General features: G+C 47.7%; 1 protein-coding gene across 1 annotated transcript; it reads left to right on the top strand.

The window, feature by feature from the left end:
• Window positions 1–24,316: 24,316 nt before the first annotated feature.
• IGF2R (insulin like growth factor 2 receptor) lies at window positions 24,317–140,019 on the top strand. The gene is made up of 48 exons (XM_044760750.2): window positions 24,317–24,639; window positions 45,051–45,190; window positions 54,713–54,837; window positions 56,409–56,507; window positions 61,535–61,667; window positions 64,540–64,669; window positions 66,441–66,546; window positions 69,246–69,408; window positions 69,597–69,759; window positions 70,538–70,641; window positions 76,178–76,342; window positions 78,364–78,504; window positions 79,717–79,860; window positions 81,204–81,341; window positions 81,960–82,107; window positions 82,649–82,826; window positions 83,483–83,598; window positions 84,066–84,234; window positions 85,610–85,789; window positions 88,261–88,362; window positions 89,729–89,830; window positions 91,479–91,668; window positions 94,434–94,604; window positions 95,209–95,352; window positions 95,432–95,607; window positions 95,893–95,980; window positions 99,048–99,263; window positions 100,031–100,161; window positions 100,438–100,535; window positions 110,941–111,077; window positions 112,185–112,375; window positions 113,987–114,113; window positions 114,781–114,900; window positions 115,228–115,484; window positions 115,769–115,987; window positions 117,499–117,648; window positions 120,038–120,199; window positions 121,398–121,605; window positions 121,959–122,105; window positions 123,163–123,397; window positions 124,212–124,348; window positions 126,650–126,764; window positions 127,723–127,869; window positions 128,532–128,719; window positions 133,531–133,717; window positions 136,139–136,291; window positions 137,421–137,490; window positions 138,238–140,019. The coding sequence occupies exons 1-48, from the start codon at window positions 24,491–24,493 to the stop codon at window positions 138,652–138,654; spliced, it is 7,476 nt and encodes a 2,491-aa protein (XP_044616685.2). The 5' UTR covers window positions 24,317–24,490; the 3' UTR covers window positions 138,655–140,019.
• Window positions 140,020–142,103: the final 2,084 nt, after the last annotated feature.

Genomic DNA, 142,103 nt, shown 5'->3' with positions numbered 1-142,103 from the left:
CCTTCACAGTGTCTTATTAACTACCATTACACTCTCTACGAAAAACAGATTATTTAAATATAAAATGTATCATTGAGATCAATCTTTGGGAAATAGGATACTTGAAGTATTCATTCAACAAACGTTCATGTTTTTCTATATGTGAGGAACAGTGCAAGGCTCTGGGGAAAAATATAAATAGAGTCTCTGTCTTCAATGAGTTTAAAATGTGCCAGAGGATAAGGATATTTTACACAAACGTCTATATTATGAGGCATAAAAAACGTATGTGTCATAGGAGCTCTGGATAAATGGGGAAAAAGCTGATGACAGCATGGGAAACTGGGAATGGTCTAACGAGAGAGGTGGCATTTGAGCCCAGGGAGTCACCAAATATCTTTCAGTAAAGGAGGGACGCAGAGGGTCTGTGCGGTAGAAAGATCATTTGACTGGTAGTGGCAAGCAGTGACCTGGAAACTTTTTTGATCAGGGACCACTAAAAATCAAACAAACAAAAAAGCGGGCATGCATTCCACTAAAAGTATTTTATCTATAAATTATAAGCATTTACGGATATAGTATGTACATTATGAGGCATATATTAAAAGAAATAGACTAGAATGATAAAGTAGCCCTAGGACGTTCTTCTTGCTTCCCATTGGCCTGTCAGGCCCCACTTTGGATGTCGCTGGTGTAGACTGGTATGGGCAGGAAGATGGAGCAAAGAGAACAGAGAGACTCTTGTAGGCAAGAGGTAAGACGGACCTACGTGAGGTGGAGGTGGAATGTGGGGAGAGGGACAGATCTTCAGAGACAGAACTAGAGAATTGCCAGGAGTTTAGGGAGAAAGAACTGTTCAATGTCATTCTGAGTTATTTTGTTTTCAAATCGTACGCTGTTGGAAAGATGGTGGATCCTTTACTGAAAGAGAGAATACAGAAGCAAAGGCAGGTTTCAGAAGAAGAGAATGAGCTTGTTTTATATATGTTGAGTTCTAAGTACCAGTGAAATCTATTGAGCTGCCCACAGGACTCTGGAAGTTTCTTTTCTCAAGTCCAGAGTGGAGAAATGTCGTTTGACTCAGAGGTGATGGCCAACTGTGGGAGGATATGAAGTTGCCCAGGGACAGACTACAGCGTTAAAAGAAAACAGAGCCAAGGACAGACTCCCAAGGATGCCAGCTCCAAGGGACAACTGCAACACAGTTTCCTCGGGCAAGACTTGGGAGACAGAGAATTGCCAGCAGGTGAGTTGGGAGGCGTTGCCGGATCGTCACCTGTAAGGGAGCGAGGAAGCAGGATTGGGTGGAGAGAGAAGACGCACAGTGATGTGGTTTCAGCCAATCCCACGGGAGCTCTTAATCCAGACGGCCCTTCGAGAGGTGCGTAGTGGTTTGCTGGCCTGGTTCCTACTGGCTCGTGGGAACGGCTCAGCGCATCTCCTCCCAGCTCTGCATTCGGTGATGTCAGGTTTATCTTGAAATTGGCCACGGTGGAAGAATTTACACCATGGAAATTGCCCAACATTACAAACCAGGGCTTTTTTCCCCTCAGAGAACTGGCTATTAAGGATTTACCTGGATACACACACCTGTCTCGAATGAGGTAAGGGGGCAGGGCCTTTGTAACTGCATCGACTAATCATTGGCTGTGGGCTACCCCCCTGAGCAGGGAGGCATCTCATGTCGGGGAGCTCGCTTCAGCTGAGGACCGCCCCTGGCAAAGAACACATCCCCTGCATCTGGGGATACCAGTGCCTTGACTGTGAAGAGGGAATATGGACTGTGTACCATCATCCACTCCAGCCCACCTCGGCTGTGCAAAATCAGTAAATTCACCTCACCTGAAAATAGCCACTCCGGGATTTTGGTTAGTGTCTTCTCCTGGGGAAAATTACAAGAGTAAGATTGGTCTCCTCTGCTGGAGACAGTCTTGACTCCACAGGCTATTCATCGTCTTCCTCCCTTTATGTTCATTCTAGATTCCCCTCTCCCTCGGCCAGCACCTCTGCTGGTCTAGGCAGCTTATGGGGTAGGATGAGCCAGATGCTCATCTCCAGGGGTTGGAAATCCTGGTCATCAAGCTCCTCTCAGGCTGTGGCTGTTGCATGGCATCTAGCTACCATCAGAATTGGCAGGGGAATAACAAGAGACACCCTTGTGGGTCACCAGTGCAAATCTTTTCTTCCAGGCCCCACTGTGGAAGGGCAGACTGTCCTAGTGACCAGGGTCAAATACACCTGCTCACCGTATGATGAGTCCTTTTCTTGCTAGCTCATCTCTTGGCACAGGGAGACCTGGTGGCCACTGTGGCCCCAAGTGAAAGCCTTCCTTCTCTGGGAACCAGGGCTTCTCACTCCACACATCCAAGATCCTTCTGGGGTCCATTCATTCAACTTTTACCAAGTGTGTTCTGTGAGCAACGTTCTTCAGTTTGCAGGAAAATGAGTCTCATTTTCTGTTTGGTGGGAGTTGAACCATTAGCCCATAGTTTGGACTCAGAATAGGGACACAGCTGGCCCCCTTTAAAGAGTTGCATGCTCCCTATGGTGAGTGGAGATTCTCCTCTCTCACCAACAAGGTGAGTAGCAGGAAGAAATGCAATTCCCTCTGTCCTGAAGCGCCCTTCGGGGAGTAATTGGGACACCTCCAGAACAAACATCATATGCTTGTCAACATTAGGGATGTGGCTTTCTAGCCTGTCTATTGTAGAGTGCTTTCTTTTCCATTAGTTAGCAAAGCATATTCCCTTAAGTAAACTTAATGTCACAATATGGCATTTTTGTCATGGACCTAAACTTAATGTCACAATATGGCATTTTCGTCATGGACCTACACTTCCACCCTGTTTTAGTGTTTCTAGCCCTGATTTTCAGATAATTCAACGTGCCTCTATCTCAGGGGTGTGAAATTCTCAAAATGAAATTAATTTTAATTCACTTAAAATGGCACGCCACACAATTGTTAAGGGCGGAGAAGTGTGGGGAGGGAAGAGGAAAATTATTTGAACAAACAAGAGAAAGACATCGTGAACGATCATAATAGGCTGGGTCTTACTCTTTAATTGCTCAGGGGGTGTTATTTTTTGCCTCTCTAACTAGGTTGTCGATTCTTCGATGCTTCTGACTTCCCACGGTGTTTACCCCAGTTGAGGAAAGGTGATAGTAAATGGTGGATTGAATCACTTGATTCTTGCCAGGGAGAAGTTCACTGAGCCCTTCTTGGATTGACTTGATTTTCAACTTCATGATGCGTAGACCGTAAAAGATTATTCTACTGTATGGCCCAACCCTCTATGTTAGGCCATTTTGCCAAGTGCCTAATCTAAAAGCTTCCACCTGGCATTTATTCCTCTTTTTTCACTCTGTGCTCAGGAAAAATAATCACACTACACTCATTGGAACGTTACTTTCCCGTTTATTTATTTATCAACTATTTTATTGAATTCTTCTTATTGCACGGCATTGCATTAGTCATTCAGAGGCCATGGTGAGGGATATATTCCTAGCTTAAAGGGGCTATGACTCCAACTGGTACAATACAAGGGTGCCTTGCTTTATCCAGAATAGGTATGTTGGAAAACCTCTCCATTCTGTAGATGCCTGGTCTTTATTATTATTATTTAAACAGGTTTATTGAGACACTATTTACATACCATACAATTGATCTATTTAAAGTGCACAATTCAATGGTTTTTTAGTATATTCACATATATGCAACCATTATCACAGTCAATTTTAGAACATTTTCATCATGTCAAAAAGAAACCCCATACCCCTTAACTACCATCCCCCTGTCCCTAAACCTTTCCGCTCCCCATTTCGTAAGCAACCACTAATCTACTTTCTCTATAGATTTCCCTTTTCTGGACATTTCGTATACATGGAATTGTACAATATGTGGTCTTTTGTGTCTGGCTTCTTTCCCTTAGCATGATGCTGTCAGGGTTCATCCATGTTGTAGCACATATCTGTACTTCCTTTTTTTCTACGGCTGAACAATATTCCATTGTATGAATGTACCACATCTTATTTATCCATTTGATAGGTGATGGACATTTGGGTTCTTGCTCTTAGGAGTAACGCTGATATGACACAAATTTTTGTGGGGACATCTGTTTTCTTTTCTCTTGAGTATACACCTAGGAGTGAAATTGCTGGGTCATATGGTAATCATTTGAGAAACTGCTGGCCTGTTTTCCAAAGTGGCTGCACCCGTTTGTATTTCCACCAGGAAGCGTGTGAGGGTTCCAATTCCACCACATCCTTTCAATGCTTCTTATTTTCTCCCTTTTTGATTTTAGCCCTCTTTGTGAGTGTGAATCGGTGTCTTGTGGTTTTGATTTGCATTTCCATAATGACTAATGATATCGAGCATCTTTGCATGAGCTCATTGGCTCTTTGCGTATCTTCTTTGGAGAAATGTCTATTCAGATCCTTTGCCCGTTTTTGAATTGGGTAGTCTTTTTATAATCGAGTTGTCACAAGGTGCCTGGTCTTTCAGGGGAGCTAATATTTAAAGCATCATGTACCAGTCTGGGGTCACATGATCCTTAGGAGTTTCACATACGTATCGTGTTATTTTTAAACATTTCCAAAAAAGTGTACATATACCAATCATGAGGTCTCAAAGGGTAATTAAACTCTCAGTTTCCTTTGCTTCCGTCAAGAATTATAACAACTCAGAGTGCTCACATGAGTTAAGTCATGCTCATTAGGAGCTGATGGCATGGAGTGTCTGGAGTGAGACTGACGGCCCCAACACAGTGGACAAAGCCGTGTCTCAGGCAGCCACGGTATTCCTGAACTGGGCATATCCAACATGCATTCAGGCTCACATAAGAATCTTAAGTGGCAAGACAAATCTCAGCAGCGTTTACCATCATTTATTCATTCAAGAAGTGGTAAACATTTTGTTGGTGGTGAATTATGAGAATAATTTGTCAGGGAAATAATTGACTTCATTTATCTCTTCTGTAAATATGCACTTTCTTATTTGAAAAGAGATCAATTGTGTTATTATTACTCTTTAGTATTTTTCTTTTCCTTTCTTTACTTTTTAAAGATTGGCATCTGAGCTAACAACTGTTGCCAATCTTTTTTTTTTCCTGCTTTTCTCCCCAAATCCCCCCAGTACATAGTTGTATATTTTAGCTGTGGGTCCTTCTAGTTGTGGCATGTGGGACGCCACCTCAGCGTGGCCTGATGAGTGGTGCCAAGTCCGTGCCCAGGATCTGAACCGGCGAAATCCTGGGCCGCCGAAGCGTAGTGCACGAACTTAACCACTTGGCCACAGGGCCAGCCCCTCTTTAGCATTTTTCTAGCTTCCATTTTCTCTTACCATGGTGTCATTCGTCCTGCTGTCTCCAGGGTCTTCTTTAGCAAATCTACAACTTGCGTAAAGTATGAGGTTATAATTTGGACACTTTGTTCTATTTGGAACCTGACCAATGGGGGAGCAGATGGCTAGGGTTATCGAAGCTTTGTGATGCCCTCTTCCCATTGATATACTCCTGTATCCTGCTTACCCCCAAACCTCTCTGCCCCGCAAATCATGGACACGACTTCCTCTTCTAATATGAAAGAATTTTAAAGCTGTAACATCCTCTCTGGACTGTGTTTGCTAGCATATGTGTGCCTTTCCCACTCCCCTCTCTTGACCACAGCATTGGTTTTCTCTCCTGTCATGTCACGGTTTGCTGCTTCTGCAAAGCCTTCTCTAAATTCGCTAAGCAGAGTGAGTCATTCCTAGCCTTGAACTTCCAGTGCACTTTCTGGAGTCCTTATTTCTGCTGTTTGGTTTGTTTGTTTACTTCCCTATCCATTTGTTTAACAAATATCTGGCAGATGCCTACTATAGGCACATGGACCTAGAGGTACCACCGTGAACACAACAGGCAAAATCCCCACCCACATGGAGCTTAAAATCTAGTGGGGACAACTCATCATAAACAAACAAGTGACTCTCAGGCGTGAAATGCTCTGAAGTGACCGAGAAAAGAAAAGCGTGCTGACATGGAGAATAAGATGTAGAGAGAACAACTATTTCGATCAGCTGCAGCTGGCCACACCAAATTTGAGAAGGCGCCAGCTTCCTCTGCTGGTGTGGGAAAGAGAGCTCCTGGCAGAAAAAACTGTATACACATAAGCCTTGAGTCAGGAAAGAACTTGGCAAGCGAGCCATTCACAAAGGAGACCAGTGGGACAAAAGCTTAGAGAGTGGGAGGAGAAAGGACAGGTTCGTGGTCTCGTGAGCCAGAGGCCAGAGTGTGGATTAATTTCCAAGTGCAATGGGAAACCATTAGAATATTTTAGCAGGAGATTGCCATGACCCCATAAAAGGCATAAACTTCTCCATCCACAAACTTGGGTGTGCAGAAGTGTGATTTGTCTAAAACTGAATTCAACTTAGCTGACAACTCATTGTTTCTTCTGTTGGAGGAGAACTTTGTCTTCCCATAATTGATTCACTTGCCTCCGCTTTACAGCAGTCTCTTCCAGGAAACCTCTCGATGAACTGGATTTTTTTGCAACGCCTCTCCCTTCTCCTTTCTCGCCAGGTGGTGTCTGGGTTCAGGGCAGGCTCCCACATGGTCCTGGTGTGAGGCGGTGCTTTGTGGTCCTTGGCCATCTTGTTCCAACTGGCCTCTAAGGAGGTGACCCGTCCTGCGAAGACACCCACATTGGGCTGAATTTGTTGGTGTCTGTCCCAATCGCGAACCCCTTTGGGACCCACCCTAAGATATTTTGGCCATTTCTTTGCTGCCCCGCCCACCGCCTGTGGATCTCCTCTCAGCCCAGCGGCCGGAGCGCCTCAGCCTTGCCACTCACCACTCAGGGGCCCTGTGGGCACAGAAATTCTCTTCGGGGTTTGCAGCCTAGAGGTCTACACCCCGAGAGCCAGGCATTCCTCAATGTGCCTGGGGTTTCTATCTCACTTTCTGTGCTCTCCCATTCCAGTAGCCAGCCCAGGGTTGGGGGCTGGGAGATGGGGTGCTGGACCCCTTCTCAGGGACCTCCCCCAACATCTAAACTATCAATGACTCTCAATTTCCTTTTTTCGCCTGCAGGTTGAATTCTGCCTTTTGAGTGGGAAACGGCTTTTGTGTGTGTCCACATGTTTCCCACTATTAGAAAACAAAATTCAACTGATTAAATTTTAAAGATCTGACTGGCTTTATTCAACCATTCGTAAATTGGGCAGCCTCCCATCTAGCAGATGGAAAAGAGCTCCGAGGAGCTGGACAAAAGGAAAGACTTTTACAGGCAGAGGGGGAGACAGACAAGGAAGTCCTATTAGTAAAAAGGAGATTGGCTGTGGCAAGGTCACCTTCCTTCAGGGGATGGCAGGGATCAGGCAGACGACCTCACCAGTGTAGACCAGATGATTGACTGGTTTAAGATTCTGTTCCTGGGAGAGGCTGAAACCGTAATCGAGTTAGGTATTAAGCCTCAGTTTGGTAACATGGGGCTTAGCATAAGTGACTCCATTTTGGGCCCATGTCCCAGCCCTGCCCTCGGGATGCTCACCCCATAAGTACCTCTGTCCTCTGTACCTGCTGGGCCCTCTGATAAGGGGTTGGGAAATCTGGAACACCGGTGTGAGTCAACTAAAACCAGCTAATCAGCAACCAGCAGGCTGGTGGTCCTCACCAAAGGGCAGCCAGAGGCCGTCCCTCCGCCGCCCTCAGACTCCAGGCTGCCTGAAGCCCACTCTCAGCTTTCACCTCTCTCTCCGTCCCCGGCTCCCTTCTCTGAGCCAACCTCCCCTTCTTCTCCGCTTCCTCAGCTCCCAGCGGATTTTATCTCGGCTCTGGGGGCCGGAAACCGCTCTGTAGATCTGCTCCTGGATTCTCACGTCCGGCCCTGAGGCCAGTGGCTCCTTGGCCTCGCAGCCAAGTGTTTGCAAACTTTGTTCCAGGTCTGAAGTGGGTGACTCAGGCCCGCGGGGTAGGGAGGAGAGGCCCTGAGGGACACGAGAAGGATTTTCAGGTGGGGGTGGGGTTGCAGAGCTGAGAGGGAAGTTCACTGGCGAGTACTTTGAAATCTGATTCTAGAGCATTCTAAACATTCTCAAACTTCCCAATGGCTGCTGCAGAGAAGCAGAGGACAGACCAAGGCCATCCTGGAGGGTAGCGCTGATGGTGGCCAGGCCTGGAGGCGGCCCTGGAGACAGGGAAGAACATAAATATAATGATTTGTTTTGTATTTATGGACCCCGCTATATGGTGTGTGCCTCTAAGTCAGGGACCTTATTTCATTATTACGACAACCCTTGGGGACGAGTTCTGCAAATTTGTGGAATTTATAAATTCTATCTCAGTCCATTAACCTTTTTTCAATCTTCCAGGGTCATCTGGATTATATCCTTGTTCTGCCAAGGACTAGGCATTCCATATAAATTTTGATTAATGGCAATAACTAGGCAAAGAAAGCAGCTGTCTTTTGTAAACACACTCAGGATCTATTTTGTCTCCTGAATAGTCATCCCCTGAGGGAATACCTCCAGGAAGGGGCCTGTTTGTAAGTGATTAGAGGGTTAACGAAGCCTGCATAATTCAAGGGGATGTGCATTTGCTGTTAATTCTTCAAAGTGTCTAATTTCTGTCTTAAGCCTAAAGCCAACAAGTTCCAGCATTTGTCGGGGAAAATCAGAGCCCGATCAGCCTTGGCAGAGCCCCCGCAAGCTGCCTCCCTCATTTACCGAAAAGAAGAGATTTGCTGGAGGGGTGCCAAGGTCCATGGGAGACACACCCCTCACGCTTGTGTGCCTCCTGCCCAGATTTCCTGTCCCTTTGGTCGCAAACCTGCCCCTGCCCTGTGAACAATGGCACCATCTGCATTGAGTCTGCGGGACAGGAAAACGTGAAGCAATAATCCAGATATAATTAGCCCATCCCACTCAGCCTTTGCTAACTTCTGCAACCACGACCCCTATAGCGTAGTCTTGGGAAACAGAAAATCCTTGTAAGAATTGCGCCACGGAGCGATTTCACAAACTCTAGAATAGAATTGCTTAAAGCTAAGTGCGCTGTTCAAGGTGGAGCAGCGAATGCGGAGCAAGGGGACAGTTAGAACAGCTGGTTTGCAGGGACCATTTTCTGGAGGAGCAGCCTGTAACTGTGGACATTTTTCTCAACCTAAAAGGAGGATGGGTTCTTCCATGAGAGAGTTTGCAGGCCTGGAGCCCGGGTGTGGGGGATGTTGGTCTGGTTGTTGCGAAGTGTGATGTTAAACAGGAACGCTGGCAGGACTTAAACAGACCCATCCAAAAAAGTCAAAGGGCATCCTTGCCTCTGCTCGTGTGGCTTCATAACAAAGATGGTGCAGCCTGTGAGGCGACCTATGAAAGAATGCGAGCGAGGTGAGGTCACACAGGCCACTTGAAAAGGAAATGCAGAAGCGTCTAGTTACAGCTACTGATATGTACCATACTCAAAATTAAAAGAGAAATTTTAAAAACGCAGGAATACTGAAATCCTCACACCATCAGCTGAGACAGGTGACATCATCATGCCTCCGGCAGCCTCTGGAAAACCCCGAGGTGCTGGGGGGAATGAGTGAAAATGGCGAAGCACATCTTATTATTATAAAAATAGGTTTGACCTCACAGACACCTTGAAAAGGTTGCAGGGCCCATCAGGGGTCCCCAGGCCACACTTGGAGAAACGCTGACATAGAGAAATGTAAATGGCTCCTGGATCCCTGCTGAGCCTCTGAAGAAGTGAATTCTGTTCACAGAGGGCCACTCGGTTAGCGCTGTTTAGTTTTCAATCTATAGCCCAAAGAAAGGCTTGCAGCACAATGTGGAAAAGAAGAGGATCCCATTTTACAGGGATTAAAAACATGTCCCCCTTGGGCCGGGACTACGGCGTAGTAGCTAAGTTTGGCACTTTCCACTTCGGTAGCCCGGATTCACAGTTTCAGATCCTGGGCACAGACCTACACCACTCACCAGCCATGCTTGGTGCCAACCCACGTATATAAAGTAGAGGAAGATTGACACAGATCTTAGCTCAGGGCTAATCTTCCTCAGCAAAAAAAAAAAAAAAAAAAAAAGTCCTTCAGAGCAGATTTCCAGCAAGATAGCAGCAAAGTTGAATGTCAAGTTTACTTCCACTAATTCTTAGTCTACTTTTTTATGTGCATTCAACAAATGATTTGGTCGTTGATACTTAAAAACCATTACCACACCTATACCATTTATTGAGCACTTAGTGTGTACAGAGCACGTGGAAGTTCTTTATCAAGTGTTCTGTGTGTTCCAGACAGTGCCAGGAACTTGACACCATTCATTATTATTCATATTTTACAAATTAGGAAATTACAGTTGAGGCAGGTTAAGTAAATCATTCAGAGGGCCCAGCTGGAATGTAGGAGAGCAGGGTTTCAAACCCAGGATGCCTTTTTGAAAGCCCAGGTGCTTAACCACAAAACCACAGTGTAAGGGCCAGTCTGGTGGCATACTGGTTAATTTCATTCTGGTGGCCCAGGGTTCACTGGTTTGGATCCCGGGTCCGGACCCACACGCTGCTTATCAAGCCATGCTGTGGCAGCATCCCACATATAATATAGAGAAAGATGGGCACGGATGTTAGCTCAGGGCCAATCTTCCTCAAACAAAAACAAACCATAGTGTATCCTATAAACACTTCTGTGCATTTAAGGCCCTGTAGGAAAAGGCTCACACATCTAGACCCATGTCACGAGTCAATCTCTACCGCCATGTCGATTCAACATCCAATAAGTGAGGGTTGTTCCATGCTTGGTGTTCTACCGGACACTGTGGAGGACACAAAAATCATATACAATATATTGAGCCAGCCCTGATGGCCTAGTGCTTAAAGTTTGGCGCTCTCCACTTCGGTGGCCTGGGTTCGGTTCCCAGTTGGCGAACCACACCATCCGTGTGTCAGTCGCCATGCTGTGGCAGTGGCTCACATAGGAGATCTAGAAGGACCTACAACAAGAATATCTGACTATGGACTGAGGCTTTGGGGAGAAAAAAAAAAAGAGGAGGAAGATTGGCAACAGATGTCAGCTTAGGGCGAATCTTTCCCAGAAAAACAAAATCATAAAAAATATAGCCCCTGCCTTTGAGTTTCCCAAAACAAATGCCCCATAATGGAAAGTTAGCTAACAATACAACTTAGTTAATATATGGCAAATGACAGATGAGAGGAGTGTCCTTGGCCTCCAGAACAGGGAGGCCACTGGGGCCCAAGGGGTCAACCGAGGCATCGTGGAGAAGGAAGGTTTTGTGCTGTGCTTAGCAGAAAGATAGTTGGCTTATAGGAAAAAAGAATGGAATTGGAATCAGAAACTGGACTTAGCTGGAGTCCCAGTTCTGTCATCAATCAGATGTGTGAACTCGAGCCAGTACAGAACTTCCAGGGTACGAGGGCGGCAGTCCAGTAGTGACATCTCCAGGCACGCTGATGCCAACTCTAGGTCACCAGTCTTACCACTGGGTCGCTGGTTGTCCCCTTCCTCAGTCACGCCCAATGTGCACATCCCTAGAGCCTGGCCACCCCAACGTGGCACATCCCTCCCTCGGAGTCGTCTCTCAGCCAGCAGCACTGCATAAGCATGAGCTTCTGGCAGGCTCACACTTTTCATAGTTTCCAAACTGAGTTGTTCTCCCCAAATCTCCTGTGAAATCTCACAGATCTGTACCCCGCTCCAGGTCCCCCCCCCCCACTTCCTTGTCCTACAACCCTGGGCGTGTTGCTTTAACCTCTTGTGAACCTCAGTTTTCTCCTGTGTAAAATGAAGATAACAACGCCTCACAGGGTTTTCGTGAAGGTTAATGATTGTCCGTCCCCCAGTACAATACTTGGCACATGGCAGGAACCTCACAAATTAGAATGGCTCTTTATTATCCATCTCTGGTATACCGTATATACAACGTAGTTGCGAGCAGCCCAAGTTGTGAAATGTTGTATTGGCTTAATTTATTTCTTTGTTTCAAACTTCAAATCTTCAAGGACCTGGGTCATCATGGAAAGATAGAAAAGAAATGGATAAAAAAATACTGCTAGTTGTGCTAAACCTCCCCCGAGGGAGTCGGGGTTGGGGGGGAAAGAGAAGACTGTGAGCGTTTCAACTTTATGAGGTACTCAGCACTTTTTGTTTTTAATAAATAACCAGAAATCCCTCTTTATACATTTTTGATAGTAGAGAATAATACTTATGAGGACTAGTAGTTTCTAGTATGTAATGATTTACTCAGGGGCAAAAGGCGAATAGTCAAAGAAGACTAATTTTTGAGTCTAGTCTCACATTCCTCAAACTCAATTTCCCCATTGCTATGTCCCAGAAAAGGAAGGAAGGAAAGGAGGAAGGAAGGAAGGCAGGCAGGGAGCGAGGGAGAGACAGAAGACAGGGAGAAAGGAAAGGAGGAAGGGAAGAAGGAAAGGAAGGACAAGAAACTGCCTTGTAAGAACCGTGCTCCTGTGGTGGTTGTTAGGATGTTCTACTTCATCACTGTGACATGCTAGTAATTACTGTTGGTTTCTTTCCACTAAGTTCTTTCTTATGTTAGTCTGGAATCTCAAGGTAAGAGAAGTGATAGTTAGCTTTTTAAAAAAAATTATTGAAGAGAGATGAAGGATTTTCATTTTCAATGGAATACAGGTGTCAAAGGCACGTGTATACTGTCAGTATAACTGAGACCCAGGGATGATCTGGGAAAGGGGTTTGGGGTTTTCCCTTTATTATGCCTTTAATACCCACTCCCCACATTTCCTTTTTCAGCCCCTCACCTTCTCCCTGACTTTCTGTGGTAGCCAGTGTAGGGGAGGAAGACATTTCCTCTACTCACTCTGGGTCCTTCTGGCTGGATAACGAATTAAATTCACATGAGACAGAATAACAGGAGAAAATTAAACAAAGCTTTATAACATGTATACATGGGAGAGACCCAGAAAAACTGAGTAACTCTTCAAAATGGTGGAAGCTCTCACCTTAAATACCATCCTCAGGTAAAGACAAAGGAGGATGTTGGGGGTGGGGGAGTCAGTGATGGGAAAAGCACAGTAAACAAGAGTAAGGTTATTAGGCAGACTTACGTCCTCACCTTCTGCACTGATAAGAGTTTCTAGAGATAAGGTCATCCTCCCTTCTTCCTGGTACAGAGAGGGAGACACCCTTACAGATGGAGATTTCCTTTAGAAATGTAAATGTCTCTTAACAAAGGGTAAGTAAATTCTATTTTTCAGAGTTTCTCTCATGTCTGCAGTTTTTAAAAGTAACCAGCCCAAAGTAATCCTCATGCCAAAGAGACGTATCTTGGGGTGTCCAATTCCAGTCCCCCACACCAGTCTCCAAGATGGTCCCCAGTCACCCTCAACTTCTGGCATTGATGTTTTTGTGTAGTTCCCTCCCACATTATGTTAAGGGTTGGTCTGTGTGACCAATAGAATATGGCCAAAGTGAGGGTGTGCAACTCCAAAGTTTTGTCCTAGGCATTGCAACTTCTACCTTAGTTTGCTGGATTCCTTGCTCTGGGGGAAATCCAGTTACCATGCTGTGAGGATGCTAAAGCAGCCCTGTGGAGAGGCCCCCATGGAGATGAGCTGAGGCCTCCCACCAACAGTTGCACCAACTTGCTAGCCACGTGAGTGAGCACCTTGGAAGTATGTCCATCCTCGGTCAAACCTTCAGATGATGGCAACCTTGGCTCACATCTAACTGCAGCCTAGGAGAGACCCTGAGCCAAAACTGCCCTGCTGACCCACAGAAAGTGTGAGATAATAAATGCTTATTGCTACTTTAGGTTGTCAAGTTTTGGGGTAATTTGTTAAGCTGCAATAGATAAGTAACATACATTTCTTTCATATTAGGTAAAAATAATGGTGATAGAGTAGGCAGGCAGGTCAGAAGAAAAGGATAGCGATGAGTAAAGGACAAAGAAGGAGGCCAAGTAAGAAGTCAAATGAAGGGGGGAAAAAGGTACATCCAGGTTTTTCAGAGTAGTGCAAGTTCACTATTCTGATAACAACAACAATAGGTAGCTTTTATATGTGCCAGGCACTGTGGTGGTATCTATAAGTACACTTTTTTTAAGGGACCATGGGTTCTCATTTCTTTGTTTAGAAAAATATGCACCTTAGGGCCAGCCCCCTGGCCTAGTGATTAAGTTCTGTGCACTCTGCTTTGGCAGCTGAGGTTCAGTCCCTGGGTGTGGACCTACACTACTCATTGGCAGCCATGCTGTGGCAGCAACCCACATACAAAATAGAGCAAGACTGGCATGGATGTTAGCTCAGGGCAAATCTTCCTCAGCAAAAAAAATGAAAAAGAAAGAAAAGGAAAAGAAAAAGGAAATAGACACTTTAGAACAAGGGAAGAGGGAAACAGACGGAATAGTAGATATGAGGGATAAAAAAAAAGCTGCATAGGGGCCGGCCCTGTGGCCGAGTGGTTAAATTTGCACGCTCAACTTTGGCAGCCCAGCGTTTCGCCAGTTCGGATCCTGGGTGTGGACATGGCACCATTCATCAGGCCATGTTGAGGCAGCGTCCCACATACCACAACTATAGGACCTACAACTAACATATACAGCTATGTACTGGGGGGATTTGGTGAGAAAAAGCAGAAAAAAAAAAAGAAGATTGGCAACAGTTGTTAGCTCAGGTGCCAATCTTTAAAAAAAAAAAGCTGTATAACAGAGAACACTGAAAACAAGTCTATACAAAAAACACACATTTATAATAGAACTCTTAAAATTTGATGGGATAAGGGGAAAATGCTGAAAATCTGTGTGTGTGTGTTATAGGCATAAAAGAGATACTCTTCCTCTTTCCTCTATTTCATTTAGTTTTTCTACTCATTCAATAAATATCTGTTCTGGGCACTGAGCTGTCACTGATCTAGGCATTAGGATCCAGCAAGCGCAAAATACAGCTAACAAGCTGGTGTTCTAGGGGGATTTTCTCTTTTTCAGTGGATGGCATCACCGAATACCTGGTCATCCTCCCAGAAACCTGGGAGTGGTCCTCATCCTCCTCTGTCCCTGGAACTCTGATGAGAACTTCTTGCTGTCTGTTCCCACTGCTGCAGCTGTCTATCGAACGTCCATCATTGTTACCTGGTGGGTCAGTTTCCCGGGGCTGTTGTAACCAAGGACCGCGAACTGGGTGGCTCAGAGCATCCGAAACTGATCGTCTCACAATTCTGGAGCCCAGAAGACTGAGATCAAGATATTGGCAGGGCCACGTTCCCGCTGAAGCCTCCAGGAAGAGTCTGTTCCAGTGTCTCCCCTGGCTTCTGCTGGTTCCTTGGCTTGTGGCAGCATCACACCCATCTTTATATGGCATTCTCCCTGTGTGCATGTCTGCCTCCTCACATGAGATTCTTTTTATAAGGTATTAAAAAAGAGGTAACAGGGGCCGGCCGGGTGGTGCCGTGGTTAAGTGTGCACGTTCCGCTTCGGTGGCCCAGGGTTCCCTGTTCGGATCCCAGGTGCACACATGGCACCGCTTGTCAAGCCATGCTGTGGTAGGCGTCCCACATATAAAGTAGAGGAAGATGGGCGTGGATGTTAGCATAGGGCCAGTCTTCCTCAGCTAAAAGAGGAGGATTGGTGGCAGATGTTAGCTCAGGGGTAATCTTCCTCAAAAAAAAAAAAAAAAGAGATAGACCCCAAATGGAGTCGCTTGTGCCAAGCCCCACGCCACCAAACTGAGACTTAGTACTTAACTTGATTACAGTTTCAGCCTCTCCCAGGAACAGAATCTCAAACCAGCCAATCTGGAATTACCTGGTCAGCACTGGTGTGGTCATCTGCCCCATAGACCCCTGCCATCCCCTAAAAGAAGGTGACCTTGCCACAGCCAATCTGCTTTTTACTAGTGGGACTTCCTTGTCCCGCTCCCCTCTGCCTGTAGGAGTCTTTCATTTTGTGCAGCTCTTCAGAGCTGCTTTCCGTCTGCTAGATGGGATGCTGTCCCATTCAGGAATGGTTGGATCAAGCCAATAAGATCTTTAGACTTTGCTCAGTTGGATTTTGTTTTATAACAAAGGACACCTGTCAGGTTAGGGGTCCACCCTACTCCAGAATGACCTCCTCTTAACTAGTTACAACTGTAACAACTCTATTTCCAAATTAGGTCACCTTCTGAAGGACTGAGGGTTGGGACTTTAACATCTTTTTGGGGGTTAACACCTGGGTTATGCCACAGGCTTTCAACCAGCCTGCCTACCTCAGGTGACCCCCCCACACCTGTCCTTCATAGGGTGGTCAGTGTGATCCGCCTAAAAGACAAGTCAGATTATGTGGCTACTCAGCTAAAGCTCCTCCTGAGTTTCCCTTCTCTTTGGCAAAGCACCAAGTTCCCCTCACTAGCCCCACCCACCACGCCTACACCCTCACGAGTGTTCTGGCCACATCAGCTCAAATCGTCTCCTTTGGGAATCCCTCCGATCGCTCCAGATTGAGTTAGACTTAGAGGAAATTCTGCGTCTCCCTTAGTTCCCTACAGGTGATTACCTATCTACTTATCATGGAATAGTAAGTCGTTTGTTTACTAAATCGTTGTTACTTGCCTCTCTTCTTAAATCTGTGAGTCCCTTGAGGCAGGGACTGTGTCTTCTCTGTACTCCTAGTGCTGAGGATAGTATCAATTAAAAAATAGGGGCTCCATCTCCTTCACTGCTGGTGGGAATGCAAACAGGTACAGCTGCTATGGAAAACGGTATGGAGATTTCTCAAAAGACTAAAAATAGAAATACCGTATGACCCAGCTATCCCACTACTGGGTATCTACCCAAAGAACATGAAATCAACAATCCAAAAACGACTCATGCACCCCTATGTTCATTGCAGCATTATTCACAATCGCCAAGATGTGGCAGCAACCCAAGTGCCCATTGACTGATGAATGGATAAAGATGTGGTATACAGAGACAACGGAATACTACTCAGCCATAAAAAACCCAAAAATTGTCCCCCATTTGCAACAACATGGATGGACCTGGAGAGTAGTATGTTAAGTGAAATGAGCCAGACAGAGAAGGACAAACACCAGATGATGTCACTCATATGTGGAAGACAAACACTCGGACAAAGAGAACAGTTCAGTGGCTACCAGGGGAAGGGGACTTGGGGGTGGGCACAGGGGGTGAAGGGGAGCACATATATGGTGACAGACAAGTAACAATGTACAACTGAAATTTCACAATGTTGTAAACTATTATGAACTAAAAAAAATGAAAAAAATATAAGGGTTCCATATGTATTTGTTGAATTAACTTTACTGTCATCTCTTGGAATTATGCCTTTTATAGAGAGTAAGTAGAGAAGAGCGAGATGGTGGTCCCATGGGTCACCTTGCTCCTGTTACAATTGTGTGAGAGAACTTACTCATACGAAGTCTTGCTAGTATAGATCTAAGGGTTTGTATTTACTCGTGAGCTCCTTGACTCTCCTTGTAGAGGACATTAAAACTAAGGAAACCACAGCACATACCTTGAGTCAGATAATGGTTTGTTTAAAAGGACACTGTCTATTTTCCCATCTTCTTGCTTTTATGAGGTTGTCTTGCTTCTTAGCAGAACTCAAAGAATAGAGGTCTCTAATCTGAGGACTTTTCTTTCCAACCACCAACCTGGAAGTGATATTCTTGCTGGAGTTGCTCAGAACACAGTCGCCACTATTATTTTCATATGTGCTTCTCATAACTGAGCTCCACACAGTTCTCAAGTGGAACTTCACAGGAACTTTCTCTTCCCTCTTGGCTCCCATGAATCCCGTCAGTTCTCTTTCTATGTCTCTGCTCCTTTTCTGGCTTATTTTCTCTTCCCCATGAATATGGTACTCCCCAAGGGTGGCAAATTGCATTTTTCAAAGATGGCCACACTTTGATATTTATCCCATTCCACATTCTCGTCTTATGGTGTGACTGACACTCTCCCATTGAGAGCTGGGGTCCAGGGTTCCTCCCCTTGAATCTGGGCAGAGGCTGGTGACTGCTGTTATAGATGGTGCACAACAAAACTGGAGTTATGTGACTTTCAAGCAGAGTCAACCTCCCTCTCTCCTTTCTCTCTCTCTCTGCTTGACTTGGAGACCATCACCATGTTTGAAGGAGCTCAGGCTGCGTGTGGAGGCCACATGCAGGCATTCTGGCTCAGGTCTCAGCTGGCAGCCAGCACCAACTATAGACATGGGAGTGAGTGAGTGTTTAGATGACTCCAGCCATAAACCCTTGAATCTTCTAGCTGAGGGCCAGAAGTCAAGGAGTAGAAAGCAGCCATCCCTACTGGACCCTGTCTGAATTCCTGACCCACAGAAACGTGTGAGAATTAATGAGTGGCGATTGTTATTTTAAGTCACTAAATTTGAGGGTAATTGATTACACTCCACTAGATCACTAATGCACCAAAAATCTCTTTCTTCTTTTGTTCTCTTCTTGGGCAATTTTATCCACTTCGCTGAGGTCCAGTTATCTGTCTCATCACGAACTCTCCTGTCTTTGCAAGTGTCTCCCCCATAATTATGTCCAGTTCCGACTTCTCGTCCGTGTTCAGTGTTGTACAGCCAGTTGCCTACTGGGCACCTCCTCCTGGATAGTCCCCAGACTTGCTATTGCGCAGAAAGACACTGAGCATCTTTCTCTTCAAATCCCTTCCTCTTCTTCTGTTCCCTCTCTCTGTTCTTGGCAGCACCAGCCTTCCCATCTAAAAACTTCAATCATCATCGATGCCTTCTTTTCTCTCTGTCCTATCCAACCAGTTGCTAAGTGTTGCATTGAATCAGTAGGTAGAATTTTGGCTGTAAGTAATGCAAAAGCCAAGTAAACATGGTGTAGCAGCCTGCTTCCAATCAGGAGATAGAAACAGGGGATGCTTAATGTAAAGAATTATTGACTACGAAAAAGAGCATCTAGAAGATGTAAGGAAACTCTATATGGTCCCCTAGGGCTAGGAGAGAGGACCCAAGGAAAGACAGGCTTGGAAGGGGTCCAGATCTCATTAGAGAAGGTGTGGTTCAAGTCATTGGAGAGCAGCAAAGTTCTCTGGAGTGGCCAGGCCAGAACTGGTCTGCAATTGCAGTAGGTCACCCACCAGCATGCAGGTAGGGGGAGCAGGTGATCAGCAAGCAGTGGTGTGGATGTGCTGGCCACGGCCGGAGAAGCTCTGCTTCCGCGATGTCCCTCCAGAGTGTGGTCTACCCAGAAAGCTGACTCACCATCATGCTCACTTTAAAGGAGAACCATGCAAAAGAATTCCGTTATCACAGAGCATATATTGAAGGGTGCGTTTGGAGGTGAGAGGCAACAAATTATTCACTAATACACTTGGCTTAGGCAAATTTATTTATTGCGTCCCAAAGCAAATGGTCAGATACTGGCCAGTTCTGGAGTTTTGGTGAAGTGCTAACAATATCATCAAGAATCCTGATGTTTTCCATCTTTCTCCCACTGTGTTGGCCATATCTTCCTTCAGAGCTACAAAGGGCTATAGCAGCTACAAGTGCCTTACACAGACAGTACTATATCCGCCCAAAAAAGGGGGGAATTTCCTCATTTGTGTCACTTTTTATTGGAGAAGAAAACATTTTGCAGAAGGTCCAAGGGTTTCGCCAGTTCCAATCCTGGGTGCAGACATGGCACCGCTCATCAGGCCACACTGAGGTGGCGTCCCACATAGCACAACCAGAGGCCCTACAATTAGAATATGCAACTACATACCGAGGGACTTTGAGGAGAAGAAGGAAGAACAAAAGGAGAAGATTGGCAACAGATGTCAGCTCAGGTGCCCATCTTTGAAGAAAAAAAAAATCTAAATTTCTCAGGTGACCATTTAAGATCCTGTAGGAGCTGACCCCATAGAATTTTTCCAAACTTACATCAAAATGGACTATCTCCCCTACTAAGCCATGAACTAATTGAACAGAAGATTATATTTTATAAGGCCAGGATTTAGCATAATCTTTGGCCAAAGCAGTTTCTATTTCCACGTAGTTTTTCCTCAAGCAAAAGGCCTTGTTCATGACACAGCTTCTGTCTTTTTCTACCTGTGACTTGCTCACACTGTTCTCCTGTCTGCAATGTCCTTGCTCTATATACCCCATCCCCTCACCATGCCCTCCATCCTTCTAGGCTCAACTCAAAAGCGATTTCTTCCATAAAGGGGTCTCTTTCCCAACTCTCATTTAAAAACTATCGACCCTCCAGAAAAGTTGAAAGCTAGCACATAAGCGCTGATATGCTCCTCACCTATGTTTAGCAGTTCATATTTTTGACATCTGCTTTCTATCTCTGCACGTATCCTTTTCTTTTCTCAACCACTTAAAAGCTGCCAACATCCTCTCACTTTACAGCCAACACGTATCATCTAAGAACAAGGACATTCTCCTACAAAATCACAACATCATGATCTCACCCAAGAACTTTAACTCTGATTTGATAATCCTATTGACTAGACAGTTTTTTTTTCCTGGGCAAACAGATAATTTATTTATCACTGTAGGAATCAGGAAATGCCCAAAAGGAATGACAATGTGCCTTGAGGGTCTTTGAGTAGAATTATGTTCTTCCCTGGGGGTTCAGAAAAGTTTCTGGAATTTTGCTGCATGCTTCTGTCTGAGTTTCAGAGAGATATCTGAGCACCATCAGTTTGGGACCTTGTGGACTGCGTTCCAAAGGGGCACCCAGTAGCTTTACTGGCAGCTACTATTGCTCCAGACACCAAGCAGGGGCATCCATGGCAGCTGCATATGTCTGTCCCCTGAGCTTGTGTTTCCGAAGCTAGGCCAAGTGTCAGGGGCAATAAGACTGAGCCTTCACGATGGGGGAGTGGTTGCAGCACCTGGATTCTGAGCCTGGATCTGTCCTATTAGTTGTCCTGTTAGTGTGTGTTTGCGTTCTAGGACTGCTGTAACAAAGTGCTACTTTTAAGTGGGTTTTTTTTTTTTTGAGGAAGATTAGCCCTGAGCTAACATCTGCTGCCAATCCTCCTCTTTTTGCTGAGGAAGACTGGCCCTGAGCTTACATTCATGCCCATCTTCCTCTACTTTATATGTGGGATGCTTACCACAGCATGGCTTGCCAAGCAGTACCATGGCCGCAACCGGGATCCGAACCGGTGAACCCCGGTTGCCAAAGTGGAACGTGCGGACTTAACTGCTGCGCCACCGGGCCGGCCCTAAGTGGTGTTTTAAGGGGCTTGAAATAACAGAAATTTACTGTCTCAGTTTTGGTGGCTGGAAGTCCAAAATCAAGGAGTCAGGAGGGCCATGCTCTCTCTGCAGGCTCAGGGGAGAGCTAGTTCCTTGCCTCGCAGATGCATCACTCCCTCTGTCCTCGTATGGCCGTCTTCTCTGTGTGTGTCTCCGTGTCTCTAGTCCACTTTATATAAGGACACCGGCCATACTGGATTGAGCCACCTGTGCTCTAGTATGATCTAACGTTAACTAATTATATCTGCAACAACTGTATTTTCAAATAAGGTCACATTCTGAAGGCATGGGGGTCAGGATTTCAACATACCTTTTTAGGGACACAGTTCAACCCATAACATGCAGTTTTGGCTAACATCTCGGAGTCTCTGTTTTCTCAAAGGTTTGTTGCAAATTGTAAATGAAATACAGGGGAGTTATACCCTATTCTATTTGACTTTAGAATTTCTAATATATAATTTACATTAAATTTTTTCCAATTATCCCCAAATGTCCCTTCTACCTTCCTTTTTTGGGGTCCAGGCTCCATTAAGGGTCATGCATTACGTTTTGGTGTCTTGCCTCTTTGTTCTCCTTTAGTTCAGGACAGTGGTTCTTAAAGCTTCATGTGAACGAGAATCTCCTAGAGAGCTTGTTAAAACAATTTTCTGGGGACCACCTCCAAAGATTTGGTCAATAGGTCAGAGCAGAGCACATGAATCGCCATTGCCAACAAGCTGGCAGGTAATGCCAAAGCTGTTGGCCCAAGGACCACAGTTTTGAGAACCACTCATCTTGAACAGGGACTGGTAAACTTTTTCTGTAGAAGGTTAGATGGTAAAACACTTTAGGCTTTACCAGCTGTGTTGCAACTACTCAATTCTGCCACGGTAGGCAAAAGCAGCCATAGACAATACACAAACAAATGGGCGTGGCTATATTCCAATACAACTTTGTTTACAAAACAGCTCCCTGGTTAGGGTTGGCGCTCAGCCTACTGTTTGCTACCCTAATCTAGAATAGCTCTCCTGCTTTTTTAGGGGGTGGTGGGTGTCTTCCAGAGCATTCACACTTTTGAATTTTCCAGTTCAGTTTTCTCGTAGAATGTTTCATAATACAGATAGGATTGTTTTATTCTGATTAGATTTAGGTTGACATCTTGGCAAGAATACCACATAAGTAACCTTGTGTCCTTTAGGGGAAAAGTGTGGGAGACTTTGAAATGGACCAAAAATATTATTGGGTAGCTTCAGTGGAAAGCTGGGCATGGTTTAGCACACCCTTCTGAGTTATCCGATTCTATGGGTTTGTGCCTTTCATGTCTTTGAGCTATTTTACAACTCTGTAAATTGCAGAATACTGACGGTAATGCCTATGATTCTCGTCTTTAGAAACACAAATTGTGTCCAACAGGCATGCAGTTGATTTTCGACCTATGGATATTGAGCAATCTTGCATCTATTAGGCAACTGACCTTCAGCATTCCTGACTGCCTATATAAGTGTCGGATACCCTTTGGATTCTCTTTTGAACCAGCTGTAACATGTTACTGGTACTCTCATTAATTAATGAGTTAAATTATATCTTTGACACATACTCATTTTACATCTGCATCTGAGTCATGACTATATTCTCTTTTAAATATTATCCTTTTGCAGGATTTTTCATTGCATCACTTCAGGAAGCAGAAAATGCTCTTTTTCCAAATAATGGTGATACTAATTTTAATGACTTAAGGTGGTTCTATCAGACCTTTCTATTGTAAAGATATTATTTTCTCTTTATTAGGGAAATATACTTTGAGACAAAGTGAATATTCCAGTTGGCAATAATTTCTCACCTGATGGTTTTAGCATCCACTGAAGATCTTTGCCATTATCTATGAGACAATTGAAGCTGCAAAATATGAACTCTGTCTTGATGCCCACAGTTGGACATCTGAGCAATCCCTTTGAACCACTACAACATTTTCTTTTCTTGCATTGTATTACTCTTTGGCTGTACAGCAAAGTGGCTAAGCCACTATGGGACTGTCTAGATTGGGCTCAAAACCTGGCTTTTTCACTTACTAGCTGCGTGACTGGCCAGTCATTTAATTTCTCTGTGCCTGAGTTTCCTTATCTGTAAAATGGGTGCCATAAAGATACCTCTTTTAAAGGATTGTGTTAGGATTCAATGAGCTAAATCAAAGCACCAGAACATTCCTTGGCACATAATTACCCGCTCAATAAGTGTTAGCTATTATTGAATCCTGATTATTTGTATGCGTTTGAATCCCAGCTTTGCCACATCTCAAAGCGTCTCTGGGCAAGTTACTTAACATCTCTGTGATCTCCTTCCTAATCTGTAACAACATTTCTGCCTCAGAGGTTTCTGGATTCATGTTTGTTAAGTGGTAGCAGCGTCTGGTACGGAGTTGTTACCATCGTGATTATTCTGTATCTTTTTATTTTCTTTAAGAGACGGTCAATTTTTTGATAAATCTGAAAGGATTTACCTTTTTACTTTCATGGTGCCTAGCTCAGAGTCATTCATTCACAGCATGGCTTCAACAAAATACTCGAATAGAGGAATTAATAAAGATTTGTTGAGTGCCACTCGCTGGGTAGTTACACTTTCGCCTCCTTTATATTTCACATTTCTGTATTTGTGCGTCCCTCCTTATTGCGGGAAGCCCAGGCTAGGGAAAGAACATTCCCACAGAAGGTCATGAGAGGCCCTGCTGGGCAAAGGTTGGAAACCCCCGCGCAGGGCTCGGCGATTTGACTTCGCAGGGCAAGAAAAGTGTGTCCCCATTCGTCACGGATCCAAAGCCACACAGCTGTGCGGTGGCCCTGACAGCTGGGCACTTAGTCGCAGTCATTTTGTCTTCCCCTACCTGCGAGTCAAGGCTGGGAAGCGGTTACTCCAAGTTGGGAAGCACCAGTGTCGCGAGCCGGAGCGCGCCCTGGGGGGGGAAACTGAGGCCGGGGCCGGGGGTCGCGCACCTGCGCCCGCGTGCCCCGCCCCGCCTGCCGCGCCGCTTGCCGGCCCGCGCATGCCGCGCTCACGTGACCCGGTGGGCGGAGCCGGCGGGCGGGGATCACCTGAACAAGGGAGTCATGTGAGCGGGGCGGGGCGGGGGCGGTGCCGGGCGCGGTCACGTGACGCGGTTCCGGGGCCGCTGCCGCCGCCGCCGCCGAGCCCAGCCGAGCCGCGCGCCCCTGGGCTCCCACTCCGCTCGCGCTCCGCTCGCGCTCTTCGCCGCCTCGCGTCGCCTCCGCCCTGGCGGCACGACCAGGTCCCGGGCGCGGTCCCCGGTGGTCCAGGGCCGCTCGTCCCGCGCCAGCCGTGCAGCCCGGGCCCGGCGCGATGGGGGCCGCCGCCGGCCGGAGCGCCCACCTGGGGCCCGCGCTCGCCGGCCGCCCGCCGCGCGCCCTGCTCCTGCTGCAGCTGCTGCTGCTCGTCTGGGCCCCGGGGGCAGCGCGGGCCGAGGGCGCCGACTTCCCAGAGCTGTGCAGGTGGGTGGCCGCCCGGGCGCAGGCTTCACTTGCCGTGCTCCGGGCGCGCGGCGGGACTGGGTGGGGGGCGGGGGCGCTCAGGGGTGGGGCTGGGGTCCCTGAGTCGCCTCTTGTCCGGGCTGGGGTCCCTCTGCCCCGAGGGAAAGTTGCCGGCGTGGTGGCCACGGCAGAGAGACCGAGAGGTGGTGCGCGCGGGCGGGGGGCGCGGGGGACGCGGCGCCCTGGCGCTGGCCCGGGGGGCGGCTGCCTGGCCACTTGTGGCTGTCACTAAGTCCGGGGCGGCTTTGTGTCCGAGCGGCCGGCCGCCCCGAGCCGTCCGGGTGACACGCTGCGGGCAGCCTCGCGCCCGGCGCCTGCCCTCTCGCAGCGGTGCGCCTGCGAAAGTTGGAGGACGCAGGAACTACAGCTCCGCTTTGTTCCCGCTCCACGTTGTCCTCGAAGTTCCACCAGCGGGGCTTTGGAGAGGCCCCTGAGTGCAAAGACTCTCCCGCACGAAGGGCCCTGGAGTTGGGCGCGGGGGGGCGGGTTTCAATTGCTGATTGATTTCCTCCGTGCGGGTTTTCCATTTTCCCTTGAAAGTAGTTTTTCTGCAGAAGGTGACTTTTTTTTTTTTTTTTTGATCAGGGGAGCGGGGGGTGGTCCTCCTGTATCGGCTTTCGCGACTTTACCCTTCGCTTCTCCGAACCTAACTTCCTGTCTAGTTGCTCACATGATGTCATTGTCTCCGGAGTGGATCATTCTCGTGGAGTCCTGCTCTGGGAACCATGATTGTATAATCTCTGGTCCCATCGAGGGCTGTTCGTGTCTGGCCATGGCCAGGAGTCCCGGGGCTGGGGAACTGCCAATTCCGAGAATTATCTGACCAACCTTCTCTGGACTGTTTCGGATGATGGGAAATCCAACTTTTATTTATTTTTTAAACTTTGGTAGAAAGCGAGCAGGAGGAAAAGTTCTGAAAGACGAGGGAGCAACCCGCGGTTCTCCCTGGTGCTAGCGAGTTCCTTCTCAGAATGAAGTGAATTTGAGCCCACTTTGAGCTGAACTTTGAGTTTGTGGTGGGTTTATGGGGTTCTTATTCTTCCCTTCTATCAGAGATGGTCTTCTTAGCACCCCTGAGTTCAGAATTTGCAGAAATTAGCATTCTCCGTTTTTGGAAGGGCGAGGGAGAATTGACTGCACTTTAGTTTGTAGGCCAGTTGCTCCCCTAAGATACATAGTTACTCAAGTAACGAGCATGATGCCGGAGACCACCGGCCACTGATACAAGGTCAGGTTGCAACAGACATTTAAAGGAGGGAGTTTTGGAATAATGGCTACTGTGACCAGACACACCCATAAAGAGTTAACTTAGCTGGGAAGTCGAAGTCTTGGTCTTGTTAGCAAGTTGGAGTTTATTTCTTAAGAGTTAAGGTTGAAGTTGGCCTCAAGGGCAGACCCAGATTCCGTGGCTGATGCAGGAGGCCCTTACCTTCCGGTTAGGTGACTCTTCCCAATGTGTTGAACCTGCATTCACTGACCTCATCTCCAAGTGGAACACGGCCTCTTGGTCCAGTAGGAAATGGCCTTTATATCTTCAAATACTTCTGGCACAGTCCCATGTGGGCATAACTTAGTGAATACTTGAGTGGTCTGAAGGGTGATAGGCATTGTTAGTGTGATAAATGTGTCCTTTGCCACCTTAGACTATCTTTAATGTTGATTTGTTTGGTTTTTCTGCCAGATTTCCTTCGCATGGCAAACCTCCCGTTCCATTCGGAGATGGGCTTGCTCACATTTCTTTCCCCTGTTACTGCTGTGTGGTTTCCCGTTGAGACTTCTCCAGAGCCGTGTTGAATCTGCTTCAAACCCAATACCTGCAAAGTGAAGTTTTTTCTGTTTGTTCCTGTTTTCGGTGGATACCTTGGCTTAAATACTTCTTAAGATTTTTTGGGGGGAGGAGGGGGTCAAAAGTTTGTGTAGTACTTTTATGGCACTGGCTACAAGTTCCTCACCTCTAGCGCGTATTTGAAGAATGGCAATGTGAGCTGTTTTTTTAAGCCAGTGTGAAAAGTTGTCCCAAGTATCACCAAAGCAGCATACGTTAAGCTGCCGTTTTATTCCATCCCCCGGAGTCCGTTTTGACTGAAATGTACATAACTCATTTGGCTGAAATGTACATAACTCAGCCCGTTATCCACTATGAGTAGGGAAAGTAGACTTCTGCAAGTGTTGTTACCGTGTGTGTTTGTGCAGCTCAGTCACACGGCAGCCGTCCTCACAGGGATCACAATTCGGAATGTTTGTAAATTCCCTGTTTGTACCATGGAACACATTTTTCCATTGAAAACTGTCTTGTCCATTGTGGCTTGGTGCCTAGGGCAGAACCCAGATCCCCATCATCCACACCTTGGGTTCGGAGTGCCCAGACACCGTCCAGTTTCAACTAGACCCTTGTCTGGCTTCAGCCAGACCCTCGTAGTTAGTTCTCTTTGTCTCTAAAAAATGAAGTTGGTTTTCCAGGGAAACATCTTCTCCTCCCCAAGCCCAGGTCTCTAAAACCCCAGAGGGTACTTTTCATCTGTAGTCCCTTTGGACCAACAGGAGGGAAGTCCTGGCCAGCTTCAGGGCTGCCTGCAGGGCACCTTCTGGGCCCTGGGGTGGGGGCAAAGCTTCGAGGCCAGCTGTGGCCCTGACCACTCCTGGGGTCAGGGTGCTGGGCAGGGGCGCAGTTATGGGGAGGGAGGAAGGAGAGTGGCGAACCCTCGGCAGCAGCTCAGACTACATCTGAGCACACGAGAGATGGGGTCTCTGCGCGTCGTGCCCTGAAAAGCAGGGACGAGGGCAAACTTCCCTAAGTGCGTGTGGCTCTGTAAGTGTTCTGTGGAGAGAGTCAGGCATGGGTGTTTTAAGCAAGAGGATTGCTGCCCAGGTGTCTTGTGTGGTGGAAGAAGTTGGTGAATCTTTGTCACTCTGCTGTTTCTTGGGAGGTGATGTGCCAGGAGAAAGAACTGGAGGCCAGTGTGACCAGCTGTGGGACTGGCATGTCCAGAGGTCCAAAGGGGTGTTGTGTTGATGAGGGATGTCTGCAGGTCACTGGGGCAGGACCAGAGAGAGCAAGAGGAGAAGGGGCCCAGGGGCACGGGGGGCAGAGGTCAGGCCATGCAAAGTCACCAAAAGTGACCCAGATGCTCTCCGCTTGTCGATAGCTTACTCGTTACTGTGATTTACGCTTGTGTAACATGCCACCTCACATATATAAGAGGTGAGTTTCCACCCCTGTATTTAGGTGTTAGCATCCTTAATGAGTGGGGTCTTAACAGTTTGTACTAGTTATAAAACAATGCATTGGGCTGGCTTGATTTAAGTAGTTAAGTACTTTAAAAGTTATTCGGAACAAGTTTTCCCCCAGTTGTTTGGATATAAATGTTGGAAAGGTTTTATTATAGTGTGGACAAGAGAATAATGAAGCCAGCTGGGAGCCGGGGTTGGTTTAGTTGCTGTCTCTGAGGAGATTTTTTTCCTGCAGGAATGATGCTTATATGCTTAATTTGGGCCACATGTTAAACCTGGACCACATCCATTTGTGCGTGTACATTTCTTGCAACAATACGTGTGTGTAGACGCCCTAGATTCTTGATTATGGGTACATGAGATCTCACACATTATTTCTTTGAGTAGCATCCTGACAAATTGCCAGGAAATGAATCTTTTATCAGTGTTTCATAGAGGGGTTTTTAAAAGAGGGCATTGAGAAAAATAATTTAGATCTTGTCTTTGTTTTGATCTCGGCATATAAAACTGTATGGTTACTAGGCAGAGAGAATTCAACAGGGTCTTAGAATGGGGGCTAGTGGCGCAAAGTAGCTGATTGCTTTGCAGGTACTGTTGTTTCTCTTCTTTTTCTGTTCTTTTTCCTTTGAATTGTCTCAGCCACAGAGACCTCTTGGTAATGCCTCCCCTGGTCGGGGATGGTGTTTGAGGAGGGGAAGTAGCTGAGATCTGGTATACTTAGGAGTCCTTGTGTTTTCCTCAGCACTGACTCATGACCAGGGAGGGACAGAGGCCTGAATTTATGCTTTACTCCTGGCAAGGTGACACAGGACTCATTTATTCTCCAAGTATTTCTTAAGCATTTCTTAAGCAGAGGAAAAAACTGGGAGGGATCAGAGCTGGAATGGAGACACCATAAACAGAACACCACACTGGGATCCTGGAAGGCTGCTGGCCTCGACTGCTCTGCGTGGGGAGGCAGCAACTTTGAACACTCTCCACTTATTTTTGTTAATTTTAACAAGCGTGTAATCTCAGTTTTGATTTTCTCTTTGATCCAAGACTAATCTAGATGTTACTAGTTTTTGTCTATTATGAATAAAGCTCTTGTGAATATTTATGTACAAGATTTTGTGTGGACCGGTGCCATCCTTTTGTTCTTGGGTAGATAGATACCTAGGATTGGGATTGCTCAATGGATGGTGAATGTTTACCTGGATGGGAGCTGTCAGACTGAATTCCACAGTGGTTATCTATTTTGCATTCCCACCAGCAATATGTGAGAGTTCAAGTTATCCTACATCCTTGTCAACACTGGATCTTATCAGTCTTTTAAATTTTAGCCACCCTAGTGGGTTTGTAATGGTATCTCGGTGTGGTTTTAATTTTCCTATCTCTGCTGACTTACGATGTTAAATATCTTTTCTTGTATTTATTGGGATGCCTAAGATGTTGAACATCTTTCGTGTGCTTATTGACCATTTGGATAATCTTTGTTGTGTCTCTGAAAAACAGGCCTTTGCCCCTTGTCCCTTAAAAAATTTTTTTTAAAGAGTTTTGAGAATTCTTTATTTATTCTGGATACAAGTCCTGTCTTTGGTATGTGTAATGTGTATTTCGAATATTTTTCCCAGTCTTTGGCTTGCCTTTTCGTTTTCTTACTAAATCCTTTGAAGAACAGATATTTTTTGATTTTGAGGAAGTTTTAATTTATCTTTTTTTTTTCTTTTTGTGGTTTGTGCTTTTTAGAGACTAAGAAATCTTTGCCTTCCCCACGGTTTCTCAACCTCAGCCCTGTTCACGTTTGGGCTAGATAATTCTTGCTTGTGAGGACAGTCCTGTGCCTTGTAGGGTATTCAGCATCATCCCTTGCCTCTCCCCATTAGATGCTAAGAGAAACCCTTCCCTCCCCCACAGTTGTGACAAACAAAAACGTTTCCAGGCATCTTAAATGACCCCAGGTGGGCAAAGTTACCTCCAGTAATTAAGAACCACTGATCTACTCTAAGGGCAAACAAATTTTCTCCTATGATTGTTTTCTAGAAGTTTTGTAGTTTTAACTTTTATATTTAGCCCTATGATCAACTTTTTGAGTTAATTTTTATGTAGGATGTGAGGAAAGGTGAAAGTTTGCTTTTTTCCATGACTCTGTGTGGTTCTGTTTACTAATATTTTATGTAGGATGCTCACAACCATGTTGAAGTGAGACGGGGCTGTGATTTTCTTTGCTCTGCTGTTCCTGGCTGAGTTTAGTATCAAGAATATGTTTGTTTGCTGGGAAGAGCTGGTTGGCTTTTAGTATTTTACATGCCCTGGAACAGTTTCGTGTGAGATGGACATTTTCTCTTCCTTAAATTCTGGTGGAACTCACCAGTAAAACTATCTGGGCCTGACGCCTTTGAGAGGATGGACTGTAGAGGAAGAATAGTTCAAGTCTTTTCAAAAGAACTAGCGTTTTGTCTTGTTTACCATCTCCATTACCATTTATTTTCGATTTTATTAATTTCTGCCCTATTGCTAACTTCTACCTCATTTTTCTTGTTCTAGTTTGAGTTGAAAGCTTAGATCTTTTATTTTAAATCATTTTATATAATTAAGAGATGAATTTAAAGCTGTATATTTGTCGCGAAGCACATACCATTCGTTGGTTTTGTTTTTATCCTTTAATTCTAAATATTTCCTTCTTGGACCCAGAAGTTCTAAATGTTCAAACTTCCTGGACCCACTAACTTTTAAAAAAATTTTTTAAAGATTGGCACCTGAGCTAACAACTGTTGCCAATCTTCTTTTTTTTCTTTCTGCTTTTTCTCCCCAAATCCCCCCAGTACGTAGATGTCTATTTTAGTTGTGGGTCCTTCTAGTTATAGTACGTGGGACGCCACCTCAGCGTGGCCTGATGAGTGGTGCCATGTCTGTGCCCAGGATCCGAACCAGAGAAACCCTGGGCCGCCGTAGCGGAGCGTGCGAACTTAACCACTCGGCCATGGGGCCGGCCCCCCACTAACTTTTTAAAATCATTTTTTCCCCCAGGTAAATGGATTTTTCCCCCATTGTGGCCAGTAATTGTGGTAGAATTGTTGACACTTGCCTTGTGGCCTAGCACCCTGTCAAGTAGGCAGTGTTCTGTATGTTTGGAAAAAATGTTCTCTTTTTGGGTCAGAGTTTCATTAATTGTGCTGTTCAGTTTTTCTGTATTGTGACGTTGTTTGTCCTGCTTGATTTGTCTTTTAGACTTTGTATCTAGTTACCACTTTGGACAGGGTTCCAGAAGAATGTCTTGTCTCCTGTCTCCTAGCTTAGCAACTGTCCTGTTGTTCTAAGTTCTTGAAGTCTTCTGTTGATTTTTTTATTTCAACAAGGTCTCTGATTGATGTAGACAGTAGTTCCCCCTTATTCGTGGAGGATACGTTCCAAGACCCAGTGGATGCGTGGAACCGTGGATAGTATTAAACCTTCTGTATACTGTGTTTTTTCCTATACGTGCATGCCTGTGATAAAGTTTAATTTATAAGTTGGGCACAGTAAAAGATTAACAACAATAATAATAAAATAGAACAATTATAGTAATATAGTGTAATAAAAGTTACCATAGATCTAAGCAATCTCAGCATATGATTGTTTTTCTTATTACGTCGAGAACTTTGACTTTTTCACTTAAAGGCAGCACTTTACGGCTTCTCTTTGGCATATCCGAATTGCCAGGATCACTGCTCTTGCGCTTTGGGGCCCTTATTCAGTAAAATAAGGGTGACCTGAACACAAGCCCTGTGATAGCTCGACAGTCGATATGATAACTGAGATGGCTACTAAGTGACAGATGGGTGAGTGGTGTATACAGTGTGCATCCACTGGACAAAGGCATTTCTCATGTCCTAGGTGGGATGGAGCCGGATGGTGTGGGATTTCATCATGCTGCCCAGAATGGTGCACAGTTTAAAACTTAGGAATTGTTTATTTCTGAAGTTTCCCACTTAATATTTTTGGACCGTGGTTGACAGCGGGAAACTGAAATTGCAGAAAGCGAAACCGTGGATAAGGGGGGGACTGCCATATTCGCAGCTGCCTGTTCGTTCTTCGTGGATGCCACCGCTTTCGTCATCCCTCCGGAGATGTATTGTAAGGTTCTGCTCTGATTGCTCTGTTAATGCTCTTTCCTGGGGCCCAATTCCTCTATTGGAGTTTGTCGTCTTGTTTTCATGGTGTTGGTGCCCTGGTGACAACTGGCGATTCCGGACTGTACTCTTTGCAGCAAGGACATTTGTGGCCTCTCCTTGTGCAGCTGTGCAGCGTAGGGCTGGAAGCCGTTGTTGGCATGTGGCTCTATATTGTTTCTGAGGAGATGAGGGATGGGCTGGGCGTTCCTCTGGCTGCTGTGTCTCTGTGGCTGGTCTTGAGCCTTAGGTCGTTTTCGGCCCTCCCAAGTATCCCCCAGCCCTGTTCCCGCCCGGAGACAGCTGCTAAACCCGTGTTGCTGTCGATGGGCGCAGTGCAGTGTGTTCCCTCTGCAGCTGCAGACAGGAGAGCTGCATTATTGAGTTGGCGGTGGCAAGTCCTGTCTTTTGTCTGGATCTCAGCTTCCTCCTCGAGAGAGCTGGGAGTTGAGTTTGCAAGTTCCTGTCCTGCGTTTGAATCTGGGCCCCTCCTTTACTAGCTCTGAGGCCTTGGGCCAGTTACGGATCCTGCGAGGTCTTACTTTCCTTGGGTGTCACATCAGGGTGCTGATCCTGCTGTGAGGGTTGCTGTGGGGATCAGAATGCCATTAAGTGCCTGGCCCGTCCTCTTGTTCCTGGATGGTGGTGGCGGCAGTGACTGCTTTTATCTATAAGTTAGAGTTGCTACATTGGATCAGTGATATTTTTAGCCTGTTGCTCTGCACCCCCATTAGCTCTCCATTGGTGCCTTGGCGTTTCTTCTTTACCCCTTGTGTACATTGGCACTCCACCTAAGAGTCTTTTTGAGAAAGAAACCTTTCCGTCATTTAAAAAAGTTTTAAAAGCACTGGACTCTGATTCTCGGAGTCCATTTTGTCTCCACCATTCTGTGGTTCTGAGGAATGTGTCCTTCAGGATCCCGTCAGTGCGAGCAGCAGAGAGCCCCACTCAAATTCCCTTAAACAGGGAGGAGCTGGGCGATAGGAGGTGTAGGATGTGGGCGCGTGCCAGGTGCCATATGTTGGGGCGGGCCCCGGGCCCTTTGAGCAGTTTCTTGGCTTCCCCCTCCTTCCTGTGGTGACTGTAGCACCGCCACCGTCCATGGAAGGAAAGAGAGCCTCCTTGTTCATCTCCTGGAGGAGTCGAGAAGTCCCAGCTGACTTCTGCCTGGGGGTCAGTGGTCAGAGGGGGCTCCTGTCCTCACTTAGACCCCGCCAGGCTTCCCTGGAAGGAGGGAGCGGCTGCTGGACCGGATTCCAGGGATCTGTTAGAGGGGGGAATGGGGAACAAGAAGGCAAGCCCGTGGGATGGATGGCAACGCACATCGTAAACTCCACTTTGCTGTGCAACTTACAAAACAGCTGCTGCTGGCTGGGGTTTTTGAGGTGCCCGAAGCAGCGTATCATCTGCCTATTTTTGTCTCTGTGTTAACCAGTGCAGAGGGCAGTTCGGTGTAAACCCTCCCCGGCCTGGGAAAATCCCAGTCCCTCTAGCTCCTGGAACATGAAACTTGCCCTTCACATCACTAGAGATGTGGGGTAGGGCTTTTCTTTTTCCTTTTGTGGACTGTAGATCGCCGCTCGGCCGGGGCTGGTGGGCGGGGGGGTCGTGCTTCAATAAACATATGGAGGGCAGCTTCCTCTGGGCCTGCGAGCAGATTCCTATAAGTGTTACTGTTCATAGGGGCCAGGAGAGTTGTAGGAAATCAGGGAGATTGCGAAAGTATTAATTGCAGCTTTGTTTTAGGATATGGAGGAAAAGATGAAGGAACAGGGATCAGTGAGAAGTGGCCTTTGAAATGTGGTTGCCAGTGAGTGGCCTGGGGGGAAAGTTGAGGAGCTGTCTTTTCAACCGGAACCTTTTTGGTTTCCTGCCGCCATTCTTCTTCACACTGACGTGTGTGTTGTGGTCAAAGGTGTGAGTGCACAGGGAAGGCTCGTTCAGGGGTAGACCGACCCTTGGGTTTTGCTTGTATGTAAAATTATTTTGTTGCGATCTGTAGGAATCCCTCTGTTCTAAAAACCAGTTCTACATTTTAAAACACTGTTTTTGTACCGCAAACAAAAAACTCCCCCAACGCTCCCTGCTCCTCGCCCCCGGCCTGCAAATAGAAACCCAAACCACCAGAATGGAAGCGCTGAAGGAGTGGGTTCCTAGAAATGACAAGCGTGTGTCTCCAGTGAGTCAGCCTCCTGGTTCCTGTGAGGCTCCTCCACCTGCTGTCCCTGCAGAAGTGTCACCACAAACAGACGGAGCGGCAGCCCCAGCTCGCTCCTGTATTTTTAGAGTTGACCCTTGAGAGGAGGCAGCGTGAGTTAATCGCTTTGGTTCATGTACTGAGGCAGGAAGAGGAGCGGGGGGCCGGGGCTGTTTTCTAGAGGCTGCACTATGCCAGGGTCTTCCTGTAAGGTGACATTGAAGGTGACCATGAAGGAGGTGAGGGAGTGAACTGTGCATCTGACCAGGCGAAGAGCAGTCTGGGCTGAGGGGCCCATGTATCAGCTGCTCTGGCAGGGAGCATGGCTGATGTACTTGGCAAATGGCGAAGGGGCCATTGTGGCTGGAGCAGCAGGAGCGACCAAGAGAGTGGAAGAAGAGGACTGGAGAGAAGGCAGAGAATTAGCTGGGGGCCATTTCCTCTAGGCCATTGTAGTGACTCTGACCCTTTTTTTTTGGGGGGGGGGTGAGGAAGATTGGCCCTGAGCTAACATCTGTTACCAGTCTTCTGCTTTTTGCTTGAGGAACATTGTCCCTGAGCTAACAGCTGTGCCAATCTTCCTCTATTTTATGTGGGACGCACCACAGCATGGCTTGATGAGTGGTGCTAGGTCCGCTCCTGGGATCTATACCCACGAACCCTGGGCCACTGAAGCAGAGTGCATGAACTTAACCACTACACCACCGGGCCAGCCCCATGACTCTGACTTTTATTCTGAGGGAGGTGGGAGCCTTGGGAGGATTTTGAACAGAGGAGTGATGTGGAGGGGGTGGCCAAAGGGGGAAGCTGGGATTTTTGGTAGACCAGATAAGAAATGATAATAGATTGGACCGGGTTGAAGCAGTGGGTATGGTGAAAAGTGGTCCGGTTCTGGATATTTTGAAGTGGAGCTGATAGGATCTGCTGATGATTGAATGTAGGATGTGAGGCGAGGGAGAAGAGAAAGGATGACTCTTAGGTTTTCGGTCTGAGCAATTGAAGGGATGGAGTTGAGCTTGTCAGAGGTGGAAAGGGCTGTGGGAAACGCAGGTGTCGGGGGAAGCAGGTTTGGCCTGGTCATGTTGATGTTGAGACGCTTACTGGACATCCGAACGGGGAGGTTGGGCAGTTATAGCTGTGCCTTTGGGTTTAGGGCAGTGCTTTGGGCTGGGGAAGTCAGTTTGGGAGCTGCCATCGTATAGATGGAAAACCACTGGATGAGATTGCCTGGGGAGTGATGGAGGCAAAGTCTGAGGTACAGTCATGCATCGCTTCACGGCAGGGATATGATCTGAGAAATGCATCATTAGGCGATTTTCTTGTTTTGCGAACATCGTAGAGTATATTTACACAAATCTCGATGGTACAGCCTGCTACACACCTAGGCTCTATGGTACTAATCTTACGGGACCGCCGTGGTATATGTGGTCCATCACTGACGGAAAGGTTGTTACGTGGCGTGCGACTGTGCTGAGTTCTTAAAGGTCTGCTACATGACAGGGAACAGCAGAGGAGGCTGACGAGGAGCTGCCGGGGAACTGGAACAAGCACCACGAGAGAGCGATGTCCCAGAAGCCCAGGGAAGAGCGTGTTGTGAGAAGAGAGTGGTCAGGTGTGTCAGGGGCTAAGCATCCGGCAACGTGATGCCGGAGAAGGGACCGGTGGGTTTGGCAGTGCCGAGGTCTTTGGTGACTGGGACACAGGTTTCGGTGAAGACTCGGTGGGTCAAAGCCCGGTTGGAGTTGAGGGAGGATGGGAGGACAGGACGCAGAGACAGCCGGTTTGGACCACCTGGAGTTCGGAGTTTGCTGCAAAAGGGATCAGAGAAATGAGAGGGGCTGCACTGGGATGTGGCATCAAGGGAGTCTTGTAAAAAGTGGGATATATCGTGAAAGGTTTGTATGCCGAGGGGAATGATCCAGCACAGGGAGAAAAATGGGTGATCCAGGGGAAGGGAGAGAAGGAGGGATAAGAGAGAGAGGAGACAAAAGCGATAGAGGGGGAGGGCTGGGGGTCAGGGCGCAGGGTGGGGGTGGAAGGCAGGCTGTGTGAGGACGATGCAGGAGGTTCGTAGGTTTGATGGGAACGTGGAAGTTTCTAGTTCAGCGTCCTTAGTCAACTAGGATCCAAGATGTCCGCTAAGTGTAGCAACTTCGTAAACAGCTGCTTTTTCTCATCAAGTTACATTTCAGTTGGTGAGGCTTTTCCTGTGGCCATGTGGGGGAGGTGACACAGGCTCTGGGGCAGAGCAGGCCTCTTCAAATGCTGGCTTTGCCGCTCGCTGCATTTTTGACGGGAGACAAGCTCACCGACCACAGTAGGCCATCTTTCTGTGTCTGTAAAGTGGGGGGGGCAACACCTGCCTGGAGAGGTTGGGCGGAAGTCAAGTGCCGGTGTCCAGGGATCATTCAGCGAAATTGTGGGGCATGTAGTTGCTCAACAGGTGTTCCCCTTATTCTTAAAAGCTTTTAAAGATTAGGTGAGATAGTGCTGCTCTCGTTAAAGGAAGGCGTGAAGGTGATACCTGACTTGGCACTAAAGGGGCGTGCTGTGTGTTTCCTTTTCCCAGCTGGGTGTCGGGTTTTGCTGAGCTGTACGTGCCAACCTGACATTTGACCCCAGCATCTTCAAAGCAGAACCTTTTGTCCTGTGTGAGCCACATTGGCCCCGTGAAGAACCAGCCCAGATAGTGGCTTCATGAGCATCATGAACTAGCCAGCGAGTGACTGCCCAGCCCTTAGGAAGGCAGACCTTCCCCTGTAGTTGGGGCGCTGAGGGACGGGCACTGGGTCTGGGAGAGTTTTCCGGGACGTTGGTGCCAGCCGACTAGGAGACTGAGCATTCAGGTTTCAACTCTAGGCTGTGGGCTGGGTCAACTTTAAATGCAGTTGAATTCACACATCCGTATAATTACTCCAACCCTTCTTTATGCGTATGGGGAATGAAGGATGGGAACATTCAGATAATTACTCTGATTTAAAAAAATCCTCCCAGGGCAGGGTTGAGGGTTGAAATACCGGCCTGTGTCCCGATACCCTAGAGTTGATCTGAGCGAAAATGCAGGAGGCGCAGCCCAGGGAGGACAGCACGGGCCTTTGTGGTAGCTTTATGTCGTGGAGGGTCACTTGCCGATTTACTAAGAATTCCACACATGGCGTTTCAGTGAAACCTCTTTGGGAAGAGTATGTCCTGCCCTTTTCCCCCTGCTCCTCTGCCAGAAGTTTCTGATTAATCGGGCCTCTGTTCTGGTGGCAGCTGGTGGCTACATGGTGCGGGCTTGGGTAGGCCTGAAGTGGCCGGCCTGTCCTGAGAGATCCCAGGAGGCAGCTGGGGTGTGTGTGTGTGTGTGTGTGTGTGTGTGTGTGTCTCTCCATGTGTCCTGAGCCCCTGGTCTCTGTCTCGAGCTCTGTCAGCCCCCTGGAGATAGCCCAAGACAAGGGCTTGCCCCTCCCTCCCTCTCTCCTCTCTAGTTCCTTGCCAGTGTCATGTGACATTCCTTTAGGCGGCCCCAAGCCAACTTACGTTTTTTTGTAAACTTAATTTTTAAGCAGTCTGAATCCTTCTATTGATCCAGATGAAAGCCTTAGATCATAGTCTCTCAAAAGCTCGACTTCCTGGTCTCGATTTTCCTCCCGGTGACCTTGCGGAGGACTCAGGTTCATAGACGAGGAAGCTGGGCCTCAAGAGCGATTAAGCATGTCCCGCGCAGCTGGTCCGGCAGGTGTGGGGTTCAGGGCCGGGGCTGGGGCTCTCTGCACCGTTGCCATGGCACCTTCCTGAGGGAGGCTCACCTCTCTCCTGCATTGCCTCTGTCTGCCCATCCCCATGCTGGTTTTGAAAGCATGATTGGGCCCCAACACCCACACCCTGGTGCCCTGGGTTCTGGTGCTGACTGGAGCCTTGCTTCCAGCCGGATCCCTCTCCAGCCAGCTGGCTTCCTGGCCCCAGACCCTGCTTAACTACCAAGGAAAACCAGAGACTGTTTGGCACATCCTTGCCTTCTTTGTTTTTTGCAGGCCCCATATCTTTATCCACAGCTTTGTGGGTTTGTTAGAATAGGAAGTGAAGTACTTCCTATATATGCTCTGGCCGCGCCACGTCAGGCTCATGTGTTGCCCAGTCTTCATATCAGGGTGGGGATTTATCCCTCCAAATCAGATTTTTCTCTTTTAGCGTCAACAGTGGCAAGTTGTCGACCACCGTGGTTAGGTTTTGCTCTTGACATTCTGCTGCAAATGTCCATTTGGGAAACCGTGTCTCTTTCCATGTCCTCCTTTCTCCCTTCCCCTCTCCCCGCTTCTTAGTTTAGGAGACTGTTCCAGACTTTTGAAGATTAGTGGGCTGGGTGTATGAGCTGAGAAACTATCTGCAGTAGTGAGCCAAATGATTTCCAGAATATTCTGCTGGAGGACTTGGATGCAGGCCAAACGCAGGAAAATCTTTTTGGATGTTCATGCTGGAAAGACTTTGCATTCCCCTCGTCCCCAAAGTTTCAGATTTGCTGCTTGCTCTAGAGTCAGAAAAACATCCCTCTAGCCAGTGACCATGTTATGTGAATTTAGCTCATATATCACCAACTGGGCTATTTTTTTTTTTTTTAAAGAAACCAAATTATAGATTCGCACATGCTCATTAATTTTATTACTGATTCTATTGTACCTCTCTCCTGCTTTATATACCGATAATTGGAGGCCAGTAATAAAACGTTTAATAGCCACATGACCATTCCTATAAACCCGAAGACTCACAGGGAGTGAGGGAACTAAGGTCTATTTCAAAAGACTGTGGCCCTGTGACAGTCCACGAGGAGAGGGCAGATTGAGAGGTCATGGAGCTGTTTTGTGTGGGAGGGAAGGAACTCGGTTTTTCTAAGATATTTTTCCTTAAGGGGTTGGGCATGCCATACATTGTATAATTGAATTTTGTAGACTTTATTTTAGATGTTAGCTGTTTTAGCAATGAAAGAACCCCAAATTATATTATACAAGGTATTGTAGTTTTGCAGGTATTCAGTGATGACGTCCGAAACTTGAGAGGTGTCACAGTAAGACACCAGTGTCCAATAGTTTACAAATATTGTCCTGTTGTGCCTCTCTGGCTTTTTCTTCTGACTTCTCTCTTTCTTCCGGACAGACATTTCTACCTCGGTCAGGGGAGGTGGCTCTGCGTTTCTCTTCACTAAGCTTTCTGAACTCCAGGCAGTTGTGCCGGCCGGTTAGATTTGCTACCCCGAGATTGTTCAGTCCTGACCAGTTGGGTTCTGAATGTGGCGTTTGCTCGAGCGGTGTTGGGCAAGGAGAAACGCCTTCCTGTCTCTGCATTAGTTGACAGTATGCCACTTGTGTGCTTCCTTCTCCCTGGTAATCTGCCAGCACCTTTCAGGATATTATGAAACTTAAACCAAATGAGGTTAAAATGGGACCTCTGTGCCGCTGAACGGCCGCAGACTGACTGCGGGAGTCCAGGATGGTTTCGGTAGAGGCGGTGGGGTTACAGTCGGGGGCAGACGGTCTTAAGCTTTCTTGAACTATGGGAACCACCCAGCCTGTGTGCTCAGCTTCCACGGTGAAATTAATTGCCCGCGTCCAGGGCATATTTCAGCCACAGAATTCGCTTTAAAACCAGAGATCTCTGCAAGTTGTTTGCCTGGGGTGTGACTTCTCCCTTGCCCGGTTCCCTGCTGCCTCTGATGGTTTGATTGTGGCGTGTTCCCGAGTTCCTGATGACACTCACTGTGGGACTCTCGGTGGGGTTTTTTTGGAGGGCAGCTAACTAGTGAGCTAAGTGGTCATTTCAAAGGAGAGTGAAGCTGAGATGAGGAGAACGGTATAGATGTCTACCTTTGTAGTGGACTCCTCACCCAGCTTGGGTAAAAAAGTGAGGCGAGTGCAGCCGGGGGGAAGGAGGCGCTGAGGGCCCTGATAGTCCTTGTGTGGAAACCAGTTGAGTGAGGGAAGAGAGGTTGCAGAAGGCCGTGCCGCTGGTGTTTGGCAATTCGCACTGTGCAGAAGAGAAAGCAGAACTGGACGGAGGGTAAAGAGCAGCCGAAGTTGAAAACTTGGGGAAGAAGTTGAGCTAGGAAAAGTAGGGGATCTGTTGATCAGCGTGACGTGGGGCGGCCCGGCTCTTCAGAGCTCACCGCTTCTCATCAGGAGCCATCGTCAGAGGGACTCATTCACTCTGGAAATCTTTGTGCCGTTCAGAATCTGTCATTCTAGTGGCAATAATTGTGACAAGATTTCAACTCAGGTTTTGTGGAATTATTTGCCAGTTTCAGTGTTGTAACTGAAGCTAAGTATTTTCTGAAAAGGTAAAAAAACTTTAAAAAATTGATAACACACGAGGCAGTTTCCCTTCGTGTAATCACTTGTCCTTGGGGCGTATTCCTGGCCTTGTCATCTCATGATCGGGAGATGCTGGGCAGGGGCTTGACCTTTCTGAGCCTTAGAATCCTTGCCTCTCCGGCTGAGGACCTTGGGAGAGTTGAATGACGGCGCCCAGTGCCTGGGCGGCTTTGCTCAGCGGGTGTTAGCGCCTGTGCTGAGAGCTGTGCTCTGATGCGTTCCTGGTCCACCGGCCCGGTTTCCTCCTCCACCCGTCAGTAAATATTGATTCTGTGCCTGCCAGTTACTGTTCTGGGAGGGAAAGCGTTCATGTCCAGAGTAGTAGTTGTTGGAGATGCCCGACACCTAAGATCGTGCCCTGACTGGTGGGGAATGCCAGTAGGGCTGGCGTCAGGGTTATGGGTGCGGGGGGACGAGCCCACGAGGTCCAGGGGGCTTACTTTCCGTACATGTCGGTCCAGAATTGTCAGGTTGGCTTTGAAATGCATTTGGATCTTTTGAGAGTGGGAGGGGGACATCTTACACCCTGGACAGTGAGGTAAAATGGCAAGAATTTTGCTTGCTCTTGCTGATTTTCAAAGCCAGGATTCTTGCACAGATGGTTTTGCGTCCAGAAGAGCAACTGGGATTAAGCTGCCTCCTTCGAGGATGTGAACTGAATTTCGCAAGTGGACAGGGCTTCTGGGTGATGTTTTCCAACGACCAGCTGCTGCTTCGGACCTTTGTGGTTTTCCCTGCCCCTCATCCCTGCATCCTGTTGTTTCCCTCGTGAGATGGAATATGGCATAGCGCCAAAGTGACTTTAGAGGACTTGACAGTGACAAGTGTTAGGATTTCAAGAAAATGCCCACTGGGCATACGTACCTCTCCTGCTGCAGGAGATGCTGGGGGCGCACATATGTTTAAAACATTTTTATGTGTGTCTTTGAGTGAAGACCGCATTTCCACAAAGCTTGCAAATATTTTCTTCCAGAGGTTTGGTTCTTGCTAAAATTTTAAATTTTAATATTACAGCTTAGTTTTCTCTTTGATCTAATATCTTGGTCTCCTTTTTTCCTATCAGTTTTTTTTCCTCAAGTCTTTACTTGTATATGCTCAAATAGCTTGGTCTAGAATGTTGAGTGTTTTGTGAATCTCAGCCGAATGGTCTCCCTTCGCTGTGAAATAGTCATACTGCTGGGTTTCCAAGTTTTGGCTGTACATGTTCACTTCCGGTAGGGAATTTTCTAGTCGACAATCTTTTGGACAAAAGTTTATTATTCCTCAAAGATATCATTAAATTTTATTTAGTCTGCAATACTTTTATTGCTTCTGAAACTATTCTCTGGTTCTGGAATATGACCACGGCGCTTTTAAACTTCAGCATAAATTTAAAGAATGATTTCAGCCTGGGACATTCTGGTGGTTTGGCCTTTCATGTGGCAGAGAGTCTAGAATCATCTAGTTTCAGACACGTGATGTTTTTTAGAAAGTGCTTTCGGATAGTTATATATGACTTTCAAGTTGATTATGAACTAGTCTTTAAAAAATATTTCCTACTCGGGGAAGCATATCTAAATGATCGTTTGACTAGGGTGCATCCCAGAGTACATAATGGTTTTTGAAGTGTGATTCAGGAGTTTTCAGATAGATTGTTGCAACTGAATGGCTATTTCTGAGCTCCTAGTGATGCAAGTTGCCAGGTACGTTCATTTGTTTTAAAGCAGACCCGTGTCCGTTGGAATCAGAACATTTGAAGTGCTGACGGCCTGTAGATGCCTGCAGGGTATAGTTTAGAGTCATGCTGTGGCCATTCCTTCATTTTTAGGTGATGTGACTAAGGGCTCTTCACCCAGGTGCTGTGGGTTGGGTATGTGACTGGCATGGAAGGTGCCAGCATGGAGGGGGCTGCCCTGTGGAATGTGGTTGGATCAGCCCCCTGAAAAAAACTAGCACTCAGGTCCTTTCATAGGATCCCCCCATTCCCCTAAACACTGATCATTTCGAGAAATCTTGACAAAGCAAGTATGAAATGCAAATCGAGAAAAGGAATAACACCAAAGGAAGCGAGACTTTTTTTAGGGACTCTGATTTCCAGATAATCAGGACAACATCCCCCATTTTACACTTTTTTAAATGTCTTTTCTGCCCTCCAAACACACACTCTTTTCATTTACCTTATTGAAATATCATCTTTGCAAAAACAGTGGTGGATTTCTGTTTTTAAGACAGGCATAGCATTTTAGGTACTGCATGGATTTCTTTGGTTCTTCGGAGTTGATTCCTACCAGCTGACTCATTCTAAAATGATACCTTTATGTACCTCTCTCATATACTCGGGGTTGTGAAACACTTTGATGACGCCACTGCCAAGGTTTTAAATTTGATGTGTACTATCTTGGAAAACCTCAGTCATGGCCCCTGGGTAAAAGATTAGCATTATTCCTTAAGTAACTGTAATCAGTAGAAAAATTTGTACAAATTCTTTGCGAATAAAAACACTAGCTTGAAATTTTAAGGAAAAATCCATAGTGTCTTCGAATGGCCTTCCTTGGCTTCAAGTACAAAATCAAACTGCTTCCTTTGATCTGCAAGGTCCCTGTGTGGCCAGGTGTCCCCAGCGCCTTGCCGTCATCTGCTGCTGCCCTCCTGGTCCTCCTCGCTCCAGCCACATCGCCCTCCTTTCCTTCCCACCAGCGTGCTGAGTTCTTGCCTGCCTCAGGACCTCGCAGTGGCTAGTCCGGCTGCTGGAATATCCCTCCCACCGTATCTCCCCCTGGGTTGCCCCTTTTTGTCCTTCAAGTCCCGGGGCAAATATCATCTCAGAAGACTTCCCAGTCTAAAGTAGCTCTTCGCTCATTTCCTGTCTTATTACGTGATTGTGTTTTTGTCTGCGCTCACAGGTATGATAGGTGGAATTATCTTGGGAAATTGTTTACTTGTTTCTTTTCTGTCCCCTCCTGGGTTAGACACTCCAGGAGGGCAGGGACTCCGTCTCTCTTGATCCTCGCTGTACTCCTCGGTGCCTCTTTGATGACTTTCATGCCTGGCAATTCTTGGGTTATTTTCTCGTGCCTGCCTCGAGTTAGGAGACAGCTCTGAGGTGTTACTGGTGCAGAAGCTGAGCTCAGTGGTAACTGCTTTCCATCCTGGCGACACCCCAAGGCTGGGCACTTACCAAGCACACCAGCCTGTTTTTCAGGTTTCCAGCCGTTCGATGGCTGTCAGAACTTCAGGGGAGCGCCACCCTGCCTGAATGCTGACGTGTGTTTATGTCCCTCGGCTTCTTGGCAGATGGATCTGATCCGTCCCAGACCTGGGCTCAGGAGAAGGCTCCGCTCCTTGCCTGCCGACAGCCCCGCTGTTGGGGTTGCTCCATTGCTGGACGGGGCTATGGGGAGACTGCTTCTGGGGGGGGGGTGGTGCATTGCCTGGGTTTTGTGCCGAGTCATTGCCCTGCTGCCTGGTGCATGGGGAGCTCTGGGGAGTGAATTGCTACTTCTGTGATGGAGTGCTTTCTCTCATCAGGGCGGTGCTGCTCTGGGTAGATAAACTCCTGACGCACACAGTGGTCTCAGGGCCCCTCGAGCTCAAGGTCTCAACCCCAGCCCCCCCCCACAACGCCTGGGTAGGCCGAGCCTGAGCAATTCTGATTTAATCTGTCTCCCTTCCTTTCAGCCGTGCTGTGGCATTAATACAGTATCTTTGCATCTTGCAGGGAACTTTGTAGTCAGTTTCCTCTTTCTTTGTCTCTATCTGGGCTGAGGACATTATCCCTCTTTTACAAAATGGGCAAAAGATTGTCCCCCGGGAAGAGTGGAGAATTGAGAATAATTGTTTTGACAAAACTGACAAACTATTATTTTGTCCCGAGGATGCAGATTGGTTCATTAACAATTACTCAGTGTCTGCTTTGCCAGAGGTTTGAACAATGAGTTTTTAATGCATGTAAAATGCTCAACATAGTGGATCCACCTAAAGTTGATTTTGTCTGTTTTTTGAATCAGGTCGTTGACTCATTATACAACTTCACCTTGTCAGCTCAGATCTGAACTCTAGCTGTAAAAAGTAAAACCCGCAGTAGAGCTGTCTTTCATGCCGTAACTAGTTTTAAAGTTAAAAACAGTCCTGTGACTTTTCAGCATTCCAGCGTGATTAAAAAGGTTACTGTCTTACATTCATCATGATTCTTGAGCAGTTACTTATCTGAGTTGATAGTCTTAAATTAATGGCAGACTTTTAAGTGTTTTGATGATCCTAGAGTCCTGAGGCGGCTTCGGGGTGGGTTGAACTAGAATGAGGTGGTATTTAGTGGTTTCTGCCCTGGCTTCTGTCCAGCTTCACATAGTTTGACTTTAGTATTTTTGGCTAATGAAAGTGTGTCTTCTAGGCTGTGCTTGTCTGCAGCAAATGTGGCTCGAATGTAAAACTAGAGAAGTTTAATTATTGGCAGATCAGTGACAGTGACAAATTGTTTTTCTTTCTTTCTAGTTATACATGGGAAGCTGTTGACATAAAAAATAACGTGCTTTATAAAATCAACTTCTGTGGAAATATGAATATTGCCCAGTGTGGGTCATCAAGTGCTGTTTGTATGCACGACTTGAAGACAAACAGCTATCGTTCCGTGGGTAAGTAAAACCGCCCTTAAATTACTGGATGGACAGCATGATCCCAAGTTTGCAAAAAGAATACTATGTATCTAGCTATCGACACAGCTATATGTGCTTATCACCTGTAATATATATTTTATGATAGTTAAAAGTGGTAACAATTTGAATGTCCACTGTGAGGTTAAATTACGTTACTTCCATCTAGTGGATACACTGTGTCAATCATTATGAAGAATTATGCACTTGTGTATTTCTTGATGGAGAAGGATGTTTCTTCTATGGCTCTGCCTTCTCACGTTTGTCTTAAACCCTGTTTGTGCTCTTCTCCCGCCCTCACCCCATTTCCTCTAGTGCCCAGCCCGCTTCCCCTCCTCGTACCTTTCTGCTGCTTCTGTGGTGGTTTGATTCTCATGAGGCACTCGGTATTTACGTCGACTCAAAGATGGTCATTGGTGTTAGGCTTACATTCAAGATTAAATAGCCCTAAATACCCAGTCGCAGAGAAAAAAGTGCCAACTTGACTCTCCTAGGGCTGATTTTGTTTCCCTGAGTGCCCTCCCCTTGGGTCAGGATCCCACTCCTCTGGTGAGGATGCTGAGTCCAGGTGGACTGACAGCTCTGCCAAGTCACGTGGAGCTGGAAAGGGGCAGAGGCCCAGAGCGGGAGACCTAGGGCAGACATCAAAGTGGCCGGCGTCATCCTTGGATTTGGGGGCGTGAACATCTGTGGTGACCTTTGAGCAAGGCAGTTTGAATGGTGAAGCCTGATGGTGAGGGACAGTCATGAAACAGAGACAGCGGGTGACTGGGAGAGCGTGCTAGGTAGGTTTTTGGAGTTGGGAGGGGCAGCTTACTGTGGTGGCTCCATCCTGTCATTTCCAATGGAAATTCCTAAACATAGTGAAAGGGCTTTTTAGAAAGTAATGTTTGGAGTCAGAAGAGTAAGGTTTGTGAGGTCTGCTCGTTGAGGCCCAACTCTGTTTGGTTTTCCTCTCTCCCAGCAAGGAGACTGTCCAGACCGCAAACACAGGTAAGAGGGAACTGAGGCCCAGGATAGAGTTGTGAGAAGCTGCCAGAACTCTTGTTCTGAACTCTTGGGTCAGACGAGTTTTATCATTTTGTGATATCCTCAAAAAACTTTCAAATGTGATTGCTACCTTCCTGGTTGCGATCTTTCAACGATTCGTGGAGAGAGGCCACACATGGGCCTGTTGGCCAATGTTACTCAGGTTTTCAGAAAGAGGAAAAGTAGTCTCCTCTTGACTTTATGATAATCCTTGACTGTAGTAGTTCTGGCTAGTGGAAGCGTGTCTTCTGGTTTGTGGTAGTATAGTGTAATGTAACAGACAGATGCCAGGTGCAGACAAGGAGCATGATTTGTGAGGTTGGCATGGCTGGACAGAATTTGAGAATGACCAAGTTTAGGTCGACTTTGAAAGCTAGGCAGGAGAGTTGATATTTTCTGGGGTAGGTAGTAGATCCATTGTAGATCCTTTGTGAGGGTCATGGGGGAGGTGATGTGGTAAAATGTGTTTTAGAAAGCTGGGCCTGATGAAATAGGAGAGGTTGGTTAAAGGGGAGAGGCCAAAGGTAACTGCTGAGTTAAAAGCTGAGTTATAAGTTGAGTTGATGAGGACAGAAGCCAGCCGTTTCCAATCTCATTTTACTCCCAGACTCACATGACATACTTTTCCCAGTGCTTCAAACTCCTCAAGGGAGAGAATGGTGCCAGAGGGGGTGTGAACTTACAGCACTGGCAGGTACTGCCCTGTCCTTCAACTCAAGAAAGCAAACTAGTATGGGTGAAGAAGAGTGACGACATTTGCACAGAGATAATCTAGACTCGGATTTAATCTGGCTAATTTGTGTTATCCAATATTTCTATTGTATAATTTATTATTAAAATTTAGTTTTATAACTAGATAGTAACTAAATTTGTCAGGCACATATGTGCCAGGCATTATGTTTTTAAGGGAAATGTCTCATTGAATTCATTCAACAACTTTTTGAGGTCGGTGATGTCATTCCCCTCATTTTATAAACGGAGACACTGGAGCACAGCATGGATAAGCGGCTTGCCAGAGGCTGCACGGTTGTAGGTTTGGATGCTCAGCGGCCGGCTCCTGAGCCTGCAGGCTGATTCAAGGCTGTGTTGTTTTGTGAGTCATAAGGTCACATCAGACGGGTGTCGAGCTAAAAGAGGAACCATGATGGGAATTCCGAACGCCTGGCTGAGAGGACAACTGAGAAACTAACTTCTTACAAACTTGCTAGAAAGGAAAAATGTGAATTTTGAAAGCAGCCGCAAAAACTGGAGCTCCCAGTAGATCAGAGGAACAGAAGGGCTGGTATAGCAGTAGATCCAGTGTGTATGAGATCTTAACGTATAACCAAAAATTTGGGTGTAAAAATTATTTATCTGTGAGGAAACAGCATTAGACTTCTCCCGCATACCTACCAGAAATGAATTTGAGTTAAAAGTAAAAAGAGAGTAGGACATGGGGAAAAAACCTAGTAAAATAGAAATGTAATCTGGAGGAGGTAAGAGCTTCTCTTGATAAAGGATAAGAAGGACAACCCGGGAAAAAAGTGGCAAGGTCTAACAACAGGCAATTCACAAAAAGAAGAAATCCAGATGGTCGGCACAACTTCATTAGTAAGCCAGGTGTGAATGCAAATCAAAGCAGTGATGAAATCTCATTTTTCTTCAAATTGTCAGAAGTTTAAATGGTTGAATCATAGGGTGCTGGCAAGGAGCCTAGAAACGGCACATTCCCACATTGCGATGGGAAGATGGTTGTCTGTAGCCCTTCTGGGAAGATAATTGTTCATTTGAGTTTTATAGTGCCCACAAGGGAAGTTTTAATACTTAGAAACAGATATTAAGACCTCAACTTTAGTTTAAACAGTGTTACATTATTTTTGATTAAGAATATCCATTAGTTCTTTCTTAGGCAAATGATATTGTTACACACAAAAGTCTAGCAGGTCATTTTTATGGGCCCCGTGAACAACGTTGGTTTCATTTACAACCTAGTTGAATGATCTATACCACATTTTAAAGTGATTTATACATTTTAGAAGTTTGATTTCCTTTTAAAGTACTTTAGATGTCTGATCTGACAATGAAAACTTAAGTAGTTATAATAATCCTTATAAATCTAATGGTTTAAACTTAGAAATATGATAAACCTGAAGTTGTCTTAGATGGGTTAATGCTGTGTCCCAGGTGTAAATCATTTGCTCAGTTATAACCTTTGAATTGGAGTTATAACGTTAAACATTGCAAGGATGTAAAAATTCCGAATGTATTCACATTCCTCCTAACATCCCAAATGCTAATACTGTGCTTTTAATTTAAGTAACCTTTCTGAGGGTTAAAGCTACATATGCACTTCAGGAAGCCTGTTACCAGCCCATTGAACTGATGGAATGTACCCACCAGGGAAGAGTGTTAATTGAGGTTACTTACCGCCAATGCCTGGGATTCTGATTGCTGCTTCTTGGTGACCTGGGTAGGACGCATTGAATCCGATCATAGTTGCCGTGTCAAGTGACTTCATTTACTTTGAGGAGCCTGGCCCCTGGCTCCAGGCGATATTCATATTGTCTGATTCTTGTGTGCACTCATGGAAATCTACAGCAGCCGTCCACGTTGCCCACTGGCTTGAATTCTGCATCTCCGACTATTATGATGTGAAAGTATCTTTTCCTCTTAAACCCTAGATTCTTTCATTTTCTTAAAACCATATTGTTCTATTGGATATTTAAGATGATATCTGGTTGAGTTTTAGATACAACTTATGTTTTTATCTCATTTATGGTCTCTCCTGATAGTCTGGCAATATCTGTGAAATTTTAAGACATATATTCCCATAACCTACTTTTGTAAATCTTGCCAATAGAGGCCTTAGTACGGTACATAGATTTTTGTACAATTTTTTTTTTGGTAGCATTGTTAGTTGTGGCAGATATGCCAGCATAGCCTAAGTGTATGGGGATGGTTCAATAAATTCTAGTATATTTTATTCTGATTTACTTGGTTAGATCACATCTTAAAAGATAGCTGTATAAATTCTATTTTTAAAGCAGTCAACATTTAATATTCATTTATTTCTTTATAACAAATATTTGAATGACTCAGTCACTAAAACAGACAAAAAGCCCTTTTCTCCTGGAGCTTGCATCTTTGGGAGTGGGAGACAGACAAAAACAAACAGTGGCTAAATAGTATGTTACAATGTGATGGATGCTGTAAAAAAGAGAAGGAAGGAAAAGTCCAGAGTGCTGGGGGAGTGGGGTAGTCTCAGGAGAGTACGTGTTCAGGAATATTCAGCGGGGTAAGTGTCGCTGAGAAGTTGACATTTAAGCAAAGACACGGAGTCCAGGGAGGGAGTCACGTAGTTCTCTGGGGGAACAGCCAGCACAGGGGACAAGGGGCAGTATCTGAGGGGGTAGTCGGTGGTAGCAAGAATAGAAATTTCTTTTAAAGAGTGTTAATATAAAGAGGAGCAGAAATACGAGGCAGCAGCTGGAGGGAAAAATCGGGTAGAGAGAGAGGATTCTCTTTGAGTTGGGTGAAATAACATGAGCACAGTACGCGTTGAAGGACACGATACAATAAAGAAGGGAAGGTGGGGAGCGCGGGAAGCCTTGCTGGAGCGCGCCTGCGACTAGCACGGAGAAGGCTGCCTGCCTGCGTGGCAGGCTCTGAGCGAGGTGTTGGCGAGGCCCGGCGGCCGCGGGGGAGGCCCGGCGGCCGCTGCTGACGTTGGCAGCGCCAGGCCGTGCAGCCTCAGCGAGGTCGAGTTGCGAGCTCGGCTGGGCTCGGCCGCGGCCGCCGCGGGTTGCAGGCGAGGCCGGGCAGGCCCGGCGCGCGGCCTGCTCTGGCGGGCTCTGGCGAGCGCGGCCTGGCGCGCAGGGTCTGGAGGACCCTGCGCGGCCGGGCCTGGAGAGCGTGGCTGGGCCTGGCGGGTACGGGCGAGCGCGGCCTGGCGCGCAGGGTCTGGAGGACCCGACGCGGCCTGGCCTGTAGAGCGTGGCCGGGTCTGGCGGGCCCGGGCGAGCGGGGCCTGGTGGGCCCCCGGGCGCGCAGGGTCGGGAGGACCGGGCGTGGCCTGGCTTGTGGAGCGTGGCCGGATCTGGCGGGTCCCGGTGAGCGCGGCCTGGTCTGGCGGGCCCGGGCGAGCGCGGCCTGGAGGGCCCGGCCTGGCGAGCGCTGTCTGGCGGGCCCAGCGCGTGGTCTGGCGGACCCGGCGCGGTCTGGTGGGCCCGGCCTGGAGGCCGCCATCTGGCGCACCCGCCACGGCCTGGCGGGCCCGGCCAAGGCCATTTGGTCTGGCGGGCCTAGGCGAGCGCGGCCCGGTCTGGCGGGCCCGGCCGGGAGCGCGCGGTCCGGGGGGCCTGGCGTGCGCAGCCTGGCCTGGAGGACCGGGCCTGGAGAGCGCGGCCTGGAGGAGCCGGCGCGGTCTAGTCTCGTGGGGCCTCGCCAGCGCGGTCTGGTCGGGTAGGCCCGGGCGAGCTCGGCCTGGTCTAGCGGAGCCGGCCTGGAGAGCGCGGTCTGGAGGACCCGGCGCGGTCCGGCGGGCCCTGGAGAGCTGGGCCGGGCGGGCCTGGTACGCAGGGTCTGAAGGACCCGGCGCGGCCTGGCCTGGAGAGCGCGGCCCGGTCGGGCGGACCCGGCTTGGAGAGCGCCGTCTGGTGGGCCCGGCGCGCGGGGTCTGGTTGGGAGGACCCGGCCTGGAGAGCGCGGTCTGGAGGACCTGGCGCGTGCGGCCCGGCGCGGGTCGGAGGACCCGGCGCGATCTGGCGGGCCCGGCGAGCGCGGCCTGGTCTGGCGGGCCCAGCGAGCGCGGCCTGGTCTGGCCGAGCTGGCCTGGAGGTTGCGGTCTGGAGGCCCTGGCACGCGCGGTCGGGTGGGCCTGGCGCGGTCCGGCGGGCCCAGCGCGCGGTCTGGAGGACCCGGCGCGCGGTCTGGCGGGCCCAGCGCGCGGTCTGGCGGACCCAGTGCGGTCTGGCGGACCCGGCCTGGAGAGTGCGGTCTGGAGGACCCGGCGTGGCCGGGCGGGCCTGGGCGAGCGCGGCCTGGTCTGGCGGGCCCGGCCTGGAGACCGCGGTCTGGCGGGCCTGGCGCGCGCAGCCTGGTCTGGAGGACCCGGCCTGGAGAGCGCGGCCTGGAGGACCCGGCGCGGTCTGGTCTGGTGGGGCCCTGCCAGGGCGGTCTGGTCTGGCGGACCTGGCCTGGAGAGCGTGGTCTGGCGGGCCCGGCGCGCGGTCTGGAGGACCCGGCGCGGTCTGGCGGGCCCGGCGAGCGCGGCCCAGCCCATTTGGCGCCGTCCTCGGGAGCTGGCCGTGGGCCTGGCGTGCTGGCCGCCGCCCCGCAGTCCTCGCCCTGCTCTCGTCTGGGGAGGACGGCCAGGCTGGCCGGTTGCCGCGGGTGTCTGCCGCGGTTCGCTGCGGCCTCTCCCCGAATGCTCGGGTCGGCAGCCGCTCCCGACTGCGGGGCGGATCGGGCAGAGGAAGAAGGAGAGGCGGACGGGCGGGCGCGATGCCGATGTGGCTGGCGCGGAGGGATGCCACTGCCCCGCGCCGCGGCAGCCAGGGCCTCCTCGTTTTCTTGGCGGGGCGGGCCTAGCAGTTACGAGGAGCCCCCGGGAGCTCTGGGCACTGGGCCGGAAGGGGCCGCCGTATGGGGGGACAGGAGACGCGGGGGAGGGTCTTCAAGGTGGGGGGCCGCGGCCCCTGAGCGCCCCCTCCTGGCCGCAGCGCGCGCCGCTTCCCGCCGGCCTCGCCCGCCCTCCGCGGCTCCTGGAGCGCCGCGCTGCGGGGGCGCGCTGAGGCCCCGCCCCGTCTCCCGGCCCCAGACACGCCCACCGTGGGCGGGGCCAGGGCGCTGTCCGCAGGGCGCTGTCCATGGTCCCGGAGCTTCGGTAGGGCTTCTGCACCCTTTTTGCCGAGAAAACGATTTTCGAACGGACCCCGGGAGTTCCGGGCAGAGGACGGACGATTCTGGCAGACCCGTGCACATAGGCAGACAGGGGAAAGAACGGCCATACTGTCAGCCCCGGGGCTGTGGGGTCAGCTCTGAAACCTGTCACCACCTCCCCATTGGCATCTTAATTTTCAGCCTGCTCTCTTTTTTCTTTTCTTTTCTTTTTAAAAAAGATCTCCAGTGTTTGTATGGAATTGGACCAGTTATAATCCTGAGTTCATGATGTGCACTCATCATTAATCCGTGGACTAACCTTTTTTTTTCCGTTTTTTAATTAGTCGTTTTGGATAATGTAAAGAACCCCATCTGTAACAAAATCTAGGAACCTGACAATAACTACTGTCTATGTGTTCTCTCTTTATTGGAAGTAATCATTAGCCCACATCCTGTATTTAAAAGTTTCCTTCCTTCCTTCCTTCTTCCCACTCACCCTGTCTTCCTCCCTCTTTCTCGAAAGTCTGTGTGTGATTTTTTTTTAGTAGAAAGTGTATATCATGGTATGTGTAACTTTTTGGGACATAAGTGGTAGCAACAATATTATACTGCTAAAAACTAACCGTATTGTTATCTTTGTGGTTTGTTCCTTCCAACTCCTATGTAATATTGTCTGGATCTACCAAAGTTAATTTATCCACTCTTCTGTTGATGGGTCTTTGGGTTGTTTCCAGGTTTTTACTAGTGTGAAGAACACAAGATGTTCTTTCACATGTTTCTTGTTAAGTATATATGCATGGTTCTCTCTCTTTTTTTCCTTCTTCTATTTCTCCCCAAGTCCCCCCAGTATATAGTTGTACATTTTTTAGTTGTGAGTCCTTCCAGTCGTGGCATTTGAGATGCCGCCCCAGCATGGCCTAATGAGTGGTGCCACGTCTGCACCCAGGTTCCGAACCAGTGAACCCAGCCACTGAAGCTGAGCATGTGAAGCCAACCACTTGGTCATGGGGCCGGCCCCAGTTTCCTCTTGTGTATATACATGAGTTGAATAGCTAGGTCATAGGGTATGTGAATGTTCAATTTTAGGAGATATGCCATGCTGAGTTTTTTAGTAGTCGTACCAGTTTACACTCCACCAGCAACACGGGAGAGCGCTGGACCATCTCTCTTGCAACACATGGTATTTAATTTTTGTCAGTGGAGTGGCTGTAGTGGGTGTGTCATGTGGTCTGGATTTGCAATTCTTTGGTCACCAGTGATGTTTAACATCTTTTCATATCCTTATTGACATATATTTTTCTTTGTCAGATCATGTCTTGTCCCATGTGACCTATTCTTTCTCTCTAGAGGCTTTGGAATTTTCTCTTTGCCTTTGATATTAAAATTCACCACAAGGTGACTAGGTATGGGTTTTTCCCTCTCTCTCTTTGTGTGATTTCTCAGTCAGAGGTCATTTATTTTCATCTATTTCCTAGAATTATAAAAAAAAATTTGTGTTTGTTCTTTTGTGCGTGAGTGTGTATGTTCTTGATGCCAGGTCTTTGCCAGCTCTGTGTGTCTCCAGGTTATAACTCGTTTCTGTTTTCCTGAAGCTATTTTTTGATGAATATCAACTTTTAAATTTAGTAAGTGAAGTTTATTGATTTTTTTGTAGTTAATTCTTTTGAGGTTTAAGAAATATTTTCCTACATTAAGATCTAAAAGATAACTATATTTTCTACTGAGAGTTTTAAAGTTTGGTTTTTGATGTTTATGTCTTTGATCCGTTTAGAGTTGATTTTTGTATACTGTGGTGGGTAGGGATCCAATTTTATCTTTTTTTCCATATGGATTGCCATTTTGTTTCCAGTTCCATTTATTGGACAGTCTCTTGTTTGCCCACTGATCTGATACATTACCTCTGTCATACCAAGTTTGATTCACGCGAATGTCTCTGTGCTCTCTGTTTTGGCCCTTTGGTCTGTATCCTAGTCCGTTTGTCAGTTTATCTGTTTCTATGCCAACTACCATCGTATTGATATTATGTAGACTTTTTTTCTGGATTATTACAGTAATATCCCAGGCAAGCTGAGACGTGATCACCCTACTTTGGGGCCATTCTAAAGAATTTTGATTTTATAGCATGTATGAGGGGAAGTTATTGAAGAATTTCAGCAGCTGAGTTGTGTATTCTGATTTATGTTTTTGTGGATTGCACTGGTGTAAGATGCGTAGAGGAGGGTGAAGGACCAGACAGGAGTGGAGGCAAGGGTACCTACCAATCAGGAGGCTATTTATTGCCAGAGTACGGGTGAGAGATGATAGAGGTTTTAGCATTAACAGAGATGGAGAGATGTGGACAGATTCAAGATGGAGGTGAAACCAGTAGAACTTTCTGATGTATTGAATGTGGTAGATGAGAGAAAGATAGGACTCAGTGTCATGTGTTTGAGGCTTGACCAGCTAGGTGGATGGGGATGCCATTCCTGAGATGGAGAATTCTGGGGAAGGGACAGTTTGTAAGTTTATAAGCTTTCAGATGAATTATAGCACCACTTTTAGTTTGCTTACGCTTGGAAATAGCTTTACGATTATGAGTGTTTTATAGCTTATTTATGCTTTTTCCTCTCCAAATAGGTGACTCTCTTTTGAAAAGTGCAACCAGATCTCTTCTGGAATTCAACACAACATCGAGCTGTGAGCAGCCAGGCAAGAATCACAAAGTCCAGAGTAGCATCGCCTTCCTGTGTGGGAAGACCTTGGTGAGTCCACGGAGAGTCACTTTATCATCTTTTCTTTTGTTAAAAATGTTTGTCCCTTGGACATTCTTGCTCTAAGCGGTATTCCAGGAAGAATAAGTGAGCGGAGTTAAAAACGCAAACAAACAAACGGAAACCCCAGCCAAAGCACCATCACCATTAAGGACCAATAAGTGAACAAATCTTGAGCCGATAGTTAAAACACTAAGTGAAACTTGACCCACATCCTGTGTAAAACTATAATTCAAAGTGATTAGTGTGTTCTGACTCCAAACACTGTTGAATATTTGTTGCAGGCATAATTTTTTTCTTTCTAAAACCTTTTCTCTCAGCATTTTATTTTGATAATTTTTAGGGCAATGTGTTTTGTTTTGTTTTTAACATTTTTCTTTCCTCATTTGCGTTAAATGGGAGAGACCAACATCTATCTAGGAGAAGCTGTGGTCAGTGGGCAGTGAGGTTCCCAACCTTTTTGGGTATCACTAATGTTGAAAGGGGCCTAATTATTTTAAAGTATGATGTTTGTTCTTACTCTCTGCATGTTGTATGTGACTTTTTGCTTTTAATTGTTAGTATTTAAAAAGGGACTTCCAGTAAATAATTGCTCGCTTTTAGGAAAAGCAATTTGTGTACAAATCCTGTGAATGTTCTCTAATCAGAGTAAGAGCTGAAGTGTTTAGAAAAATCAAGTTGAGTGAAACTCACGTGGCTACCAGGCTGCTCTGAAATGTCTTTTTAAAATTTGGTGCTGTGACTGCTGCGTCTTCAGGCCCATAACGTCTCATCTGAAGAACTTTAAAAATAGAACTTATATTGTTAATTTTGGACCAGCCCATCAGTTGCACTGTCGTCCATGTTGAAACCTTGGGAAAAAAAAAATCTGTTTGCAGCAGTATGAAATATGGAGGCCTGTGTTACAGAATAAGCTGGCTGCTGTTTTAATTTTAATGAATTTCCTCCAAGAATTCTGTGTTCACACAAGAACCAGAATTTCGAGGAACTCCTTAGATTTGCCCATAGGCGTGGAGAGGTAAATTCCTGCCGTGTCATGTGTCACCCAGCAATGCTGTGGTGACCAGTTTGGAGTCAACCCTAGTCGCAGTCTGTCGGTGGTGGCGGGGGGGGCTACCCTTGAGTGTGGGGGCGTCTGGAGCAAGGCTGGTGTACAGACTCGGCCGGCTCCAGATGGGCCTCCTCCCTCGGCTTACAGGAAGCATGAGGTCACATTTTCTGGCTTCGGTTTTGTTGGCGTTGGTTATAGAACATTTGGAGTTTGACAGTGTGAGGACACCAAGGATTACTTCCCATGAATTTACTGTACTTGCATAGTTGGGGCAGTGGGACAATTTGGGACCCATTATACCAGAATTCCAACATGATTTCATGAAGCTTTTGTCTCAGAATTTTCGGGTTTGGGAACTTCCCAATGACCTCGTTTAACTAAAGCAGTTGTGTTGTCCTCCCCACCCTCTTTCCTACTTTAAGATTTTTCATTAGCCTTTACTGTTTCTAACTTTCAAAAAGCAGATTTTACAATATGCGGTATGGTAACTTATTTTTATTTTTTTGAACAGGGAACTCCTGAATTTGTAACTGCAACAGAATGCGTGCATTACTTTGAGTGGCGGACTTCTGCAGCCTGCAAGAAAGACATATTCAAAGCTAATAAAGAGGTAACAAGGGGCCTTCAAGCTTACAGGCTTGTGAAGTACGTTCTGGGACCTTCAACATTTGAAATACTGACATAAATCTTCTGGGGTGGAAATCTTTTTTCATTTTCAAACTCCGTTTGAGCAGAGGTACCGTGTGATTTAATTGTTAAAATTCTGCTGGGTGGTTCTTGTTTTTAGGACAGGGCATTTAAAATATCGCAGGACGTGACTGGAAATAGCATGGCTCACCCATCCAAGGCAAGTCAGTTTTTGGTTTCTGGGCAACTCGGTAACTAAGTAGTTGAGCTTGGGTTTAGATTATTAACTATCTGCAGGCTCCATCTCCTCAACCTTGGGGTGGCTTCTGGATGTATGTGGATCCAGGCCAGCTGTCCCCAAGCCCTTCAGTTCTTTGCCAGTGGCCTCAGAGACTAGTTGACTGTTATTACTTGCATTCATTCTCTGGTGGCTGGTCAAGTCATTCTTGGTGATTAATGCAGCATCCTCTTCCCTTGCCTCGAGACTCTTAGGCTGGCTCTGCCACGTGGCTTTTCCTGGCAACAGAGGGGAGCAGATGGCATTTCTTCCTTCCCACCACCCCGGGTCTGAAAGGTGGTTTCCTATGCTTACCTAGACTACAGTCTTTGTGGACTGGTTAGTCTCACTTTTCTCCAGGAGATTTCTCTTCTGAAGGGTCGAGTTCAAAGACTCTTAGGCTCAAGAAACCGACAAATGGAAGTAATCCGTCATATTCACTGATGGCCTAATACCATGTCATTTAAGAAGGGCAAAAAGAGAAGTTGTTTTTAAAAAATAAAACCAAATCAAGTTATGAATCATTGTCCCTGATTTTTCAAATATGGCAGTGTGTAAAAGAAGGCAGTTGGATATTGAAGTGGAAGTGGCAAAATGCATGGAGAAGAGCATAAGGAATGTTCAGGGAGAAAAAAGGTTCAAGTATGGAAGGAATTAGGCCTAATACAAAGATGCTGGCGTTTAGGAGATGGTGTCAAATTTAAACTTTAAGACTTAGGTTAAACTGTTTGCCGGATCCAGCGAGTGGCAGGAAAAAGCATCTCGGAACGGCAGGGCGGCTGGGCCGTCTGCTCTCCAGGGAGACCTCAGGCCTCTGCAGGCCTCACACATGTTCCCAGGGCCCCAATTCTTCAACCCGAGGCTGATACCCACTTTTCCTGTTTGAACCGAGCGTCCTCTTATCTCGGTTTGCTGACCTGACAATTACGTCTCCCACCACCTACGGAAAGATCGTTTTCCAAAATAAACAAATAAATAGCAACTCATTTCTATTTTCTTTGTGTTTTACGTCAGAAGTCACCCACGACAGCTCGAGGTCAAATCCTGCCCCTGGCTCGTGTTCGTGCAGCCTCGCAACTAAGAACGGTTTTTACATTTTTACGGCATTGTCAAAAAGCAAAGAATACACAGCAGAGACCCACGTAACTCAGAAATCTGAAACTCTTTGCTCCGCGGCCCTTTACAGACCAAGTGTGCTGTCCCCTGGTCTAAATCGTTTTTGGGGGCGGGGGTGAGGAGTGTGCTTTTCCTCCAAACAGTGACGTTTAATTTCTCTTAGAAGCTGATCTGAAGGTGAAGGAGAGACACTGCAGTGTGTTCTCAGTGCTCATTTCTGTAGGTCTGGTTAACAGCTGGGCTTCACTCATTCAGTTTTCATTTACTGAGGGCCTGTTGTGGGCTACGCAGTAGGAATGTCATTAAATTTTGAAAAGGTTCTTGCTTTCAGTGAGCCCATAGATGACGAACAATGTGGAGGGCATATCCATATTCAGGACCTGAATTTCTTTCTGCTTTAGGTACAGATAAGCTAGACAGGAAGAACCGAAGAGCGTGATGGCTGCTGAAAAGCAGTGCTGTCACTGTTGGCAGATCAGAATAAGGCATATTCCCTTTTCTCTGTTTTCAGTAGGGTTTGATTGCACCTTTCAGGCTAGGGTATAACTTTAAAAATCGTATTAGATGCGAACTTGCAGACACTCATCACTTCTTAAAAAAAAAAATCCAGATTTGGTTTAGTGTTCGTGTAATTTTGATTTCCAGCTTTCTTGATGTTTCCTCCTTTCCTTTGTTGGTTTTGCTTTGTCAGGTTTAGAATGATTTGATGGGCAAAGATCACGGTAGTTCCCAACAGTGCCTTTTAAAACTACCGGCATAATGCTTGTTCAGTGGATTCTGGCAGGGTTTTTTAGATAATAATTTTTTTTAAGACTTTGTGGGCATACATCCCCTGCCATGGCACTCTTGGAAGCACAGAAAATCCGGAACTGGCATGCTCGTGGTCTTAGCAAAGTGACATAGATGTGGGTAATCTGTATACAGTGTTAACGAGGTCGACTCAGTGTGCGGTGTGTGAGGTTGCAGGGACCTCCCTCCCCAGCTGCTGCATCCCCGCTTTTGGGAAGTCTCCATCGCTTGGCTCAGTGGAGCAGGAAGCGGGAGACTTTCCCCAGGAGCCCTGACAGTTTTTCCGATGGACTCTCCAATTCTGTGGGGCGCCGGGTTGGGCGTGTCTTCTGTTCCTTCCCAGAGTAGAGAGGCCAGAAGTCGCTCACTGCCTCGAGCTGGGGGTCTGCGGGCCTTGCTGCCTGGAGTCTCTCGAGGCTTTTGGTGAAGCTGAGCTCGGTTCAGAATTCCAGTTCTTTCCACCGTGGCCCCATCCCTTCCTGCCCGGGGCCAGCTTGCTCCCTTTCCTTCACAGGCTTTCATCTTGTAGCTGGAGAGTGGCTGCTCGTCTCCCACTCTAACCTGTCTGCCAGATCACCCCCACCATGAGTTAATGTTTCCATATTATCTTGCTGGGGGATGGCAAGCTCCATATTTGCAGGGTTGTGGACCCTGTGGTACCTTTTCACTGGGTCCTAAGCACGGTCTGCAGTAACACCTCTCTTTCGTTTTAGTTGCTTTTCTGCGGGATGTAGCATCAGCCTTGGCCTCTCCTCTGGCCTTCCGCCCTGGCCGACTGGAGGCGCTAGCCCCCTTGGTTAGCAGGACCTCTGATCCCCACTGGAGGCGATGGGTGACTTTGCTTTAAATGAGTTCATGTGTCCCCTGAGGCTAAGAGGAGGTGCAAGTCGTTTGATTTAATCCACTGACGCTCCGGGAAGTCTCTGAAAACGGGACTGGGGAAAAGGGTTAGTGGGTCAGAGCATTCCAGGAGATTTGATAGTGGCTTTCTGAGAAAAATTTGAAAGCTAAATATTAAGGAGTTAACTTTTGTAGATAGACCTGCCTGTGAATAACTTCAGTCTAAAAGACAAAATTTTAGGAAAGCCATCCATAGAAAGTGATGCAAGAAACTACTTTTAAATGATCGCAGAGAACACGAATTTTTGGAATATCCTTTGGCAGGGGCGATTAAAACAATACCAGTGTATTATTTTGGAAAGAAGACGTATGGGAGTGTTTCAGATGAAGACGTAGCAAGAGACGGTGTTAGCTAGGTGACCAGGGCCTTTTTTACTCTTGGGCACATCTCTGGGCTTGAATGCTTTGCCTTCTGAAGTTGGTGTAACTTTTAAAGCACGGGGTCTTGTCAACTGTAATGGGCTCCTTGACGTTTTAAAAATAAGAGGCCATTAGTTCATAGAGATGAGAGGGTGGGCATAAATTGGAATCCAGTCGGGGAGGATTAGACAGATGTCCAGAGGAGGGGCTTGTCTTCATATGTTACTGAGCAGGTGTTTCATGGGCCCCTGTTAGGTGTGAGCATTGTTCTAAGCCTTGCATAGGGCCACAGTGGTGACAGAGCCCCTGTCCTCAGTCACCGTACACTCAAGTCAGCGGGTGGCGGTTCCTGGTAAAACACGTCAGTGTATGAAGTAAAAGAAGGCAGGGGAAGGCACAGACAGAGGTGGAGAGCACTGTAGTAGATGAAGATGTCAGAAAAGGCCTCACCGAGCAGGTGACGTTTCATCCGAGACCTAGATGAGGTGAGAGGGCGCCACGCAGATACCGGGAAACATTCCAAGTGGAGGCAGCGTCGCGTTCCACAGGGCTGAGCTGCACCCAGAGGTGGTGTGGCTGTGTGGAGTGGTCCATGAGGTCGGAGACTGTGGGGGAGCTGGGATTTCCTTCTTTTTATGGGAGGCCGTGGGTAGATTTGGCCTGGGAGTCATGTTGACCCTATGTAATTTTAAAAGGATTGATCTGGTGGTTGTGGAGAGGGGATGGAGGTAGGGGCCATGAAAGCTGGAAGCAGGGGACCACTTAAAAGAGACTGTTTCAGGCAAAGATTATGGCAGTTTGGACCAGGGGTGGTGAGAAGTGATGGATTTGGTTTGAAGGTAGACCCAACAAGACTTCTAATGCTTTGGGTGTGGAGTGTGCGCAGTCCAGGATGACCTTAAGGTTTTGGCCTGAGCCACTGGCAGAATGATTGCTCCATAGTGAGATGAGAAACACGGGGGGTTAAGAGCAGGTTTTGGGGCAGAAATGAAAGACCTGTTTTAAATATGTTAAACTTGAGATGCTTTTATGTATCTAAGTGACGATGGTAAATAGCAACAACAAAAACTTATATTGACTTGCCAGGACCTGTACCAAGAGTTTTATATATATTAATTCATTCAGTCCTCATAGCAACAGTATGACGTAGTTACTAATATTATTCCCACTAGACATATGGGGAAGCTGAGGCACAGAGGTTAGGATGGCTCATAGTCATATTAAGTGTCATCACCAGAGTTTGGACCCAAGCCTCCTGTCTCCAGAGTCTGTTCACAGACACAGTTCTTCTGTGGTTGGAGAAAAAGATCATGGCTAGGGACATGCATTTGGGAATCATTGGTAGATATTTAAGGTCACGCACCAGATCACCAAGGAAATGAGTGTAGACAGGGAAGACTAAGCACTTGTTGACCTTTGCTTTTTGTCATTGGAGCCATCATGGCCTGATGGACACCATAAGGAATGGAGACCAGTGTTATATGGCGTTGGTCATAGGGTTTGCTCTGAGCTACAAGCCCCAAGAAGATGAGTGTTGAAGACTCACTTTTTCTCTTCCTCTCTTCCAGGTGCCTTGCTACGCATTTGATGGAGAGTTGAAGAAACATGATTTAAACCCACTGATCAAGATTAGTGGTGCTTACTTGGTGGATGACTCTGACCCCAACATTTCTCTATTCATCAACGTTTGTAGAGACATAGGTGTGAATCCTTGTGGGTGTGGGTGTGGTGAAGGATTTCTTAGGAGACTTCAGTATCTTTGCCCTCCCACCCCTACTCCTATCTGAAGATCCATGTCACTGAGAGGCCCTCAGAGAAAGCTTTCATCATGAAAGATGTTCTCTCTGCACATCCCCATCCCTTGGCCCCCGGTGAATTCTAATTCCATCGCAAATTCCATGCAAACTATTGATCCATCCGAGTGTGTTCTCTCTGCCAGACACTTTGGGCTTCAAGATTCTCAAGTAAATCTGACTTCCTGTGAGGTGGAAGGGAGAATGGGTTGATCAGGTGTGTTGGGATTGCTGAGATTTGCTGGAACAGAAGGGAGCCAGAGTTCCCGGGATGGGCCATGGTGAGGAAAGGTCCATTTTGCTCACTGTGCACACCTACGTCTCTTGGCTTTGAGTGGCAGGCTGGGTGGAAGCGAGAGAGGGATGACCAAAGGCCTCGGGCACTTACTCATGATATATGTTTCAGCCCCGACCGACTTCTTGCCTGGCTTTCCCCGTGGATGCCAGGACTGTTGTGAGAAGCTTGGGCGTCTTTGCTAAATTAACTGAAAGCTGTGAATGGTCTTTATCTAAAAAGGGCCACAAGAAGTTTTCCTAAGCCTTTTGCATGTTCTATCGGTGATTTCTAAAACCTGGCTTGATGTTTCCTTCAAGGGCTATGAGTTATTAATCCCAGATGCCAGGACTTGTCTTTCTGCCATGATAGCAGTGAAAATCATGAGTAAATTTTGCCTGGAGTTAACTAGTAAAAAGATCTTTTTAGTGTTTTCCTACATTCCTTTTTCTCATGTAGTACAGAGGACTTTGGCCTTAGAAAAGTTTAGAAAAAATTTTAAATATAAAATCAATACATGGGCAGTAGGCACACGAATACTAATTTATAATTATTTAAATTGCACATATATATTATGTACCATTTTTGTTTATTGTTTCTAAACAGTTTTAACAAGTGAATATACCACCATACATGGCTTGCCAAAAGCGACCAGTGATCCTTTGATTTTTTTGTGTCAGTTCGTTATGTCATTCGTTTGTTCTCCAAGGACAGCTTTTCATGTTCTATTGGAAGAAGGCACGTAGACAACGTCTTTGTCTTAAGTGGGTCTGTAACTCAAATTTGAGTAGAAAGTTGAAGAGTCCTGTCAATTATTGAATTCTGAAATAATATGCCATTTTAGTTTGGAAAACATTTAGATTTCCTGATCTTTTTATCATTTCGAGGATTTTCCCAATTCACTGATACGTTCTTAGAAAAGTTTTTTTTCTATCCAGTTTAATGTCACTTTGAGTTGAACTTCAGTGTCTTGGAGTCACACCAAAGGTGCCCCAATTTTTGACAGATGCTCTCCATCCCCAGGACATTGCCCCGAGCCTCAACCCATGTTTGAAAGTGACCCATAAACCCTCAGAATAGTTGTAGATTCGCTGTTGAATGCTTAGCTCCTTGCACAGCCAGGGGCACTGGCCTCACTTTTTTCCCCAGAAAACTGAGTGTCTAATGTTGTGTCACTGTGAGAGCAAGGAGCCCACAGCACCGCAGATTTTCCATGGGGACTAAAACTGCCCAGTAGGGAAATTGCACTGTACAGACCTGAGATCTAGAGCTCTGCTTTCCTCTTCCTCAGCTCTGCCTCCTCTCTGCAGCCTGGAGAAGATACGGTAATCCTGTATTAAAGCCCAAGCTGGGTGATATTTACTCATTCATGGGGGAGCTGTTTTTTGAACCCCTGTTATATGGTGGGCACTGAGTGGCAGCAGTGACCACATGGAAGCTCTGCTCTCCTGGAGCTTATAGTCAAGTGGAAGGCGATGTGTGGTAAATAAGTAAACCTTGTAACGTGTAAGATAGCAGATGATGATAAAAGGGATGCAGCGTAAGGGAAACTCAGCTGTAATCGTCATGGCAGTTGCTGCTGGCAGTCCCGAAGGTCTGGGCATTCTTTTTTTCTTTAATCCTCCCCAAACCCTGTGAGGTGGGGCACTGGCAGTTGGATAGTTCTGTGGTTGGGCCAAAGTTATCGAGATAGTAAGTGGTGAGTCTAAGCTTTGAACCCAGATCTGTCTGTGGGTTCTTTCCACCAATCTACTCATCTTCCCACTAATTCATGGAGAGCCTGCGTTTCTAGTCTATGGCTTGAGAGGGGATAACGCTAACGATAGTGTATCTCTGGAAGAGGGAGGGACATTCCTTAACTATGAATAACACAATGGTCCCTGTTTCTTGGGGCCCCTCTTGTGTACCATATGTTCCTTCTCCCTGCTCTTCCTGGCAGCCCTGCAGGACTAGTGGGGCTGTACTCATTCCACATGTTGAGAGAGGTCACTGGCTTGCCCAAGGTCTCGGAATGGGATATGATCCTAGCTCTTTTTTCTTTCCAAACTTCTACTACTTTATGTTACTTATGGAGACTTTCTAAAACTTGATAATTTTTTTTTTTTGCTGGGAACTAATTGCCCTGAGCTAACATCTGTTGCCAATCTTCCTCTCTCTCTCTTTCCTTTTTTTTATTCCTCCCCAAAGCCCCAGTGCATAGTTGTATGTCCTAGTTGTACGTCCTTCTAGTTCTTCTATGTGGGACGCTGCCACAGCATGGCTACTCACAGATGAGAGGATCTTTCTATTAGTTAATTCTGGGCAAAATTTACTCGTGGTTTTCACTGCTATCATAGCAGGAAGACAAGTCCTGGTCTCTGGGAACCGAACGTAGGCCGCCAAAGTGGAGCACACTGAACTTTAACCACTAGGCCATCAGGGCTGGCTCTCAGAAATTTTTTTAAAGGGCCCTGAGCCTGAGGTTAAGTGTGATCACTGATTCAGTGTCACATGTGATGTTTTACAGACTCACTACGGGAGTTGAATCCATACCTGCGCGCCTGTCCCCCTGGCACCGCTGCCTGCCTGGTGAGAGGCGAGCAGAGCTTTGACGTCGGCCGGCCTAAGGAGGGACCGAAGCTCGTGAGCAAGGACAGGTCGGTCTGCCGTTGGCGTTTGTCATCCTCAGTAAGAACTTGGCTTTCTAGGAGGTTGCAAGAACATCCCTTTTCCACGGGGCTGGAGGTGGTACTTGTAAGATTGCCACTTCACGTGTGCTGGTAAAACGATTACTCACCTCTGTGAGTCACGTGGGCTGGTTGGCTCGTTGACTTTCCCATCACGTCGTGAAGTCGTGCCCACCCCAAGGTGTGCTCTGACATTTTCTGTGCCACGTCACCCCTGACGTTGATTTTGTGTCCGTAGTTATCTGATCTTTGAAAACACCGTCCCGGAGGGCGAGAGGCGGAGGGGCAGTTTGCTGGTGTCCCTCCAGGGTGCTGAATTTGCTTCCTGCCTGGGGCAGGATGGGCACCCTAGTTCCCAGGGGTGGGGGGGTCCGTTTCTCATAATAAGCTGTGCTGTTACGCATGCTCTTCTCCTGCCTTTGTACCCTCTCTTGGCACAGAGATATTTTTCTCCCTTGTGTCATGCACGACCCCATCCTGAACTTGCATCAAAAATTTTGATTTTCTCCCCATTCCAAGGGACTTTGGCAGACCCCTGTTGTGGCTTGCTCTAGTCTGGAACTAGTGGCTTGTCAGCGTGTGCAGTTATACAAGACCAGCGCTCTAACCACTGGGCTACGGAGCCCATTTAGGGCGTGTCATTGTAGATCACACTTCTGTCCACAGGAAACACTGGAGCGTCACTTCAGTGTGAAAAAGTGTGGGAAGTTTCCATCTGTGTGTCTGTGTTAGTTTGCCAGGCCCGCTGTAACAAAGTACCACAGACCAAGTGGCTTCAACCACAGAAATGTATTTCCTCTCAGTTCTGGAGGCCAGAAGTCCAAGGTGTCGGCAGGGTTGGTTCCTTCTAAGCCGCTCTCCTTGACGTGTAGACGGCTGTCTTCTCCCTGTGTCCTCACATGGTCACCCCTCTGTGTCTGTGTCCTCATCTCCTCTTCTTATAAGGGCAACAGGTATTGCGGATGAGGGCCCACCCTCATGGCCTCATTTAACTTAACCTGCTCTTTAAAGGCCCTCTTTCTGAATGCAGTCGCATGCTAAGGTGCTGGGGGTTGGGCCTTCAACCTAGGAATTTTGGGGGGACACAGTTCAGCCCGTAACATTGTCTTAAGTGACAGATGAGTGATTCTTCATCTGGGGAGGGCTAGAGAGGACTTGGTCAAACGTGGGCATGGAGCGAAAGCCCCAGCTTGTCTTCAGAGAGAAGGAAGGTCTGTTTTTGGCCGTTCTGGGCTGGCTCCAGGAGTGGAGGGGCACGTCCCGCAGTGACACCGCACACCCTGCAGTGGCTCCGGGCTCCTCCTGACGAGGGAAGGCCATGGCGGCCACGCACTGAGCCATCTTCAGGTTGGAAACAAAACATCTTTGACTTGCACTTCTGGGGTGTTGATTAGAGAGGAAGTGGTCGTGCAGCCCGTGGGCAGAGATGCGCTTGGCCTGCGCGGCTGTGTGTGTTTTGTTTTGTTAGATCATTTATCATTTTTGTTTGTTTTACTCCAACAGTGTTTCTTAGTATTTCAGTTTACTTGTCGGTCACTTTATTTATTGACTTGAAAAAGAAAATCACGCTCATCGAAGTCTACTTTAAATTTTGTTTTCAAATGGAAATGAGAGTTACCTTGTACTCTGACTTCTTTTCTGTTTCAATATTTCTTCTCTTCTCTTCCCCTTTTCCTGCAAATGAGTGTGCCAGATGCTTAGGGCGCAGATTAATTTGAATGTACTTTTGTGTACCATCCAGGCTCGTCCTGAGTTACGTGAAAGAAGAGGCGGCCACGCCAGACTTTTGTGATGGTCACAGCCCGGCCGTCACTATTACATTTGTCTGCCCTTCCAAGCGCAGAGAGGTGAGTGGCCTGTCTTAGGATCACTTCCCAGTGGCCCACATGAGTTTGGGCTGCCTAAGTGAGCACGAGTCTGGGGTTGGGGCCGGGCAGTGGGTTTGGCTGCAGGAACGGGCAAGCAATAAAAAGATGTGTTGGTGGAATATCTGGAAACACATGCTTCCTGGGGCAGACTCTGCTGCCCGCACGGGCAGGGCTCTCCAGGGAGAGCCTCTTGGCGACTGCTTTTTCTCAACCACCCAGAGGGGCCTCCACCTCTGTTAACACAGGATGGGGTTTCGTTCTAGTTTTCTGTGTGATGATTTTAAGTGGTTCATGGACAGATTTTTAAATTTTTTGTAGTTAGGCTGATTTGAAGGGATATCGGAAAAATTGTATGCATAATCCCCAACCTGTGATTTCATGACTTTTATCGCTTAGGATGAGGCAAGGTAAAAATAGCTAGTTGGTTTACAGAAACATAGTGAGAAATGAGTAGCACAGATGGTATGCAGACCTGGCAGAAACTGTGCAGGCCAGCGGCTGAAGTTTGGGGGGTACCGATATGGGAGGACAATGTCCAGAAGGAAGGTTCCTGCAGTCTCACCGTGGCGCTTCTCCCCTCCCTGCCTGCCTGACCCCCTCCTGACCCTCGCAGGCAGATTCATCATTCTGTTCTCTGGCTGTTTACTGGGTTCTAGTACAGTTGTAAATTCCTTATGGGCGGCTCGTCCTTGGGCCCTGTGCCCGGCAGCGGTACACGTGTCCCTTGATGTCCAAGTGTTTTAGCAGATGTGGGGTGCTGATGGAAGGGGGCATCCCCCAGACAGGAAGGGCAAGGCTTTCCTCTAATTTACTTCTGCCTTCTCTTAATAGAATGAAGTGGGAGGAGCGGAATTCTTTTGCCAGGGGAACCATCCTCCCCCTCCCCACAAACAAACGTGGAATTTCCTCTGGCTCCGGGCTGGCAGCCGGCCTGGTTTCTGTGTGGGGGATGTAGAGTGAAAACTGCAGGCCAGGCCTGCTTTCCGTCTTAGGTTCCCAGACTTCAGGGCCACGTGGTGGCAGCTTAATGAAGACCGGACTGTCTGACCAGTAGTCGACATTCGTTCGGAGCATGATGTCGAGGAATATTTATGTGTACTTTCCATTGGTACCTACAGATGGGAATCGAATCTTTGAAACCTGATGAGACGTTCTGAGCCGGCCGTGGTCTCAGTGTTTTTCTTTCTTGTTTGTTCTACATTCAATGAGATCCATTTTATATTATCACAGTGAAGAGGAGCAGGGGTTTTCCTCCTTTCTTCTCCGTGGGATGCAGGGCGTTGAGTGGTGTTAGAAGAGGAGGCTGATTTGTTATTGGCAGAGCTGGAGGTTCCTTTCCAGCTCAGCTGTCGCTGGGCAGGTCTTGGGTTACGCGCGATACCTTCATGCTCGAAGGTTTATGTAAGTGTTCACGCTGGCTCACTGAATGCTTTTAGGAGCTGAGATTTTTAGTAAACATTCACCTTGTCATATAGACCTTTTTAAAAAAGCTTTATTGAACTTACGTACTATAAAGTTCACCTGTTTTAAGTACAATTTGATGGTTATTAGTATAGTAACAGAATTATGCAACCATTGCCACAATCTAAATGTTGGGACATTTCCAACCCCTCCCCCTGCCCCCCACCCAGGAAACTTTGTGCCCAGTTGTAGTCACTCCTGTTCCTACCCCCAGCCATGGCCACCACTAGTCTAGTTTCTGTCTCTGTGGACTTGCCTTTCCTGGACATTTCGTAAACGTGAATCGTACACCGTGTGGCCCTTTGTGTCTGACTTCTCACTGAGTGCTTGTCACCACGTCACTATACGTCAGACTTCCCTGAGCCAAGTGGTTAAAGCATCAGTTTTGAGTCAGACCGATGGGGCTCCGCTTGTAACTCTGCAGCTTCCTGATCGTGTGACCTGTTTTTACGCCCGGCCCTTAGTACCGTGCCTGGCACGTCGCAGGCGCTCAGAAAGCCGTTGTGGAGTGGTGATCTAGAAGCCGCACAGCCATTCCTGATACTAAGACTGGGAAGGTGTTTCTCCCAGGGACGATTAAAAAGATGATCTTGCCCTCCAGTGAACAGTCACTTCAGCGTCCTTCCTAGTTTGTGTCAGAGACTAGCGTGGGAGCTCACCTTTGTCAAAGCAGTTCTCTGGCGGCAAAGTGGGGGAATCCAGGTTTGTGGTGGGTGGTGCCTCAGCTTCACCTAGCGGCAGGAGCAGATTTGAGTCCAGCTGAGGGGGTGCCCGAGACCCCGACCCCTTTGACGATCTTAGGAGAGGGGTTGGAGACCGTCTCCCCAGATGCACACACGCATGGTGATTTCCACTCAGCTTTGGGGGTTCCTCTGGCCCAGGCTCGGCAGCATCTCTGAATGAAAGGAGGGACGGACCACATGCCCATCACGACTGCTCGCCAAGGTCATGGTTGTCAGATGATGTTGAGTTCGGGGCAGGCTCACTGGCTGAAGCTTGAATGTGACTCTGAAGGTGACTGGAAAGGTTGCAAGTGAATGGAGTTGTGGTAGGTCAAGTCATTGGAATACGTTAGGGGCAATTACGCTTCAAAAATAGGAACAGAAAAATGTAGAAACCCGACAAAATACCTTTGAGCTTTTCAGAAGCATGGAAAATCTACGTTTAAGCTGCATTTCAGAAAGTTAATGTTGCTCCTTTCACACCGTTCCTCTTAGGGCACCATTCCCAAGCTCACAGCTAAATCCAACTGCCGCTATGAAATCGAGTGGATCACTGAGTATGCCTGCCACAGAGACTATCTGGAAAGCAAAACGTGCTCTCTGAGCAGCGAGCAGCATGACATCGCCATTGACCTCCAGCCGCTCGGCCAGAACGGAGGTGAGGGAGGGGGTGCCTTAGAAATAAGGCAGTGGGGGCGGGAACGTGAGCAGAGGGACCGAGTTAACCCCTTCCACTGGGGTGGGTGTTTCAGAAATACGGACTGAGCTTCCACTAACACAGTGCTGTAGCTTTGTAACACCTGTGGACGTAACAAAACCTCTTCTTATTTACTCTCCTTTCTTTAGCTTCATACACTTCAGATGGAAAGGAATATAATTTTCATTTGAGTATCTGTGGAGAACCTGAATCCCAGTTCTGTAAGAAGAAAGGAGCTGCAGTTTGCCAAGAGAAAAAATCAGATACCACTCAAGTCAAAGTGGCGGGAAGATACCAGAATCAGAACCTCCGGTGTGTAAACAGCCTTCGTGTAATTTTCGAGTGCATTGTTATATATTCTTGGGAAACCTAACTGACTCCTCTCGTCGTCCTCCTCCTTCCGTTTTCCACACAGCACAGGAAAGTCACTAAGTCAGCATTCCTTATTATTTGACTTAGGCAAGTTGCCGTTTGTCACTAAACAGCTGGATGTTTTCCGTGGCTTTACGATAAGAGTGCTTCTGTTAAAGCGGCTCACTTTATACTCTATTGTTTTGTCAGGAACTGTACTATGGGAAAGTTAATTAGTTTACAGTGGATATGGCTTTTGTCTTTTAAAATTTATGTTTCTGAGGAGTTTTGATTTTTCTCTGGCGGTTTGAGAATCTGAAACGCCATCAGAATTACATAAAAGTTCCAAGCGGCTAAAAAAACGCATTCAGTGCAATTCTTGTGACCTCTAGCTTGGTAGTAACCTTCACAAAAGTGTTATGAAAATGTAGTTCTCTGAAAATAAGTATTGTCCAGGATTGCTTGGGTAAAATTGTGTGTATGGCAGTTGCTCACAGCAAAGCCTTCAGTGCTTGCTTTCAGCCAGTTATTACTTTAAAGTAAGAGGACGACAAGCCCGTCCATTTGGAACTCATTTCCTTTAGACACTTTCCCCAGCTGGCGCGAGAGCTTGCTGTTTTATGTCAGTCCTGATTTGTTGATGGTATGCAAAAGGTTTAATATAGAAAAATTTAGAAATTCAGGTTTCTTTCTTAGTTCTACCAAACCTGTCTATGTATGTTACCAAAAAAAAATCTAGATACTCCGACGGAGACCTCACCTTGATCTACTTCGGAGGCGATGAATGCAGCTCCGGCTTTCAGCGGATGAGCGTCATAAACTTTGAGTGCAATAAAACTGCAGGTGAGTGTTCCCTGGGGTTCAATCCACGCTCTTCGCATCAATGGGCGCGTGTGCTGAATGGAGCAATCAGACGTCCTCCTTCAGACGTGACCACTTCCAGTCCCCAGACTAGGTTTTTCTGTTAAGCGAGTAGGAGTACCCTCCCCCCGCCCCCGCCAACGACACACGCATCCTGTTTCCATTTTCTTCTGCTCCCTGTGTTTGTTTTGGGAAGGGCCCAGCCCCGGGCTTGCTGGGAAAGGGTTTCTGTCTTGAGTTCTGGCTCACACCGGAGCGTGTACAGATCCAGCAAGGTGGGTTCACTCGCCAGTTTCGGATGGGTCACTCAACAGCTCTTCTTTCCTGAAGTAAATTTCAAGATGACCCTTTTTGCAAATGGTCGTTCTGCGGGAGAGGCTGGATTTTGGGATTGCAAGAGGTCACAGGGCGAGTTTAAGTGGAACGATTGGGTTTTCTGGGGATTAGGAGAAGCTTCCTTGAAGTCGTGATGGCACTGGCATTTCAAAAAACCGTGCTGCTATTCGTATCTTGACGATCCTAGACACGGTTTGCGTCTGTAGAGAGGCGATGAGATCTCATCATCAACAGAGAGCTGTCCTGTCAATTGACCCCCAAGCTGTGACCCCAGGTGCTGCACAGGCCAGCCAAGCCTCAGCACAGAGCTCTGGTCCTGGAGCCGGCTGGTTCCAGCCCCATCTGTGTGCAGCCAGCACAAGCACACACAGCTGCCCCACCCCCGAGGGTCCTTCCTGGCCCTTCCTTCTGTTTGTTTTGTGTGTTTCTATGGCAGAGCTTTTGACCAGTCGGTTATGGGGCAGGTTCCTACGTGGTTCACCGTGGGGTCTGGGAGAGAGGCAGCTGCGCATGATGTGAACCGGGCTCCAGAAGCTCGTGTCTGTGCCACTGAAAGAGGTCAGGAGGGCTTGTGATCAGTACCGAGCTCTATAAGCTGCCTAGAGAGCAAGCAGAGAAGGAGCCTGGGGTCAAGCAGTTGCAAGCCTTTCAATCAACACACCCACCTTACTCCTGTTGTCCTGCCCTCGCTTGCCATTGTCCACGGGCTCCGTGGTTGCCCGTCTGCCCTCCACACTCCTCCACCCGCTCTAGACTTACACTGGAATCTGTTTGCTGGCCCGTTTGATAACTTTCATGTTCTCAGTTGATTCTTCCAACACACATTTTATTAGCACCTATTCACTCAGACCCTGCGAGGCCTCAGCATGCTGTGATGACTGAGAGCTCTCAAAGCTGGAAGCAGAGAGAGAGAGAGAAAAGGAAAATGATGATGGTAGAGCTGGGTAGTGCCGGCTGGATGAGATGAGAGCTGCCGGTCCATACTGTCGGCCGGTACTTCATCAGGAGGGAGGCACCCAGGTCAGTGGTCTGGGGTCTGGGTAGCCATGAGGATCAAGGCACTTCAGAAAGAAGGAGATGGTGTTTGAGTGAACCCTGCGGGGTGATAGGAGGAAGCCAGGCGCAGAAGTAGGGTGGCTGTGGGGACCGCTCTGTGTGGCAGAGGGAGCAGCTTATGCAAAGGCAGGAATTTGGGTAGCTATGAGCAGGTCAGAGCTGCGTATTCAGAACGTGGCTAAAGGTGACCCTAGAAAGGAGAGTGGAGCAGTATCACGAAGACTTTGTATGTCCTGCAGAGGAGTTGGACTTTATCTAGAAATTAGTGTGAAATCCCAAGGACTCAAAGCTGGGGGGTGACATGAATCTGATTCGGGTGTGGCCTCTGGATGCATCTCCCATCTGGCTCGAGTGCCTCACTGCCTGCCCCAGATTCTGCATCTTTCTTCCCATCAGGCTCATCTCTTCCAAGCTTTTAGGAGACTTTCTCTCAATTAGACTCTCTGTCCCTGGGAAATGCAGCCTCCTTCTTCTTCCACGTCCCCAGACCTCCAGGCACGTGGGACTGCCCGCCCCATCCCCAGCTGGGTCTCCTGGGCTCCGCTGGCTGGGCTGCTCTGCTGTCCGGCGACTTTTGTCAGCCAAGTCTCCCTCTGACCTTGTCATTACCTCTTTGGCCCTGTTCTGCTCTGGGCTTTTTATAAATGACTTGGCCGAGATCTTTGAGAGCGCACTGATCTCATTTGGGCTCGCTGGGAAGATAGAATAATGATCCAGAAAGATCCCAGCAGACGGGGAGGAGGTGGAGAAGGGCTGTAGTCAGGGACTCGGGGAAGAGGTGTGGGCATCCGAGAGCTGTGGCGGAAAGCTGAAGCCCAAGTGAGCTGAGGCTTGAAGAATACTACAGGCTGTTGTTTTTCCTCTTTCACTGTTTATTATAAAAATTTTTCGAGCATGTAAGTAGAAAGAATATTATAATGAAAATTCGTATGCCTGCCACTCACGTTTAACAGTCATCAGTGTTTTGCCAAAGTCATTCCGTATAAACCACATGTCACTGATGGATCATAATGCTCCCTCCCAACTCTGAGAGAGGGCATTCCTTCACATGACCTCAGAGTCGTTATCAGACCTAACAAAATTAACAAGCATGCCCTCATACCGAAAACTCATTGGCTTACTAGGCTGATTTCACCATGATTGTGACGAGGAGACCAGAGAGGTGTTAGATGTTTTGTGGGAGATTTTGAGCCTGCTCTCGGGCTGGAATTGGGTTATAAAATATTTAAGACTCCTTCCAGCTCTGTGATTCAGAGCAACCTGTATGTCCTAGACCCTATATCCTGTATGTACTATAAAATTGTTTCATTATTACTTTGTTCGAGTTTAAATTTAGAGTTTTTAGAGAAAAACCCCTTGGTGGACTGTGTTTATTGGATAAATGTAATAATGTATTTTTGCATGTGAATGGGTGTTAATTGGCTGTGTACTATAATGAAATGTGGTTTATAGTTTAACTTGGATCTCCAGGAATTATTTATGCTTATGAATCTAGAATTCATGCATTTTCAAGACACTAAGATGCATAAATTTATTCTTTTAGCTATAATACTTTTTTTTACCACTTGTTTCAATAATTTACATCTAGTTTGCAGTAATGTGATACCTTATTAATGGTGATCCTGTCAAATAAGGATCATTTTGGGGGAAGAGTAATATATCAGGATAGGCTAATACAAAACTATCCTCAAATTTAAGTGGCTCGCTACGTTAAAGTTTGATTTCCTTTAGTTCAGTGTAGGTCACTAAAGGGGCTGGAGGTGGGGGCTCTGCCCCAAGTGGTCATTCGGGGAGCTTTGCACTTTCCATCTTGTGTTGCTGCCACTTGTAGACTTGGGCTCCAAGGATGCTGCAGAATGGGAACTGCAGTTTTTTGTTAATGAGCCAGGGCGAAGTGGTATGGCCCACCCCTCAAAGGCAGGGAGGCCGGGAAACGCCGTTTAGCGGAGCATCGAGAGGGAAGATTAAACCAGTTTGGTGAGTCTGTAGCCTTATCTTTGCCTCGGAGCAGTAGAGGACCCCCGGTGCTGCTGCCTGCTACTTAGGCAGAGAGCTCCTTAGTTCCAGTGGAAAACTCCACTTGCCCTTCAGCTGGTTATGGGATCCAAATACCGTGAGGCCCCGTAAAGGGGCGTGCTGGGGAGTGAACCGTGGAGGCTGGGGAGCCAGGACGGAGCTTTCAGGCTTGTGTGATTAATGGGGAGGTTGCGGAAGGCTCCCACTAATCATTCTGATGGATGGAAACTCTAAGAGGCCCCAGGCATAGTAGTCCGGAAGGCAGAGCCCATTGTGCCTAAAAACAAATAAACAAATGTGGTTTGCTAGAGGGGGGCCATAGCTTACTGAGCTCCTGCAATTCTTTGAGGAAATAAATAAGAATACAGGTAAGATGCATGCCAATGGTTATTTAAAACGGACTCTCCCTGCAGGTCATTTGTAAGTTTCAGATGCAAACCAGCTCCGAAGCAGTGATGGGTGCTAGAAACCATTCATAGTATTATTTAATCTTTTGTAAGCTTATCTGGTAAAAGAAAATGCAGTGAATGCTTCAAGTTTGCGGAAACACGGATCTTACAAGTTCGTGGAAAAAGACACTTTTTCCAAATACTCAAGTAGGAATCCAGTAGGAGTAAAATTCATGTAAATCATGTGGGTGGAGTGAGAAGAGGCAAGTGAGTGTCGCTGCTCAGCCAGGAGTCCATGGGGAGGACGCAGGGGTCCCAGCTAGAGGGGGTAGGCATTTGGGGACACTGCTTCCTGAAGAGAATGGCTTAAAGAACGTACTTAAAAAAAAAAACAACAAAAAAGAAAGAAGGAAAAACCCACAGTAGTGTAGTGAAGTATTGCCTTGTGGTTTTGAGCCTGGCTCTGGGGCCAGACTGTCTGAGTTTGATTCTTGGCTCCTCTGCTTTCTAGCTATGGAACCGTAGGCGATGTATTTGGTCCCCCTACATCTGCAAAATGGGGCTAAAATTGTGCCTATGCCGTAGGGTTGTTAGGATTCAACACACCCTCGTATATCAAATCCTTAACCCAGAGCCTGTTTTCTGCAGCCAGCCCCCGTGTGGCACTTAAGATGCTTGTATAGTGCCGGGCTCAGACTGTGCCGCTGTTGCTGGTATTATAATTATAATGTTTATAATATTAACAATTTAATAGAAATTGCAATTGAAACATCATTTGCCCTTGGTACAAAATATTATTTCCCTTTGCTTGAGAACATTGCGCACTCCAGGGCATCAAACATCAAGAAAGGCAGATCATGTAGGAAGTCCAGAGGAGAATTATTAAACCATCACGGGGTGGAAAACAGAGCTTTGTGCCAGCGGTCCACCAGCTTGGAACGGCAAGGGGATAGTATTTCTAGTAAGGGAAAAATCAACAGTTTGCTGAATCTGAGGCTACATGGACTGGGGAAGTGGCCCATGAGGAGCTGGCTCCCAGACTAGAGCTGAACTGTCAGCGCTCACAATCGGGAAACCTGTGGGGCTCCCGTGAGGCAGTGGGCGAGGAGACTTGGTTTGAGTAGGGCGTTAGAGACATGTACCGATGAAGTCCCGAGGAGCAAGGAGGCTGGCACTTTCTAGACATAGGCCTCTAACTTTGTGAGGTTGTCTAGACCTCAGCCGGCGTCCAGTGGAGCAGGGCGGAGTCTCAGGGTCTGATGTTGCGCACAGTGACAGCATCAAGCCAACGGCACTCCTGGACCTGGAGCTCTGGTCTTTGCCCTCCTTTTGCTGAATCCCTGGTCTGACCCAGAGAATGTTCTTGAGCCTGTTGGAGGCTGACCGCAGCCCGTGAGCAGCAGAGCCCTGCCTGGTGACTCACACATTTCTCGTTAGCACTCCTTTCGTGTCCCCTGGAACCTGTTGTAAACAGCCCTATGGCTTATGGATACTGTCCTCCTAGGATGAAAGGGACGCAGGCCTGCCATCAAGGGGTTTACGATTGCCTGAAACTCAACAGCAGCCGCTGTAACCTCTGACCCCTCTGATCTCTGGGGTTTGGGACTTGAGTTTGCACAGTTAGCATGGGTGTCCTATTTGCTATTTCTTCTCTTGCTCCTTTGACATTCCTGGGTTTCGCTCACACAAGGGAGTGTTATTTTCCTTTTCGAATTGCACAGATAACGATGGGAAAGGAGCTCCTGTGTTCACGGGCGAAGTCGATTGCACGTACTTCTTCACGTGGGACACGGAGTATGCCTGTGTGAAAGAGAAGGAAGACCTCCTCTGCAGCGTCAGTGACGGGGAGAAGCGGTACGACCTGTCCGCTCTGGCCCGGCACTCAGGTGGGTCTCAGTCAGCGGGACGTTCTCTTGCCTCTTTCCCGGTGAATGCGTTTCGAGATGCTGTTGCGATTTTTTTTTTTAATTGTCAACTGATTGTATGGCAGCCTTTTCCCCCCTTCTCATGTGTCAACATGAATTATTAGAAATGACACTGAATTAGGAGGCAAAATATCTGACTTTCAGGTTGGCATTACCGTTTTCTGTTTGGGATACGTGGCTAATCTTATCATAATTTAGTAAAAACTGCCAAGTGCCAGGCCTGTGCTTTGTGATTAGAAACTTTTTTTAAAATTTAAACTCTTGCTGCCAAGAGAGTAGGTCTTAAAAGTTCTCGTCTCACACACAAATTTGTCACTGTGTGGCGACGGATGTTTACTAAACTAATTCTGGTAATCATTTTGTAGTGTAGCCATATGTCAAATCATTATAGTACACATAAAACTCATACAATGTATGTGTCACTTATATCTCAATAAAAAATATTTAAACTCTTACAATAGTGTTCAAGTAGGCAGTGTTCCTGCTTAAGCCGTGGGCTGCCAGGCCCAGAGGATTGAATACTTGCTGTGGAGGTTGGTGGGCTCAGTTCGTGCATTTGATCCCCTGCTTTCTCCTTTTGTCTCACGGCCTCTTCTCCCATCTCTAAAATCAGATCGGCATTCCCTGTTCAGCCTCCGATTCTTTTGTGAGGCTGAGAGGGGAGGATGGAAGTGGGAGCCCTTGGGACGTGTGTCGCAGTGTCGGTGTGAGGTGGGGCTGTCGCTGAGGTCTGGCTCACGGTGAGGACCTGCCCAGGGGAATGTGTTCCTTACCAATAAGTGCTGGTTGAGCCTTTGTTATGTGGAGGAGCCTGGCTAGGTGCTGAGGATACTGGCGCAAACCTGAGGGAGCCCAACTCTGCCCTGTGGGCCTCAGAACTCAGCGGGGGGGCAGAGAAGACTGAATAATGAGAACGGGGCTTCCAGCAGGGATAACCCAACCTAGTAGGGAAGTTTCTAGTTTCACCCTTTTAGCAGCCCTGGAATTAAGTATATATAGAAGCGCATTGTATCCATCAGTGGAGATAATGCCTAAGGCAGGGAGAATGACTTCCCTGAAGTCACAGAATTACCGCAGCCCTAGGAACGGTTGTGCCTGTGTTCTGAGTCCCGTCTGGTTGGGAAAATACAGTATTAGGAAGAGGAATTCCTCTCTGGAGCGTTGAGCGCTTTCCTCTGAACCCGGGCCCTCCGTTATAAATCCCGGATGAGTGAATGGCCTTGGAAGGCAGTTTGTGCTTCGGTCGTCTGGCCCCTTGGGGCTGTTGGGAATGACCCGTGGTTCAGTTCCGGTGGCTGTGTTTCCGCAGAGCGCAGAGAGCTCTCACCTCTGAGCAGAGGCTGGTTTGAGGACTGGGGTTGCCGCGTGCACTGCGTTTACTTGAGCCAAGTGCCTCCCTTCTCAGGCCCCAGTTTTCCTACAGTAAACCGAGTGGTGGTATTAGATCCTTTTATTCGGCAGTTTTTTTTTAAGCATCACTATGTACACGATACAACCTAGGGTCCTGTGGCAGCGAGCAGCGTGCCCCACACTCGGTCTGCTTGGCTGGGAGGGTGGTAGGATTCCCTTCACTGCACACGCCTTCTCGGTGGTCTGAGGAGGGTGCATTCCCGATGGTGTGATGTTCTGCCGGGCTGACCTCCTGATTTGCCGTTCGGTTTCTGAGTGTGTGCCTTGGGGCTTGGGAGAATGCTGCTGTTTAATTCTCTGCACCCCCTCCATTAAGCCTGCTCTTCTGAGGACGTGCTGGAAGTCACATAAATGCGAAGCCTCAGAATGTCGCTGGGCTTCTGTGCCTGCAGCCTGCCTGGGTCCAGAAACGTGAGTGCCTGAGGTCCAGCGGCCGCGTGCTTATGAGTGTGACCTTTGGGCTTTTACACCTTCGGCTTAATCACCGTTTATGGTGTGACTCACGGAGAAATAATCACTGCCTTTTGGCTAAAAGAAGCTTTTTTTTTTTTTTTTTTTTTTTTTGGTTACAGAACCGGAACAGAATTGGGAAGCCGTGGACGGCAGCCAGAGGGAAACCCAAAAGAGGCATTTCTTCCTTAATGTCTGCCACAGAGTGCTCCAGGAAGGCAAGGCCAGAGGCTGTCCCCAGGACGCAGCCGTGTGCTCCGTGGGTGAGTCTGAGCGTCCGGGGGTGGGGGGGGAGGTCTTCCTGAAGGCATGCGGACCTTATGCCGTGCCCACTTGGGAGGGAATGAGAAAATCTTCCTGGGGTTCATCTAAGCCCCTTTCTGGGTTCAGCATAGAACGGATGTTCAAGAAAGAAATCTGAGGATGCAAAGGCAGGGAACTGCGTGGTGCTCTCTGGACACTGTAGGACCTCCGGTCTCCTGCAGTGGCCAGAGCCTCTGACACCGGCTAACGCTGTGACTGGGAACAGAAGGAGCCGTGCTGGAAAATCCTCGATTACTCTTTTACTTTGTAACTTGAGGAATAACATTGCCAGTACTTGTATAAAACGGATTCTGATTTTTTTTTTAAAAGTTTACTGCCTGGAATTGTCCAGAAGTTATGGCTTAGGGCGTGGACTCTCGTCCTGTAGCCTGCGTTGCACGGGGTTTGTACGTCTCAGTTTCCTTTTGTGGCGACTTCGCTGGTCCGGTGGCTGTCCTGCAGACTCCTCAGGTTGATATCGATATTTAGCATGTTGGTTGTTGGTTGTCGCTTAAGATTCGCCTCAGAAACACAGGCTGTGAGAGTCGTTAGAATCTGTGACAAACATTAGGTCAGGACTTGTGAACCCAGGTTGGATATTAGGAATGTTCTCAGCCTTCAGAATGGGTGCTGTGTCCACGCATGTCCTTGGCTTTATTGAAGAAGGACTTGGGACAAAATTCCAGGATTTTATAGTAAAAAGCCACTGAACCAAGACTTAAGTGGTCACCTGCTTGACTTGTTGGCTAGGTTTAGTTAGTTTCTGCTTTGGTCACGGGACAAACTCTGGCCCCCGGCTGTGCTTTCAAAAGACCTTACATCTCAGGGAGCTGAGGCCCCCCAAATGGGGGAGCAGTATTACCTTATGGGATGGCGTGACGGATGTGCTTATCTTTCTGCCTCTCGTGCCCATGGAGGACGTTGTTTATTGTTCTTGCACTTTCCTACCAAGCCTGGAGGTGACCTGGGGGTCCTCCGTATAGCTGCCACCACCTGGTCAAACGTGTCACTCAAGGAAAACCCATTGACCAATCCAGGGCAGGCTGGGCAGGCCATAGAAGGGGCCACGGTGCACCTGCCGGGTTCCAGCTGATCTTTGTGCCTCTTTGCCTGCATCATTATTATTTTTAGTCACGTTTCTTCTGTTTTCCCCCTTTCTTTCTCTCTTCCAGATAAGAATGGAAGTAAAAATCTGGGCAAATTCATTTCTTCTCCCACAAAAGAGAAAGGAAATATTCAGCTCTCTTACTCAGATGGTGATGATTGTGGTCCTGACGAGAAAATAAAAACAAACATAACACTTGTGTGCAAGCCAGGTAAAAATTTTTAAAAAAGGAAAAAGATGAAATGTGTTCGTGGCTTTTGCCAGGGGTCATCATTTTCTCTGTTTCTCACGGCCACTGCCAAGATGATGAAGTAGAAGGGGGTGGTGCCAAGCATTTCAGGTTCCAGATGTTTTTAGTGGTGGTCAGTTGGATTTGGTCCCCGGTCCCCCACCCAAAATCAAACCAGAAATGGAGAAACCACATGGTGTCCGAGGGAGTCATATAATTTTCCAGATGAGTTACAGGGCTCCACGGGCTTCCTCTTCCTCGGGACTGATAGCGAGTGATTGTGTGGGCTGCTGAATTTCCTCCGAAGGGGGAAAGTCATAAAGGGTTTAAAAATGTTGTCCTTGATCTCACCATTGAACACAATGCTCCTCTTCACTGACCCTTATTTATAGGTTTACATTGTTTTCACAGGGTCAACATCTATTTGAGTTCACGTATTTTATGTTCCTCAAAACATATTTTGTAAATACTTGTCGACATTTCAGTCATATTTATAAATTTTAGGGACTTCCTGGTTGATAATGGCTTGGTTTTACTATTTTAAAACATTTCCCCCATTGTTGGATTGATTGCATGTTTCCAGTCGGTAATTGTGCTGTTACCTATACTCTCTCCACCTTCTGTTGAAATATTTCCTTTGGATAAATTCCCAGCTAGGGGATAAGGTCAAGGGTTAGGACTACTACTTTTTTTTTTTTTGAGGAAGATTAGCCCTGAGATAACATCCGCCACCAGTCTTCCTCTTTTTGCTGAGGAAGACTGGCCCTGAACCAACATCCGTGCCCGTCTTCCTCTACTTTATATGTGGGACGCCTGCCACAGCATGGCTTGATGAGCGGTGTGTAGGTCCGCACCCAGGATCTGAACTGGCGAACCCTGGGCCGCCGAAGCAGAACATGTGAACTTAACCGCTGTGCCACCGGGCCAGCCCCAGGACTCTTTTTTTTTTTTAATTGTGGTAAAATAGAATATAAAATTTACCACTTTTAAGAAACTGTAGTAAGATACGTAGAACATGAAATTCACCATTTTAACTCTTTTTCAGTGTACAGCTCAGTGGCATTAAGTACATTTATATTGTTGTGCAACCGTGACCACCATCTGTCTCCAGGACTTTTTCATCATCCCGGATTGAAATGCTGTGCCCACGGCACACTCCCCCACCTCTCCCCCAGCCCCTGGAACCACCCTTCTTTCTGCCTCTGAGTCTGACCACTGCAGGAACCTCGAATAAGTGGAATCACACAGTATTTGTAGGACTATTTTTAGAATAAGGGAAGATTTCCAGGAACGATTAGCGATAGCTCTTTCTTCCCCCTTGACAGGTGATCTGGAAAGTGCTCCGGTGCTGAGATCTTCTGCTGAGAACGGCTGCCTCTACGAGTTTGAGTGGCACACAGCCGCTGCGTGCGTGCTGTCTAAGACGGAGGGAGACAACTGCACCGTCTTTGACTCCCAGGCAGGTGTGTGTCCCAGCAGCAAATTGCTGGTTTTGTGTCCCCTGGAACTGCTTAGGTTTTTGGTTTTTTTCTTCAATATTTTTTATGAGTCTTTTAGAGAGAACCTGCTTTAGAATTATATTGATACTGTTTGACCAAAATTCTGAAAATCTGATGTTTGGGGCTTATTTGAGATAATGAACAGCCTGTCTTCAATTTATGGTTGGGGTAGGTCTGCTGGATGCAAAAACCTGAGGGTCACAAGAAAATAAATCATGTTGGGGAAAAAGGCTTTTTGCCTGAGTTTCTGGCCAAGAAACCCACCCGAGAGAGACTTTTCAAGAAGTCATCGTATTGTGGTCATCCTGCTTGGAACTCGCTGGTTGTTTATCCAGCCAGCGATTATGGGCTTTGAATGGGTTTTTAAGTAAACGCAGTAAAATGGGAATGGTGGTGGTGAGTCCGTCTCTGAGGGAAGCATGAGTAATTGTGGTTCTGGGGCCAACGGGAAAGGCGTCTTTTCTGCCTTTTTGTGTCTCCCTGCCTTTGGGCACTTTCTGGAAGAATCTTTACTGGTGTCACCCCCTTTTCCTTGTGGTCTGACTGACCTTCCATCCTTGGACTGTTTCCACTCTTCCTTAGGGTTTTCTTTTGATTTGTCACCTCTCACAAAGAAAAACGGCGACTACAAAGTTGAAACAGAGAAGTACGACTTTTACATAAATGTTTGTGGTGCGGTGTCCACGGCCTCCTGTCAGCCGACCGCGGGAGCATGCCAGGTGGCCAAAAGGCAAGTCACGGTTTTCAGTTGTGGGTTTGTCCTTTGTATCTTGTGCTGACAGATACTTCATTCAGGAATAAGCGTGTTCCCTTTTAACATCATTGTTTTGCAAGGAGCATTTAAACGCCAAGAGACCTGGCTTAAAAACCGGAGGATGCTGGGAGGTTAATTCCCAGAGAAGGAGCAGGGCACACCCTTGGAAAAGAAGAGTGGATTTACCTAATGCCCTACATCTGCGTCCTTTGCACTTCTGAGTTGTTAGCTATTTGTGTAAATGTTTCTCTGTTCGGTGCAGTGTTTGTTCAAAGGAAGTCAGTTGCACCTTAAACCCACTGTTCTGAGAATGGATTTGGGACTGGTGTGGAGTAGGGCTGTCCCCTCACCCCCACTGCAGTTGGGAATCCTAACTCAGGAGCAAGGTGATCTGCAGCCCTGGGTCCTGGTCATTGTCCCTCCCCCACCCCTCCTTGGCCCGTCCCTGAATGTCACAGCATTGCAGCGCGTCTGGTCTTGGCATCTTTTCTGAGAGACATTTGTTTGTTTATTCCAGTGATAAGAAGTCTTGGAACTTGGGACTGAGTAACGCTAAGCTTTCCTATTACGATGGAATGATCCAGTTGAACTACAGGGATGGGACACCTTATAACAACGAAAAGCACACACCAAGAGCTACACTGATCACCTTTCTGTGTGACCGAGATGCAGGAATCGGCGTCCCTGAGTATCAGGTGGGAATGGCCATGTGCACACGTGTGCGCCTTGCACTGACCAGGGCAAAGAGGGAGGGAACATCAGTTTTGTAAAGGCAGGGAAAAGAAAAAGGGGTTATGGCTCGGCTCATGGCTTTGCTAAGTGAGACAAGGTTCTAACCACTGGGTGTTGGCTGGGGGTGCACCGTTGGTCAGGTCCTCTGGCTCCCCAAGGCTTATCCAGGAGCCATCGTGGGCCCTTGATTTAGAAGCAGAGCTTTGATTAATGTGGTTCCCCAGCCACATCAGCCTCTCCTGTGATTTGAAGTACTCCTTTCTGATTGGCCAGGGTCCACAGGCGGTATTCATCTTCTGAGCTGACTATTCAAGGGGCCATACACCTCAGTGATAGCCCACAGCCCTGTTGGTTTGTGGTAGAAAACACACAAAAGCAGCAAAAATCATCCCTCATTCCCACTTAACAGAGGGATTGATATCCGTCTAGATTTCCATCTTGAATTATTACAGCACGGTCTTCCTTTTAATAAAACGAAAGGAGGTGGACAAAGTCAACTTCCTTTCATAGCGTTTTTATTTACAAAAAGTGCCCCTGTCGTCCTTCTAACGCTGGCTTTGCCTATCGTTTCCCTTGGTCTTTGCCGTCCCTCCCATTTCTCACCACACCGTGTGATTAGGAAGAGGATAACTCGACCTACAACTTCCGGTGGTATACCAGTTACGCCTGCCCCGAGGAGCCGCTGGAGTGCGTGGTGACCGACCCGTCCACGCTGGAGCAGTACGATCTCTCCAGGTGAGGCGGGGGTCCTCTTGTGCTGAGGTTGTTCAGGTTTTGCTGGTGAGCATGTAACTGAGCCAATGATAGGGAGTCATGCTAGTTCTGGGGTGCAGGACCGAGACGGGGAGTCTTAAGCAGAATGGATTCAAATAATGGTCTGCTGGCCTTTGTGATGTCAGCCAGCCTTTGCCACAGCAAAGGTTCAGTCTTTAGCTGCATCGTCTGAAACGATGCTTGTCATTACCGTGGTGGGGGAGCCATTGACGCCTGTCAATATAGAGGTGGGAGAGCCGTTCGAGGTCTGCTGAACACCGAGTTTAGTGAAGGTTAAGTGCACTCGTGGGCGTCATGAGTCATGGTGAGCCGGCTGCTGCAGTTTGGTTGGTAGGGTGTGTTTCATTGTACGTTTCTCTGCTTAGAAATGAACTGTCAGACTGAAATCTGTGAGCATGAAAGGCATCCCTTTTGCTTTGAAATTTTAGTCTAGCAAAGTCGGAAGGCAGTCTCGGAGGGAACTGGTATGCCATGGACAACGCAGGCGAACGCAGCACGTGGAGGAAATATTACATAAACGTGTGTCGGCCCCTGAAGCCGGTGCCTGGCTGCGATCGATACGCGTCGGCTTGCCAGATGAGATATGACAACCGTCAAGTGAGTCTGTCTCCCCCGGTCGTCTCCTCCTCCTTCCTGAGCACGTGACTCAGTGGGTGGAGGGGGTTATTTTGGGGCTCCGAGATTGAAGTAGGCCTGGCTGCTGCAGAGAAGCCCTCAGTGTAAGCTCATCTGCCCCAATAGATGAAATCGTACTTGATTCAGTGTTCTGATTTAAAACTTAAAAAAATGCCTTGGTGCTGATGACCTTTAGTCACAGGATGGGGCAGAGGAAGCTCCCAGCGGTGTGTCTAGCCTGAATTCAGAAGCATCTTTGAGTGGTCAGCAGACACCTGTAAAGAATAGTTTTTGCTTCCGAAAGCTCTTGCTTCTGGCTAATTAGGGGGGGAACTGGCTTGGGAGAGTTGCTGTGGGTGAGCTAGAGCCACGAGTTGGCTTTCAGTTGGGCACCAAGCTGCGTTTCATCATCCCATCGCGTGCACTTATGCCAGAACCTTGGTGTGTTTGCTTGTGCTCCATGTACGTGGTGAATCCTAAAATAAAGATGTATGTGTGTGTCTTTAAAAATAACGCATCAGTGCCACAACTTAGAAGGACCCACAACTAAAAATACACAACTATGTACCGGGGGGTTTTGGGGAGGAAAAAAAAAAAGTAGCACGTCAGGAATGTGCTTTTCCTGGCATATGTAACGGGGTGGCTTGGGGTGTTTTAGAGGAAGCTGGTGAGTGAACCTGAGTGGTTAAGAGTTAGGTTCCCTGTTTTGTGTATGGGTGCATGTGTGTGTGTGTTGTTTGTTGTAGCAGATGCCTCAAAATACAGTCAATCCTCATTTTTCATGGGTTCTGCATTTACGAATTCACCTACTCTTTGGCGTTTATTTGTAACCCCAAATCAGTACTCGCAGTGCTTTCAGTCATTTGTGGACGTGCGCAGAGCCGCCTGACATGGATGTTCCCCGTTGAGGTGGAAAGAGGCGATGCTCTGCATTCTTGACTCAGCTCCGCTTACTGAGATGACCAGAGGATGGGCACTGGAGGGGGCAGAGCCGTGCTCCTGGCTCCAGGCGCGGTGGACAGGGTTGGAGTCCCATCTTTGGCGCCTGTTGTTAACGAGGTGGCCTTGGACAAGTCGCTCAGCGCATCTGAACCTCGTTTTCCATTTTGTTAAATAGAGAAAGTAGAATCTACCAGCTTGAGTTGTCTTTAGGATTTAAGATCATAAGCTGTGTGAAATATGCGTATATATGGGTACATATTTCCCTGAGGAATGAGGTTCATTGTTTCCTAACGGAGTGTTCGGGGCAACATTGTAGACCGCAGCTGCCACGAGTAAACGAGAATCCACAGTATCTGTGAAGAAGTCAGTTGGTTTCTCTTGAGAAGGAAAGCCTGATGGACATGTTCGTTTGCAGGGTACGTTTTCTGAGGCCGTCTCCATCAGTAACTTGGGAGTTGCAAAGACAGGCCCCACGGTGGAGGACAGCGGCAGCCTCCTTTTGGAGTATGTGAACGGCTCCGTTTGCACCACCAGTGACGGGAGACGGACCAACTACACCACCAGGATCCATCTCGTCTGTTCCCGGGGCAGCCTGGTAAGGCGCTGGGGGGTGGGGTGGAGGAGTTAGCTTGCTCTTCATCCTGCTTCAGGTCAGCCTGTGAGAGAACGTGGGGAGGCAGGGAGGGAGCCTGGCAGTGGTGCTTTGATGGCTGTGGTTTCTGAAGTGTGAGCCTCATCTCGCTGCTGGAAGGCGACACATGCTGTGTGGTGTTCTGAAGACTTGAGTTTTCGCTCTGAGTTGTACACACACCCACCTGCCTGTTAGTTCTTGCGAGCTGGTGATCTGAGGATCATGGTGGCGGAACTAGTCTTAGAGATGGTTTGTTTCAAACCCCAAAGTTCCCAGATGAGGAAACGGAGGCTTCGTGCAGCTCAGGCCCGGGGACGAACAGTGAGGGACATGTGCGTGATTCAGTGGCAAAGCAGGAATGCCGAATTAACGCTGGGAAATGGAGAAGGTGCTGGAGGTTTCTTTTGACCCTGAGTCCTTAGCCAGGGCAGAATAGAAGAGAAAACTGCAAATAAAAGTACTTTGGGGTCATTTTGTATGATCCCAATTGCTTTTTAAAAAAATGGGTAAAAAAAAAAGTTTTACCATTTTAATCACTTTTTGGTACAGTTTAGCCGCAGCATTAAGTACATCCACAATGTTGTGCACCCGTCACTGGTATGCATTTCCAGGACTTTGTCATCCCAAACCCAATCCCTTTTTTCCCTGGAATTTTATGTTTATACCTAAGTCATGTGTTTTTTGAATAATTGCTAAAGTGGTAGATAAGTGCAGAGTGGAGATAACTGGAATCTGTGTTTATTATCCAATTATTTAAAAGTACACTTTTTAAGAGTCTGTTACAGCTTCCTCTAGCTTCATTGAAATGACCTAGCAAAATGCATTCACTCCTCTCAGCGGTCCGGTGGCCTTTTGTCACGTACATGCTGGTCGTCTTGCAGACCCTAAGTTCTCTTTGTTGTTTGCCAAGACAGAATTTTTTCCAAGAGATAATTTCTTTACAGTTCAAGAAGGTCTCTCTGATAAGAATAAGAAATTACCAGCTGGCTGAGCCTGGGTGGGTCTGTGTTGTGCAAGGAAGGGTTTATAAGGCTGTAAACATGCACTTCTGGATTAGTCTGAGCTTGGGTTCCCGTTTTCTTCCCACAGTCTCAGGAAGGAATCCTAGTTGCCCAGCCCGGCCCTCGCCGCCTCCTGGGTGCGTCTGGGCACGTCTGGGTGCGTCTGGGCACGTCTGGGCACGTCTGTGTGTTCCCTCCTTGGAGCCTGGCCCCTGGGCCTCCCCTTCCCCTCTCTGGTTCTTGTTGCTGTGGAGATCCTGGACAATTCCAGGAAGTTTGCCTGGAGCCTTAGTTTTTCAGCTTTCCTGTAAGACCTCGTTTGGACAGTGTTTTTCAGTTTTCAGGGCATTTTCACAGTGCCACTGTGTCTCTCGGCGCTTGTGCAGGGGCTGCTCCGTTACCGTGGGCCCGGCAGATACTCATTGAATAAAGAAGGTCACGTCCATGGAGGGTTCTGTACGTCACAGAACTCTTCACGGTTAGAGCTGTTACTCTGAACATCCGTGTTGTGAAGCAGAAGGGTCAGATGTGTTGATTTTGCTGTTGCAGATGCTGAGGCTGAGAGGGTGGGGGACCTCCAGGTCAGAGGGCGCCTGATGGGTAAGGTGTGGTCTTGGGGTCAGATGAGGGGTCGGTCACCTGTGAGCCTGGACAGATGGCTTCACTTCTCTGTCCCTCAGTTTCCTCATCTGGTTCCGGATGGTGGGTAATTATGGCACCTGGCTCAGGGGTCAATGTGAGGTTCAGTTGAGAACGCTAATAAAACTCTCAGTGCAGGGCCTGGTGTGTGATAAACACCCCTGACACGGAGCTGCCCCTACTGCTTGAGGTGGTGCTCTCACAGGAGGGAGGGTGGCTCATGTTGTGGGCACTTTTTATAGAAACACACCCGGAAAATCACACAGATGATGAATCACTGACAGCTGGATGGATTTTCACAAATTGAACAGACCCGTGTAACCAGACCCCACATCCAGAAACAGAACACTAGCGGCACCCAGAAGCGCCTCTCTGCCCCCTGCTGGTCACTTCTCAACCCCTGTCCTGATCTCTGATCACACAGATCAATTTTGCCTACTTTTGCTGCTGTAGCCTTTTGTGTTTGGCTTCTGGCATGCTGCACTCGGGGTGTAGAGCGTTTTTAAAAGCGTGGGCGTGGACTCCAACCTAGGTTTGCCTAAGTCTGCCATTTAATGCTGGCGTGATCTCAGGTACATTTGTTAGCATCTGAGCACGAGAGGTAATGTCTCCTTAATAGGAATAATGAGGACGTGAAGTTGTAATTAGATCATGCACATTAAGCCCCCAGCCTACCCCTGGCACAGAGTAAATGTTGAGTAGGTTTTAGCTGTTTTTATGTATCAGGTTAGAATTCTTCTATTTAGAGCGTTTCATTTTCTTACATTGACGGTCACCCTGGATTTCACCTTTCAGAATACCCATCCCATATTTTCTCTCAATTGGGAGTGTGTGGTCAGTTTTCTGTGGAATACGGAGGCTGCCTGTCCCATCCGGATGATGACAGACTCAGACCAGGTACGTCTGCTGTCGCGGGCCTCTCGCCCAGCGGCCCCTGGACAGTCCCACCCAGGCGTCTGGCTCTGTACTCAGCCCCTTCCTCCTGCTTCTAAATCTGTCACCAGTGTCCCCATTTCCTCCTGCATTCCTGGCTCCTGGATCCTGGGATAAGAACCTAGACCCTCAATTTTACACTTGTTAGCTGCAGATTCCTTCCTTTTTCTCCACGCCACTGTTCTTTTGATGCAGCTGTGGCACCCCAGTGGGCTCTGGGCTTCTCTGTCACCCCAGAGAACTGGTTGGTTACTATGGCACTCCAGCACCTAAAACATTTCAGTGCCCTGTCCTCTGTAGGGTATAGTTCACCTGCTGTAATGTGTCATCATCTATAGGATACAGCCCATCTGTTTTAATGTACCATCATCTATAGGGTCCAGCCCGTCTGTTGTATATGTCATTATCTACAGGATACAGCCTGGATGATTTAATGTGATGTTGTCTGTAGGATACACCCTATATGTTTTAAGGTGGTAGTCAAGGTTTTACTGCTCTGGTTGCAGCCACATTCCTCCCATCTGTCCTCCCTCAGCCGTGTGCCCACCACAGCTTGGGCTCACCCCGCTCTCTCCCTTGGCGCATGCTCTTGCCCTCGGGAGCACCGTCTCCTGCAGAGCCGAGCAGCAGGCGGCTTGCTGTTTTCATAGCACTGGGTATTTTTTTACAATGGGATGTAGTTCCCTCCCTGCCTTTACTGAGTCTCCGTTAGGCGTCAGACCCTTTGACAGCAGACCAGGCTCACCCACAGGGTTCTGGGCGCCTGGGTGGCCGAGGAGGGTGGGGATGCTGCACCCCGTCCACGGTCAGTGCTTTCTGGGGCTGTGGCTGCTGCTCCATTCCCTGCACGTGGTGGACGAGGAAGAAAAAAGACCCAGGGAGGAGAGGGTTCATTACTCGCAGAAGAGGAGCCGAGACAGAGAGGTACTTTGTCCTTCCTCCTGTTGTTGCCTTTAGGTGAAAAATTGAGACAGAGAACAGAACACTTCAACTTCAAGTTGATTTTTTTTTAAAAATTATTTTTTGAGTCTCTTGTGGTTCTTGTGTGCCCTTGGGGTGGGCAGTGGTCTTCTTAGGTAAATAGAGTGGCCTCAAGAGCTTTCTGATGAGTTTAATACCGCTGAGCCAGTGTCACACTTGGGCACGCTTCAGATTGCATGTCCGAAGGGGCTGGGGAGTACACGGCGCTGCTTTTCTGATAGGGTGTAACGTCTGTGGGGGAGCACACGGTTTTGTCAAGTCCACACGTGCGGGTTTTGGAGGCGCCCTGTGTGTGCTGTGTTCTCGTGGAGTTGCATGAATGTGTCTCTGTTCCCTCTTGTTCCTCCAGGCCTGCTCCATAAGGGATCCCAACAGTGGGTTTGTGTTTGATCTTAACCCCCTGAATCATTCCCAAGGATACGTCCTCTCTGGCATTGGGAAGACTTTTATGGTAAGAGTTACACGATGGATTCCAATTTGCTTTGAAACGAGGATAGAGTGCGTTCAAGTTGCCTGCAGCTGGTGACTGGGGAGGCAGGTGTCCTCAGGAATTGCCCAGGGTGCTGTGATGGCGGCTCTCACCCGGGAGGAGACAAGAGAATCCAGATTTAAGGGGAAAGTGAGGTAAAACCATCACTCCCGTCCTGGTACAGTGCAGAAACGGGGGAGTCATTCTTCAGAAAATAAACTATTCCTAGGCTGTTGCTGTGTTTCTAGAGTGGTGGTCCCAGGTCAGCATCCCCAGCATCACCTGAGCACTCCATAGGGAACATGCTGGAAGCAATAAACCTCTTAGAGAGCATACTAGAAGGGATGGAACCTATAGAGAACGTGGTGGACACAGGCCGGAGGGGCTCTGCCTTGTGCAGTGGGAGGGGTGTTAGGAGGTGGTAGGTGCACGTCATGGCTCTCACTTGCAGACCACAGGGACAGACTGGATAACAAATGTAGAAGTGGAGCTGGTTAAAGGGGTGTCTAGGCTCGTGGGAGACAGGGCACAGCCACTGTGCTGCCAGGAGAGCTGTCTGCTTAGGACACCGCCACCCACCAGCCAACTATACTCATGCACAGCAGACACCGCCTTCCCATCAGCAGCAGACCACATACATGATGGTGGTCCCTTAAGATAAGTACCACACAGCCTAGGTGTGTAGTAGGCTCTATCATCTAGGTTTGTGTAAGTGCGCACTTTGATGTTCACACAATGAAATCAGCTAACCACACATTTCTCAGAGTTTATCCCTGGGGTTAAGTGATGCGTGATTGTGCTTGGCATCGCGCTAGCTGGCCATCTCTTAAGTAGGAAGCTTCGGTCTTTAAGAAAAACACTTTCTATACGTAGTCCTTAGTTTTGTATACATTGTCCATGAACACTTAACAGGTACAGAGAGGTCTTTTTTTCTGTGCCTTCATACCAAAGAGCGCATTCTACTTAATTCTCACAACCACAGTGTACTAACTGAATTTAAATCGAATGGTATCAAGATCTTTAAGAACTGTAGGGGTATCACATTATATTTACCTTTTTTTTTTGCTGAGGAAGATTCTCCCTGAGCTAACATCTGTACCGGTTTTCCTCTATTTTGTATGTGGATCGCTGCCACAGCATGGCTGATGAGCGGTATAGGTCCGCGCCGCGGATCCGAACCCGTGAACCCTGTGCTGCTGAAGTGGAGCACGCTGAACTTAACCACTAGGCCATGGGGCAGGCCCCATATTATATTTACTTTTGAATAACATGACTTTGACTATATATATGCTTTCTCTAATGTAATTGAAAACACTATAAAATTCTGGCTTACGTATATTTCCTCCATTGTATATGGTGCATCATTATACGCAATACATGTCCTGCATTTAGAGATACAAGGCTGTATCAATAAACACGGGTGATGAGCCTTGCAGGCAATTTATAGGCATTGCCATTTGGGCTTTAGTTTTTGCGTTTAGGATTTAACTGCCCAAACATGGAAGGTTGATAACTTGAGTAATAAATAAGAATTGTCTGACCCGGCAGGGTTTGAGTCGCTAGGCCCCTTGGTGGTGGTAGGTCCTGTAGCCCAGGTTGGTTTGTCTAATTCTTCCTCTCTGGCTTACAGTTTAATGTGTGTGGCACAATGTCGGCCTGTGGGACCTTCGATGGAAAACCAGCTTCCGGCTGTGAGGCGGAAACCCAGACAGAAGACTTCAAGAACCTGAAGCCAGAAAGGCTGGTTGGATTTGAGAAAACCCTCCAGCTGTCCACCGAGGGCTTAATAACTCTCACCTACAAAGGGGCTCCTTCCTCCGGTGAGCTCAGAACCGTGTTGTTTTTGTAGCTAACAAGTGTGCTGGTGGTTCTCCGGCTGTCTGTAGACCTTTGAATATGTAACGTAAGTGCTACTGTAGCACTCTGGAAGGCTTGTTGTTACCCTCCCGCTGGGCCGCAGGTGCACCACTTACGTGTCCTCTTCTTGGGTTCTCCCAGGTCCCTGAAACGTGATCCTGTAGGATCCCCGACTCCCATTTTCTCTGCTGCCTGCCCCCTCCCCCGGGCGTCCTTCCATCAGGGCCCCTCCACTCGTGCCTCTGACATGGAATGTGTTCACTCTTTTATCGCATTTCAGAAACTGAAGAAGTGATGGGTGAAGATAATAAAACTTTGTTTTTTTCTAAATTTCTTCCTTTCCTCCTATTCTTCCACTTAATCTTTATTGTATCTTTAAATACAGTTTTGCTGTCTTAGTTTTGTTAACATTTCTACTCTTTCCTGCAACCGTGTTGTACAGCAGAAACTTAGTCGCCGTTTTTGGTATCATCAAACATGAGGCCGAGTCTGAGACCTTTGGGACGACAGTGGCACGGGGCGGGGGTACAGTGATGGTTCCTGTGTGTTGAGCCCTTCCTGTGCCAGTCCTGTGGTGACATGCTGTGTGTGCGTGAGCTGACTAGAATCCTGGCTGTGCCACTTAATGCGTTTCTGTTTTGCAGGTGAGGAACCCGAGGCCCACAGAGGCGCTGTGATTTGCCCGGGGTTGCACAGCTAGTCATCGGCAGGGCTGCAATTTGATTCCACGCCTTCCTGACTTCTAAACCTCTCTGTCCCCCACCACACCGTGGTCAGCTCAGGAGGGGGCGGTGGTGTGATGTGCTTGCCCAGAGTACCAGTGCCATCATAGACAATGTCAGGAGAGTTAGTGCGTGGAGGGGACAGGGTGACGGCTCTGCCCTCCTGGATTTGTGACAGTCTGTGGTCATCTGTTACGGTTGTGCTTCACAAAATCTGTTAGTCTCAAGCCAACAGAAACTAAAACTCATAGTACACCAGGAAGAGGACTATGGGGACAGTAAAGAAAACACGCCACAACTAGAAGGACCTGCAGCTAAGATATACAACTATGTTCTGGGGGGATTGGGGAGATAAAGCAGAAAAAAAAAAATAACTTCAGGATTCCTAGAAAGGGTGATTTAACTTTTGGGAATCTTTTTAACTTTGAGGAGAGAAAATGTGGGTCTCGGGGCTGCTGTCAGATCTGGGATGAGTGGTCCTTTAGAAAAGGAGTTAGGCTTGTTCTGCGTCATTTGTTGGTGAGGGTTTGGACCAAAGACGGAAGTTACGGGGAGGAATTTCAGTTGGTTAAAGGAGGACTTTTCCCTAGAGCTGGGTGATGGTGGTCTTTTGCTTTACAGAGAGACAGTTCTTCAACTCTTGGTCGTAGAGTGAGCGCTCATTCAGTATCCAAAAAGCAGCATGCTTCATTTTAATAATTCTTTTGCTCTCTAGTTTCAGAGCACTGTTTTAAAATGAGGTAGATTAGGCATTTATATATGATTTCTTTTTCTCGTTCTAATTTGGAAAATAATCCTCCATCTCTTACAGGGTTACCGCTGTGGCCGGGTGGCTAACGACTGCTAACGTTTATCCACTGCTGGGTTAGAACCCAGGCCCCAGTGCTCTGGGGGGCTCAGCACGTTTATATAACCACCTCTTAAAGCTGTGTTGCCCTAGGCTTGTTATTTAACTTTTCTCTGCTTCAGTTTTCTCCTGAATTAAACGGGGACGGTGCCGTGACCTGCCGCCTCCATGGACTATTGTGGGAGTAAATGCGTTGATGACCACAGGGTTCTTCACTCAGTGCAGCCTCTGGCCCCGCACACCACCGTGGTCCCCTTTGCTGAAGGAGCCTCCTCGTTGGTTGTCCCACTTTTGCCCTCGCCTCCCACCCCGGAGCCCCCCAAGTGGTCTGTGTTCAGCACAGCAGTCAGTGATGTTTTCAGTGTTAGGTCACATTACTCCCAGCTCAGACCCTCTAGGGCGCCACGTGCCACCAGAGTAGAAGCCAGTGCCCCTCACGGTGGCTGCGGGACACCTGCCACTTCTCTCTGATGGCATTACCCACCACTCTCTCGCTCAGTCCCGCTGACCTCCTGTTTCTGAAACCATTGAGGCGCATTCTTCTCTTTTGTCAGGTATTGGCGCAAGTGTCCCCTTCTTAGTGAGCCCGGCCACCGCATTTAAACTCATCACAACTCATCCCCACCTTGGGGTTCTCAGGCCCTGTCGCTGCTGCATTTTCTTTCATTAGCTTTGTGCCACTTGGCATGCCACAGACTGTGCCTTTAATTTGCTTACTGTCGGGGCAGCTGGACTGGAACGTCAGCTCTCAGGAGGGCGAGGGTTTTCTTCTGTTTCTTTCACTCCTGTGTGTAGCGGGACTTTAGCAAATACGGTTGAATAAACCAAAAAGGAGAGTTACATTGTTTTCTAATATTGGAGCTGATAAACAGATGTTGCATTTGCATGTTTTCTGCATGTAAGAATGCTGAGACCTTAGGTTCACGGTGTAAACCCATCATTGTGTGCGGGCCACTGTTGCAACGAACGTGGCCACTTTGTAGCTCCAATCAGATACCTTGAAGCAGACTCAGCTCTGGACGTCGCTGGTTTAGAGGGTGGCGTGAGGCTTCTCTGCGGGGGGGTGGGGAGCACGTGGTTACGTGGGGAGCTGTGCTGTGCTATAGGGTGCACTGTGCTGTGATTGCTGCGTTTGTTAAGAGCTGGCCTTGTTCCCCAGGGAGTGTTGATGCATTCATCATCCGCTTCATTTGCAATGATGATATTTACCCGGGATTCCCCAAATTCCTGCATCAAGACATTGACTCTGGCCTGAGGATCCGGAACACTTTCTTTGAGTTTGAAACTGCATTGGCCTGCGTACCTTCTCCGGTGGATTGCCAAGTCACGGGTAAGGCCGAGAGGAAAAGGAGTTAAGAGGCTAGTGTGTGTGCGTGAGTGTCTATGTACGTGTGTGTGAGTGTATGGGTGGGGTGTGTGTGTTTTATTTTACAGACAGCATGACCTTTGTGTTACATATTTTCTTTGAATGATGCCCTAGAGTTGTTATGTTTCTCTTGAATCTGGGTATATAATTAACAGTTTAAAGCTATATTTGGGAATCAGAAGCTGCTTAAGAAGAAGAGAAGAAAACCTGGGGGGGAAAATCAAATACACACTGTTAGAGCTGCTTCTTTGAGGAAAGAAAAGAGAAAAAGATGTTAAAGCTCTAAGGTGTATCCCAGATGCTGAACAGTGCCCCAGGACCACTCATCCTCTGTGGGTTGGTCCTGGACGTCCACATCAATGGTACATCATTGTGAAGGGCTGTTTCGAGGGTCAGAGCGAGTGTATGTTTCTATAGGAAAAGGCTGTCAGCTTCCTGTGAATCTCCTTATTTCTTCATTATGAGGGTCAACTTTGTGCATCATCAGCGTTCCAATCAGGGTTGAAAGGTGGTGCCCCAAAGCTAACAAGAAAGCAGGGGTATCCAGCATGTTTCTGTTGTTTTTCAGACCTCGCTGGAAACGAGTATGATCTGAGTGGCTTAAGCAAAGTCAGGAAGCCCTGGACTGCTGTTGACACCTCGGCTGATGGCAAAAAGAGAACTTTCTATTTGAGTGTCTGCAATCCTCTCCCTTATATTCCTGGGTGCCATGGTGAGTTGAGAGCATTCAACTCAAGTTCTGTCTGCCTTCCCTTCCACCCCCACCTCAAAGAATTTCCTGCCTCTTTCAGGCCCTGCAGTGGGCTCTTGCTTAGTGTCAGAACACAAGAACTTGAACCTGGGTGTGGTGCAGATCAGTCCTCAGGCCGCAGCTAATGGGTCCCTGAGCATCGTCTACGTCAACGGTGACCAGTGTGGAAACCAGCGCTTCTCCACCAGGATAACGCTCGAGTGTGCTCAGATATCGGTGTGTGTTCCTGTGCACCCCGAGTGTCTTGTCTGTCAGTCCTTCCGTCTCCCATGTCCCTTTAGTCTCTGCATCTTCTAATTTAAAACTTGCCTGTGTTTTCATGGGGGTCTGGCCTTCACTAGAGTTTGACTGGAATGTGCTATTTCCCCAGGGTCTTACACGTTTAATAAGATTTATAACTTCTCATGGAGGTTAAAAGTTGACTATTAATTGTGGCTATCTTTTGACCGATTTTTTTTTTTTTTAATAAATGACAACATAAGCTATTGATTTCTGTTATAGGGATCACCAACATTTCAGCTTCAGGATGACTGCGAGTATGTGTTTGTCTGGAGAACGGTGGAAGCCTGCCCCGTTGTCAGAGCGGAAGGTGAGGGCCCAGCTCATGAATGGATGTAAACGGGTGAAGTGGCAGCCATCCTAAACCACATCTTAGATGCGAAATCCTGTAATAATGGCCACATGTGAGATCAGGAACTGTCTGTTAGTGGGTGGATGACTTCTTATCCTTGAGTTTTGATACTCCACTACATTGCCAACTCTACCCATAACATTTTCCTCATGTGCCTGGATTGCTAGATTATTGGCTTCTCACACTTGAAAACGTTCACATGGGATTTTGTTTTGTTTGATTAAGCAGCTCTTTATCCTGTGACCTAGCTTTTCTAGAAACCTGTTTCCCAGGCAGTTTGTGTTACATATATAAGCATACCGCAGAGATATTGAGGGCTTGGTTCCAGGCCAACTCACTAAAGCGAGTCACGTGAATCTTTTTGGTTTCCCAGTACGTATAAAAGTTAGGTTTGTACTTTAGTCTCTTATAAAGTGTGCAATAACATTTTGTCTAAAAAACGACGTACATACCTGAATTAAAAAATATTGCTAAAAAATGCTAACTATTGTCTGAGCCTTCAGCAAGTTGTGATCTTTTTGCTGGGGGAGGGTCCTGCCTTGATGTTGATGGCTGCTGACTGAGCAGGGTGGTGGGTGCTGAAGGTGGGGTGGCTGTGGAAATTGCTAAAAATAAGCCAACAGTGAAGTTTGCCGCGTGGGTTGACTCTTCCTTTCACGAGCGATTTCTCTGTAGCCTGTGATGCTGTTTGATAGCGTTTTATCCACAGGAGAACTTCCTTCGAAACTGGAGTCCGTCCTTCAGGTTTGCTGCCGATGCTTTATCAGCTAAGTTTATGTGACAGTCTAAATCCTTTGCTGTCATTTCAATAGTTTTCACAGCATCTTCCTCAGGAGTAGATTCCAGCTCAAGAAACCACTTTCTTTGCTTGTCTATAAGAAGCAACTCCTCACCTGTTAAAGTTTTATCATGAGATTGGAGCAATTCAGTCACATCTTCGGGCCCTACCTCTAATCTAGTTCTCTTACCATTTCCACCACATCTGCAATGATTTCCTCCTTAAGATCTTGGACCCCTTAAAATCATTCATGAACGTTGGAATCAACTTCTTCCAAAGTTGCTATTTTGACCTCTTCCCATGAATCTTGAATGTTCTTAATGGCATCTAGAATGCTGAATCCTTTCCAGGTTTTCAGTTGACTTTGCCCAGATCCATGAGAGGAATCACTGTCTATGGCAACTATATATAGCCTTATGAAATGTATTTCTTTTTTTTTTTTTTAAAGATTTTATTTTTCCTTTTTCTCCCAAAGCCCCCTGGTACACAGTTGTGTATTTTTAGTTGTGGGTCCTTCTAGTTGTGGCATGTGGGACGCCGCCTCAGTGTGACCTGATGAGCGGTGCGATGTCCATGCCCAGGATCTGAACTGGAGAAACCCTGGGCCGCCGAAGGCGGAACACGTGAACTTAACCACTCGGCCACGGGGCCGGCCCCTGAAATATATTTCTTAAATAATAAGACTTGAAAGTCAAAATTACTCTTTGATCCATGGACTGCAGAATGGATGTTGTGTTAGCTGGCACAAGAACAATGTTCATCTCATTGTACCTCTCTATCAGAACTCTTGGGTGATCGGGTGCGTTGTCAGTGAGCGGTAATATTTCGAAAGGCATCTTTTCTCCTGAGTGGTAGGTCTCGACAGCAGGCTTAAAATAGTCAGCAAACTGTGTTGTAGACGGATGTGCCGTCATCCAGGCTTTGTTTTTCCATTTGTAGGGCTCAGGCAGAGTAGATTGAGCATAATTCTTAAGGGCCCTAGGATGTTTGGAATGGTAAATGGGCATTGGCTTCGTCTTAAAGTCATCAGCTGCGTTAGCCCCTAACAAGAGAGTCAGCTTGTCCTTTGAAGCTGGGCATTGACTTCTCTCTAGTATGGAAGTCCTAGGTGGCATCTTCTTCTAAAATAAGGCTGTTTCATCTACATTGGAAATCTGTTGTTTAGTGTCATTAATGATTAATGATCTTAGCTGGGTCTTCTGGCTAATTTGCTGCAGCTTCTCCGTCAGCACTTGGTGCTTCAGCTTGCGTTTTTATGTAATGAAGACAGCTTCTTCCCTTAAACCTCATGAAGCAACCTCTGCCAGCTTCAGGCTTTTCTTCTGTAGCTTCCTCCCCTCTCTCAGCCTTCACAGCACGGAAGAGAGTTAGGGCCTGGCTCTGGGATAGGCTTTGGTTTAAGGGAATGTTGTGGCTGGTTTGGTCTTCTATCCAGACACTAAAACTTTCTCCACATCAGCAATAAGGCTGTTTTTCCCTATCTTATCATTCCTTTGTTCGCTGGAGTAGCTCTTTTAATTTCCTTCAAGAACTTCTCCTTTGCATTCACAACTTGGCTAACTATTTGGCACAAGAGGCCTAGCTTTTGGCTTATCTTGGCTTTCAGTATACCTTCCTCACGAGGCTGAATCATTTCCAGCTTTGGATTTAAAGTGAGAGATGTGCGACTCTTCCTCTCACGTGAACACTTAGATGCCATTTTAAGGGTATTAACTGGCCTCATTTCAATACTGTTGTGTCTCAGGGCCTACAGAGGCCCGAGGAGAGGGAGAGAGACAGGGTCAGTGGAGCAGTCAGAACTCACACAACATTTATTGATTAAGTTTGCTGTCTGATAATGGTCGTGCTTTGTGGCACTGTAAAACAATTACCATAGTAACATCAAAGATCTCGGGTAACAGGTCACCATAACAATTATTATAATAATGAAAATGTTTGAAATATTGCAGGAATTACCCAAATGTGACGCAGAGCACAAAGTAAGCAAATGCTGTTGTGAAAATGGCGCCAATAGACTTGCTCAACATGGAGTTGCCCCAGACCTTCAATATGTTAAAAAAAATAGTATCTGCAAAGCACAATGAAACAAAGTGTGCCTGGTTAAACAAAACGAGATAACGTGGAAATGATGCTTAATGCCTATTTTAGGACAGGACTTACCTGATTAAAAATCGGAAAACTTGTCGCCTGCAGACATGAATGAGTATGCAGTGGTACTTGCCCTTCACTTCTCGTGTGTTCTTGCAGGAGACAACTGTGAGGTGAAGGACCCGAGGCACGGCCACTTATTTGACCTGAAGCCTCTTGCCCTTAATGACACCATCGTGAGTGCCGGTGAATATACCTATTATTTCCGGGTCTGTGGAAGGCTGTCTTCAGATGTCTGCTCAACCGCTGACAGGTCCAAGGTGATCTCATCGTGTCAGGAAAAGCGGGGACCCCAGGGATTTCAGAAAGTGGCAGGTACCATAGTTTTTCCTTCTACTCTTGTTGCAAAGGAATGGGATTACGTATTTAGGATGTTACGCTAAAGGTGACATCTTCTTTGAATAGGGAGAGTGACCGCTGTGTTCTGGTGAAGCTGCGTGTTCATGCTGATTCTGATTTTGATTTTTAAGTAGAACACATACTGACGAATGTTGTTTGAGTTTATGTCATTCTTATTTAGCAATACCGGTGAATGATTCTAAGATCGTTTTTCTTTTCTTTATGACGACATTGGGACACACTGAATTAGCCCGTAATGGGTGTTCTGAGATAGTACTTTCTAGAATTGAGTCAAAGGGGACGGATTTAATGTTGGGTTAGCCAGTAAAGCATATAAAGGGCAGGCTGTTGGTCATCATGCTGTCTCAACAGCTGGGCGAGGTAGTAAGTTGAAGAACATTTCAATAAGAAGGTGAAGGAACTGTCATGGTGAGTCCATGGGCAGCCCAGGGGCCATGTCGAGAAGGTGACATCCTCTTAGCTGATCGGGCTGAGGACCGTCCACGTGTCATCATGCCCGTGGTTAGTCTGTAACATCACCACCTTGGGCAAGAGGAGGCCGGGTGTTATTCTTCTGCAGTGTAATGTGACAGGCAGTGGGTGGCACAGTACTGGTAGGCGAGCCATATTGATCTTCTAACTGTTTATCCAGGGTGCGGGATGTGACACGTCTCTTATGATGAGCGTGGCGACCTGGGGACTTCTTGATCCGACCCTTGTTTGATTAGCGTCTTCTTGAACAGGTCTTCTTACTCAGAAGGTGACTTACGAGAACGGGCTGTTGAAAATGAACTACACGGCGGGGGACACCTGCCATAAGGTGTACCAGCGCTCCACAACCATCTACTTCTCCTGCGACCGCAGCACACAGAACGTGAGTGTGCTCAGAGCCCGAGGGACGTCTGTGTGGCTCTCGGGGGAGCTCCCCCTCCCTGCTGCTGCCTTTGTCTTTCTAAGATGCGTCTGCTCTTGCGTCTCATAAAATCTCCTGGTGAACTTAGTTTAAATACCTTATTTACAGAAAATATGTTGAGACTTTATTAATCTGTGTAGATTTTAATGAATATAACCATCCTTTACTATTTTCATCCTTAAAACTCAAAGTATAAACTAATGGAAGTTTCCCATTTTATATGTATGTCTCTTCTAGCCGGTGTTTCTCAAGGAGACTTCTGATTGCTCCTACTTGTTCGAGTGGCGGACCCAGTATGCCTGCCCGCCTTTCGACCTCACCGAATGTTCATTCAAGTAAGTCGATGCCTGTGTTGACGCTTGTGGACATAAGATTGTGGACATGTGATTTTGCCTTAATGGTTCCTGGTTTGGGGGACCCGGGATTTGATTAGCCAGGTGATTTCTCTAAGCCTTAGTTCCTTAAAATCGAGGAGTCGGATTAGGTTAACTCCCAAAGCCTTCACAACTGAGACACTGTGATTATTTGGTGGTAAGATACATGCGGGAAAGTGATCGGAGTCAAGACAAAACCTTGCATGATTCACAGCTGTAAGTGGACTAGAGTGTCCAGGGTGTCACCTGACTTCTGCCCCTCCCTCGGACACTGCTTGTCTGGGGACACCACGATGAAGAAGGCAGAGAGAGGGCGATGGCAGAGATGCACGGGCTGGGGAGTCAGAGCGTGAGGGGCTGACACCCAACCTGCAGCTTCTCAGTGGCTGTCGCTGGCTCTTTTGATCTCTGTCCCCTGCCGCTCACATAGCTCCTGAGGTCAGGTGGCGGGCCACTCCTGCGATGACGTGGTGGTTTCTGTTGTGTGTGAATGTCAACAGTCGGAACTATTAGAAAATAGACGTCTTGGGTCCCGTCCCTGGAGATTATGGGTCTGTGGGTCTGCGGTTCTCAATACTTAAGGGACATGCTGACACTTCTGCTGTGTGAGGACCCATCTTGAAAAGAATCTCTGAGCTACAGCATCCTGCCCTGGGGCGAAATTTAGTCATTTCCGTGTTTCCTTCCGGTCTCTAGCCTGTTGTGTTATCTCCTTTTATTTAGGTCAAGTAATTTTTGCAGTTGTAATATATGGAAATGCATCCATTTTAGTCATCCATGTTTAGCCAGTTTAAATCAGAACTTAAGTTTAGTGATGTTCCCTTTTCCAGTTAACATTTCAGAAGCATTTTCCTATGAAACAAATTCACTTCTCATTTCTAATGCGTTTGAACTATTCTTCCGAGTAGATAGCCCTAGTTTACCAAGCCATTGTCTTACTGTCGTTTGAGACCGTCTTCAGCTTTCTGATATGTGTGTGCAAGGAGTATTATTATTGTTTTCTCTGCACCCTCCAAAGAGTATTATTTTTATCTTTTTTGTATGTAAAGCTTTTTTCCCAAAAATATTTTTATGCTGTTTTAAAAGTAGAATTAATTAAGTCAAAGGAAAATTGAATAATTGATTAAAATGATTGATTAAAATTGATTAAAAGCTTATACATGTGCATTGTAATGAGTTCATGAGAGTACAAAGATGTATCAGATGAAGTAAGCTTCCCCCACCCCTGTCCTCACCTCAGCCTCATTCCACTTTTTACCATATCTTCTTGTGGTTCTTTCTGGACCCTTCTGGGACTCTAAATGATATGTATACTCCTGTTTGTCAAGCTCCAATCATAGCTGTTGATCTGTGTCTTAAAAGATGAGAAATGTAATTCATGTCTGCTCTTCTCCACTCTACCTTGCTTCACTTTTTTTTTTTTGGTGGGGAAGATTGGCCCTGAGCTAAAATCTGTTGCCATTCTTCCTCTTTTTGCCTGAGGAAGATTGTCACTGAGCTAACATGTGTGCCAATCTTCCTCCATTTTATGGGGGATGCCGCCACAGCATGGCTTGATGAGCGGTGTATAGGTCTGTGTCTGGATCTGAACTGTGAACCCTGGGCCACCTAAGGGGAGTGCACAAACTTAACCACTACACCACCAGGCCGACCCCTACCCTGCCCCACTTTTGTTAGTTTCATTTTTATTCTTTCTAATGGCTACCTGTAGGATGTTAGATACTATACTCCAAGATCTATTTCCTTTTCCATCAGCTTTAGACAATGTCTCTTTACTTCCTGCAGTGTGAGCTGGAGGCCTCAGATGCTGCCTTCCCTCCCCATATCCTCCCCTTCCCGTCTGCCCCCCGTCTTTCCCTGGCTCCACTCCTCCACTCCTCCTCTCCCTCTCCTCCCTTTTCTCCTCCCCCTCCGCTTCTCCTCCTCCTCCTCCTCCTTGCCACTGCCACCTTAATGTCAGCAGACCGCTGCCTGCACGTTGTCAAGGTTTAGAACATTTATATTCTGTTTGGTAGCTCTAACAGTCTACCTAACTTTATTCGTAGGGTGATCCTAAAGAATTAAAGACTAATAATTAGCAGCATTTACAATATTGCCTAAATATCGTTTACTGAAAAATCATGTGGTGTGATTGGCCCTGCAGAGAAATGGCATGATCCTGTGTCACTTAGCCTGGTCTTCTGGTTTTATCTTTGAATTATAATTCATCTTCTTTTAATGGATGCCTTAAACATGCATTCTTTTTTTTCTTCCTCTTCTCCCTGAAGCCCCCAGTCCATAGTTGTATATTCTAGTTGTAGATCCTTCTAGTTGTGCTACCTGGGACGCTGCCTCAGCATCGCCTGACAAATGGTGCCATGTCCATGCTTGGGATCCGAACTGGCTGCCAAAGCAGAGCCCGTGAACTTAACCACTCGGGCCCCGGGCTGGCCCCTAAACATGCATTCTTGATTTAACAAAAAGCCAAAGTTACTCAGTAACTCTGTCCATCTCTCCAACAATAAAGTAAGGTAGCATGTGGTATTACTGGACACCCTCTCCCCATCTCCGTGGGATTGTTGTCCAGTGTTTCAGTTCTGACTTGTTTTCTTAGCTCTCAAAGAAGTCATAATGGTAGTTTTTTAAAACCATTATTGGTTACTTGACTATGTAAATTTCGTTTTGTGAAAAGAAAAAATAAATCTACTAATTTCCTTGACTTACTCTTCCTTTTTGCATCTTACTCCTTCTTTCTGACTTAATTTTCCTTCTTCTTTAAGTACTTTGTTTAGTCCAGTGCTATGCATAGTGCTGGTTTGCAGAGTACTTGCAACGGTCCCTGATGGAATAATCCGGAGCTTGTACCAGAATGTAAACCAGTGGCGTCACCTTGCACACACTTGTCACCGAAGGAACCAGGATCTCAATTCGTTGATTTATCGTCTGGCTCCTTATGTCATTTCTCACTGGTCCTGGGGTACAAACCACACTTTGAGTAACACTGCTTGGTAATTCTAACAGAGAGCCTGTAGAATTAAGATCTTGGTCTTTATTTGGAAAGGTTTAGTTTTATCCTCACTACCTGAGTAGAGAATTCTAGATTAATATTTTTTTAGTCACCCCTTTGGAGGGCTGCTGTTCGAGAGTCTGCCCTCTGCCAGCCTTATTTTCATTCCTTCGTAGATAAGCTCCCTTTTCTCTCTCTCTGTTTTTTTCTTGTGTTTGTTCTGCAGTCTCATATGATTTCTTTAGGTGTGGTTTTATTATTGTTTGTTGTTTGGAAGTTCGTGCTTTCTGAAACTAAAGATGTGTGTCTGTTAAGAATTTTGGAATATTTGCGGTTATTGTATCTTTGAATGTTGCCTCTAACCTGTTGTCTCTTTTTTTGGAGGAACTTCTGTTAGTCATGTCTTACACCTCCTCATTCTTTCCACCATGTCTTTTCCTGTCTTTTTCATCTGTTTCTGTACTGTATTCTCTTTAATTTCCTTAGATCTATTCTCCAGTTAGCTGATTCTCCTATCAGCTGATTTCACTTTGCTTTTTGACTATTTGTTGCCTTTTTAATTTTCATGACTGTATTTTTCATTCTAGGAGTTCTATTTGGTACTTTTTTGTCTTCGGTATATTGCCAACTTTATTGAGGTTAATTGGCAAAAAACTGTACATATAAGGTGTACTACTTGATATTTTACTCTATACATTGTGAAATGATCACCACAATCAAGCTAGTTATTAACCTGTCCATCACCTCGTATAGTTACCATATTTTTGTGTGTAGTGAGAACATTTACGATCTACCCTCTTAGCCAATTTCTTTTTTCAAACAATTATTTTGTTAAGGTCATATTGGTTTATAACATTGTGTAATTTCAGATGTACATTATTATGTATCAGTCTCTGTGTAGACTGCATTATGCTCACCCCCAATAGTCTAGTTTCTATCCGTCATCATACACGTGCCCCTCTACCCCTTATGCTCACCACCCAACTCCCTTCCCCTCTGGTAACCACTAATCCCTTCTCTTTATCCATGTGTTTGCTTATCTTCCACATATGAGTGAAATCATGCAGTGTTTGTCTTTCTCAGTCTGGCTTATTTCACTTAACATAATACCCCCCAGGTCCATCCATGTTGTAGCAAATAGGATGATTTTGTCTTTTTTTTTTTTTAATGGCTGAGTAGTATTCCATTGTATATATATATACCACATCTGTATCCATTCATCAGTCAGTGGGCACTTGGGTTGCTTCCTCCTCTTGGCTATTGTGAATAATGCTGCAATGAACATAGGGGTGCAAAGATGTCTTTGTATTGTTGATTTCCTATTCTTTGGATAAACACCCAGTAGTGGGATAGCTGGGTTGTATGGTATTTCTGTTTTTAATTTTTTGAGATATCTCCACATTGTTTTCCATAGTGGAGGCACCTGTTTGCATTCCCACCAGCAGTGTATGAGGGTTCCCTTTTCTCCACATTCTTTCCAACACTTATTGTTTCTCATCTTGCGGATTATAGCCATTCTGACAGGTGTAAGGTAATATCTCATTGTAGTTTTGATTTGCATTTCCCTAATAATTAGTGATGTTGAGCATCTTTTCATGTTCCTGTTGGCCATCTGTATATCTTCTTTGGAAAAATGTCTGTTCATATCCTCTGCCCACTGTTTGATCAGGTTTGTTTTTTTGTTGTTGAGTTGTATGAGTTCTCTATATTACTTTGGAAATTAGCTTCTTGTCAGATATATGATTTCCTTTGCCTTGCAGAAGCTGTTTAGTTTGATGAAGTCCTATTTGTTTATTTTTTCTTTTGTTTTTCTTGCTGAGTAGACATAGTATTCAAAAAGATGCTGTTAAGACCAGTGTCAAAGAGTGTATGCCTATATTTTCTTCTAGGAGTTTTATGGTTTCAGGTTTTACATTCAAGTCTTTAATCCATTTTGAATTAATTTTTGTGTGTGATGTAAGATAATGGTCTACCTTGATGCTTTTGCATGTGGCTGTCCAGTTTTCCCAACAGCATTTATTGAAGAGACTTTCCTTTCTCCATTTTATTTTCTTGGCTCTTTTGTCGAAGATTGGCTGTCCATGGATGTGTGGTTTTATTTCTGGGCCTTCAATTCAGTTCCATTGATCTGTGTGTCTGTTTTTCTGCCAGTACCATGCTGTTTTGATTACTATAGCTTTGTAGTTAGTATATTTTGAAGTCAGGGATTGTGATGCCTCCAGCTTTTTTTTCTTTTTCTTGGGATTGCTTTGGCTATTCAGAATCTTTTCTTGTTCCATATACATTTTAGAATTCTTTGTTCTGTTTCTGTGAAGAATGTCTTTGGGATTCTGATTCGGATTGCATTGAATCCATAGATTGCTTTAGGTAATAGGGACATTTTAACTATGTTTGTTCTTGCAATCCATGAGCATGGAATATCTTTCCATTTCTTTATAACTTCTTCGATTTCTTTCAGTAATGTCTTATAATTTTCAGTGTACAGGTCTTTCACCTGCTTAGTTAAATTTATTCCTAGATATTTTATTCTTTTGCAATTGTAAATGGGATTGTATTCTTGAGTTCTCTTTCTCTTGGTTTGTTATTAAAGTATAGAAATGCAACTCATTTTTATGAGTTGATTTTGTACCCTGCAACTTTGCTGTAGTTGTTGATTATTTCTAATAGCTTTCTGGCAGATTCTTTAGGATTTACTATATATAGAATCATGTCGTCCACAAACAGCAAGAGTTTTACCTCTTCCTTTCCAATCTGGATACCTTTTATTTCATTTTCTTGCCTAATTGCTCTGGCCAAAACCTCCAGTACTATGTTGAATAAGAGTGGTGAGAGTGGGCACCCTTATCTTCTTCCTGTTCTCGGAGGGATGGCTTTTAGTTTTTCACTGTTAAGTATGATGTTGGCTGTGGGTTTGTCATATATGGCCTTTATTATATTGAGGTACTTTTGTTCTATACCCATTTGATTGAGAGTTTTTATCATAAATGGATGTTGGATCTTGTCAAATGCTTTCTCTTCATCTATTGAGATGATTATGTGATTTTTTTTTTAACCTTTTTTTTTTTGTTTGTGTGAGGCAGATTAGCCCTGTACTAACATCTCTTGCCAATCTTCCTCTTTTTGCTTGGGAAAGATTGTTACTGAGCTAATATCTGTGCCAGTCTCCCTCTATTTTATGTGGGATGCTGCCACAATGTGGCTTGATGAGCAGTGCTAGGTCCACACCCAGGATCCGAACCTGTGAACCCTGGGCCGCAAAAGTGGAGCACCACCCGGCTGGCCCCAGTCATGTGATTTTTCTTCCTCATTTTGTTAGTGTAGTGTATCACATTGATTGATTTGTGGATGTTGAACCATCCCCGTGTCCCTGGTATAAATCCAGCTTGATCATTGTGTATGATCCTTTTAATGTATTGCTGTATTCGATTTGCCAATGTTTATTGAGGATTTTTGCATCTGTTCATCAGCAATATTGGTCTGTAATTTTCCTTCTTTGTGTTGTCCTTGTCTGGTTTTCATATTCTGGTAATGTTGGCCTCATAGAGTGAGTTAAGAAGCATTTCATCTTCTTCAATTTTTTGAAATAGTTTGACAAGGATAGGTATTAAATCTTCTTTGAACGTTTGGTAAAATTCTCCAGAGAAGCTGTCTGGTCCTGGACTTTTGTGTTCTGGGAGGTTTTTGATGACTGTTTCAGTCTCTTTCCTTGTCATTTGTCTGTTCAGATCCTCTATTTCTTCTTGATTCAGTTTCCCGAGGTTGTATGAGTCTAAGAATTCATCTGTTTTTCTAGGTTGTGCAATTTGTTGGCATATAGTTTTTCATAGTATTCCCTTATAATTCTTGGTATTTCTGGGGTATCTGTTGTAGTCTCTTCTCTTTCATTTCTAATTTTATTTAATTGAGGCTTCTCTCTTTTTTTCTTAGTGTGTTTGGCTAAGGGTTTGTCAGTTTTATCTTCTCAAAGATCCAGCTCTTAGTTTCATTGATCCTTTCTATTGTTTTTTTTAGTCTCTATTTCATTTATTTCTGCTCTAATTTTTATTATTTCTCTCCTGCTGACTGTGGGCTTTGTTTGTTCTTCTCTTTCTAGTTCTGTTCGGTGTAGTTGAAGGTTGCTTATTTGAGATTTTTCTTGTTTGTTGAGGTAGGCCTCTATTGCTATAAATTTCCCTCTTAGCACTGCTTTTTCTGCATCCTGTAAGATTTGTCATGTTGTGTTTTCATTTTCATTTGTCTCCAGGTATTTTTTGATTTCTCTTTTGATTTCTTCATTGATCCAATGGTTGTTCAGTGGCATGTTGTTTAGTCTCCACATATTTGTGACTTTCCCAGCCTTTTTCTTGTAGTTGATTTCTAGTTTTATTGAGGCTTACCTTGCTTCCCTACATATGGGCTATCTTTGAGAATGTTCCATGTGCTCTTGAGAAAAATGTGTATTCTGCTGGTTTTGGATGGAATGTTCGATATGTATCTGTTAAGTCCGTCTGGTCTAGTATTTCGTTTCCTGCTACTGTTTCCTCCTTGACTTTCTGACCACTTGATCTGTGCATTGATGTAAGTGGGGTGTTGAGGTCCTCTACTACTATTGTCTTGCTGGCAATTTCTCCCTTTAGGTATGTTAGTAGTTGCTTTATATACATTGTTGCTCCTGTGTTAAGTGCAATGCATTCACAAATGTTATGTATGTCCTCTTGGTGGAATGTCCCTTTTATCCTTATATACTGCTCCTCTTTGTTTCTCATTTTCTTTTTCATCTTGAAGTCTACTTTGTCTGATATAAGTATGGCAACACCTTCTTTCTTTTGCTTGCCATTAGCTTGGAGTATTGTCTTCCACCCCTTCACTCTGAGCCTGTGTTTGTCTTTAGAGCTGAGATGTGTTTCCTGGAGGCAGCCTGTTGTTCAGTTTTGTTTTTTAATCCATCCAACCACTCTGTGTCTTTTGATTGGAGAGTTCAGTCCATTTACATTTAGAGGGATTAGTGATATATGAGTGCTTAATACTGCCATTTTATCACTTGTTTTCCAGTTCTTCTGTATTTTCCTTATTTCTCATCCCGTGTATTTTAGACTGCCAGTTCATTTTGGTGGTTCTCTATAATGATTTTCTCAGTTTTCTCTTTATCGTTTGTCTCTGTTCTGATTTTTTGTTTAGTGGTTACCATGAGGTTTGTATAAAAGATCTCGTAGATGAGATAGTCCGTTTTCTGATAGCCTCTTCTCTCCATTAGCCTAAGCAGGTTCCATCCCTTTCCACTTCCCCTTTTGAGTCATTGTTGTCACAAATTGTTCTTTTCTGTGTTGTGAGTTTGTGACTAAATTGAAGTGTTTATAGTTATTTTTAATGCTTTCCTTCCCTTTGTCTTGTATGTTATAATTAAGTGTTTACTAACCTATTCTGATACAAACCTGCAATTTTCTGATCCTGGCTGTGTCTTTATCTCCTTACTCAAGGTTTTGTAAACTTTCGCTTTTTAGTTTCAGGTGAGAGGGCTCCATTCAACGCTTCTTGGAAGGCAGGCCTAGTGGCGATGAACTCCCTCAGCTTTTCTTTATCTAGGAAAGCTTTTATTTCTCTATCATCCCTGAAGGATAGTTTTGCTGGATAGAGTATTCTTGGTGAAAGTTTTTGTCTTTCAGTATTTTGAGTATATCATTCCATCTTCCCCTCGCCTCTAAGATTTCTGCTGAGGAATCTGCTGAAAGCCTCGTGGGGGTTTCTTTGTAACTTAGGGGTGAGAGACTAAGGGAACACCTCACTCTGCCATGATGCTGAGGTCATTGGTGCTCTTTCTTAATTTATCATTTCTTCCTTCCACCCTATCCCCCATAGTGTCATATACTATTATTATAGTTTCAGTTCCTTCTTTTAGGTCTTTTATCACTTTAAATAAGTCTCTCAGATATTCATTATCTGAAGTTCTTGAAGATCTGGTTCTGCAAACACCTGCGTCTCCCACAGATTCCTGTATTAGTTAATGCCAACCCTGTCCTTTGCTCCTTTCTCTCTCACATCCAATTTATGGTCCATCAACCCTTAAAATGTCTAGACTCCTCTATTCTGGAAGCAGTGCTCCATGCTCGTTTGAGCTGTCTTCATCTCACACCTGCATCATGCAGCAGCCCATCAGTTGGTCTCCCTGTGTCCGTCCCTGCCACACACTGGACTAGCCCAGCACAGCGATTAGAAAACCCTGTAAAATACGTCAGGTCTGGCCACTCTTCTGCTGAAGGCCCTTGGTGTAATGATTCCCCTGGCTCATTTGGAACTATAAGCTAAAGTTCTTACTATGAGCTAAAAGACGCCATGTGAAGTTATGCCTGTATCATCTCTAACCTCATCCCTGCTGTTTCACTCCCTCACATTTGCTCTCCTCCAGCCACATGGGGCTCTTTGCACCAGGCTCACTGTGCCTCAGGCCCTTTGCTCTTGCTGCTGTCTCTGCCTGTGCTGTTCCTTACTGGGTGTCTGGATGGCCAGCTATTCCCTGTCTTTCAGAGTTTCTTCAGAGTTCACCTCAATTATGTCTTCTCTGACTACTCTGTCTAAAATCTCGACACTTCTCCTCCCCAAACTTCATACCTCCTTTCCTGCCTTTTGTCTTTTCAGCTCTAATTGGTGTCTGATAAACTGTACATTTTTAAACATTTATCCTGATTATGGTCTTTTTCTTTTACTAGTAACTTCTGTAAACTTCGTAAGCTGGATGATTTTTATCTCTTTTGTTCATACCATACCCCCAGCTCACCATATATCTTTTTGAATGAATGAATGATTCTCTTCCTCCTCTGACATGCTAAGACCTCCTAATGAAGTTGCATCTGTGACTGTTCCTCTGTCATCACCTGGGCCTGGCGCTCCGTGGGGGCACAGTGGTTTGCTCACCTTGGACACTGCACCCAGTGCAGGGATGGTCCTCAGTAACTGTCTGTATTTGGGGTTTGGGCAGTAAGTGAACCTTTAGCCTGAGCAGAAGGGTCAGTTCCAGCCCATTTCGATTTCAGTGGCCACTGGTGGCCCCAGGTTTCTACAGTAGGCAGGGGTCTGTGCTGTGTGTGCTCCGAGTGTCTTAGCTGTTTATTCTTGTCTCCTCGCTGGCCTGAGATTGCAGAGCACTTCCTTTTCGGACTTGATGTTTCCTTTTTTTGTTAGTATATAATTTTGTTGAACTGAGTCTTGAAGTTTCCTGAGCTCAGGTGGTTGCTGATTCTGGCTGGATATAGCAAAGGGCTCATCTGAAGTCTGTCCCCGGGGGAGATCCGATTCCCAGGATGTCAGGGACACACAGCACCTTAAATCCTTGCACCCTTCCCCATAGGGTCCCACATATTCAGTTAGAATACACTTGAACCTGACTTCGTGTTCTGTTCCCTGCAGAGATGAGGCTGGCAACACCATCGACCTCTCATCCCTGTCAAGGTACAGTGACAACTGGGAAGCGGTCACGAGGACAGGGGCCACCGAGCACTACCTCATCAACGTTTGCAAGTCTCTGTCTCCACAGCCTGGCTCGGGTGAGAGAGGGCTCTTGGTAGGCTGATGGCTTGTAGTGAATTTATGGGGGAAGATTGAGTAGGAACGGGATTCTTGGAAGGTGCACATCTCTCTGACATGTGAGTGGTTTGGCCAAGATGCGGCAGGAGGAATTACTTAAGGGTCTTAGTGACCGATCCCCGGTGTGGTCCAGGGTAAATCAGCGCTGAAGGCTCTGTTGGGAACAGTATAAACTCTTTTGGATGAGAGGAATTGGAGGTAGATGGAGATAATCATGGTGGCAGGTAATTCTCAGCAGGGTGGGAGATACAGGGCATGAAATGGAGATCTTGGGACGTGCCCTCTGTGATTAGCGAGAGTAAGTGGGTGGGTGGTCCTCTGATGAGGCGGGGGCCAACTCGCTCAAACCCTGAGTGCCAGTGAGACTAGAATTCACTTGTACCTGTGGGACCAGGAGCAGTTTGCAGAGATCTTGGTGCCATCTGCAGCCGCTTGGAATCCTATAGATGAAACAGGTCCTGTTTTCTTGTAGTTTTCTGTGGCCCCACCCACAGCTTGTATGGCTCGGCTCAAAGTGAGTGGGGTTTTTTTTTTTTAACCTCCAGAGAGTGGTTTTCATCCTCTGTGTGGTTTGAGACCATGGGCCCACTTCCCCTTGCTTCATGTGCCAGGCAGATTAGGTGGTTCTGTGGTTCTTAATCCATGAAGTGGGGCTAGCTCGTGATCTAGGGCAGATGGCACAGACATCTCAGACTAGGAAATCAGTGGACTGCTTGGTGACTTCTTGAATAAAGATAGCACATGACTGTAGCATTTAAAATGTTCTGTTGGCTTAATCTAGGAATTTCAGCTTCATCATATTCAGGGTTCAGGATTAATTCAGACTTTTACACTTTGGAATTCTCTCCATACCCTGTGCCTCCCCCAAATCCATCTGTGGTGAAACAGCATTTAATTGAGCGAGAACTCATGTGGTATCATTGTCATCTGACTTATGTGAGAGAAATAGCCGATATTTTGGAGTGATGGTTAGAATCAAATATGTAGCATGTCTGGCATTACTGCCAGACACATTCTAGACTGGAAAATCCCTGACGGTAACTCTTCACTGTATCCTGGTGTCGCAGAGCCGTGCCCTCTGGAAGCGGCCGTGTGTCTGCTGGATGGCTCCAAGCCCGTGAACCTTGGCAGGGTGAGGGATAGTCCTCAGTGGAAAGAGGGCGCGGCTGTCCTGAAGTACGTCGATGGCGACATGTGTCCAGACCAGATTCGGAGAAAGTCAACCACCATCCGCTTCACCTGCAGTGAGAACCAAGTTGTAAGTGACGCACTTTCTCAGCCTCTGATGCTGCAGCTTTGGGGACAGTATGAATCCAAGAGATAGTGAGACTGACGTTTTATTCCCCTTGGGATGTGAGTTGAAGACCTCAGCATGGCCCAGCTTAGCAAAGGGCGAGAGAGCAGCATCCCCTTTGCCCTGTGGGCCATGGAGCACCTTTCTTCTCTGGCTCCTGGGGATGCGGACCTGGCAACTCTAGTTTCAGAATTAGTTGGTTCTCTTTAAAGTTTGACTCTGATCCCCCAAAGGCTGCAGAGAAAACTAATATTTGACAACAAGCCTTTGTCTTCCTGGAGGCAGCTTGGGACAAGCAGAAGGTTGGACAGACCTGGTTCCAAGGCAGCTTTTCCACCTTTGGTGTGTAACTTGGTTGAATACTTAACCACTCTACACCGTTCACTCATTGATAGCATGAGATGTACGCATCCTGCTGAGTTCCTGTGGGGTTGAGAGAGAAGAGGTGTCATTTCTGGGGTATGGTGGGTAGGAGTAAATGGGGGCTGGTCCCACCTCTGTGACCTGTGATGCGATTCCTTCTTCTAACAGGTTGGTAGGTGCAGTTAAGCAGGTGTGGACTGACTTAATGGTTCCTCTGGACTGTTTTTCACCACAGGAGCATCTCCACATGTGGGATTAAGGTGTCAGGTTAGGGTTGTAGCTAAGTTTGGGAATAAGGTCAAGCTGGACCAGCCCACTCCATGGTAGAATGAATTGTCCACTCTCTCCAGCTGTCTTGGGCCCCGGTGGTAGGAGGAGCCCAGGACGAGGAAAGTTAGAGTGCCTGAGGCCTGCCCTCTTGACAGGAGTGGAGCCGAGGTTTCCTCTCGGGAAGACTGTGTAGATGCTTAGCCTAGACCCATGAGCTTCTGGGGTCTGGAAACCTGGGGCCCGATAAGACTTTCTCAAATCTGTAACGAAGCAGAGAGGCTCACGACAGAGCAGGCAACAGCTGACTGACACGTGGGAGGGAAAGTGAGGGTGGTGTGTGAGGGGCTGGCACGTGGTGCCAGGAGGCTGACGACGGTGTGAGCTTGTTGTGGCCGGGCAGCGAGGCCGTCGGGGGACTTCTCTGGGACAGAGTGTATGGCTGGAGCGATCCAGCCACTTCCCTGGGGGCCGAGAAGCATTTGAGATGGACGGAGCAGGCCGTGGCCAGTGCAGGGGAAGGGTTGGTGGAATTTGTGACTAGTTCCCTTGATGGGTCTTATTGTTTTGTCCTTAACAACAGATTTCAGTTCGTTTGATTTTCAGAGTGTCATCAGTTGTATTTACTCCTTCCTCTCACAGTGGCCCTTCGAGCATCCTTTGCCTACCCTCTCCCCAAGCCCGTCTTATGCCACAGCTGTAGGAAACCCTCCTGGGCCCCCAAGCGGATTCTGGCTCTCACCTGTATGTGCTCAGCCCCCAGTGCCATCTCAGGAACAAGTCCTGGCCCTTTGCTTTTCCTCCGTCTCCCCTCATCCCGAGCCCGGGGAGCTGGAAATATCGTGTGCTTGTGGCGTGCAGCCTAAGCTCCTGCTTGATGCAGGTTACGTGATTATGGACGTTGAACGCCTGCCCCGTCAGCAGCTGTCTGTGCTCCGCTTGCAGAACTCCAGGCCCATGTTCATCAGTGCCGTGGAGGAATGCGAGTACACCTTTGCCTGGCCCACGGTAGCCGCCTGTCCCGTGAGGGAGAATGTGCACGACAACTGCCAGGTCACCAACCCTGCCACAGGTGAGACGCTGCCGATCCACCCCACCCCCACAGCGAGGGACCCTGCCAGTCACCCTGCTCCCCCTGCCCTGCACAGTGAGGGACCCAGGGTGACTCTGGGGCTGCAGGGCACCCCTGGGCAGCAGCATTCTGTCCTGCGTGTGTGCTTTTGACCTCCTCTCTGGCGTCCGCCCGATTGTGGCTGGGAGCTCTCCTTCCTGGAGAAGGGACTGCTGCTCTCCCTGGTGGCCCTGCTCCGCGGGCTCCTGGTTCTGAGGGTGCCAGTCACGCTCACACTGGGCCCGCCGGGCTGGTTCGAGTCAGTGTGCTTGTTACCTTCCGGGTTCACGTGGGGGCCGCTGGGAGACTTGAATCTCTGCACTGGGGAATTGGTCCTCCCGATTCCCTCTGGAGTCCTGGTGGCTGCTGTGGCCCAGCCCCTGGAGGAGGAGGATGCTACGAGCCACTGTCTTCTGGGGAAAGGGGGGCCATCTCATAAATTTGGGGACTGATGGGCTCATGATACGGACAAGCTGGTCAGGAGCGTTTTTAGGGCCGCGTCAGTGACTCGTGGTGAGACGTCAGAAGTCCCGGCAGCAGCGGGCTCCGTGTGCTAGCACGTTGGCGATGGGCCTCCTGAGTCTGCGTTCCTGGAGTCACCATGTCCCCATGCCCTCTCCCCTTTCAGGACACCTGTTTGACCTGACCTCTTTAAGTGGCAGAGCTGGGTTCACGGCGGCCTACAGCGAGAAGGGTCTCGTCTACATCAGCGTCTGCGGGGAGAATGAAAACTGCTCACCCGGCGTGGGTAAGGGCTGCCCCTCCTCCCTGCCATTTGCCTGTCCGTCCCTGGGGTCGCCCTCAGCCTCCGCCTTCCCGTGGTGGGAGAGATGAGCAGAAGCGAAGACCAGACAGCTTTATCTCCTGCAGCAGCCAGCTAACGGCATAGGGGGGCGATACTTGGCTGTGTGCTGAGATATTAGATGTGTGACCTTTGCTCAAACCACGTGGGATGCTCAAAATTATGTGTTAGCTGTGAATCTGAAAGTCTGGATTTATAGAAAGTTCTCATCAGAAAATTGGTCATTTGAATCCATAATCGTGTTTTTTCCTCCCCGCTTCCCGTTTGGTGCAGGGGCCTGCTTCGGGCAGACCAGGATCAGTGTGGGCAAGGCAAACAAGAGGCTGACCTACGTGGATCAGGTCCTGCAGCTGATGTATGAGGACGGATCCCCCTGTCCTTCCAAATCCAGTCTGACCTACAAGAGCGTGATCAGCTTTGTGTGTAGGCCCGAGGCCAGGCCCACCAACAGGCCCATGCTCATCTCCCTTGATAAGCAGACATGCACGCTCTTCTTTTCCTGGCACACGCCTCTGGCCTGCGAGCAGGTGGTGAGTCTGGGGCTGGGCGCGTGTGGCATTTGAAAAACCCAAAGCCCAGGTGCACCCAGGTTCCATCACCCGTTTTATTGACATTCACCTGGCCCCCAGCGAATACCCAGCATATCTCACCCCCTCCTGATGGTGCCAATCAAAGTGCCCAATGTTATGTGACCGAACATTTGGGGACATTAATCCACCCTTAGTGCTTTTTTATTTGCTCAGCTTTTAAATTCTTGTGCGTGACTGAATGGTGATTAATGGTAGACTCCAATGACGTCTTTCCTATTGAATAGACGGAGTGTTCCGTGAGGAATGGAAGCTCCATTATTGACTTGTCTCCCCTCATCCACCGCACTGGGGGTTACGAAGCCTATGACGAGAGTGAGGATGACGACTCCGACACCAACCCGGACTTCTACATCAATATCTGCCAGCCGCTAAATCCTATGCATGGGGTGGCTTGTCCTGCCGGAGCCGCTGTGTGCAAAGTTCCCGTCGACGGTTCCCCCATCGTAAGTGTGGGAAATCCAAGGGCAGTTTTTGCAAGATTTTTAATTACTTTCCTATTGTTGCTTTCAACGGAGAGTCACTCAAGCCGAGAGAATGGAGAAATGAGCAGACTGCGTGTTCTGGGTTCAGTAGGGGGAGATCCATGTAAGGATCTGTGCATTGAGCCATTGGCTGATAATAGTGGCCAGACGGTCTTTGAGCTGTGGGAGAAAATGTGAACACGTGTGCAGATATGCTGTTGTATCATTTTGGAAGTCTCGAGGTCAAGATATTTTTCTGTAAAGTGGCAAGAAAGAACACTGGCAGAGCTTGGTGCCTTCGTTTGAAACGCATGTCTTGTGGAATTAAAATACTCGTGAGGTGTAAGCACTTTCTTTGGTGAATGAGTTATAATTCAGGGTAGTAGCTCAATATTCTGCCTTGAAAGTTTGGTTTTATACAAGTATTTTTTCAGCCTAGATTTGGATCTTTAAAAAATTGTTTTCCCGGGGCTGGCCTGGTGGTGTAGCCGTTAAGTTCACATGTTCTGCTTCAGTGACCTGGGGTGGGCAGGTTTGGATCCCCGGGCGTGGACCTGCACACCACTCATCAAGCCATGCTGTGGCAGCGTCCACATAGAAAATAGAGGAAGACTGGCACAGGTGTTAGCTCAGGGCCAGTCTTCCTCAAAAAAAAAAAAAAAAAATTGTTTTCATGAGTTATCTTCATGTTTTGTCAAATCATTGATATGTTTTATTATTTGAAATGCATCTCAAAAGTGGTCTGTTTTTATATTTCTATCTGTATGTTTTAAATAGTGGTATCTAAGTATCTAGATGTCCTTTTAAAAGATGGACAGTATATGTGGCATTGAGAAACGGTGGGAGTGGGTGGGTAAATTGGCCGTGGTATGAATTTAACAAAGGCATGGCCACATGAGAAATGGGCCCCGCATAAACCAAGTCCTTGTCGGAAGCACTTCGTATCATCCTTTCCAACAGTGCAGGTTGGGATCCTGGATGTGAGTCACTGGCCGGGAGGTCTGAGCTGCTGTATTTTGCTGCCTGGCTACCCATTTCAGATTTTAGAAATTGTAGTAAGTTCTCTCATTGGACAGGGTGTTGTGTCATCGCAGCCTGAAGATGCCCCACTGTGGTGAACGAAGAGCATTGCAGCTTCATTCCCCACACACATTCATCACCTGTATATGTACCATCCCTGACCGTTCGTCTGTCAGTCATGTGTTGATTTACTCAAAAGGTTTTGATTGAGTAGCCAGAGCGTGTGAGGGGCTGTGCTAAGCAATAAAGGTGATGGTGAGAGACGGAGCCCTGTGCCCACCCCGAGGACGTACTGCGGGGCACTGCTGTGTAAACGGGCCGTGTCAGGACTTCTCTTAACCCAGTTTCTAACTTAGAGGCTCCTCATTTTCAAAATGGACGAGATCATTTGTGCACTTCTGCGTTAGCTCTTACTCCACTAACCCGGGAGCAGTTAACTTCCTGACCTACTGTTTGCTTTTTTCTTTGTCTAGGATATTGGCCGAGTCACAGGACCTCCAATCCTCAATCCCATAGCTAATGAAGTTTACTTGAACTTTGAAAGTAGTACTCCTTGCTTAGCGGACAGGCATTTCAACTACACCTCACTCATCGCGTTTCACTGTAAGAGAGGTGTGAGCATGGTAAGTGTGCCGTCTCTTTACAGTCTAGGGACTGCATTATGGATTAGGGAGCCGGCGGCTGGAACCCCGTAAAGCGTGTTTCAGGTCTAAGGATGCCGCGTGCAAAATGTCCACGTTGGCTCATACGGTCTGTCAGTGGTGCATCTGAATAGCTTAAAACCAGTGACTTCTCAATGAATAAGCCCATCGTGAGCTAACGGCATATTTGCACATAGAGGCTTGCTGTGATTTAAAAACATGAAAAACTTGAGTTCAGCTTTGTCTACCAACGTATAAAAGTGTCATAACTTTCTTTCTTTTTAACTGTAACAATGCTGATTTTAATCTTATTGGGAAGTCAGACTTTTGCAGCTATAATCATTCAAGACATAAGCAAACTTCAGAAGTTAGCAAACACAGAAAGACCTCTGAAATCAAAATAGCCACAACAAATCATCCGTTTTATGTCTGAGCAGGTTCTTGACTTCTGTTTTAACAGCATTTTAAAAATAATACTGGCTTCCGTTGTAATGAGTACTGTTTTGTCCTAAAGAGTTTTTGCATGCTTTTTCTCTTGACCCCTCTCTGTGAACTGGAGATAAATTGGTAGATTATGGCCCCCATTTCGCAGTGACTCAGAACGGCTGGATGACATGCCTGACGTCACACAGCTCTGCCCCTGCCTGCTGCTCAGATGGAGGGTTCTTTGCTCCAGGCAGCCTGGCTCCACAACCCCTTATCTATGCTTCTGAAATCCATAAAGCTCTGAAAATTTACAGTCCTTTGACGTGAATGCACTGACGTTATTTATGGTCTGTGTTTGTCCCGCCTAATGGGAATATTCATACATCTTGCTGCAGAAATATTAATGTGCTTGATTACAGGACTGTGTGTGCGTGTGTGTGTGTGTGTGTGTGTTTTAGTAGAAGTATATACCCCAAATTGCCTCTTAAAATCCTGACGATGATGAATTCTAAGACTCATCTGGCCCTGTGAGTTCAGATAATGGATTATGGTTCTGTAATGTGTCTTGTAATTTCAGTAAGATGACTTTCTCATGTCTTGTCCTGTAGCAGGTTTGTGAGGGAAAGGAAGCCGTGGCTGCCAGGTGTGGGTGTGTTGACAGTGGCAGGATGTGGCCTGGGAGCAGCCTGACAAGGAGGGGCAGTACAGATTGAGAGCGGGGGAGAATACCAAACCATTGCCTTCTCAGGTCCCCTCCATAAAGAGGCCCACAGCACATCGATGTCCTTGGGCTTGTCCCTGTTCACGAATTGTTGGGCTAGAGATAATTCTGAGTTATCAAGGCAAGGCGGAGCTGTGGTCAGTCAGCTCCTGTATCTCTTTTTCTGCGTGTCTGCACGTTGGTGTGGGTGTGTCGATAGCTGCATCTACAGGCACCCACGCTATACAGCAGCATGGCTTAATCTGTACACAGCCTTCCATTTTCACTAGTGTTCCATTCTTGAAAGGGGATTGATCTTTTAAAGGTCCAACTCCTAAGAGCAACACTTGGTTATTTCACACCACCAGGTAAAGAGCGTGTGGCTGCTTATCTATAAAACTGCTAGGGGTTTTCAGCTGGGGTGTCCGCTGGACTCGCCAGTTCTCAGAGAGTTGCCCTTCGAGAGTGATTGGCATTTATTTGTTTTCAAAAACGAGGGCTCTCACGCTGCATGTGGATTCCAGTTTTGGAAAAATCTTAAAGAGATTTTCTTTCCCTGTGGTTTTTATCTTTAGTGGAAATAGTTTTTCCACTTGAGTTCTAGAAAAAAAAGATTCTCAGCAGCCACTAAAAATGAAATTCCCAACCAGCTGCCTCATCTGTTTATGTGGCCGTTCTTGGGTGAGGGAGGGAATAAATGCATTGATGCCGGATACTTGGCCTGTGGAATGTCTGGCTGTGTGGTGTCTCGCTCTTCTCGTAAATACCCTCAGTTTCTAGAGATGGTGGAGTGGAGACCCTACCTGTGAGCGTACTGGAGCACTTGCCTCCCTCCTTTGCAATGAGGGGGTCTGATTTTCACACACTTCTCTGTCCTGACATTTACAAACTCTCCCTTTCTTCCTTTGAGCTGGTAGCACGGAGCATTGAGACTGTCTCTCTCTTTCAGTACGGGTGACGGCCTGGAGTCAGCGCAGGGTCCAGGGGTGTGGGCAGTGCTGTGAGGGCAATATTGGCCCCTTGCAGCTGGTGATGACCCTCTTTTGGAGAGAGGCCACTGTGGGTCCCCCAGAGCACTTGGCAGTCCACGCGGCTGTGGCCGCAGACCCCCTTCCCGGGTGCAGCGACGGTGCTCGCAGCCCCAGTGGCAGATGTCTCTGGTGCTTGCCGGGGTTGAGGAGCAGGGCGAGGATGCCGTACCCAACCCACGTGGGTTTTCAAGACTTGTGCTCTTCTTCCAAACAGGGGACACCTAAGCTGCTGAGGACCAGTGACTGTGACTTTGTGTTTGAGTGGGAGACCCCGCTTGTCTGTCCTGACGAGGTGAAAACAGAGGGCTGCTCCCTGACGGACGAGCAGTTGTACTACAGCTTCAACTTGTCCAGCCTTTCCAAAAGCACCTTCAAGGTAATGCCGCTCGCCGGGAGCCTGGCTGCGGTGGCCTGGATTCTCATAGCCACTTGTGCTTTTTAGCGAACATGACATCTGTGACCACTGGAGGATGTGTGGTCACTGACAGTGCATGAAGGGGTGGCGTTCTTAGTGCCTGTCCTGGGTACACAGGGTCAGCGTCTTGGAGGCAGGTTCTGGACACAGTTGATACTCGAGTTGTCCCTCATGGTTCAGAGTGTTTCGTCCCTTAGGGCTTTGTGAGGATTAAATGACCCGCTGAGGTCAGCAGGGGGACCCTTCGTATTGCCAATGGAGAATAGGCGGTGGCTTGGGGACGTGTATGTGACCATGTACCCATAAAGGACAAGGCCACGTCTAATGTGGCTGGCAGAGACCACGTGGAATTCCCCTTTGTCTCTAGCCTGGCTTTAGGATAAAGAGGCAGCTATTTTGCTGACCACAGAGGCAGTGGGTGGAGGGAGCTAGGCATTCCCCCTGACTTGAGACGCATTTGGTCCTATCTTGCTCTCCCGGCCTGCATCTCATGGACTGTTCGCTGTGTCAGTGAGGCTGTGGCCAGCTTGAGTCACTGGTGGTTGGGGAACCCTAGACCTCTAAGCCTGTGATCTAGATGTTACTGAGTCATGTGGCTATGGACCATGCCCACACAATCCCAGCCCCTCCCTGGGGACAGCAGCCGGTGAGTGGTGAGCTCTGAATCATGTGCCCGGATGCCAGTGCCCTGGATCCTGTAACAGAGACCTTGCCCGGGCACAGGCCCTCCTGACGGGTCACAGCAGGTGTGAGCCTGCAGAGGGTGGGGCAGGCAAGGAGGGACGGTGCACGTTCGATTATGGAGCATCCACTCTGTGCTCATTAACTTGGTCCTGACCTCTCCTCAGAAGGGGACAAGCCCTCTGAGGTCTCCCAGCTGGCTCCCTACCCCAGGCCCGGCTGCAGGGGATGGCCAGCACTGCATGCTGCCGCTGAGAGGGGGCAGGAGGGGGAAGGAGGCTGGGCCTGGGGGTGGAGGGAGGACAGGGCAGTGCCCTCCTGAGGAGCACCAGGCCTGGAGGGAAGGGAGGTGAGCGCCCAGGCTCCACACACAGCATGCAGGCACAGCCCCCCTTTCCTGCTGGAGCCCCCTTCCCCACCCCCATGGCTCTCTCCACCTGGAGCCCCAGTCACAGCCATGCTCGTGCTGTCTGTCCAGGTGACTCGAGACTCGCGCACCTACAGCGTGGGGGTGTGCACCGCGGCGGCGGGCCTGGATGAAGGAGGCTGCAAGGATGGAGGCGTCTGTCTGCTCTCTGGGAGCAAGGGAGCGTCTTTTGGACGGCTGGCGTCCATGAGGCTGGATTACAGGCACCAGGATGAAGCTGTCATTTTAAGTTACGCCAATGGAGATAATTGCCCTCCAGGTAAGTGTTTGCGCGGGGTGAGTTTTGCATTCCTAGTAAATATGAAATTAGATGTGACAGTGGGAGGAAACTGAGGAATGAAGCTCCAAATCCTGTGAGTGCTGAGACCCTGGATCAGACCACGGGACATTACATCCTGACAGCCCCAACCGTGCGTGTTCAGGCCTTGGAACACACACTGGCCTGTAAACTGCTTGTCACATTGTGGCTGGGAGGCCTGGTGGTCCCAAAGGTGGTTTAGGGTGACCACTTCCATAGGGGATCCTCGTTGGGCGATCCTAAGTGATCACGCCCAGCAAGCGCAGCCAAGGTGGTGTTGGCAATCTGGGTTACGCAGATCGTCTTCTTTCCAGAAACTGATGAAGGTGACCCCTGTGTGTTCCCCTTCATATTCAACGGGAAGAGCTATGAGGAATGTGTCGTGGAGAGCAGGGCGAAGCTTTGGTGCTCTACAACTGCCAACTACGACAGGGATCACGAATGGGGATTTTGCAGACACTGTAAGTAGGAGAGCACTGTATCTGGGCACAGACCGGTGCAGCAGACCAGCATACTCTCGAGGCTTGTTTCACATCAAGCTCAGATCTTAGTGGTGCTCCACATTAATGGCAATAATTCTGTTGCATGTAGTTTTTTATTTTCAGGGCTATTTTCCACTAAGAAATTATGTTTTTTATTTGCTCGGGGGGCTGTATCACGTAATTACATATACAGACCGCAGCGGAGCTGGGTTGAGACGCAGATGCTGGGTAGTCCCCTGGGTCCACTCACTAGCTCGAGGGGCTTGTGTCCGCATACCAGTTTTTGACACCGGTGATCAGATTCATGCCTCAGCAAAATTGCTCCCTGTCCTGGGTCTGCAGGGTGGCAAGTGAGTCATCAGGAGTAGCAGTGGGCTCACTCGTTGACTTCCTGCTCTGGGGCCGGCACGGGGCAGGGGCTGGGGATCTCATGGTGAGCCAGACTTAGCGCCCTTGCTCCTGCGGTGCTTAGAGACCAGTGCTGTGAGCAGATCCTACTAAAGTGTGTTGCACGGACTGTTGTGAGCTCCCAAGGAGGGAGAGATGAGATAAATGCATGAAACGTTATTTAGTTCTTGCAAGCGATCAGGGAACAAAATGATGTATGTTAAGGAACTACAGATGCTGAATTTACAAGGGACTACTGTAGTTTTGTTTTGAGGCTTATTGTGAGTGGACCTTTCTCCTGGTCTGTTGGATGACACATGTGTTTTTAGGTAATTGTAGGTATCTTATTGCTACTCTCTTTATTTTTTGTTATCATTGGTACATTAATCAGATAGTGAACATCTGTCTATGAGGATTGAGCTGGTGCCACGGGGTTAAGAAGTGCAGTGAGAGACACTGCGCACTGAGGGAACTTGGTCTATTTAGGGTTAACATTTGTGTGAATGAAACCAAACGCACGCTCCAGCAGGGGAGTGGCCAGTGATGGGCAGAGTCAGGAAGAGCTAAGCGTAGGGAGTGGAGAGAGGAGTTGAAGAAAACTGTGAGATGCAGGCTGTGGTCTGACAAATTTTCTACGTGTCGCGCCCAGCAAACAGCCACCGGACGTCCACGATCATCTTTAAGTGCGATGAAGATGCTGGTATCGGCAGGCCGCAGGTCTTCACTGAAGTTCGTGGCTGCGAGGTGACATTTGAGTGGAAAACAAAAGTTGTCTGCCCTCCGAAGAAGATGGAGTGCAAGTTCATCCAGAAGCACAAAACCTACGACCTCCGGCTGCTGTCCTCCCTCACCGGGTCCTGGCTCTTCGTCCATGAGGGAGCCTCGTGAGTACCCTTCGCCACTCGCTTACGCTGTCTTACTCTGAGTGCGTGGGAACTCGACATTCTGGATGGTAGTGGCCCATCGCAGTCCACCTCTGATTCTAAGGGCAGGACTGCCATGTGAATCTGATGCTCACCCTGGCTTGAATGCCTCTGTGCTCTTGGGGGCAGCCCAGAGGAGTCACCCTGGGGCACGGTAGGCAGTTTGGAGGCAGATGTGAGCAGAAGTGGAGCTTCAGAACCAAAAGAAGCTGGTAATCAGCTGTTGGCCTATCGAATGAGTCTTGTTTTGATTTATATTGGTGAGGGGCAGCCGTCCATTGCTGGGTTTATGGGAGGGATGTTAATTTTCTCAGCTCTTCGGTATGAGCTCCTTAGGCGGTGCTGTCCCGAGGTTCGTTAATTGTACCGACTGCTCTGGGGGTAGAGTGCGCGCTTCCTGCCAGGTGCGCGTCATCCTTCAGTCCTCACTGCAGAGGGAGCGTGGACTTGGGGCATGTAAGTAACCTTGAGTAAGATGAATGGCTCGCCAGGATTTGAGCCATTGCCTGGCCCAATCAGAAGCCCTCTTCTAAACCACATGGCATCTCAGGATTTACCCCGAGTGCCCAGTTGACGCTCTTCTTCCACAATCATCCACTCTTTGGCCTTTCTTTCTGTGCAAATCTGTCCCTTGCTGCGTCCAGAGGTGCTGTGGATTCCTCGGTCCTCAGAACGATTACTTCTTCTGAGAGTAACGAAAAGAGCTGCCCCCGAGTGTGTGAGGCTGGAGACTGACCTGGCCGCCCTCTCCCCCATCCCTTTGTGTCTTTCACAGGTACTATATCAATCTGTGTCAGAAAATATACAAGGGGCCCCTCGAGTGCTCCGACAGAGCCAGCGTTTGCAAAAAGAGCGCATCTGGTGAGGTCCAGGTGTTGGGGCTCGTCCACACGCAGAGGCTGGACGTCATAGGTAAGGTTTGGGTCCCTGTCATGGGGTTGCAGGTGCCACGTCTGGGTTGGGACGGTGAGGGTGTCCTTGTGTGACCGGGAGGGGTCAGCACAGGCTGGTTGAACTTCCAGATACTATTCCCGTGACTGTTTCTCAGGCGTTTGGGCAACTCCTGGAACGTTAGAATGGCACTACTTCGTGTTCTCTGGGATGATAGGTCCTGGCGTGTGTGCAGAGGGTTCTGCTCTCGGGAATGTGCTTCCACCCAGGAGGCAGGCAGAGTGTCGAGGCTTCCTCTGAGTCCTTGCTCGAGCTGTGGGTTGAGTTCCTGAGTCTGCATGTGCATATGCAAGCTTTTATTCAGGAAAGCCGAACCCTCACAGGAGGACTTGGTGGAGATAATTCGGGAGTCCCTTTATGTAATGTCTTAACAATTTGGAAAATAATAATGAAACTTTTTTAATACTGTTAATAGGAAATTCATGTTGCAGTTGCTCATTGAGTGAAAGAGTCTACCTTTCATTATTTAAAGGAGGAAGACAGGGCTTTCTTATTTGGGGAACAATTGGGGAAAAATGTCCACCTTTGCCTGTTAGACTAGAGTGTGGTCCCCGAGTGGTCCTGATTAAACCACAAGGCAACTTAACCTGTTGAAGTGGAGAAGGGGGATCCTGAGGGAACCACAGTCCCCCTTGACAAAAATCAAACCAGATTCTGCACGTGGGTCATGGGGGAGAGTCGCCCCACGGGCAGGAGTGGCCGGACCTCCCAGCCCACGGTTCGCTCTCCTTTGGAGATTGAGTTGCTGCCTTCTTCATGTGGCGCACAAAGGGCTGGAGGGTTGGGTAGCTTTCTCCCCTGCAGTCTCGTGGGTGTATGTGGATATTTGATCAGTCTTTCCCTCAGTTTCTCACAGCCAACTGAGAAGGACTAGGATGTCTGAGCCATCACTGGAAGTTTAGCAGTAATCTCCCGGTCCCCAGCACCCCAGGTGGGATCTTACTCTTGGGCCCCAACAGGACAGCCATCTAAGGCCAGCCTCAGTGGCCCCACGTTCATCTGGGGGATGCAGCTGTATAGGAGTGGAGAGATGGGCTTTTCCCCCCAGGAACGACCATTTACTAGCAGCTGTGCTCTATAGATGTGTAATCCTCAGCAGCTTCGTGGGTGGGTGTTAGAGTCCATTTCACAGATGGAGCAACTGAGGTATGGAGGGTTGTGTATTACTCGGCGAGTCTGGGGTGTCCATGTTCTTGAGACCTACACTTGTTTGGTTGCATACCCCAGCAGTTTAAGAATTTCTCTTGAAAGCTGTGGAACTCTTCCAGAATTTTACACAGAAGGACAATGTTTAAAACAGATTCCCCCGGCGCAGCTTTGCATTGGGGGGAGGGGGGCCTGGGCCTCACCGCTCACCTGTGCTGAGCCGTCCCCCTCCGTTGGCTGCGTCCCGTGGAGAACATTTGGGAAGCACCTGCCACAGGCACACGTGTGTGAGAGTCGGGCTAGAGAGTGCGTGCTCCTCTCAAGGACCTGCCCTGTGTCCCTAGTGCCGTCACCTGTCCGCCGAGCCAGGCTGGTCTCAGGCCACCCCTAGGACAGCTCCGGGCAGCCCCTCTCAGTAGCTTGGCCCTGGCACGAGAGTTGACCTGGTTGCCACGCTGGCCCCCGTGAGACTTGCCACTGAAAGCGTGTGCTCGCTTTTCTCCTAGGTCGTGCAGGTTGGGGGTCTCAGCTGTTCCTTTTACCACATCATTTTCGGAAGCAGGAAGAGCTTGACGTGGAGCCAGAAGACCCCAGAAAAGCAGAGTTGTTCTGGCTCCCGGCTTTCGCTTTGCAGGGTGGAGGTCTAGCACCTGTTACTACTGGGAGGCTCTGATTGGGGGACGTGACAGGAAAGCACCTAAAGTGACACAGAAATTGTATGAAAGCGGAGTAGGGGTGGTGGCTGCCGGGAGCCAAGGTCCTGCTGTGGGCACACGTTGTGCGGGCACCCTCCGTACACCGTACCCCTCTGGCGCCTGCACACTTCGGGTGGGATGCCTGTGGCCCACGTGAGGAGGCCGAGCCTCCGAGGTCAGCAGCGCAGAGTCATGAGTGCAGGGCTGGCGTTGGAACTCAGGTCTTGCTCTTGCACTGTAGGTAGCCGTGCGGGCCGGGAGGCGGCCGCTGAGCTCGGTGGTGCTGATCACCCTGGCGGGACGTCTTCACAGAGCCAAACATTTTTTCTGGCCTGGTCTTTAAAGAGATTTTGACTTCCAACCTTGAAGCTTTTTATCATGCACCAGGAATAACGTCAGTTCACTCATTTGTGTGTTTCAGATGACAGAGTTATCGTAACTTACTCAAAAGGCCATCGGTGTGGTGAGAATAAGACTGCATCCGCCGTCATAGAGTTGACCTGCGCGAAGACGGTGGGCAGACCTTCGTTCAAGGGGTGAGAGCACTGGGGTCTCGGGGGCACTGTGAAGAGAGTGCTGGGGACTCTTCAGAATTCCCCCCCGTGGTTTGCACTTGTGAGTTTGGGACTGTGTGTGCAGGGAGAGGATGTTTGGGTTGTCGGAATAGGCAGGGGACTGGCTGCTGAGATAGGGCCTGGGATGGGGTCGGGGCTGCCACGTGTCCTAAAGTGTACAGGGCTGTTCTGCACAAGGAGGGGTTCCCTGGATAAAGGGCTGGGGCACGAAACTCTGTCGAGCTGTCTGTCACTGGCCTCTCTCTTCGAATGACACGTAGAACCACAGGGACATTGATGGTGCCAGTCAAGGCCAGCTGTGGAAGCGGCCTGTCTGGGAGCCACCAGCACGATGCTCTTGGATTATACTAGAACTCTCTGGACACCGCCACATCCAGGGGTGCTCAGGGCAGTTGGGCTAACAGAGGGAGGGTGCGAGCTGTTGTGAACAGACCAAGTCCTTCCAGAAGCCGGGCTTGGAAAAGGGGAGACCCAGGAATTGTCTCCAAAGGATTTTAATCAATTTGTGAGTCTAAAAATTCAATTGTAAAGTAAAAGTTCATAGATCTAGGAGCAAATTTTTCCAGCTCTTAGGTGTTGCACAGTTTCTAAATTTTAAGAAAACCTGTATTAGATGCGTGCCTACTTTGTCACATTGCAGATGTGCTAGAGGGTCACCTTCTCTGTTAGGCTGCTGAGAAAAGGAAAATAGCCACCCTAGCCCAGAGCTGCCTGCCCATCATGAGGGGTGGGGAGGGCTCGGTGGTGGGGACTCCTGTGGGGACGGAGGGCTCTCGGGGAGGCCTCGGAACCGGAACCGGCTGGACCCCTGAACCGGTGAGCATCTTCAGAGCGCCTAAGGCTTCCTGTTGCAGTCCCGAGTCTGGTGGGCGTGACCACCGTCCCAGCGTGACTGCCACCCCATCTGGCCTCCTTATAGGTTCGACATCGAGAGCTGCACCTACTCCTTCCGCTGGGACTCGCGGGCTGCGTGCGCCGTGAAGCCCCAGGAGGTACAGGTGGTGAACGGGACCATCACCAACCCTGTAAACGGCAAGAGCTTTAGCCTCGGAGATATTTATTTTAAGTAAGTGCAAAATTTTCCTTTGAGAACTGAAACATATTCCGAATTAAGCCGGCACTTCAGACCTTTCCCTGGCAGGGAGTGATGCAAGATAAATAGGCCCGTGTGTCTTAGTTACTGTTTCTAGGGAGCTGGCGTATTTTCCTTAAATGGAGGGAAAGCATGACTCAACTATTAAGTTTTAACACCAAAGATGGTGAATTCTCTTGAGTGTAAAAATAAAGTTGCCCCCCCCCCCGCCCACCGACTTCATGATAAGCCCAGGGATCGAAGCTGAAAACCTTCTGAAACACTTTTTGATCAGGAATCTTCTGGGCTTACCAGTTTGTGGGGGAAAAAGTCAGTTTCTCAGCAGTGTCACCGGGGCGGTTCTTGGGGTCCGGTGGCTGTGCCGGGGCAGGCTGAGGTGGGCCCAGTGCTGGACACTGAGGTTGAGAAAGGCGCCCTGCAGCTCAACATGTAGAGTGGCGGGGGTAGGAGGATGATGGGGGCGGAAGTCGGTGCTCCTAGAATCTCTGTGGGGTTGTGGAAGCGCCACGTGGGCTGGGAAGGCAGGAGGGAGGCGGCGTCCGGTGGCCCTGCAGGTGTCCCCATGACTCTGGGTCCGGAATAAATGGCTCTCTTGAAGACCTGCCAGAGTCCCTCAGTCTTTTCTGTCTCTTCAGGCTCTTCAGTGCCTCTGGGGACATGAGAACGAATGGGGACAAGTACCTTTATGAAATCCAGCTTTCCTCCATCACAAGCTCCGCGAATCCGGCGTGCTCTGGTGCCAACATATGCCAGGTTAAACCGAACGACCAGCACTTCAGTAGGAAAGTCGGCACTTCTGATAAAACCAAATACTACGTTCAAGGTAATTGCTCTCCGTTAATGTTCCATGTTTCACTTCCTCAGAGAAAGAGCTTTAAAATTTTTGTGGGCAGCCCCCTTCTGTTGAAATCTCAGATAAATTTTAGAACAAAAGCCCTCATCGGGCTCTGTGTCCTGAATGGACTGGACCGTGTGTGTAAGGCCTGAGCATTTCACTGCAGGTGAATTTTACCTCAGTTAACAAATGAGACGCCAATCCTGGTCTAAACCAGAGGTGGTGAGGTGGGGCAGATCCTTTGATCTGCTTTCAGTCGTATTTGAAACTTCAGGTATCACTATAGAAGGGTGAGCGATCTCATATTTGTCAGAATGATGAAAAGAAGAGAGAGAGAGTGACCTGGCCTCAGCGTTAGACATGGCTGTGGGCGAAGCACCATACTGCACTGATGGAGGCCGTGTCCTTTACTCCGCCGTGTTGACCTTGAAAGATATTTCCAGGAGGCAGCTCATGTGTTTTGGTTTCAACAACTAGCCTTTCATTGTATACCTTTTCATGATTTGATTTTTGTATTTTTATGGAGGTTATGCTAGTTTACAGCATTGTGAAATTTCACTTGTACAGCATTATTTGTCAGTCACCTTACAGGTGCGCCACTTCACCCTTTGTGCCCACCCTCCACCCCCCCGTCCCCCTGGTAACCACTAAATAGTTCTCTTTGTGCATGTGTTTGTTTCTCTTCCACATATCAGTGGAATCACACAGAGTTTGTCTTTCTCTCTCTGGCTTATTTCACTTAACATAATTCCCTTGAGGTCCATCCATGTTCTTGTGAAAGGGACGATTTTGTCATGTTTTTTTTATGGCTGAGCAGTATTCCATTGTATAAATATACCACATCTTCTCTATCCAGTCATCAGTCGATGGGCACTCAGGTTGCTTCCACATCTTGGCTATTGCGAATAATGCTGCAGTGAACACAGGGGTGCATAAGTCTCTTTGAATTGCTGATTTCAAGTTCTTTGGACAGATACCCAGTAGTGGGATAGCTGGATCATATGGTATTTCTATTTTTAATTTTTTGAGAAATCTCCATACTGTTTTCCATAGTGGCTGCACCAGTTTGCATTCCCACCAGCAGTGTATGAGGGTTCCTTTTTCTCCACAACCTCTCCAACATTTGTTATTTTTTGTTTTGGTTATTTTAGCCATTCTGACGGGTACAAGGTGATATCTTATTGTAGTTTTCATTTGCATTTCCCTGATGATCAGTGATGATGAGCATCTTTTCATGTGCCTATTGGCCAGCCACATAGCTTCTTTGGAGAAATGTCTGTTCATATCCCCTGCCCATTTTTTGATGGGATTGTTTGATTTTTTGTTGAGTTGTGTGAGTTCTTTATATATTATGGAGAGTAACGTTTTGTCAGATATACGATTTGCAAATATTTTTTCCCAGTTGGTGGGTTGTCTTTTTGTTTCAATCCTGTTTTCCCTTGCCTTGTAGAAGCTCTTTAATCTGATGAAGTCCCACTTGTTTATTCTTTCTATTGTTCCCCTTGTCTGAGAAGAAAAAGATGCTTTTAAAAAAGACCAATGTCTAAGAGTGTACTGACTATATTTTCTTCTGGAAGTCTTATGGTTTCAGGTCTTACTTTCAAGTCTTTGATTCATTTTGAGTTTATTTTTGTGAATGGTGTAAGAGAATGGTCTGCTTTCATTCTTTTGCATGTGTCTGTCCAGTTTTCCCAACACCATTTGTTGAAGAGACTTTCCTTTCTCCTTTGTATGTTCTCAGCTCCTTTGTCGAAGATTAGCTGTCCATAGATGTGTGGTTTTATTTCTGGGCTTTCAATTCTATTCCATTGATCTGTATGTCTTTTTTTTGTGCCAGTACCATGCTGTTTTGATTACTGTAGCTCTGTAGTATATTTTGAAGTCAGGGATTGTGATGCCTCCAGCTTTGTTCTTTTTTCTCAGGATTGCTTTAGCAATTCAGAGTCTTTTGTTGCCCCATATAAATTTTAGGATTCTTTGTGCTATTTCTGTGAAGAATGTCATTGAGATTCTGATTAGGATTGCATTGAATCTGTAGATTGCTTTAGGTAGTATGGACATTTTAACTATGTTTATTCTTCCAGTTCATGTGCATGGAATGTCTTTATGTTGTCATCAGTTTCTTTCAGGAAAGTCTTGTAGTTTTAACTGGATAGATCTTTTACCTCCTTGGTTAAATTTATTCCTAGATGTTTTATTCTTTGTGTTGCAATTGTGAATGGGATTGTGTTCTTGAGTTCTCTGTTAGTATGATATTAGAGTATAGAAATGCAACTGATTTATGTAAGTTGGTTTTCTACCCTGCAACTTTGCTGTAATTGTTGATTATTTCGAGTAGCTTTCTGATGGGTTTTTTTAGGGTTTTCTATATATATGATCATGTTGCCTGCAAACCGGGAGTTTCACGTCTTCATTGCTTGTTGGAATTCCTTTTCTTTCTTTTTCTTGCCTAATTACTCTGGCTGAAACCTCCAGTACTATGTTGAATAAGAGTGGCGAGAGTGGGCACCCTTGTTTTGTCCCTGTTCTCAGAGGGATGGCTTTCAGTTTTTCCCCATTGAGTATGATGTTGGCTGTGAGTTTGTTATATATGGCCTTTATTATGTTAAGGTACTTTCCTTCTACACCCATTTTCTTGGGTACAGCATCTTTATCATAAATGGATGTTGGATCTTGCCTGATTTGATTTTTGAACCAGGTGAACAGATTAACTTTTTAAAAAGTTAAGTACATTTTAAAAACCAGCTAACTCTGATGTGAAGGGCTGCTGAGAGATTCCAGGAGGAGGAGAAGCCGCTGCTGCCCACGTCGTGGAGAAGTGTGTTTCCGTGCTCACGAGCTGACCAGTCGCTGCAGTTAGCAGTACCTAACGGCTGGCAGGGAGACCCGCCAGGCCAGCCTGACTCACTGTCGTGATTCCACGTCGTGGACTAGGGTCCCCGTGGTTCTTCATTCTTTGCCAGTAATTCTCAGTTGGCTGCTGGAATCTTGTATTGGCTGGCTTGGGCCCTCTCTTGCTGTGCTGTCCTCGGAGCCTGGCCCTGTAGTAAGTGGTTGGTAAATGCTTGTCGACTGATTGTAAGACGGCTCTAAAAGCCTTCAAGCCTCCCTGTTATGCAGAGAAGGAAAGTCTGAGCTCTTTTGAACTCAGCCTGGAAGATTTCAACAGATCCCATGTACCAATACAGTCTCAGGAGCGACTGGCCCTACAAACGCACCAGGATCCGGCCATCACGTTATCACACCAGCTTTCCCTGTGCGTTCCTTGTGCTGGAATGCCGTGGCCAGCCCTGCCTTCCCCATCCCTCAAACCCGAGCCCCAGTGTCCCCTTCTTGGCAAAGCCCACCTCTCCTCATCCCCAGGGTCACTGCCCTCTCATGTGGCTGCTGCGGTGATCAGGTCATCTAGTTACTAAAGGAAGACCCCTCGCATTCATAAGGTCCTTGCCTAGCAGGCCTCCTGCAGCCCCCGAGTGTCAGAGTGTGTGTGCGTGTGCACCTCCATGTGCATTTATCTATTCACAGTTAATAAAATCCCTTTCAGACGTTTTCACTTTCTTCATTCACCAGTGCTAGAAAGTGGGTTTAATTTTCACATTTCATGAGGAAATGCAGTTTAAATTTCTTCGTGTCTTTTCACTCATTTGAGAAGATAGGAAGAGGAAACCGCAGAGCCCTGTCTCTAGCTGAGACAGGGAGCAGCCGTCTCGGCTCCCTCACCAGCGCGTTGCTTTGCAGCCACACACCAGCCTTGTGGGACAGTCCGTTCAGGTCATGCCTTTGCCAGTTCCACGTGAGGACACTGGGGCCTTCCCGAGCCCAGCCTGCATCTCAGGGCTCCCCTCTTTGTGGATGCGTCCACCTCACTCACTGAACTCCCTGGCGCTCCAGCAGTGGCTGACTGTGAGGAGCTTGAGCCATCTACCAAGTTTGGAGGAGGCAGCATCCACACCAGGCTCCCTCACTTCTGAAACCAGCTGCAGGTTTGGGGGGCTCCCATCACCACCCTCAGGTTCAGTAATTCACTAGAAGAAGCTATTACAGTCATCTTACAGTTTATCACAGTGAAAGGATGTAGACTACAATCAGCCAAGGGAGGAAGCACATAGGATGGAGTCCAGGAGGGTCCCAGATGCTTCTGTTGTTCTCTCCCCATGGAATCAGGATGCGTTAGGTTCCCAGCATCGATGTGTGACAACATGAATGGAGTATCACCAGCCAGGGCAGCTCACCTGCACCTCAGCGTCCAGGGGTTTTGTTAGGGTTCCATTGTGTAGGCATGGTTGGTTGGTTTGTTGATTAGTTGGCTGGTTGGTTGGTCAATCAATTGGCTCGTTGATTGGGTGGTTGATTGGCTGGTTGATCAGTTTGCTGGTTGATTGGTTGATCAATTGGCTGGTTGATTGGCTGGTTGGTTGGTTGGTTGATCACTTGGCTGGTTGGTTGAGTGGTTGATTGGCTGGTTGGTTGGTTGATCAGTTGGTTGGTTAGTTGCCCACAAGGTTGATCTCAATTTCCAGGTGGGTTGATACCGTGTGGCCAGCCCCCACTCCAAATCATATTGTTGGCTTTGGGCAGGGTTCAAGTCTTTCTCACATGCTGAATTAGGGCAGGGGCTCCACAACGTGTGTCCAGCGGGCTGTGAAGAAGAGCACACCTGGATGTTTGATGAAGCACTGTTACACCTGATTTTAAGTCTGTGTGGACTTTTCACAGACTATGAAAAGTTTAGCTCCGCCTGTTACTGAAACATTAATGGTAATGGTGCTCTGGTTGTGTGCACGCCTTCCATTTGACAGATGGCGATCTAGATGTGGTGTTTGCCTCATCCTCTAAGTGCGGGAAAGATAAGACAAAGTCTGTCTCTTCCACCATCTTCTTCCACTGCGACCCTCTGGTGAAGGACGGGATCCCTGAATTCAGTCACGAGACTGCCGACTGCCAGTACCTCTTCTCCTGGTACACCTCTGCTGTGTGTCCTCTGAGGTAAGTGCGGTAGCCTGGCTTTGGCACAAGCTTGCTGTCGGTCACTTTCCTCTTTGGATGAGCACTTACCAACTGTACCCCCACCTCCTTTCTCAAAGCTTAAGTCAAGTATAAGTTTGTGTATGTGCTTTTCCCCCAGTGTTTTATTGTGGTGTATTCACATGTGCACAAAAAATAGAGAAAGAGATGGAGGTAAACCCCACACAGCCAGCACCTGACTTCAGTGATTGTTGACATCCTGCCTTTCTTGGTCCACACCAGCATCAGCAACACCAACACCCGCCACTCCCAATAGCATCGGCCGTCTGCCCTCGTATGCACCCTGGGCCCTGAATGCCTCTCACACTTTCCTTCCACGTCTGTCCCCAGCCAATGTTCCCCCTCGTTGGCTCCTGCAGGCAGGGGCTGTGTCTCATCTTTGTATTCCCAGCACATCTTTTCTTTGTTTTCTAGTACAAATTATTACATGGTAAACTTCACTTTAACTTGAGTAAAGTATTTTCTGCGTTGGGATAAATGAAAACCTTGTTCTTCAGATCTTGGAAATCACTGTCGGCCAGGTTTTCATGGGAAATAGGGAATACACTTCTGCTCTGAGGCTCCCTGGCAAGGGAAGGGCGACGGCAGCCTCCCTGTGGCCTCAGAGAACCTGTCTCTTCTCGTGTCCCACAGCCTTTGTTCTTGGCCCGGCTATGCTTTCAGGTTGAGAGAACCTCGTCCAGAACAGAATGTTATAAATTGCTTTCCTCTTGGATTTATTTTCTTCCTGTTTCATCCGGGCCATCATCTTAAGAAGTTTCTCATTGTCTGTCCTGAGACTTGAAGATCATGAGAAACATGAGTTCTTGCCATGTACTTGTTTCCTGCGTCTCCTAAAAAAGGGATCCCGTAGTCAGCAGAAAACAGTGGTAGAGACAATGGGGTAGATTCCAGATCGCATCTTTTAGATCTTAAATCAGTTTTCTCTTTGACTTTCTATGGGTGCTAGACCAGCCGAAAAAAAAAAAAGAAAGAGTCAGCTTTGTCCTAAATTTTCCAGGAACATGGGCGTAAGGCAATTCTCAACAAATTTCTAAACATTGGTGCCATGTAGATGACATACGTGATGCAATTAAGAACCAGTAGAAGAAATTAGCTGAAAAATAGAAAAACCTTTGGCAACTAAAACGTACTTAATTCTTGGTTTCTAGAAGAAACCAAAAGTAGAAATCAGAACACACTTAGAACTGGATGATGGTGTGAACATCTCTCACGTCAACACTGGGGTGCGTCTGACGTGTTCCTGAGGGGCCTGACTTTGAGGACAGAGTCTTCGGGCAGAGTCTGTCGTGTGGTGATGTCCCCACCTGAACAGATAGTGACAAATGCGTCCAGGCTGAAACTGAATGCTGAGTTCTTCCTGACGTTTTGGAGCCAGATTATTTGGCTTAAGCTGAATTTTGACCACAGCAGTTACCCCTATGTGGTCAAGCCTTTGGGTGCCCTCTGACCCAATTATTTGAAGTAAGTACTTCTGTGAATTGATAGCCAGTATCCTCGGCGTCCTCCTGCATTACGTGTGTGGCTGTTGACTTTCCCTGTCACACCCTGAGCAATCCAGACGTTTCCGCCCGCTGCCTTGTCAGGGTGTGGGAAATTTCTGCTACGTGCGTCTGTCACTGTCGATGCGGGGGCCCAGACTGACTGAGGGGCAGAGTAAGTGTGGTCATTACACAAACATCTAATTCTCTGAGCAGAAAGGAAAGTCAGTCGAGGTGTTACTAATTTGTATTAGTTATTTTCATTACTTTCCTTGAGTGTTTAATGTCATGGAAATTTAGCTGCTTTTTCCCGTACATGAATGGGAATTGTGGCATCTTACTGATTGAATAGCTGCTGTGTTTGTCACTTGCCCTGCCTCCTGGGACCTCACAGGCCTGGATAGACACTGGCTTGACAGGGTGTCCTTTGGGTGTCCCCTCAACCCCGGGAAGCATTGAGGCCATGGCCCAAGGTGGCGTGTTGGGAAGGAGGAGCTGTATCCGGGCTGTGGTCACTGTTTCTTCCAGAGAAGAGAGCTCTGGGCCTGGGAGATGAGTGCGGCCAGCTTGTCCCTTGGGGTCTTTGCTGCACGAGCCCCTCTGTGCCCGGAGAGCCCTTATGTGGGATAAGCAAGGACAGGGGAGGCTGTGTTGCTTGAAGCTCGGCTTTTCTCCTTTCCTTACTAACAGTCCTTGTAGCCTAGGGCAGCGTCTTCTGGTCTGTTTTCCAACCCTCCTGCCTCAGCTCGTTATCAGAAGAGCTTGTCCAGTGCTCTTCCCCACGTCCGATGGATCTTGTGTTATCATGGGGAGTTTGCAGAGTCAAGAGCCACCCTGAGTTGGGACTTACTGGGGCCGTCGCTGGGGTGGCGTGGTGCTGAGTGATGTGTCTTCTTTCCAGGGTGGGCTTCGACAGCGAGAGTGCCGGAGTGGACGAGCCGGAGCACAAGGGGCTGTCGGAGAGGAGCCAGGCCGTCGGTGCGGTGCTGAGCCTGCTGCTGGTGGCACTCACCGGCTGTCTGCTGACCCTGCTGCTCTATAAAAAAGAAAGACGGTGAGGACAGACGTGAGCGCCGCGCGGCCCGTGGTTCAAAATCGAAACCTGGGCTTGTTTTTCTTTTTTAGTTTTTGAGCCCAATAGCAGCCAAAATCCTGAAGTTCTAAGTTAAAACTCTTGGGAGATGTCCCCAAGTTGTGTTTTGTAAATGTCTGCGTTTCTGTGAAAAGATGTCCTGACTGGCTGGAGCCATGGAACTGTCCCCGGGGCGTGAGTCAGGTCTGACACTCATGTCACACGGCGGATGCTCTGTGGGCTCTCCGCCTGGCCCGCCCACTTCCAGGACATTGGTCTCTGGATAAGTCCAAAGATGGACAGAAGGTTAAACCCCCCCTCCCCTGGGCAGACTTCCTCTGATGAGCTGAAGATCAGATCTTTCTGATCTGTCCTTTCCCCCTCCCCCCTCCTCCCATCATAAAAGTGAGCATTGCTTAGGCACCTACTGTGTGCCAGGGATGACACCATCCCCTTGGCTCCCCTTTGCTGGGTGAAAAGGCTTGTCACTCATCATGTGTGGCTGTCCAGTGGATTTGCATGTCATGCATGAATGAGACCCAGAGCCTGAGTGCCCTGTGAGTGGTGGCCTGGGGGCAAAGGAGCAGGCCAGCTGTGGCGCTCCCTGCAGCCTGTCTTGTCTACCAGGAGAGCCATAACCGAGCAAGAGAGAGAGGGGTCGAGAAGTACTGAGTGCAACCGTCCCCCATGTGGGGAGGCCATCAGTGGGATGCAGAAATGGGGCAGGTCCGGGTGTGCGCCAACCTTGAGTTAGTCACACAGCACATGTAATCTCAGCACAGCCTTGGGGCAGTGGGAACACACATCACGTCCACACCAGAAAAAGCAGATGCACAAATGTTCAATGACTTGCTCTAGCCTTTGCTAAACCACTCAGAGGCGGAGCAGGATTTGAATCTGCTTCTGTCTGATTCCAAGGTGTCCTTCCCGCTGCACTGGTTCATAACCGTGCTGTGGCGGGTTGAGTGTGCCCATGCCCTGGGGGGCTGTTCTGGTCGGGGCTGCAGCCTTCTCGGTTGGCCGCTCGAGGTGCCGGAGCTGGGGAGCGGCTGACCTGGTGGGACCCCGGCCCTGCTGGTTTCACCGAGGAATAACTGTGCTGTCCTTCCAGGGAGACGGTCCTGAGCAAGCTCACCAATTGCTGTCGGAGAGGAGCGGACGTGTCCTACAAGTACTCGAAGGTAATTCTGGCCTCCCCTGCCCAGCGTGGAGCTCCTGCGTGCTGCAGCGTCTGTCGGTGATGGTGAGGAGGACGCCATCGCGGGCGATGTGAAACAGAAAAGGGACAGACGTCGCCCACTGCTTTAACGTCAACACACTTTTTGTCCTTTTTTCCTTCATGTTTTTCTCATTGTGGTAGCGGCTGATTTCCTTAGAGTGTTTAATATTTAGGTTGCTCTGACTATTTTGGCTGTTCTAAAAAAAATAGGATCACAAAAATTTTTGTGCATCTGGCATTTGGATGATTTCCTTCAGACAAATTTCCAAAGAGGCATTATCTGGGCCAAAGGGCGTAAATATGCTCATGGCCCTTTGTACGTACTGTCGAACGGCTTTCTAGAAGGTTTGCCTCAGACTCATCCACCCATCCTTCGTGTGGCTCCTCTTACGCACCCCACGTCCCCTTCCCGCCACCCGAGGGTACCTGGCTCTTGATGAGAAGCCAGAGGAGCCCCATCTCTGAGCACTCTGACTCATCGCTGGCCTGCTTTCCTGTCACCTGTGACACTGTCTGCCTTGCTTGGGTCTTAGCAGGAGCCAGCAGTTGCCAGCCCTGCCTTCCTCTCCCTGGTTAGGGACTTGGGAATGTGGTGGCTGTGATGGGCAGGGAAGGCAGCCCCCGATGGGGTGGGTCTTGGAAGGAAGGTCATAGAGGAGCAGAACGGGGTCTCTGATGGGCTCCACGGCCTCTGCTCTGTCCCTGGCAGGTGAACAAGGAGGAGGAGGCGGATGAGCACGAAACCGAGTGGCTGATGGAAGAGATCCAGGTGCCGCCCCCGAGGCCCGGCAAGGAAGGGCAGGAGAATGGCCACATCACCACCAAGTCTGTGAAAGCCGAAGCCCTCAGCCCCCTGCACGGGGACGACCAGGACAGCGAGGATGAGGTCATGACCATCCCGGAGGTGAAAGTCCACTCGAGCAGAGGGCCTGGGGCAGAGAGCGCGCAGCCGCTGAGAAGCCCTCCGAGGAAGGCGCTCTGGGAGAGAGCGGAGGACAGGGTGGGGCTGGTGAGCGGGGAGAAGGCCAGGCGAGGGAGGCCCAGGAATGCACCGCAGAAGGCCGGGACCCCCGGCGGCCTGGTGTCCTTCCATGACGACAGCGATGAGGACCTCCTACACATCTGACTCCCGGTGCCTACAGGGGGCCGCGGGTCGTGCACAACCGGGCACCTCCAACCAAATAAGACTTCAGCTCAATGATGCTTCTATCGTTTTTGCCTTTAACAAAAACTGTTTCAAAAGGGAAGAGTTTTTGTGACGGGGGAGAGGGGGAGGTCAGGGGCCACTCGTCCATGATTGTTCATGTCATTGGGATGAGGCTTTGCTCCAGTGGCCAAAGGCGGCGCGGGGGCCCCCGTGTCGTCCCCAGTCCTCATTTCAAAGCACGGCTGCCGCGCGCTTCATAACACGCGCCGGGGCCAGACGCATCTCCGAACAGGGGGCTGTATTTGAGAAAAACCCTTGCTGCTTTAGGCCCTGTAGGGTGTTTGACCATTATATTTTAGCATTTAATTCTCTCCTCCTATTTATTGACTTTGACAATTACTCAGGTTTGCGAAAAAGGAAAAAACAGAACCCCAACAGTCTCTTCCTGCCGGCGGGGGTTTGTGTCCTGGTTCAGCCCTTGTCAGAAGGGGAAGCCGTCCGTGGCGGCTGGTTTCACATGAGATCTTGAGCTGGTCCATGACGCAGCCTCTCACTTACAGTGCTCCATTCTCTCCTCTCTGCTTCCTGTTTTTAAGGGAACACGCATGTGCACACACACGTGCAGGGTCCCCGAGTGCCTAGGCTTGGAGGCATCGCCTGTTTTATGCCTTTAGTCAGTAACGGCTGCAGCTTCTTGCATGACGTCGTCCATCCTAGGCGCACAGAGCACACTTATCAGTATTTCTTTCGCCAGCTGGTGAATTCAGCCAACTCACCCAAAGATTGATTTTTGTGCGTGTGTATGAGAATGGAGTTGAGATGTCAGAGAAAATAACTTTTTTCCAGATTTGGGGTATAGGTCTCACCTCTTCAGGTTCTCATGATACCACCTTTACTGTGCTTATTTTTTTAAGAAAAAAAGTGTTTATCAACCATTTGACCTATAAGAAGCCTTAATTTGCACAGTGCGTAACTCACGGAGATGGGCCAGAATCTCGCCCCTAAAGTTGCACTTGGATTCCCGCCCTGGGGGCACCAAGGTCAGCCTCTCAGTGCTGCGGGACCGGGGGCGGCACCACTGGCCTTCCCCGGCTGCTGGCTCCTTCCTTGAAGTGTTTGCTGAATGACTTTTCTCATATTATGTAATTGTACATAGACTCAGTGGTATTCAGATACTGAAAAGCAAACCGCCCTACAGAATTCCTTGGTTTGTACTCAGTTTGGCTGGCTTATATGATTTCAACATGAGTGTATTTTTTAAAATTGATTTCTTTCCTCATTTTTTCAATCAAATTTACTGTAATATAAAGTATTCAACAATTTCAATAAAAGATAAATTATTAACTGAGTGTTCCTGCTTTTTCCACTCGATGGTGAAGAGCCACCGAGCGGATTGCCAGTTTGCCCGTGGTCTGTCCTTCCTGTGAAGTCACGGAGATGTTTGGGTTCCAGCTGCCGTGTCTCAGCTGACGCCTCACAAGCAGCCCTTGCCTTTCCTCTCTGAGTCTGTCCCGTACGTACGTATAAGTCCAGGCCCCCTTGCCTTCTCTCGGCTTCATCTCCATCTGATTTCTTCCCTCTTTCCCAGAAAGCAGACCTCGGGGTGTTCCGTTTACCAGAACAGCCACCATGGAGTGCAGATTCCGAGGACCCCAGAAAGCGTGATGGTAGGCAGCCCAGCCTAACGTGGGGGTGTTCCCTCTTGCACAAATTGTCTGCCTTCTGAAATTACTGATGGAGACGAGAGCATCCTAGATGTTAACGTGGAAGCAGATGAAGCAGAAAGGGATGCACCGTCAGAACCAGACTCTGGGAGTCAGCATCCTTCCCTTCTCTCGTTCTCTAATTACCAACCGGATTGATTTTTTTAGGACTTTACGACATTTTTCCTGAGACACTCCCTCTGGGGTCTTACAAAGGTCTGCGTTATGACCCTAAGCCTCTGGTCCTCGGGTGTTGTGTCTGTGGGCTGTTCTCCAAGCTGCCCCCTTCCCACCCAGCCCTTCCCCCTCGATCAGGAAGGGCCGTTAAACAGGGACTCGCTGGCCCTGTTGGTGAACTGATGGCAGGAAATTCTCCGTCTGCCCCGGGCTGCCTGCCTGTGTGCACAGCGCATGGCCGGCCGCAGAGGGCAGGGAAGTGACCCTGGCGTGTGCGAGGGCATTAGCCTTGACTCTTGAGAGTAATGGATTATCTAGATAATCTGGATAATCTCCACCCCTGAACCACTGAAAATGGAGTAGCCATCCTTGTCAGCTGAGTCTCTAGGTAGTTGTAGGAAAACTCGCCCTGACAGCAAATAGGAATTAGAATCTTTTCAGAGAAATGATTTTATCAGTAAGAGTACAACCCTGATGTTTTGTTTCCTTTTAAGCAAATTTTCTGTGCCCTTTTTGGGAGACTGTCCATTGAATGGTGGAGAAGTGGAGCAGGTGGGGGGTCTGAGGATGATGTGGGTAAACCTGTGCCAAGGAAATCCGTGATAAAGAGGAAACCTGGCTCTCCCAAAAGCATTTAAAACCAGTTCTTCACCAACCGCTAAAATAATGTGTTGCACGTAACAAGTCCTTCAGGAAGGTTGACAGCCACCTGGGCATTTAAAAAAATACTTTGTAATAGTTGGATCCTTCGTACGAGACAAAGACTAATGGGCATGTAGGTCTTACGTCTCTTCTTGGGGATCAGGTCACATGGGGTTAGAGAGCATTTTGTGGGCAGGTGGTATGGACGAGGTTAGATTTAAATAAACCCACAGCTTCTGAAGGATGCTTGTGACTCGGCCATGTGTGCGCAGCGTGATTTCTTGCTTCTCCAGCCGTCCTCCGCTGACAGGGGCTTAGCCTCATGCCTCAAGCTAAACCTACTGTGTGCTGGGAGGATGCAGTAAATGGCATCTCTGCAGGAAGTGTGAGCTGGGCTGCTGTGGGCACTGGGCTGGGGGGTCTGCAGCACCTGTCCGAGCTCGGGTAGGCCAAAGGATCTGCGTTCTGGGCCGAGAGGTGGTGCTGTGCAGGCCCAGAGGCAAGATAGCCATGTGGAGTTTGGGAACAGAGTGGCCAGCGGGATGGGAGACAGAGGCTGAAGCAGGCCTGGAGTTTGAAGCATCTCATGAGAGTCCCGGGAAGAAGTGTGCACTTGCGCTGATGGCATCTGAGAGCCGTGGAAGGGCTGGGTTTGCTCTGAGCACCATGACGTGGAAGAAAGAAATGTAGACGCTTGAACACGCAGAGAGCAGGGCAGGGCTGGGCGGTGGCCTTGCCGTGCAGACCCTGGAAGCCCCAGCCTCTCAGCCCAGAAGGAAGTTCTGTCCTGGAGGAAATACAAGGTGTTCTCCCTAAAGATAGAGGGAAAGGCCAAAGTTGGGCTCTGGATTGTTAGTTCCTCATATTTCTTTAGCTCTGATTCTATTTTGTGTTTTGACCAGTTTG

The sequence above is a fragment of the Equus asinus genome, chromosome 1, assembly GCF_041296235.1.
Source record: "Equus asinus isolate D_3611 breed Donkey chromosome 1, EquAss-T2T_v2, whole genome shotgun sequence".
Taxonomy (NCBI): Eukaryota; Metazoa; Chordata; class Mammalia; order Perissodactyla; family Equidae; genus Equus; species Equus asinus.
Note: the sequence above shows the minus strand (reverse complement) of the source record. Positions and strands in the feature narration are given on the sequence as shown.

Coding starts and splice junctions, on each gene's coding strand:
- IGF2R (XM_044760750.2), top strand. CDS start 24,491: ATGGGGGCCGCCGCCGGCCGGAGCGCCCACCTGGGGCCCGCGCTCGCC. Junction 94,605..95,208: donor GGTGGATTGCCAAGTCACGG/GTAAGGCCGAGA, acceptor GTTGTTTTTCAG/ACCTCGCTGGAAACGAGTAT. Junction 121,606..121,958: donor TGGAGATAATTGCCCTCCAG/GTAAGTGTTTGC, acceptor TCTTCTTTCCAG/AAACTGATGAAGGTGACCCC.